General features: G+C 43.1%; 1 protein-coding gene across 2 annotated transcripts; it reads right to left on the reverse strand.

Moving 5' to 3' along the window:
* Window positions 1-478: 478 nt before the first annotated feature.
* Window positions 479-86,708, reverse strand: AGPAT4 (1-acylglycerol-3-phosphate O-acyltransferase 4). Of its 2 annotated transcripts, XM_084827977.1 has the most exons (9): window positions 86,513-86,617; window positions 71,838-72,071; window positions 41,676-41,845; window positions 32,942-33,103; window positions 29,898-30,051; window positions 23,770-23,872; window positions 23,458-23,533; window positions 20,702-20,900; window positions 479-975 (listed from the first exon to the last, which is right to left on the reverse strand). In XM_084827977.1, exons 2-9 carry the CDS (start codon window positions 72,013-72,015, stop codon window positions 884-886), a joined length of 1,134 nt encoding a protein of 377 aa, XP_084684103.1. In that variant the 5' UTR covers window positions 72,016-72,071; window positions 86,513-86,617; the 3' UTR covers window positions 479-883. The 2 variants fall into 2 exon arrangements, with proteins under 2 accessions (XP_084684103.1, XP_084684102.1); XM_084827976.1 differs by lacking the exon at window positions 71,838-72,071 and having other exon boundaries at window positions 86,513-86,708.
* Between the last annotated feature and the right edge of the window lie 30,536 nt (window positions 86,709-117,244).

The raw sequence follows: 117,244 nt of genomic DNA on the forward strand, positions 1-117,244 counted from the left end.
AGGGGAGCAGGGGGACATAATAGATGCCTATAAAATTATACATGGTGTAGAGAAAGTGGATAGGGGAGTCGTTTTTCTCCATCTTTCATAATACTAGAACCCGGGGTCATCCAATCAAGTCTAATGGTGGGAGATTCAGGATAAAAGGAAGTATGTCTTCACACTGAGCATAATTAAGCTATAGAATTCACTTCCGCAAGACGTAGTGATAGCTGCCAGTTTGAAGGGGATTAGACAAATTCATGGAGGAAAAGGCCATCAATGGCTACTAATAATGATGGCTCTATATTACTTCTATATTATTGAGTGGAACAACAGCAGGAGGGGGGCTATTGCCCCCATGTTCTGCTTGTGGGCTTTCCATAGCCCTCCGGTTAGCTTTCTGCTTGGCCATTGTGAAAACAACATGCTGGACTTGATATGCCTTTGGTCGGATCCAGCAGGGCTCTTATACTCTTCGATATAAAATATCCATTTAGTCATCTTGTACGAAAGTACATTTTATTTGATACTGTTAATCCATAAAAGATTGGGAGGGGAACAAGGGAGAAGAAATTAAACGTTAATTCCTTCAAATGCTTCCTCGCTACTCTGTCTGTTTGCATATTTTCTTTTCCTTATTTTTAAAAAAGACACTTCCTGTGAAAAACAGAATTTTAAAAAATCGGATAGGAAAATAATGATAGAATTATGTGCAGAATGGTGACTAATGTCCCCAGCAGAAAGGGGGGAAGGGTGGAGAGAAGACAATGATTCCAGCTCGTCTATGGCCATCTCCCCGTTAGGCTTCCTCATCCTCATATTTGAAGGAGAATGATATGCACAACAGTTCGCAGCAGGGGCGCATGTGTTCCCTTTGGGTATGACGCTGTCTCTGGAGATTTCACTTTCGTTTCCCCTTGTGACCGTGGTTGCCATAAGCCGAGCCTCTGTTAATTTCTGTAACTCCTATCATCCATCGAACACCAACTGAAGCTGAAATAAGGAAAAGGAGAATTTTTTTTGTTAAGCACCATAAAAAAGAAAGACAAAGTATAACCAATAGCAAATCTGCCTTAAAATAGCAAGAAACGTATATTAAAAACACCGTGTTGCCTTATTAAGCACTGGCTACCTTAGAACAATCTAAACAAATCTTCAGCAATTTGATTTGAAATCAATTTGATTTGAAAAGATTTGAAGACAATCTTCAGCAAAGGAGATTGTTACCTTGTCGTGGTGCTGGAGCTTGAGCACCTCAATGACGTCATGAGCTAAACCGTGCAGGGACACCCAAGACGGGAAGGTCATGGCAGAGAGGTCAGACTAAATACGGTCCCTGGGGAAGGAAACGGCAACCCACCGCAGTATTCTTGCCATGAAAACTAAGTGGATCAGTACAACCAGAGATATGTCGGTATACCATTGGAAGATGAGACTCCCAGGTCGGAAGATGGTCAAAATGCTACTGCGGAGGAACAGAGGATAAGTTCAACTAGCCCCAGATGTGATGACGCAGCTAGCTCAAAGCCGAAACGACGGCTAGCAGCCGATGGTGCTGGTGGTGAACGACGAATCCGATGTTCTAAAGAGCAACACACCATAGGAACCTGGAATGTAAGATCTATGAGCCAGGGCAAATTGGATGTGGTTTTTGGGGAGATGTCAAGATTAAATATAGACATTTTGGGTGTCAGTGAACTGAAATGGACTGGAATGGGCCACTTCACATCAAATGACCACCAGATCTACGACTGTGGACAAGAGGACCACAGAAGAAATGGAGTAGCCTTCATAATTAATAATAAAGTGGCTAAAGCAGTGCTTGGATACAATCCAAAAAATGACAGAATGATCTCAATTTGAATTCAGGGTAAGCCATTTAACATCACAGTGATCCAAATATACGCCCCAACCACGGATGCTGAAGAAGAAGTAGATCAGTTCTATGAGGATCTGCAGCACCTACTGGATAGTACGCCAAAACAAAGATGTTATTTTCATTACAGGAGACTGGAATGCTAAGGTGGGTAGTCAAACGACACCTGGAATTACAGGCAAGCATGGTCTGGGAGAACAAAATGAAGCAGGACATAGGCTGATAGAATTTTGCCAAGACAACTCACTGTGCATAACAAACACTCTCTTCCAACAACCTAAGAGACGACTTTATACATGGACTTCACCAGATGGTCGACACCGAAATCAGATTGACTACATCCTTTGTAGCCAAAGGTGGCGGAGATCTATGCAGTCGGTAAAAACAAGACCTGGAGCTGATTGTAGTTCAGATCACAAACTTCTTATTGCACAATTTAGAATTAGACTAAAGAGAATAGGGAAGACCCACAGATCAGTTCGATATGAGCTCACGAATATTCCTCATGAATATGCAGTGGAGGTGAAGAATAGATTTAAGGGACTAGATTTAGTAGATAGGGTCCCGGAAGAACTATGGACAGAAGTTCGCAACATTGTTCAGGAGGCGGCAACAAAAAACGTCCCAAAGAAAAAGAAAACCAAGAAGGCAAGATGGCTGTCTGCTGAGACACTGGAAGCAGCCCAAGAAAGAAGGAAAGCAAAAGGCAACAGTGATAGGGGGAGATATGCCCAATTAAATGCAAAATTCCAGAGGTTAGCCAGAAGAGATGAGGAATTATTTTTAAACAAGCAATGTGCGGAAGTGGAAGAAGATAACAGGAAGGACAAGAGACCTCTTCCAGAAAATTAGAAACATCGGAGGTAAATTCCAGGCAAAACGGGATATGATCAAAAACAAAGATGGCAAGGACCTAACAGAAGCAGAAGAAATCAAGAAAAGGTGGCAAGAATATACGGAAGATCTGTATAGGAAGGATAATAATATCGGGGATAGATTTGACAGTGTGGTCAGGGAGCTAGAGCCAGACATCTTAAAGAGTGAGGTTGAATGGGCCTTAAGAAGCATTGCTAATAACAAGGCAGCAGGAGATGATGGTGTCCCAGCTGAACTGTTTAAAATCTTGCAAGATGATGCTGTCAAGGTGATGCATGCCATATGCCAGCAAATTTGGAAAACACAAGAATGGCCAACAGATTGGAAAAAATCAACTTATATCCCCATACCAAAAAAGGGAAGCACCAAAGAATGTTCAAACTATCGAACAGTGGCACTTATTTCCCATGCCAGTAAGGTAATGCTCCAGATCTTGCAAGGTATACTCCAGCAATTCATGGAACGAGAATTGCCAGATGTACAAGCTGGATTTCGAAAAGGCAGAGGAACTAGTTTGATGCTCTGACTTGGATTCCTGCACTGAGCAGGGGGTTGGACTCGATGGCCTTGTAGGCCCCTTCCAACCCTACTATTCTATGATTCTATGATTCTAGAGACCAAATTGCCAATATCCGCTGGATAATGGAGAAAGCCAGGGAGTTTCAGAAAAACATCTATTTCTGTTTTATTGACTATTCTAAAGCCTTTGACTGTGTGGATCATAATAAATTGTGGCAAGTTCTTGGTGGTATGGGGATACCAAGTCATCTTGTCTGCCTCCTGAGGAATCTGTATAACGACCAAGTAGCAACGGTAAGAACAGACCACAGAACAACGGACTGGTTTAAGATTGGGAAAGGAGTACAGCAGGGTTGTATACTCTCACCCTACCTATTCAACCTGTACGCAGAACACATCATGCGACGAGCTGGGCTTGATGAAGCCAAGGCTGGAGTTAAAATCGCTGGAAGAAACAGTAACAATCTCAGATATGCAGATGATACCACTTTGATGGCTGAAAGCAAGGAGGAGCTGAGGAATCTCATGACGAAGGTGAAAGAAGAAAGTGCAAAAGCTGGGTTACAGTTAAACCTCAAAAAAAACAAGATTATGGCAACCAGCTTGATTGATAACTGGGAAATAGAGGGAGAAGATGTGGAGGCAGTGACAGACTTTGTCTTTCTAGGCGCAAAGATTACTGCAGATGCTGACTGCAGCCAGGAAATCAGAAGACGTTTACTTCTTGGGAGGAGAGCAATGACAAATCTTGATAAAATAGTGAAGAGCAGAGACATCACACTGACAACAAAGGTCCGCATAGTTCAAGCAATGGTCTTCCCCGTAGTAACCTATGGCTGCGAGAACTGGACCATAAGGAAGGCTGAGCGAAGGAAGATAGATGCTTTTGAACTGTGGTGCTGGAGGAAAATTCTGAGAGTGCCTTGGACTGCAAGAAGATCAAACCAGTCCATACTCCAGGAAATAAAGCCAGACTGCTCACTTGAGGGAAGGATATTAAAGGCAAAACTGAAGTACTTTGGCCACATCATGAGAAGACAGGATACCCTGGAGAAGATGCTGATGCTAGGGAAAGTGGAAGGCAAAAGGAAGAGGGGCTGACCAAGGGCAAGATGGATGGATGATATTCTGGAGGTGACAGACTCGACCTTGGGGGAGCTGGGGGTGGTGACGGCCAACAGGAAGCTCTGGCGTGGGCTGGTCCATGAAGTCATGAAGAGTCGGAAGCGACTGACCAAATAAACAACAACAACCTTAGAACATTATGCAAAGAAGAATGAGCATCAATGGCCCTTTGGGAAGTTATGGTACACAAAATATTTGCCTGAAGTTGTACAAAAGTGCAGCTAAGGATATAGGGCTACAAAGTAGAAGAGCAAAACTACAGCCTGCTGGCTGTCAAATACTTTCTTTGGTGCACTTGAATGCACCAAATCATTGTCAGCCTTGTCTGTTCTACCTATCATTAATTCACAACTGTTTATATATATATATATATATATATATATATATATATATATACACACACACACACACACACACACACACACACACATATATATACACCCTCTACTGCTGGGCATGGAACCAGAGAAGTTATTCCCCAAAGCCTCTCTCCTTATCGCAGTGTCAAGGTATTTTTTTCAGTGTTAAGTGGTTCACAACACTACCTTATAGTAACTTCCAGGAACAAGAGTATGCAGAACAAAGTTTTAAAAACCAAATCCCAGTCTGCACTATGGTTTATGAACACATTTTTTAAAATAAAAAGGTAATTAACAGTGTAATCCTATACATGTCTATGAAGAAGTAAGCCCCACTGAATTCAATGAGGCACTTGCCCTGGTAAGTGGGTGTAGAAGTGGCCTTTAAAAAGTTGACTCCTGATTTAAAGCATGACTGTTTATAGTTCTTGGAGAGATAGATAAATGGAAGACTAACAGAGGTATGATCTTACAGCATTCTAGAGTAATGGTAAAATCCCAATAAAGGGGAAAAGGAAACCAATTTCCCATCCTATACCTGCAAAGATTTTACTAGCCAGTTTTATTTTATTTCATTTAAGTTGTTAAGTTCTCTCTTTGAATGAATGCATATTATGGAGCCTATAACATCCATGATGAACACACTTGTCTACTCTAGCAAGAATGACAGTACAATGTTTAATGTTCCCCAGCAAAAATACTAAAATGACATTATGCATGGAACATGCCTGTAATGCTACAATCAATTAAAGAAATGATTTGTTACAAAGTCAGCATAGGTTACAAACTGTAGAAGACCCATTAACTAAGGTCAGAAAGACAGCATGCTTGCTCAGCCAGGATGGTCTTACAGGCGTCACAGCATGGCACAGATAGCATTACAAGATCTCCAGAGCAGAAGAACCAGCCACCAGAAACAAGGCAGCAGCTCCAGCCAAGGAGATGGAAAGTGGTCTGACTAGTGCCATTTAATTAAAAATAAGAGAAAAAAATCTATCCCATGTGGTTCTCAAAGGACCAAAATAGCTTTGGATGATCTAATTCCAGCTTATTGGTCAGAAGCATAAGAGAACATTTCACTGATGCAGTTCCACAAGTGACACGCAAGCTCTTGCACAAACTAAGCAAGCCTTCCCCAACCTAGTGCCCTCCAGAGGTTTTGCACAGCAACTCCCAGAATTCCTGACCACTGGCTGTGCTGGTTGAGGCTGATGGGAGTTGATGTCCACAACATCTGGAGGGCACCAGGTTGGGGAAGGCTGAACTAGGCGTATAGTGAGCTGTGCCAAACAGGCTTCCGCACAGAGCAGAGACTGGCTGTAGTTGATTGTGTGCTAGAGCCGTATGTGAAAGAAAGCTTCTCCATACTTGAGGAGAGGAGATCGCTGGATCCATACTCCAAATGGACACCTGCAATTGCTGCTTGAGGCTGAATCAGTGGGCCATTTTTGGAAAGTCAGTCTGTGACATACAAGGAAACTAGCCAGGGATGTCTGCAGTGATTTGTGCCAGCCCTTGCATCCATACCACTAAGGCTGAAGCATCAGAAACCCAGGGCAGAATCTAGCCCAAATCTAGGCCCCTTGGTTTCAGTGGGTCAGATTTGAGCATGTCTCTCTCCCCTCTTAAAAAATCAAGGGAACTTAAAAGTGCACAACTTAAAATGGGATCATGCACCTAATATCTACACCACAATTTTTAAAGGGGCAGTTCATAAGCAAACAGTAAAATCCAACATGGATCCAAAAAGGTATAGGCAAGTGAGGCATACTTCAGAGGCTGCAAATCAATGCTAGTTATAGAGCTCTCATTCTAGGCCTTTCTGTGTAACCAAGGCCTTTTTTATTTTAAGAAAGGCCCATGTTAGATCCATACTGCAATGACTAAAAGCAAAGAATTTCCCCAAGATAGAATGCTCCTATTGCATTTCTACTTGCAGGGAAGGTAACAAGAAAAATCCCATGAGGCAGGTGCCAAGGAACAGGAATCTCTTGGTACAAGTGCCATTTGAGTGCCATTTTCTTGGTAGAAAGGTGGGGTACAAATCAAATAAATGAGGAAACTGGAATAAAATATAGTAAAATCTCTTCAGCCTGAACACTCTAAATCCTGATTGGCTAATCATGACGCTGCAGAGTCAGGGAATGCAACAAATCATTTACTATGACCTTTATGACTGATTTTATACACACACACACACATGCTCACACGCACATACACAGGAAGCAGCCTTATAACAGGTAATACTATTTACTTGTATCACCCAGTTTTGGCTATTCTGTCTGGAACTAGCTCTCTAATGTCTCAGGCAAACAAAGGTCTTTCACATGACTTGATCCTTTTGACTGGAGATGCCAGCAGGGATTGAATCTGGAACCTTCTGCATGCAACGCAGGGGCTCTGCCACTGAACTATGGGATATAATCACCACAGGATATACCCACACATCTGTATAAAAAAATCTCCACTGACTTCAGTGGGAGCCATAACAAGAATGTGGCATATCAAGTATTTCTTAAAATGGTTTGTCTAGGACAGGGGTGGGGAAACTCTGGCAGATGAGTCAATGTGGACCTCCAGGCCTCCAGACTCTCCTCAGGCCATGCCCCTTACTTCCGGCAGGTATTGATGTTATTTACTCTGTCCCCCACTTGCAAAGCTGATGGAGGGAGGAGAACATCTGGATGAAAAGGCATACTGAACAAAGGTAAGAGTCACATCTGTAATTCAGCCCACTTTGGGCTCTGGCCACACCCAATGCAGGAATGTAGACCCCCAACAAGTTTCAACCAAGGTAATGTGGACCTCGACAGGAAAAAGGTTCCGCAATCCTAGTCTAGTTTAACAACAACAAACCAGAAGCCTCTTATCTGGGCTGTCCTGCCCAACTTGCATTCCAAATTCCCACAAAACATGATGACATCAACATGTGCTCATCTGTATCCTGACTGGTGGCTATTTTGCAAATAGTGACCAAAGATGCAATCTTGTAGTCACTGGTGTTGCCCACATTTTGTTCTTCTCAGTGGATTCCCATATCAACTACAATGACATTAATGGAGAGTATTGTTGCATTAGCTTGGCTTCTACACTGGGATGTGGCTCTATCCAGCCTTTCTGCTATATATGGGATAGTTGTGGCATGCAGGAATGTTACTATAATTTGCAAACTTGCAGATATCCCTAATACACCAGTTAATAAACTTTAAAATATTCTTCCAAGCTAAAGATGAAAAAAAGCAAGTCAGGGAAATTTTTACTATCCTGACCATTTATGTAAAATGTTTATTTAAAAAAAATAATAATTGGAATTCCAGCAGCAGCTTGGCAAAGATGAAGCAAGCCACTAGTTCAAACTTCACAATATCCACTGCCATTGTTCTAATTTCTCTTGGAAAGTCCTGGCTGCTGGATGAGCTCAAACAATTTCACTTACTAGCTTCAAGCCTTCTTCAAGGTCCTTAACCAATAATCACCTAGCAGACTCCTAGAAAGAAGGGAGAGAAAGAGAAAGAAAAGCACAGACACATCCACACACAGAAAAACACATGCACAATTCAATCAGAGATGCATGCTCATGCTCTTATATAAAAGGCAACTCTGCTGCCAAAGTTGTTGAAAGGAGTTGCGCTACCTAGTAGGAATCAAGGTATAGCCTACCCAACAAGCTACTAACCCAAATTCCCACTCCCTAATAGGAACCATAACAAAGTGTGACATAGCTAAGCATGCAAGGGAGGGGGAGAAGGAGGAAAGAAACACAAACCCTTTTTTGTCATGCTTCCTCTTCTGTCTTTCTCACATGTCCATCTGTCATCAGACAAAGGTGGATCAGGCAGTAAAGGCCCACTCCAATGGAGGTTAATCATACATCCCATTGCTTCCCGTGAAGCTTAATTTCATTGTAACTAACTTGCTCCATTCATTTCAATGGGATTTAGTCATGACTAACTATAGTTGAATTGGGACCAAATGAACTTTAGATACATGGGGCTGTCCCCTTACCAATAATTAAGCAGAAAGGAGGAGGATGTTCCACCATTCCCCACTGGTTCCTCAGAAGAGCACACCAGCAAATTAAGGGGCTTAGCACAAATCTAAAGGTATTGGTGCTGTTTTATAATGCCTAATGTAAAATAATCTGAGATTACACCTCACTTCCCATCATGGCCACTGAACTGGAAAGATCTTGGTACTTATCGGCAGAGTATAGTTAGAGAGAAAAGCTCCACTGCAGGAGGAAGTATTGCCATAAACTACAAGCACACATGACTTAATTAGTAATCGTTTCAATGGTGATTAGGCGGAATTAAATTAACAGGCAAGTAAGATCACTGATCATAGGAAACGATATTGACGATGTTATATTACACATTTACCCAGAGAGTTATGATAGTTTGCCCTGTGTCTATTTTTGAAATATAAACAGTAGCAAATATTGTGATTCATTTCCTTTCCCAGATGGCTCAGCTGAAACTCACAAAAACCTTTCAGGTATCAACCAGAGGAATTATTTCCCACAGAACAGCAGCTTAGTAGGGCTCAAAGAGGCAGTTATGTGGAAAATTAAAATCTTCTGGATATAAACTGGACAGAAAATAAATGTGCTTCATTTTTCCGATAGCAACGGTTAGCTCTTTCCATTCAGAAACATCAATGGCTTAACTTGCCAACTGAAGCTATTTTCCTATGGAGAGGTTATTTCTCTGCTGCCCAGTAGATGGCTCCTTGCAGCTTCCTCTGAAACACTCCATGTTTACTATTAGCAGGAGGAGATTCTGACAAGAACAAATTGCAGTAATGTGTAACATAAAATAGCCCACCCCTGCTCATGTAACCTGCCTCCCCTCCCCTGCTTTCCAAGCCTTACCATACCGCCTCATGGAGTTCAGATGTCCTATCTATAAATAATCTTCCTGTCATGGCAGCAGAGAAAACTGTGGGTGACCAACGTGTTCGTCATTCATAGAAGCACTTTGGGATGGCTTCTCACAAGGACAGGACTAGCCAGCCAACTTTCAAAGTAGTACCTTACTCAGGGTAGCTGCCACCATTCTATTACACTAGTGCAAACCCCATGTCGCCATGGGGGATAGTAGTCTGGGAATGATTGGATTAAAATATGTTTCCCTGTTTCCCTTGTGACTTGAAGAACTTTGCACTTTCTCTCTCTGGTGTCCTTTCAGCTCTTTGTCCTCAGCTTCTCTTCCTCCTACTCTAGCACCAACTGACTTTTCTTCAGCCCCTTTCCCAACATTCTGTGCCTGTCCTTTCATTGGCCCAGCATTCTAAGAGCCCACAGGGGGTAAGCATTATTACATGTGCATACAAACACTGTGTCACGTTACATTACATGCATAGTGTGGGGCATATGCATTAACCTCCGCTTCTGCTCATCCTTCTCCCAAGTGGCCCAAAGCTCAAGCTTTGAACCTTTTCAAACTTTTAAATTTTTTTGCACATCTACACTACTCAAGCTTCAGTTTAAAACAAAAATGAGCAAAATCGGTCTGGTAGAGCTCACGTAATAAGCCTTACATTACCGTATTCTTATATAAGATACCCAGATAGAATATGGATATCAGACTAGCACAAAACAGAAGTAGAACTAATGAAAGGTCTATGCATGACTTTCTCTCTTTTTTTTTTTTAACTCAACACCTCATGATCCAGCCTTTCACTCTGAATGCACCAAACACAACACAAAACTGGCATGGTTACCAAGTGGCAGCCTTGGTGAATACCATAGCCTTGAATATCCTACAGTTACAACAAAATAACGCTCAAATGAAGGACCAAAGTGATGGAAAGTTCCCACAGTTAGCTTTGCTCAACTCACAACTTCCAAAAACAAGGCCACCTCTTTCAAGACTCGGAAAATATAGAGTTCAAATTCTGAACAACCGTTTATGCAAATGACTCGAAAAAAGTAATGGATGTATTAGATCTAGCTTTCCTGATGTTGATGTTAAGAAGTCTAAATCCATATCTCAGACAATTTCCATTTGGCAATCTTATCTCTGAACTTAAGATGTCTAGGTTGGGCTCCTTATACTGAAAATAAAGAGAGCCCAATTAATGCAATGGAGCACACTTTTATTGCAACAGAAACTTGTCTCCATCACATATTTAGCATTTCTGTTTAGGGCATTGCTACAACAGCCTTTTCCATCCTGCTACTAAGAATTTATTTCAACTGAATGGTAGTCTTAACTGTTTCAGAAGCTGGCCTGGAGCAGGAAATTTGAATGATGCCACAATTTCCAAATTAAGCTTCATATGAGGAAACTAGGCTGTGAGGGTTTGTTTCATATTGCTGCCTATCATCTATCATCAAGCGAACCTCAATGTCTTAAAAGTTCACCTGAAATTCTCTTGAAATTCTACTTGGCACATTTTGTTTGAGGCAGTGATGGCATTTAACATTTCTACTGATCATCTGTGGAGTATTATCAGTGATTTATCACACTTGTGTTGTATTCCCACCCACCATGGATTATTTCCTATTTGGTTCTGTCTCGCTCTGTGGGCTTTTTGTCAATTTGGGCAGGAAAGGTTCACCTTGGAGACAGGGGAAAGTGGATTGATTAACACTGATAATTATTATAGTTTTCCCAGTATTACCTATATACTAAGATAATAAAAGCAATACAAATGTCACAGAATTCTTAATTCCAGGAACCATGGACAAAAGAACATAGAAAAAGTAAGTTTAGAAACATAAAATCTTTTTCACTCAAAATATATCAATTCAGAATAAAATGCAGCACAAACAGAAATGTCAGTCTCTTCCAAGGGGGGTTCCTTTCATTTAAGGGGCACAACCTAGCAGAGTGTTGTAATCAATGGACTTGGCCATGCTGAACTATGGGGAATAGGTTGAGGACTTGCTTTAAGACTAGATTGGGGAGCCACCTTCCATGAGACCCACATCTTGGAAAATTTCCAGAACCAACAAGTAACTAACTACTTTCAAACCCAGCCTAGGTGATCTCTCCTCTGTTAGTATTAACAATTGGTATTTAAAACGTATTTTTGTTTCTTATCTGCTCAGCCCTGGAATTTTCATGGCATAACTCCCACTACAAGGTACTCCCACTTCAAATATATATATGTCAAGCTTCCATATTTATTTTTCAACATGTCTGAGACTCTGCAATTTCAGGTTATATAACTTATATGCCTACCATGTCACATATAGCTATGTGGTTTTCTGAGTAGTTTTAACCCAGTGACTAAAATCCATAGTTGCTTGAATGTTTAAGATGCAACTCTTTCAAGACAGTTAAAGATAAACTGCATGCACTAAACATGCAGCAATACATGCAACATGAGTAACTGAACAATGTTTCTTCTTTCTGTAATTGCCCAGATTGACAATTGCTTATGTAGTTTAGCTATAATCCACTGCAGAGATACAGAGCAGTTTCGAACAGGGCTCTGCAAGCGCTTCTGGAGGCAAGCCCCCAAACGAACAGAAACACGTGCAGATCGGAACCAGCAGGGCTGGCCACTCACGGAAGAGCCCTATTGGATACTGCCCACAAGCTTTAAAAATGTAGAGTGTTCTCTGTTAGGATCTTCATCTTACAATCCACACAGAAGTATGATTACGACAGATGAATATCCTTAACATCCATTCCATTACAAAATCAGTGGACGTGGCCTCCACCATCACACTGTGCCGTAGCATAATTGTGATCATGCAGTTTGATCCATTATTTCTCATGCTTATTTTCAAGATCAGCTCATTCTCTTGCCTGTAAAATGTATGGGCTGGAAACACTCCACAACATCTCTGATGCTCTTAGCATTAAATATTCAAAAGCATCATCTCGATCCCCGCCTTGAAAACCCAGCACAGTCCTTTCTGGCACTGAGCATGTAGGACTACCAAAATACTGTTGATAGCTCTGTAAACAATCACTGCTGATGCAACCTTGCATCAAGATGTTAGACAAGTCACTCCTGTCTTTTCCGGGGGGGGGGGGGGAAGAGAGACATGCATATCTTTAGATGTAACAGCTTCTTTATCACTGTACCAGCCATGCCCCCAAAACAGCCCTCTTGGTTTGTTATTTCCATATAAAGAAACCACCTTATACTAGGGACAGATTCACCTGGCCAGCCTGAGTCTAGCTGGATGCTTTTTTCTTTCAGTCTGGATAATACTGCACCTGTGTTAAATGAAAGAGTCCTCCAATTTATTTATTTATTGCATTTATATCCCACCTTTTTTCCTCCTTGAGGAACCCAATGTGGTGTACATAATCCTCCATTTTATCCTCACAACAACAACCCTGTGAGGTAGGTTGGGCTGAGAGTCTGTCACTGGCCCAAAGTCACCCAGTGAGCTTCCATGGCCGAGTGGGGACTAGAACCCGGATCTCCCGACTCCCAGTCCAACACTCTAGCCACTACACCACACTGGCTTACCATAAGGACACGTGTCATGACAAGTCACTGCTTGGTTACCTAATGTGGTGATATGTTCAGGCAACATGCAAAGCTATTTGTAGTCAATTATTTTGATGACCTCGTTTGCCATTCCCACCATGCAATCCAGGTATGTGGGGGTGAATAAAGTCCAACCACATGTAGATTAGTAATTTGAATCGGCCCAATGCCATCATCTTGACTGGCAACAAGTTTCTGCAGCAGTTCCTATACGCTGTTTTGGACAGAAAGCTTTCCCCACCCCAGAGATGTCAAATGCCTTAACTGGTAAATACCAGGATCAATCTTCAGAAGCCTCTGTAGGGTGAAAGCACACTCACTGTATCCTGCATCTGTAACCAAGGCTGTGTGCATTCCACTCAAGACCAAATGTTTGGAATTGGGTGCATTTTCCCCCTTAAAAACAGAACATCTCTATATGTTATGAAAAAGAGACTTGAAAATGTGTGCATGATGCCTGCTGAGATTTTACAAGCTTAAGATGGGGGATGTGGGAGATAATTTCCTATAGGCAGCATTTTAGTGCCCTGTGCAGCATTCCTATCCCTCCGCGCGCACACCCACAGCAAAAGGAAAATGCAATATAAGCAAATATATGTACTTAATTTGCTTAATGTATGAATTTAGCACAGAATTTGAGTTACCTTGGTGCATTTTTCCTTCTTAGAGCTATTTGTAAACTATAAGGGAGATGTTCACATTGCAGCTTTCAAGTGCCCAGACTATAGGGCTAGATACAGGGAAAGAACATACTTATTGTTCCCCATCGTCCAAAATAATTATATCGCACTCGTCCATTACCGAAATCTCTTAATCCAGGTCAGTGAGTTACATAATCTGACTGATACTATTAGATGAGATCAGCAAAACCACAGTTTTTCAATCCTGATAAACTCTGGGTTTAGTAGATTAGCTATGTTAGCTTGGAGCTTCACACACAGCTGCATGAGTGCAAAATAGTGCAGTGCCTATAAAAGTTGACAGGACAGTAAGCCCTGGCCAACAGCAGCAAGCTTCGGGATCCTTTCAGTCATACCTAACTGAGGCTCTTCAGTGCTATTTTAAAGAGAATACCAACTTATTTTCTTCTGTTAGATGCTGAGAATGCCAGGTACCGCAGAGCAGATCAGGTCCCCGAGACAGGGAGGGAAGAGGTGGCATGTAAAAGAGAACTGAGAATTACAGGCAAGAGAAAACACACACTGATCTCTCACAGGATGCTTTTGAATTATCCTGGGTGTCTTACCTGAACACATCTATAATGGAAAGGCACGGTACTCCCAATCCTGAAACCTCCGATTTGACAAGAGTGAAGCAAATCTTATGAGTAGGGATGGCAGAGAATTCCGCCACGGATTCCAGTGAGGCTGGATTCTTTAGAATCCGGCCCCCCAGAATCCATGGCAGAACGGCCTCCTGCCCCCCTGCCCGCCCGCGGAATCGTCCCGGGATGGCACTTACCTGGGGCGGATGTGGCGGCGGCGGCTGGTCTCCTGGCCGGCCGCAGCAGGGCTGCTGCCGCTGCCATTGCCATCCTTGGACCATGATAAGCTATGTAAGAATTTACATAGCCTATCACGGCTAACCTCAAAAAAAAAAAAAACACACCCCGCAGCGTACGCAAATGGTGGCGGCTACAGCAGCTGCCATTTGTGTTCCCTATTTTTTGCCGATTTATCTTACTCAAATATTTACATAAGATAAAACAGCGGAAAAAAAGGGGAACGCAAATAGCGTAGTGGACAACCGGAAATCCGGCTGCGGATGGCCCTGGCCAGCTGCTCCTTGGCCTGGCCGCGCAGCAGAGCTGGCCATCGAGGATTACGGGGGGGGAGGACCAGATCGCCTCCCCCCGGTCGAGGATTCCGGAGGGAGGGATGGAGCAAAGGTAAGTGATTTTCGTACATCCCTACTTATGAGCAAACTTTCTGGAATGGTGTGTTGTAGAATTAAGAAGCCTATTAACTATGCACACTGTAACTACTCTGTGCTGACTATGAGATAACTTTCTCTATTTTAAGAGGCTCCTCTACCATTAACAAAGAAAAATACATTCCAGCACACATTCTGCAAATTTCCATTTGAATGCAAAAAGTAACATATTTCTATTATTGTAAGCTATTACTCTAGATCAGAGAGTTGTGTGATCTGGCTGTTACTGTTAAATGGGATCAACAAAACCAGGTTTCTGTAGTCTTGATAAATGCTAGGCTATTAGCTAAGCCATATCAGTTTGCTCAAGGGTAGGCAAGCTTTGGGGCCTGTGGGTACATTTGGAAATTTGGGAAACTGTCCTGGGCACAGCTATAAAATGGCTGCTGTGGGTGGGCATGGCTAGTCACAAAGGACAGGTAAGCTGCCCAGAGATATTTATGGGAAATTAAGATAGCATCATGAAGAGGGTCCCATGTCACTTTGAAGCAATCCCAGCTGCCAGGGAAAAAATATAAAAATATTTCTAAAATAAAAACTGGGAGGAATAGGGTGTCTTGGTGGGCACCAAGGAAGGTGCCTGGGGGTACACTGGTGCTGACAGGCACTGCATTGCCTAACCCTGAGTTAGCCAGTACAAAGTTAGCTTATACAGAATTGCATGAGTGAGTGAAGAAAACCACAGAGACTGGGTAAATCTATTAGGTGGCAGCATGCACCTGCTGGCAACGCAGGCTCCAGGATCACCTCAGCCACCCTGAGACTCTCCAGGACCAGAGACACAGGCACAGTTTTCACTCCCATTTTTGCCATCGTGAAGTCCGCCCCAAAGTGCCTCCCTTATGCACATGACCTTACACGGTGAACCTTTTGTCTGACTGATCTCACTCCGTTTCTTTCCCACACACATACACAGTCAGATATGAAATTTGCCATGTTCTTTAGAACAGGAGTGGGGAATGTGCAGCTCTCTGGATGTTGTTGGCCTTCAGTCCTGGCAAGCATAGCCAAGTGTGAGGGGTGATGCGAGCTGCAGTCCAGCACCCTCTGGAAGGCCACACATTCCCCCATCCCTGCTTTGGAACTTCAGCTTTAGATGGATCTCCAGGCTGTGGTTAGGTCTCACACCTCACCACCTGGGGTCCATTAAAACAGAATAATCATCAGGAGGTGTAGGAAGCACTTTGCAACCGTAGGACAAACATGCAGCAAGCTTGTTTCCTGCATATACGTGAGTGTTTGCAATCACAGGAATCATAAAGTGCAAAATGGAGGTGTCTACTTATAAAAGGTACTCATGCATCAATGAAATCAGAACTTGCCTCCCCCTCCCCTCCCCTCCCCTCCCCTGTATAAATAAATTTACAAGGGGAAATGTTTGCATGTAAGCATGGGGTCGGAGAACAATGGACATGGCAAGAGGTCATAGGGAAAGGTGAAACCAAAAGATGACACTGAAGGTCCTGTTTCCTATCCTCGTTCTTTCATTATCTTCCATCTGCCATTCAGCTGCCACAAGTACTTATGCATTCAGTTCTGCCACAACCAGCTCTTAAAGAGTACAATGTGGTATCCAAAGCAAGAATCCTATGCAACATTCAAAGAGAAGGGGCTAGGTAGTCTTCTTATTAAACCAAGCATTAGAATACTATAATCAACAAGGCATCCCACAGAAGATTAAGGAAGCAAGAAACCAAGATTTAAGGGCTGTGTACAAGGAAGTACTCTTTTGTCCTTCCTAACCCTTGCAGTTCAACAGAACTGTAAAATGCCAGTGTGGGGAAGCTGTCCAGTAATTAGGTCCTGCAGGAACTGGAGATGTGAGAATAAGTACACCTCTGCCTAGGGATGTACGGACTGTTTAAAATCCACTCCATCTGTGTTTCATGGATTGTCAGGCACCTTTTGCTCCATCATCCGTTCACAGACAGATTCAATCATTTTTCATCTTGTGGAAAAATACGCAAATAATTCCGTAAGAGGGTGTGCAACAATTTACATAATTTAACGTTGTAAGTAACATTTAGCATATTGTCCCCCATTCCATTCAACTTTTCCCTGCATATATTTACCAGTCTCAGCAGAAACTTGCATATTTTCCTATGAATAAATATGTGTAAATTTCAGGAAAGTAAAAAAAAATTAAAAAATCCAAAAGTCCACAGACTTTGCATGACCTGAGGTCAGTCTGCAGTGGATTCCACAGGTCAGATTCTTCAAAATCCAAGCTCAATTTAGTCCATCTCAAATTTCTCCAGCATCCCTACCTCTGCCAAAACGTTTGTGCCTTTCAGATCCACAGTTCTCAATGTATAAATGATGGGGTTCTAAGAGAGCATGGGAGGCTTTGGGAGGCATGAAGACAGACTTTGGTTGGGTGGGAGGGACAGGACAGAGGGGGAACAAAAGAGGTCATTACAAGAATGATGCCTCCATTAAATCATTTGGAAAAGGTGACATTCTCTGAAGCTCCACATTCAAATAGGACAAAGGGAGATGGAGATCCTCACCTAATCCTGCCTCCTCTCACTCATGTACTCTGTGCTTCTCCATTCTTATAGCCTTATCTCCTTCCCCTCATCATTGCCTGAAACATAGCCTTCCATCAAGCAGAACCTATCAACACCTAGGCCCACCTGTTGCCCATTGTTCCCCTGCATAGCCTGCACCAGACTTCCATGAAGCAGTAAAACAGCATATTCTGTCACTTGGCAAAGACCCCATGTGCAATGAATTTAATGGTCTGGCCAGAAATAGTAGGAAGAAAGCAGAGAGAGAGAGAGAGAGAGAACAAGCAGTCCTTACGGATAGGGAATGAGGAGGAAAGAAGCTGTGATGGCTGGTGAGGAGGAGGAGGAGGAGGAGATTAGCCACTTGAGAGGAGCAAGCATTTCTCCTCCTGCTCTGGTTCTCAAGTCCCAATGTAGGCATGAAGGGATCCATTGGCAAAGCTAGTTGCCAACTAGGGATTTAAATTATTTGTAAAAACCCACAGAACATTACTTTGTGGTTAGAGAAAATATACTTGCAGCCACACCCTTGCACTGAGTTTTTCTATTGTAATTGAAATGGATTGCTTTTGTGTCTTCACTTTGTCCCAGTTCTAACATTGAGAAGACATGAGTTGCTCTGATATTACTTCTGAAAAGATACATAATGGCTAAATCTGAGATCAAAAACAAGGTGCAAAGTTTTCCAGAAGTGCCTGTTATCAGAACACTTACACTATGTACATATATCCAATGTCATTTCTTTCATCTTGAGAGATTTCAGCTGCCGCCCATATACAAAGGTCTCCCAGCCCAGAGCACACAACACTCTAAGCAACCAAACAGATGGTATGCATTCACTGGCTGGGAGAGTGAATGCAACTCCACTGGCTCTCAGTAGAAGCATATGTATGCATCCCCAGCAGAGGACCTGGATATACAACATGAATTCCTTGAAATAGACAAATGCTGAGACTAATACAGAAAAAGACTATATCAAGGAGAACCTTGGATTACTAAAGATCTGAGGTTCTCTGCACATGACACATCAGCTTTAGCCATAGCAAAAGAAGAAAGTTGGCTTTGCCAGAGTAGTCCTATGGCCCTTAATTTAAGCAATTGTACCTTACTGCAGAAAAGCTCAATACAGAATATAAAGAATTTCAAATATAAAGAAATGGAATTAAAAAGTCTGCAAACGGGTTATCCTATTCATAATGGCTCAGAAAATTAATTCCATCTAGCGATCTGATGCAGGCGGGGGGGAGGGGGGTTCCCTCAGTAGCCAGCAACCTCAGAAGACCAATTGCAGAAAGGGTACTGATGTAAGAACCAAGGAAACAAGTTCTGCCACAAAAAGTGCCTGGGATACATCCCAGGGGGGCGGGGAAGCCATGGAAAGCCACCGAGCGCATGATTATCTGGAGGGTTAGTGAGTGAACAACCGACCCATAGTGGCTTATTCTCAGGGTGGCTTAGCATAACATGTGAACTTGCCCAATGTCATGATTGTATCCCTAGGAGCCCTCTGTCTGGAAGTACCCTCATTCTGAGGCACCACAGCTAAAAAGTTATGCTTTTAATTTTTCATTTTTGCACATGCTTAATGAAGTGTGTGGTGATTAGAGTGTCAGACTAGGAGTGGGGAGACCCAACTTCAAATCCCCACTCAGCCATGAACCTCACTGTGTAGGATGGCCAGATGCAAAAGAGGTCAGGACTACTGCACTTTTAATAATTGTATAGAAGAGGGAGTCCCCTATTCCATCTCCACAACCATTGAAGGTGCAGAAGCCCTGTCTTCTTTTGCATCTGGTCAACCTATCCATGGGTGATCTCGGGCCAATCACTATCTCTCAGCCTGCCCTACCTGAGTGAGTTGAGAGGATAAAACGGGAAGCTTGGGAGTGATTAACCATGCACACTGCCCTAAAAGAAAGAAAGAACTCTCACTGTCAAAGAACATTTACTTGAGTAATGCACAAGACTTTGTGGTATGTGGAAATAGTTGCAGATGGAAGGCTTCTAGTGCTAATAAGAAAAAGGCGTTGTGCAGCTACTGTGCCATTTCCTCCTTAACAAATTTCTTTTCTGCTAAGAAAAAAGACAGAAGCAGTTGTGGAAAATCACAGGAGGGCCGCAAACTGAACCCAATGAGGCAGGTCAACTTCACAATATTATTCTTTTTGTTACATTTATAACCTGCCTTTCCTCCAAGGAGCCCAAGGAGGCATACATGATCCTCTGCCTCTCCATTTTATCCTCACAACAATCCTGTGAGGTAGGTTAGGCTGAGAGTCAGTGACTGGCCCAAAGTCACCCAGTGGGCTTCATGGCTGAGTGGGGACTGGAACCCAGATCTCCCAGATCCCAGTCCAACACTCTAACCACTACACTACACGGGCTCTGAATAAGCCTCATGTGTGAACATCCTCAGGGTAATATCGCCTACCCCTCCTAACTGCTTTTTAGAAGGGTGTTTGTTTGTTTTTTTACAACTGTAAAGCATCAAAATCAGGCATACCCTGTCCTGTAGCCAAAGGGGTCCTACACTGTCATGTACCTAAAGGTTTGCTGTTTTTAATACTTTTTAGGGCAGATCACACTACCTTTACAGAAAAAAACAAGATTAGCCCAGTTCTTTCTCAGATCAGAGAAACAAACAGCAGAGCATTTAAAAACCTGCCCACTTCAATGTGTTCCTTTCTACTTTTGCTCCATGACTGGAAGAAAAATCATTAGTTCTTCAATTTATTTTTTAACAGGCACTTTCCAGTCCGGTTCTGCAGACTTAAAAAGCAACATTAATTCACAAGGGAGAAAAAGAAGATTACGTTTCAGTGATCATTAGTATAACAGAGCAGTGAAACTCCACCCAACTGCCTCCAGAGCGGTCTGTGGGGGCAACTAATGCATGGTGTCTCCCCCACCTCCATCATCCCATGACTGAGCCAAATGCATATGCATGCATCTAATTGATGAATACACGTTGAAGAGAATGAGCTAAAGGCATAATGGAAAGAGAGCCTCTTTCCTCATGAAGGTTTTTTTTTCCAGATGCACCTTTAAGTTTGTACACAACTCACCTGCCACAAAAATAAAGGCAATAGTAGCAAGCGTCAGGGACGAGCCACTGCTGATCATGCTGATGAGCAGCTTGAACAGAGGAAACAGCAGCAATAAGGCCCAGAAAAGCCAATTCAAGAGCGTCCATGGCCGCCGGGGTGGCACTATTGGAGTGCTCGGGTATGCTCCTGTCCTGTAGTATTCCTCTTGGAAGGAGTCCTGATTGGGGCAAAAAGGAGAAACACAAGACATCAAGGAGCAGAAGGTACACCCACCCACAGACACACATCTCCCCACCAGTCTCTCGCTATGCATAGCAAAATCCTTGTGTTCCATTAGTAACCATTTTTTCCACCTCACCACTCTCTCTCCTAACTTGGCCCAGAAACCCAAGAATGGATAAACGCAAGGGGAGAGAAACACACGTGTAACCTAAGTTTTGTAACAGCAAAATAGCTGGGTTGGGCTTACTGGTGATAATAAATATATACAATCTAATCTAATGATAAAGTGTTTTTATCTGTGTAGTTTAAAAGCATCTCTCTAAACAATAAAAGATAATACAATATTGTTGTGCTGAAAAAACCTAACCATACCAAAAATAACCAATACCAAATGGACCAAATGCGTTTCGACATACAGTCTTCCTCAGTGGTCTAGTACAATGAGGACATCGTCTAGTATATAAAAGGTATGCCAAAGAACGAACACACGTATGTATGCAACCACAATGTATACAACAGATTCCTCACAATTGCTAACATTAGACACTGCGGTAGTTAAATCAAATTATAAGTCTTGCCAAACTTCCTCTAGTACGTGTACCGGCCAAGGCATGTGCATGTTTTGATAGTAAGTAAACTGCATGGGGGCCAAAGGCTCCACTATAAACAACTATTTCTGAGGTCGGCAAGAAACTGCAGTAGTCATACAGATGGTTACCCAATGAAACAATAGGGCAGCTCTGAATGCTGCCCAAACGGGGGCCTTCAAGCTATCCACCTAAGCTTTGTATTCCCCAGTAGATCCTACTGCCCAAAGAGAAGAAATACAGTGCAGTTTTAAATTCTGCTGCCTATTTGGCCATGGGAACGGCTACAGCAAGAAATTAAAGCAAAGCACCAGCTATGTGTGGAGTTCTCTCCTTTCATGCATATATTCAACCTTCAAATTCCTGCCTGGTCCTACAGGAAGCGCTCTCTCTCTCTCTCTCTCTCTCTCTCTCTCTCTCTCTCTCTCTGCTGTGTCTCTGGGTGTGGAGAAATATCACAGAGAAAACAAACTTCCTAAACACGTTATTTCCTACTCTTAGGTTGTCAGGCTCTGACTTACCAACTCTGCAGTTTTAATATGTCCTAATCTCTAAGATAATTAAACCAAAAGCAAGGAATGTTTCTGATCTTGGTATAGAATTTTGTATCAACAGCACAGTTGGAGTGTCTTGAATTGCTATTGCCAAAGAATAAATATGTAGTGTGGAAAGGCTGGTGTATTAATAGCATTACCCAATAAACTGATTACATAAATTCATCCCAGTTTTAAAAATGTGAATGAATGAATGAATGACAATCAGACTTCACTTGTGTCCCGTAAAATGAATTCTGGTGTCAGAAACAATTTATGCACACTTTAGCTAATTTATGTACCTATATTTATGTTCATGGCATGCATTAATGTTTAAATTTGAATGTATGTTGTACACTTACACCTTACCTTGTACAAAAGTCAATTCACTTAACTCCACATCTGCTTTTGTCTTTTATCTTGTGAGCTGAGATGCTTCCTCCCCACCCCTCTTTATTCCCTATTTTTGTTATTGGAAGTGTTCTAAAAAGACTCCAGAGAGTTGTGCAAGCGAGTTTCCCATTTTACCTTCAAAACAACCCTGTAGGGTAGGGTACTGCAAGAGATACTACTGGGCCAAGATCACCTAGTGCATTTTATAGCTGAGCAGGGATTTGAATCCTTGTCTCCCTAGCATACATCCAACCTTCTAACCACTAAACCATGATACCCCTGTAGAGAATCTGACTGAAGAATTATACTTTTGGGAAGAGAGCTTAAGTACCTCTGCAAAAAAAAAAAGGATGGTTAGCAAAATAATTGTAATGATCACATTTCTTTACAAAGCATTTTTTTCAGACCAGAACAGTGAAAACATGTGAGCACCACCACATTTGGATGAGGAATGGAGGAGTACAACTCCATTTTGCCTCCACCTTGATTAGAAACTGTGCTACAGGAATCTCTTTGTAGCATAACAGCTTAACAGTTTTTAATCAAGTTGAAGCGCTATCAGCCCACTGCCCCAATAGACAGATTAATCCAAACAAATGGATGGAGGATTGGAAGCGGGGGGGCAGGGGAGAAAAGGAAAGGTGAAAAGGGGTGTTGCATATAATGACTTAAGCATGACCCACAGCACAGCCTGATAATAAAAGTTCAACTAGCAGGTGCATTTCGTGTGTGGCTACAGAAGAAAGCAGATTCATTAGGCTCCCAGGGAGGCCTCTCTTCAACTTTACTCTTCCGCCTCCTCGTTATGAACAGTGGCTTGTTTTTAACACATTAAGGAAATACAGCTTAACAAAAGCATTGCAAGAGAAAATGCAGCCTAGAAAGAGACTAAAATCCATGTAGGGTGCAATCCTATGCATGTTTAGACAGAGAAAAGGCCTACAACTGGGAGCTGTAGGTCTTTTCTCTGTCTAAACATGCATAGGATTGCGCCCGTTGAGTCTTAAGCATCACAGGAGCTGCTGAATAATAGACCAACCTTTTCTTGATAGAGTTTGTGAAGCCAATTAGAACATTCCTGCTCGTCTGCTGGGACTTCTTCTAATGGAATCCGCCTACAAACAGTAGAAGGGGAGCACTGAGTGAAGAAGGACAAAACCCACTCACTTTCATTGAGTGCAGAATGCAAACAGTGGCAAGTTGACAAAAACGAAGCTCTGCATGGACAAATGGGTGGACATATTCCACTGTGAAGTCATACAACTGAGCCCAAACTGCAGCAGAATGGCTACTAGTACAATGTGCCACGTCCGTGTATTAAGAAAGGAAATAGTAAGAGGAAGATACTTGCCTGACAAATAAATCTGCATGGTATTTTTTCCCATTTAAAACTCCCAGCAAAGTCGGATTTTCATTATCTCTAAAGTTCAGTGTAGAATCATACACAGCTGAAACTACAAAGGAAGAAAATGGCACCACAATGTAATTTGCTGTCACAGATCAGTTTTTATAATGACCGGGCCACCTCAAGGAACATTATTCGAAGTACATTTGGAGGGACTTCATCTATACACTGCCCTGATATCTTTCGATGAAGGATAGTTTTAAAAACTTGTCATCATCATCATTGTTATTAATTTTCATGTTATTACTACTACTACTGTTACTACCCTGTGATATCCTGATGAGCAAACTAGATAAAAGTGGGCTAGATGAAACAACGATCCGGTGGATCCACAGTTGGCTACAGAATCGGACTCAAAGAGTGCTTATCAATGGGACCTTCTCAAGCTGGGGAGAGGTAACGAGTGGGGTACCGCAGGGCTCAGTCCTGGGCCCAGTGCTCTTCAACATTTTTGTTAATGACTTGGAGGAGGAGGTGCAAGGAATGCTGATCAAATTTGCAGATGACACAAAATTGGGCGGGATAGCTAATACCCTGGAAGACAGAAGCCAAATTCAAAGTGATCTGGATAGACTGGAGTGCTGGGCAGAAAACAACAAAATGAAACTGAAGAGGGATAAATGCCAAGTTCTGCACCTAGGAAAAAGAAACCAAATGCACAAGATGGGTGATACTTGGCTCAACAATACTACAAATGAGAAGGATCTTGGAATTGTGGGAGATTACAGGCTGAATATGAGCCAACATGATGTGGCTGCAGAAAAGGCAAATGCTATTTTGGGCTGCATTAATAGCTTCCAAATCCCGGGAAGTACTAGTTCCCCTCTACTCAGAAACGGTGAGGCCTCATCTGGAATACTGTGTCCAGTTCTGGGCACCACACTTGAAGAAGGATGCAGACAAATTGGAGCGGGTTCACAGGAGGAGAACAAAGATGATCAGGGGACTGGAAATAAAGCCCTATGAGGAGAGACTGAAAGAACTGGGTATGTTTCGCCTTGAGAAGAGAAGACTGAGGGGAGATATGATAGCACTCCTCGAGTATTTGAAAGGTTGTCACAGAGAGGAAGGCCAGGATCTCTTCCCGATCATCCCAGAGTGCGGGACACAGAATAATGGGCTCAAGTTACAGGAAGCCAGATTCTGGCTGAACATCAGGAAAACCTTTGTGACTGTTGCAGCAATGCGATAATGGAACCAATTCCCTAGGGAGGTGGTGGGCTCTCCCACACTGGAGGCGTTCAATATGAAGCTGGACAGCCATCTGTCAGGGATGCTTTGACTTGGATTCCTGCATTGAGCCAGGGGTTGGACTCAATAGTCTTATAGGCCCCTTCCAACCGTACTGTTTTATGATTCTATGATTTTACCACTCACTGGGTCTGTCTAACTGATAACAACTATGATCTTCTGCAGTCAAGAGACAAGGGTGAAATTAAAATTTTCCACTGAAAGAATTGTTTCTGTTGATGGAACAGGGAGGAGAATGATTCCTCCTCGCCCCCAGCCCCCTGCTCACCCTCAAAATCTGCTCTGGAGGGTTGGGAGACACCCTGGAGAATATTTGTAGGAGGAGGGGAAGGAGAGAGGGAGAAAGTCCCATTGCATGAATGGACAGCTTCTGCCCAATAACAATGTATTTGCTAACTATGGATGTGTTAAAAGTATTTTTTATTACATTTTAGCAAGTCTGGGAGAATGGCAGAAGGAAAGAGACAACTTATTTAAAGCACTCATCAGTTTGCAGCCTTACTCAGAGTCCAAAGCCTGAGTGAACACAGAAAACGGACTGCAACTCCAGAAACTCAGCCAATCTGAAGTACTGCAAGTAAAATGAAAATGAAAAATGGCCTCTGGACGTTATGCTTTCACTTTCTAGAAGTGATGGATAATTTAATAACAGTAGTAAGCAAGGCTGTAATGCAAGAGAAACTGAGAAATTGAATTAAGGATCTGAGGAAAGTGCAGAGAGCTATATATATATTAAAATGATCTTTGAAAGGAAAGAACAGTGGTGCTTGTTCAGCTGCCAATAACTAGGGCTAATGATGCAAAGTCAATCCACAATTAAACTTGCCAGTTCATATCATCCTCCTACCACAGTAGGATAACCTACTTGTTATCACAGAGCAATCTTTCAACTCTGATTTCAGGATTAGCTAGATTTTTTTTGGATACACATTTCGTTCAGGATGGATATTGCTGACATTTTATCACTGGGAACAGCCGAACTCCTAAATATCAGGTAATTTATCTTTCTCTTCATTGCTTGGTCCAACTGTAAAAAAGCTCAAATATGCAAATAAAAAATACATCTGAGTAAAGAGCTTGTGGGAGAGGGGAAGGGCGGGGAGAGCCACAGTATAGAGCAAAACCCCACATCTTTCCCCCCACGGATGTTGCAAATCAAAAAGTGGGTTGGTTGGTTGGTTGGTTGGTTGGTTGAAAGGCACAATATCATTCATGGTATGCGCAAGAATATGCATGATAGAAAGCATCATACAAAAAAAGAGCCCCCAAGTTAAACATGTGAAGCTGCCCCAAGGCATTGGCAGAATTATTTCCCTCCAAAATCTGGTAATTTTCCAAATGACTTCAGAAATAGGATAGGTAGCAAGGAGAGGAAAGATACTTCAAGTATGGTGGCTATCGGCAGTGTATGCTCTGTGTTGAGAAACTGAAGACAAGCCACAATATGTAGGGGCCTAGTATGTAGGGGTGCACCAGATTCACAATCTGTGCCTTATTGCTTCCAGACAGACAGCTCCTAGTGCTACCAATCAAAAGACACTGAAAAAAGATGGAAGAAGTGGAGGGGAAACAAAGAAGGGTTAGAAATGGGAGCCAATATCATCTCTGGGTCCGCCATTAAATTCCACGAATGAGGCAGGGCAATTGCACAATAAAAGCCTCATGTGGAAGCACCCTTGCTAAAAAGAAAAAAAAAGTGACACATCAGATGTTGTAGAGCATAACGATGAGAACAAGAGAGGGCCCCGAGCACCTTGTCCCACTGAAAGGAGGTTAAAAAGATCAGAAAAAGCTGAAAAGAACTGAAATCTAGATCTCCCCCAAACTACCCCATCAAGAAATTATATATCATCACATCACTGCTTAAGCTTGTGTATAACGCTATATTTAATAATGCTTCCCTCATATATTGTGTTAAAGGATAACACACAAAGGAATAGAAACATTGAGTTATTGCACTACTTTGCACCTGTAAAAATATCAATGAGCAGAACAAAGTAATTCTCAAGCACAACCGTTACCCCTTAAGGGAATTTATTATTCATGCTAACAAGAGAACATTACCACATATATTAACTTCTCTACTCATAACCTAACACTTCACCCTATTTCACATATCCTGTGAAAAAATCCTGCAATATACAATATTGTGTGTTCCTACCTCTCACCGAACACACACACACACACACACACACATATACACACGCCACTGCTTCTTTGCATATGGTAATTAATATAAAATAAACTTAGAGCACAATCCTACGCATGTTTAGACAAAAATTCTACAACTCCCAGCATTCTACAACCAGCCAAGCTGGCTGGAGAATGCTGGGAGTTGTAGGACTTTTGTCTGTCTAAACATCATAGGATTGCACCCTTAAAGATTTGTCACCGACAAATACTGAGTCTGAACTGCTCTTGTGGAAGACAACAAGCCAGAACAAAAATGAGGAAGCTGTTTTAATATGACTCAAAAGACAATCGTAAATATCCTTAATTAAAAGGAATACTATAATGTAACCGTGATTTCAAAAGTATTGGTACAAGCTGAGAATTTCATTTTTTAGTTTATTTAATATGCTTATATTCTACTTGTGTTTTTTTTTAAAAAAAGAAGGTATTTACATGATAAAACAAAGCATCACACAATAACCACACACACACAAATCAAAACAGCCAAAGTAAAACATCACAGACTAAACACATTATAAGTCAAATCATCAGAGGCAAATAAAACTCAGTCCTAAAAGCAGCAGCAATAACACTATACAAGATGCCAAGTTAAAATGCTTGTGCAAATAAAACTATTTTTACCTAGTGCCTGAAAGTCGTTGGCTTGGATATCAGGCTTCTAGAACTAGGGAGGGCATCTCGGAGGCAGGGTGCCACCTCATTAAAGGCCTATTCTTTGGACCCCATAGCCCTGAACCTGGAGAAAAGACTCCCCAAAGGATTCCAAGGCACAGGCAGAAATATTTTAAGTAAATAAAATAGAAATTAATAGCATAATCCGCCAACAAAGCAAAGGACACGTTCTTAAGGCCAAACCATGGTTTGGTGACCATGTATATATCCCATGGGCTTCCCTATTCCTCCCTTGTTCCAGGATGCCCTCCTCCATTTCTTGGTTTGCTCAAGCCATCATTTGCTAGGACAACCAGATCAGGCAAACTAGGGTGAACACTAACTATAGCAGTCTCCAAACCATGGTTTGCTAACCCACTTCCAAACATGGTTGCAAAGAACTATCTGGAGACCATTTTTAGTTATTGCTAATTGTAGTCTACTCAGTTCAGATATGATGGCAAACTATGATTTGACCAAGCCAGGCAAGAGAGAAAAGAATCTGCATGTGAGAGCAAAGTGCGCATGCTGACAGTGTGATCATGATTGCAAAACCATAGTGTGGCCGTGATGTTTGAACCAAGCCAGACATAACAATACTATTATTTTGGAAGCTTCATTCAAAGAGGCTTCTTTTTTTACACCCTAAATAGGTACTTAAGGACACATTAAACCAGATTCTAATGCTGGGGGAAGGGGAACATCCCCCCTGCCCTCTAGAGTAGGTTTTCTTAATCACATCTGACATTAAGCAAGTCAATGAATATGGATAACCTCACTGTTCCAGCTATGGCAGCCAACTCTTACGGTTCTTTTTGGATTGTTTGTTTCATCAAACAAAAATGATGAAAGAAATCTAAGACGAGAATAAAATAATGTGCACATTTTGCTGTTTTTATACATCATGACTGCAAATATCAAGGCACAGCTTTTCCAATAAAGGACTGTCTGTCATGGTTAAGCATTTTTATTGCGTGCTTGCAGTGTCCCATGAATGGTGAGGTTTGTGCAAGCTAAACAAACCGTTGTTGTTCTATACAGCATAACGTACATGGTACTTCACAAGTGGTTAAGCAAAAAAAAGGGGGGGAGTTCCTGCCCCAAGGAGCTTATATTCTAAACTGACAGAAGGATATCAGAGGGAAGGAAGAGGCAAGGGTAGCAGGGATGTGAGCAATTTCAGCTCTACACACTTCATTTCAGTTGGAGATGAGGCTTAAAGGGATAAGCCAATGACTTCATAGAAACAACGGGCAGGTTTGGATGATCATATCTCAGCTTAATTGGCCAAGATACGAACAAGACTTCTGGCTACCCATGCAGCCCCTTCGCTCCTTTTTTTGCAATTGGAGCAAACAAACCAGGAAATCTTCCATTACCTGTAGTTCCCCATTTTGTCCAAACCATGGAACTATCATTAACATCTTCAGAATAAGAAAGGGTATTAAGCCAACTTCCTAGTTTGTTTCAAAGTTGTTAACCATATTTTCCTAGTTTGACTGAAATAATGGGAAACTGAACTTAGTAGAAACCTTCCTGGTTAATTTGTTCCAGAGGGAAGAGCAAACAGTCTGTGTGTGTGTGTGTGTGTGTGTGTGTATGTGTATGTGAGTGTGTGTGTGTATATATATACACATACATATATATGTGTATATATGTATATACATACACACACACACATCACACACACACACACACATACACACACTCAGTTTATTAAGCCAAGATAAGATAGACTGAACTGGGTTTTGAGGAGGGAATTGAAGGAAGAGAGGTAGCATTGCTTTGAGATTTTCATGAGCCAATAGTAAGTGAACAGAACTTTCTTGTAAGATCTGCAGAAAAACTGGCTCAGGTAGCGACTGGTGTGAGCAAGTGGCAACTTCCACTGCAGTTTCTAGACACCTGTTTAACTGTGGTACACAGCTAACTATGAAAAGAAATTTAAAACAGAATTTGTTCTGTGTGTTATTTCTTACCTACATTTCTCAAACACTGGGTGGTCACAGCAAACCCCTTTGTCCGTGGCAGGAGGTGATGCTTGAGCTTGGGCAGGCCTTTGGCTTCAGCCACCTGCATGCTGATTTCGTGTTTTTGCTCTGTGAACCTTGTGCCTTCACAGTGAATCAAAAACTGAAAGGGGAAAAAAGAAAGAGAAGCGGCTTGATAAGGAAGATAAATGGGCAAAAACCCCAACTGCAACAAATTCCTCGCGTTTTATCATATGCTGGCAGGTAGTTTGCATGGAAGAAAACAAACAACTACTGCTGATCCACATATCTTAATGCAGCATGGCAAATAAATCACAAAAGTGCACCTCTCTCCCAAGGCTTAAGCATTAAGGCACAGAAAACCTAATGGTGAAAAGTGAGGAGCACTGGGCTGCAAAGAGCATTTCGCGGCACTACTGCAGATGTATGGCTCATGTAGCCTTTATGCAACGAGGACCATCATGAATATGTATACGTGCCATGCTAGCAGCGCACAACACTGTTTCCAGCTAACTGCCTGACATCTTTCTTCGCTGTCCTGAGGAAATAGCTGCTTGACACAGAATGGTTGGGCTATTTTAAAAAGTACAAAGGTAGCAACTACCATCGTCTCTATTTTGGAGAGTGAATGAAATGTTGGAATGACTTAAAACCATTTATTAAAGAACACTTGCTCAAGAACATTCATTGGTACCTATCCAGAACACTTCAATCCAATACGGCAGTGATTTTCAAACTGTGTTCAGAGAAAGCCCAGGATGCCTTAGAATCTCATCAGGGATCCCCTGGGGGAAGATCTACATTGGCAGACCAGTTTCCCTGAAAGAGAGCTTCCCCACCACAGCTAATCTGCCCCTCCCCCCCCACGTGCCCAGCTCCAGACCAGTGTTGGGTGCATTAAATGAGAAGTTCCATTAGTTACGTAGATTACAGCCCCTCTCTACTTTTTATTTACTCTGAAGCAAGCACATGGGCCACCCCAATCTGGATGGGAACCACCACATACAGGGAAGGGAGGTTTAGTTGTTTTCACCTGAAAATTCACACAGACACATTAGTTAGAAAAGGAAGAAAAAGCCTCCATAGGCACCAAACACATGAAGGGCCAAGCTAGACAGGATGTTAAAGGCACCTTTGCATCTAACTTGCAGAATTTTTAAAAAATACAATGCAAGTAGCATCATCAGTGGAGTGGGGGGAGATAATTAATGGGATCAGAGTAGGCACAGAGAGAATTTTACTCTTTTCTCTGCTGCTGTAACCCTGAAGCTGGTATTTGCTCTGAGAGGACATCCCCCACTGGCACCTTTCAACTCAGCTCCTTTTGACCCACTAAGGCCACCTCCGATGCAAAATCAATTAGGAAGCAGCACTGCCCAGCCCCCCTGCCCAAAAAAAGCCTGTAAAGGCACTGCTTCTCACCTAGCAAGTATTCCTCTCAGCTGGAAATGAGAGTTCCCCATCCTTTCCTGCTTGGAGAAGTGCATCTCAAGAGCAATGGGGTGGAGGGACTCGAGAAACGAAGGCTGGGGGGTGGGGGCAGATAGAGCCTACAAGTCTCTAGTTAGCCATCCCTGCCCCAGAACAGGGCACAGAATTCTCTAAAATACGTGACTTGTCTGGTAGGAACACAGGGATTCCACAGCAGATCAGTTGACATGGAAACAGTTCCCTGAAAGTAGGTAATGGGCAGCATCTTATGTTGCCTGCATGCTCAGATCCTTAAGCAAAGGGAAATGAGAGGAAACACTTGTTTCCAGAATGGGGGAGGTCAGCAAAACTCGCAGAAGGGAGTTATGCTGACCTGTTCCAATCCAGTAACAAGTGCATCTGCCCATTTCCAGAGTTTCTTAAGGATGAGCTAGCTTCCTATTGTGCTACAGGTGACTTCCGCTAGTACAAAACAATCAGCGGCAGCTCAGCAGCAGCATAGGATACTGCCCAAAATAAAGTTTTCCTGGCACAATAGCATCCAAGCCATATTGCACTATAGACTAGATCAGTAACCCTTCAAACTTTGCAGACCTGGGATCCATCTTTAAATGCAAACATGCATTTGGGGCCCCACTTCTTAATTTTTACCATATATTTATGGTGGTAGTGGTGGTACTGCTGTTGCAACCCATCGTACACCCTATCATGGCCCAATAGTAGATCCTAACCCATCACCTGAAGACAAATGCACAGATGATGTTCCAGAGTAGCCATCTTTTAAATTTCCATTCAGCTCCTGAACAAAACTTTCTTCTGTCTGCAACCAGGTGCATTAGTTACTGAAGGTAAAACACTTAAGAGTTCTTTTTCCTCTTATATGGCTGCTGGGGATGTAGGAGGACTTATGGCAGTGTTGTGTGTGGTGGCCTTGACATAAAGACCTGCCCCAAGCCACTGAAATTGGTCAGTCAACCTTCACAGAAAGAAAGAAGTCCAATATAAGTTTGGACTTCTGTGAGAACAGAATGCTGGATGAGATGGACCCTTGGTCTGATCCAGCATGGCTCTTCTTATCTTCTAAGTTTGGCAAATAGGCTTGGATACACTCCCATATACAGTTACCTGGGAGTGAGCCCCAAAGAATGTTAAGGAACTTACTTCTGAGCAGACATGTATGGGATTGGACTGTAAATCTTACATGGATACGGTTTTAAAGAACACAACCTGAACAACAGTGGGCAAAAGTGTTTGAAGAGCAATGGGTGTAAAGCAAAGTGGAAGCAGGAATAAGTATATACAACAATATTTTGTTTGCTGACGTACATGTAAACGTTGGGGATTTTTTTGGTAATGTCCTTGGGTTTCAAATATTCTGACCTAATTCACTCCACTTCAATTTTCAGAAGATGAATAAATAATCACCCCACCTATCTCTTTAATGAAAAAATGAAAGTGAAATCACTACTCCAGTTTTCCTTATTGACTCTTGACATTTACAGAGCATGCCATATTCCAAATAGAGTTCTATAGTTTTATGATTTCTGTGCCAACTGAAAATGTAATAGTGATTGCAGCTTTACTCGACTGCTGACGTTTACCCAGAAGTTTTCTGGATAGTCTCGGAGATTAAGCAGGCCTTGCACGACAGTTTTCCGATCCTCCTCCCATTTGCGCTTGCAGAAAACCATCTCGAGGAAATACCACATCCAACCAATGATCGGCATATAAGCAAGTTCCTTCTTTGCAAGTACTTTGGAACTCTACAAAACAGAAGAACAGGCAGAAAAGGATTGCTGATTTAAAAAAACAAAAGCAAATATTTCTATGGGTATGATAAAGGAGCAATAATTACAGACAAAACACCTGCACCCTTATTCTATACATTCATGCCTCTAGTCGGAGATAATGCTTCTGACTTCAGAAGAATTAATTCTAGAGTAGGAATTTAGTGACTATCATAAGGGAGAGGATTTAGGTTTGGTTTTAAGGATTTTCATACAGCACACAAGGCAGCCACTTCCAGCAGTTATGCCTTTATCCCACAAAACAATGCAATACCAACAAGAGTTAAATTACAACTTCCACGCAATCCCTCTGGAAAATTTAAATGACAGTTCACAAAACTGTATTTCCTGCACAAGGCAATGTTTGCCTTAACTTCATGGTGAGATGACAAAAGGAGGGTTTGTGTTCAATATACAATGAGCATTTGCTGGTACCCAACAAGTTTTTCTTTCTTTCTTTTTGAAAATAGACAATGAATGAATCAGCCATTAAATTCATGTTGCTTTCTGTTTTGTTGATCTTGACTGTCTGGTTTGTATAGGTCAGTGGGGGATACAGGGGAGGCCTGTCCATATAGGCGAACTAGGTAGTTGCCTAGGGCACCAAGCTAAGTGGGGTGCCACATTCAAGGGAAAAAAAATACATATACTTACATTTCCCAGGGCTGGCCCTACCATTAGGCAGAGTGAGGCAGCCGGTGCAGGTGGCAGATACTAGGGGGTGAGAAACAGCTGCAAGGTGCTGGAAGGAAGAGCTGTATGTATCACACAGACTGCCTGTGCCCCCTAAGTTACCCTGCTGTCCTCAGGTGTGGTGGAGGATGCTGTCCCATCGCCAGTGTAGAAGTAAGGTTCAGCTGCCAGTCCAGTTGGCTTCTGTACAAGGAGGGGGGGGGGATTGTCCTTCTCAGGCAGCAAGGTGTCTCGGGCTAGTCTTGCTTTCCACCCTCTACTTTCCTTTCAGGTTAGCCTTGTATTTATTTACTACGAACAAGTATGACCATGATCAGGTAACTCCCACTAATTCAACAGAAGAGCTCAGTATGGGCTTAACCATCTCTAAATGAAATGAGTCAGATTTTTGCTTTAATTTAGTTGCAGCGTGCCCACCATATTTTTTATTACAATTGCCCAACCCTGTATAAAATGTGAGAACTTATCCATATTAACACTACTGCTAAAATCTGGGGGAAACAGCAATATTTTTTTCCTGTAGTTGTAGGAGCAGGCTTAAAGAGGATCTAATTTATCCAACATCATCCACACACTGCAGCATTCATCATACTGATTTTCAATTTCTTCTTTCATTCGGTAACAAAACACAGTGTCCTTAACTATAACACCAGCATTTTGCTTTAAGCTGCTCTTTGTTGCTTTTCTTCTTTCATTCTGATTTGTCAGGTTGCACTTTGTTATTAAGATACCTTATTGAACTGTCAAGTGGAAACTGGAACTATGAATTGTGTGAAATGTTACTTTAGCACCAAGTGAAAAATAAATGTTTCTTGTACTGAATCAATGTGGCCATTTTATTTATATTTCATTTGTTCAGCCTTTATAACACACTTCAGCCTCATACCACCACAAAAGACTCATAGGACATTGTATCACACCAGCAACCATGGCGTGATTCAACATCAGGGATCACAGAAGTCAGCCAGATACAGGGACTTTTGAGAACAATTTATTAATATATAAAAGCAGTCAACATGATGCAAATGGCCTGCCATTCCGCACATTATAAATGCCAGTACAAGACCTCATTCTCTAGACCACTTAACAAAGTTATGTTGTTGGCTACTGTTAAAAAGGCATGCTCGCCCTTTTGTCAGTTGGATTACTAGAACAAGAGGGAATTGCACACTTTCCCCCTCTTTATAAAAAACCCTGACAATAAATTAAGTTAAATGCCAATGCATGAGGCTCAGATGACACATCTATAACCTATAGCAATGAACAGCCATAAACCAGGAAGACATAAAAATGAAAAGAATTCCCCCACCCCCTCAAATCAATTCTGCTCATAAGAATTCCAGCAGCTGTACTTGCATAACTAAGTATCCTGGCTTCAAATTCTCACCTCACCCCTAGTAGGAATGTACTTCTAGAGGAATAAGAAAGGGAGTTCTAATGCTACCTAATGCGTACTAAAACAGAGATGAGAATCAGAGACAGTAATTATGCATGCTATGTTCATTCCCAGAAGTTCATGTCAGAGACTATATAGTAAGCTGTATCCAGTTGTACATGTAATACTGTAATTCCAGTAGCCTGTAGTTGTAAATGCATTCTCAAAGGACTGAGCACCGCTAATGAGCTATCACCCACTTTCCAACTACAGTCAAACGTGGTTCTGTGTCAAGACTCAGACTCACCAGACTTCCATGCAAAGTGAAGGTCAGAAACTATGAGATTATCTTTGCTGCTATCACTATTTTGACCCTTTCACTGCCTTTTTAATGCAAATCTTAGAAACTTCTTCCAACTATTAGCTTTCTCATGATCAGGCAGACCAATACTTTCAAGGCCTCAGCTGATCTTATCCACCAAATTAAACGCAGAGAAAAAAGTTGCTATTCCACATAGCTAGAAAAGAGCTTTGAATTTTAAAAATCCTGTTTGGAATTCGGAGCGCAGAATGACCTGGTTCACACGACATAATAAGTCATGGTGGGTTGTCACCATGGATTGTTTCAGGGCAGCTTGTCATGACCTCCAAACCCAGAGCAATTTCCTCAGTGTGGGTTGTTAACCACACACAAGCCACCCTGAGAAACCATGGCTTGTTATTGGGTTGTTCAGGGTGGTTTGTTTTCAGGGTGGCTTGCTGTGGTGTCTGAACCTATCAGGATGACTTCATCGTGTGTTTTCATGAACAGCTAGAAAGCCACCCAAGCAAGAGTGGCAAAAGCTCCTGCCGCTCCTTGTGATCTCACTACTGCCGCTCCTTGTGATCACGTTAGTGTCGCTGCCATCCTCCCTCATCCCTTGTCAGTACCCTCCACCCCATGCTCCTAAAAATCAAGAAGAATGGACACTGGAGAGTGTCCCAAATGTGTTTGCAACAAAAACAATTTCAGTCTTGCACAAGTGCACAACTTCGAAAGTCTGCTGCTATGAAATTTCCATAATTTCCCTCTCCGCTTTACTGCTCTGCCATGACAGAGGGGGATATCAGTATGCTGGGCTAAATAGCAGACAGGCAGTCTTGTGCTCCTGTGCACTATTGCAAGACCCCAGAAAAAATAATTTTAAAAAGTTTGTGAATGCACTACTGGATGCATAAGGGCTCCAAAAATTTGGCAATCTGATGAGCAGAGAGGAGTTTCCCTTATGAGCTCACAATCCCAGAAGACCAATTGCAGAAAGGGTGCTGATGTAGGGAATGAAGATTTTTGCCACAAAGTGCCTGGGATACATGCCAGGAGTTGGCAAGAGGACTGAGGGGGAAACAAGCCATGGCAAGCCTCTGTACATGCCAGTACTGCAGTGCCACAAAGGCATTTGGGATACAGGGAAGGAGCAGGTGAAAGAGGAGGGAAACAACCAACCAAGGAACTGAGAAAACAAACCATAGTTAGTTTGTCTGCCAAACAAGCCCTGGGTAGGGCAACAAACCTTGGTTTAAATAAAACATGGGCTAGCATTATGTATGAACCAGGCCCATAGCTTGGCATCAGAATGTCATGATTAAAATGGAGAGTAATTTATTTGTTCAAGGTACTTACAGCATTATTCCAAGCTGGTATTAGGCATAAATATGTAATATGGGTCCTGAAAAGTCTAAATTTTATATTTAGTCCTATATTGGATTAATTTCATATTTGATGCTTGCTAGAAAGTTTCTTATAAAACACTCTCTTAAGTGCTGGAGTGAGAAATCACTTTTAATACCCGAAGTGATATACTATAGTATTGTGTGTGCTTTTGCCAGAGGTCTGCCATATGTAAGAATAAGTTCTTCAACTACAATAAATAACTATTTAATTGCATTCTCATTGTAATCTAGTAGCAAAATGCACTCTTACAGAAGGAATGCAAACCAATTACTTAAAATGAAGACTCATTACAGTTGAGCCCTTGGCGCTGTATTTTTCATTTTAAGTCTCAAGGTGGCTCTTGCAGCCAAGAATTCAGTTTCATACACAACCTGGAGGACTCACATTATTATTACTATTATTTTAGAGGGATAAAGATCAAATACAGCTGGATGTGCCCTGGAGGTTGACAGCATCACGTAAATGACCAGCAAACTTCTGTAAGTGACCAATCATGAGTGCACTATAAACGCCTCATGTAAAGACAGCTGAAGTTTTATCATCATCCCGTAACCTGCAGTCTTAAAATGGCCTAATATCAAAATATAGAAGAAGCTAGTAATTCTGTGTTTTGGTTTGCTTGTTTCCAGCATCAGAATAGATCACAATTTTCTCATCCCATGGAATACTAGAAAGTTGATCTACACATTCAGAAAAATTATAACATACACTCCCCATTTCAGGTGAGCTACTGCAAGTCTGAATGATCCCTCATAAGAAAAGAAAAAATGAACTTGCTGAATTAGGGTAGTAGGAGAAAAGGGTGCTAGCTAGGGTGGCCACTTATGCATTGCCAAAAAAAAAGGAATTCCCTCACCAAATAAAAGCACCAAAGAGGACACCCATTTGCATAATATTTGCATATGCAAATTTATATGTATAAGTGCAAATTTAGAAATAATAACTATAATTTAAAGTAGAAATACAATGCATCTCACCATAATGGTGAAGACTGATCATATAAGGGCCAAAACAAACATTACTTTAAATTTGTTTCAGTTATACCATTTTTAATTTTTACGCTAGGGTAGGCAGAGGGGGGCTGATCTGGATTGGAACCCTGGCGTGGGGAGGTAACGGGGAGCTTTAATCCTTTCCCCCTGTTATGGACCTGATCTGGATCAGGGGTCCTGCACATACTCTTTTTTCAAAAATGGGGGTGGGGGTGGGGGAAGACATAGCTGCTAGATACAGATGTAAAATAATGTCTGTTCTGCCCTTAAGATGTGAATGTATCTATGACTTCTAACCCATTTATTCCAACTAACCCACTTATTCCTACTTACCAGAGATCACAACATACCTTCTTTGCCTGCAATTCTCTGCTCTATGTTATTGATTGATTGATTGATTGATTGCATTTATATCCCGCCTTTTTTCCTCTTGCAAGGAACCCAAGGCGGCTGACATTATCCTCCTCCTCTCCATTTTATCCTCACAACAACAATCCTGTGAGGTAGGTTGGGCTGAGAGTCTGTCACTAGCCCAAAGTCACCCAGTGAGCTTCCATGGCCGAGTGGGGACTAGAACCCAGATCTCCCAGCTCCCAGTCCAACACTCTTGCCACTACACCACACTGGCTCTCTGAGTTCCTTCTGAAATTAGTAGGAATAAATCCTATTTCTTCACCCTAACTCATTTGTGGATTATGTTCTAGAAATACATACTTTTTCTATTAAATACGCACATTTTAACAAATGATTACAATGAGTGGGAAATATATTGGAAGTTCCTTCTTGGATAAAACGTTTTCTTAGGTGACCCCAGCTAGTCAGGGATCACATCATCACAGAGCCAATCAGATCTGGCTACAGGATGATGTAACAAAGCCAAGTCAATCTCCGCTCAATGTTCCCTACTCTCACTTGTTCTTAAAAGTCTTTCCAGTCAGCATTAGTGTGATGCCAACTCATGTCCCCAATAATATTAATTTTTACATTTCTACATCTCAAGACTCAGGCCAAATAAAAAGCAAACAGAAAAAAAGACATTAAAACAATTGATAAAATAGATATCTAGAATTTCTCATTTGAGATCCTAGTTAAAAGAAGGCAAGATCACACACACATGGTCAACATCAAATGACGACTGGCATAAGTGAGACAGCTACTACAGTCCAACTATTTCCTGAACAATGCCTTTCAGAGGAGCCAGTTCAGCTGTGAGGCATCGAGTGATGTACATGTATGCATGTATGGATCATCCCTCAAAAACTTTAAACAGATGGAAAGAACATGAACTACAGTTCAAAGATAATACTTGAATTCTCAGTCTTACCCCTCACGTGACACTTAAGATTTGGCAAGCCACAGACAAAAGACTAAAGAGGATCACTGTTTGCAGATTATGTCATAAAATTTTCTCTGGAAAATCAATTTTAAAAATTCTCATGCATGTGTTGATATTTGGATTGTCTTATTTTAAACAAGACAGTTATCCTGGAAAATTGGTTTACGCAAGGCTTTACAGCAGGGATGGGCAACTTGTGGCCCTCCAGATGGTTGTCCTACAACTCCCACCTGCTCTGGCTAGCATACCCAATGGTGAAGCATGATGAGAGTTGTAGGCCAAAATATCTGCAGAGCCACAACTTGCCCACCCCTGCTTTACAGTGTATGATAGTCCAATCCCCCCCACCAACCTGGTTTTTATATATATTCAATAGCGAAAGAGCTGTTCTTTGTGGGAGAAAGTACCATTTTTAAACGTGTATGAAATCAAGTCCTCTTCTAGGGATATCTATTTTAACTCATAGATATCCAGACTGATAACCTGGGGAAAGCACTTGAATACCTCGTGTTAAACCTATAACTCACACACATTCCAACGTGCTGCTACCACCACCACTAGCTACTCTGCTACTGCAGCCTGAGGTCTATTCCAAATACCTGTACCACCCCAGAACTGGCAGTAGGGTTAGAACTGCATGCAACTGTCATAGCTCTGTGCTTCATTAGCACAGTGCTATAGTGGCTACACATGCTTTGTGCCTGCTCCGGGGGGGGGGGGGCACATGGAGCTTGCAAGTTTAGCATTTACTTGGAGGAACTTGCCATTTGACCCAGGTGCACAGCAAGGCGAATTGTATGGATAGGGGTAACAGCTTTTTAATCTTGAGAAGCTAGAAACCAATGGATTTTTTTTAAGTATTAGCATTCCAGTTTTACCATCCTCACCAATAGCTTTTGTTGTACTATTTATTTTATTAAAATATTTATATTCGCCTTTCTGCAATACACTCATGGAGAAGACTTCTAACATCATCATTCAAAACCAAGTAGTCAGTAACAACTAAAAATAGGAGCAACATTTTAACAAAGAACAGTCACAGCAGCCCAAAAAACACAGTTCCTTAGGCCATTCTAAATGAGTCCAGAGGCTTTCCTGAAAAGCCATGTTTTGGCTACATGCCAGAAGGATGGTATACATGATTTGTTTGGAGATGGAACTCCACAACCTTGGACTCAAAAGTCATTTATATCTACCTGCCAAAACTCAGGTGGCAGGAGGGCCTTGGCTGCTGAATGAACCATATATAGGCCAGTTGTGATGTCACATGTATGTATGTTATGAATCCGGGTTTATATATGTGCATTAATGTTATGACTCTGTATTTCTGATAAGTGAGAGTGGTGTGAGTGACAGGAGGTATGATGTATTTGCACATGTAAGATGATTGGCTGAATGAGTGGGGTGGGGGTGAAACGGTATGATATATAAACAGGAAGCTGCGCTTGCATAGTTTAGATAGGGAGGAGTTTGGACAAGGCTTGTGAAGAGATAGATAGTGAAGAGATTGTGAAGAGATAGATAATCACTAGGATGTGTGTGTATATGATTAAAGTTGTAACTGCATGTGTGGGGGGGGCAGAGAAAGGAGAATACACACACACTTTTAAAGTTACTTATTTACTGTTTAATATCTTAGTAGTGTAAATAATAAATACTTCTATGTTTTATAAAATCCTGTGCCTACGAGTCATGACTACAAAAGGATAAAGTAATAAAGAGAATAATATAGGTCAGAATAAAAGCCAGTATGTCTTCACACAAGTAAAGGCGTTGGACCTGAGGTAAAGGTCCCCATGGCAGTGTTACTATGTGGGGTGGAAGGTGTTGTCTCCTGTGAGAAAAGACTTATTGAAAAGGTATTCTCACTGGCAAATAGGCAAGAACGCCACACTAGTTTATAAGGAAGAAGACAGTCCTTGAGCCAGCACTTTAAATTGGGCCCAGCAGCAAGTTGTCAACCAGTGCGGCATGTAACTGGAGTGATGTGCTTAGAAAATGCCTTCCCCCACCAATAACACTCTGGTGGCTATGTTCTGGACCAATCACCACTATTTATATATACCAGAACTGCACAATTTGTGACTACCAAGCTGATCACAGCATATCTGGCAGCTCATAAAGAACTGGATAAATATCTTGGTTGTGCGGCATGCTTGGAACTTCTAAAACAGAATACTGTGAAGCACCTAGCAGGACACAAGAATTATTGGCTATGTTTGATAGATCATGAGTTGTACATGCACCATGGTAACACATCTCTCCAAATAGTTCTAAGGTTTCCAAACCAACAAAAGCAAATCTCTAAGGGATGAATATAAAAAAGAGACTCAAATCAAATGAAAAGTGCTGTAGGAACTGCCCAAACTCTGGGTGAAAGCAGATTTTCTATATATAGTTATGGTGAAAGATAATTGGTTGAAATACTAGTCAAAACTCACCCCTAAAACCCCAAATCTTTCACAAAAGTTCCAACCACAGAGAAAGTCGATTTCAAAGTTGTGATTAAGGATTACGATGGCATTCTCTTTCCCGTACTTGTGGTAATTCTGTGGGTCCGTGTAGAGGGTGCAAGTAGTGCCTGACCACCATTCCAGCAACATCACCAACTCTGGAACAAACAACAACAAATCAATGAATATACACAGTATGTGTGTGTCCACACAACCAGTTGTCTAGTTAGAGCATTAATTTTTGTCTCCTCAGAACATGGTGAAAATGACTGTAGCTTTTTCTAAACAAAACCCTGTACTACCAACAATCAAACAGACTTGTACAAGAGCAGGGCCCTGCTGTAGGAAGGGTAGACAAGGAGAAGGAAAGCACTGGCTGAAGCGACTTGTAAGGATTGGTTGAAGGATCTGATGCCTGGTTTTCATTTTCTATGGGGCTCTTGTATTTTTAGCTTCCATTTAAAGTTGTTGTGAACAGTGTAGAAGCAGAGGGCTGATCTTTCCTTTAAAGGAAACCCGGGGAGAGGGGAGACTTGTGTTTACCTGTTAACAACGCACTCTACTGAAAACCATGCATACAGAGAAAGCAGTTTAAAAACTCCTGGTCCTAGTATTACCATTTTACTGCAGTCACTGAAGACATAGCTGTAAGAACAGAGTCTGCCTAATAAGAGAATTTTAAAAACACATCCCCAGTGTTCCTAAGCAAACTCTGTAGACTCTTAAGATTTCTCATGAAACAAAACGGATCCTTTGTAGATCTGCCAAAGGCAGGTTGCTGTTCACTCTTCTTTTTAGCCCAGCTCTTTCCGAAAATTCTTGTTATATTCCTAGAACAAAGTATGTTTTTCCCCCAAGCGAATTACAAAGTTGGAAGGGGGTTAAATAGATATTATAGCAATAGGATACATGCCTCAAAACAAAAGGTTTTATCGCACAGCTGTAATTCCAGGATAGGGTGCAGTTTAATGTGCAGGATGGGGAGAGGGGTGCTGAACCCTTCCTTTGCCTGCTTCATTTGCCTCCAACACACATAGTTGTGTTTTTTCAAGCTGGGCTAGACTTACTGCAACATAGTTAACACTGAGACTAGTAAGAAGAAACATGGGAGGCCGGATAAGCAGCTTATTTTTTTTTATATCTCAGCTCTGCTTCAAAACTTGGCAGAGGCAGCAAGAAACAAAACCAAAGCCTCCTCTTTTACGATAGTTTTGCACATGCACCCTGCTGATTGGTCCACTTTCTTCTTCAAGGCAGAAAAGCGACCACAGAGAAGACTGCTGTTGAAATCCAAACCACAGCATCCTTCAGCAGGCTTATGGGAGGAATACCTTGTCGGGTATACTCAGATCCCGACCTTCACTGCAAGAGAGACACTCTGAATTTAACGTACACATTATTAATTCCACCCTCTATTTAATCAGAATCCCCTGCCTAGTAACTTGCATCAGCACCCAGCAGTAGTGGGGCAAATGCCTGGTCCCAAAGGGCCTACCACTGCTGATGGCAGCCTCTCATTGTTGTTTTATTATTTCCCTTCCCCGCCCAACTACACAAAATAGAGCCCAAAAGCATTTGGGAGCAATTGAGATGGTAGCAGCAGCTGCAGCCACTTAATCCAGTGCTGGCTACAGAACCACTTTGTCCCCCCCTCCCCAGAAAACTTACTGAGAGGGGGCACCAGGGGTTACTTGCCCAGAGCTCTCAAATCTGGCTCCAGCACAGGAATTAGCAGAAGTTATACCCAGTTACTTTAACTGAAAAGCTCTCAACTAGTACTGAAGCCCTAGTTTGGGCTCTTTGGAAAAAGCTGCTTGTTGAATAAATGCATTAAATGCATTTTAAGAAGCATCTTTTTATTTCATAATAGTTGTACTAATGTTACCTACACAAGACAGAATGCTCCCCACCTTTTAAAACAAAGGGAGCTGTGTCTTTACAAACCTAGTACACAGGCCCATTTGACTGCGTATTACAATTGTCATTCTGTGTGTAGAACCAACGAGCTGCCCAACGACGTCCGCGCTCCTCAGGCATAATCACATATGGTCTCGCCTATGAAGAAGGAACATTGCTCTCCAACAGCTTGTCTAAATGGCACCCTTCAGATCTCCTTCAGCACCACCAGGCTCAGTGACAGCATCTTTAGGAAGCTGGCAGGGCTGCCCAGCAAGGATGCCTGACCTAGGCTTAAGTAGGCAGTGGCAGCAACAAGCAGCCATTCAAATTTCCCACAATGCCTTGGAGCAATTCTCTGGGGCACTGTGAGAAATTTAAATGGATGCTGCCACCAGTAAGTCTGCAGCTGTGAGCCCACCAACCTAGGAGGGAGCCCACCACAGGGCACTTGGTTGAGAGCTCCCTGAAACCTAGAGCCAGCCCTGAGCTCTAGGTTTCAGCTAACATGGATCAACAAGCACAGCACTGCTTCAGTTCCTACACAGAAGCGTGGAGATGGACTCCTATTCTGTCTCATGGTCCAGCCATGATCTTCACAAGGTCCAAATTTCCATTCAGTATGCCACAGACTGGCCTGCTCATGCCTCCGTAGTGGAGTCTGGCTTCACAGGTTGAGAGGCCTGCATCTGAAGTCATCTACTGGGAGTCGACTTTAGGTAACAGAATGCATTAAATAAAACAGCATGATCTCAAAGCTGACTCCAACAAACTGATGAGAAACATTGTTCATAACAGATCTGTACTTGTTAAATTCTGAGGTATATCAGTAGCGTTTATCTAGACAGCAGCCTTTTAATAAAGCAACAGTAGTAACATTGCAAAGCAGCATAATGCTAACAAGCTTTAGCATCCTCCTCTACGTGCAACAACTGCAAATGCTCTCACCTGTCAGAGGGTCCTAGCGGGCCTCTTTCAGTCTACTCTAGTAGCCAACTCCAGACACAGACAAAGGATTCTTTTCAAGGCTTTATTCCTTTTACAACTTAATAACTCTATCACCAGCGACTAAGCTATGAACAGCAGAGTAACCTATGCCCCGGGTTGGAAACAGTTGGTCCCCGTTTGAATGAGAATCACTTGCAGACTCTGAACTTATGGGCTAGGGAGAGTCCCTCCCCTTTTCCCTTGGGTCCTCTGGATGCGACCGTTGCTTGCGTGCCAAACGGGCGCTACGCCTCCTTTCCGCGCCCTCCATAGCTTGTAGCTCTTTGCGTCTGCGTCGAGCATCCAGCAAGCCCTCTTCCCGCGCTCTTTCACTCCCAGGACCGCTATCTATCTCTGGAATGCCGGCAGGAGGAATCTCTGCCAGCTGCAGGGCCTGGAAGGGATGAGCGCGCTCCTCTCCCATGGACAGCTGTTCCTCCTCAGAATCAGAACTGCTCTGAGGTTCTATGGGCTCAGTGTCCACCCTGACATCACCCTGCCCCCACTTCTAGGAATGTACCATTTCTATGCAGCAAAGCAAAATAGGAGCATTGCAAACATAGGCCAAATAAATGCATGCACAAATACATACTGGTCAACATTTTCTTTAAGAGTTCGCATCCGACGTTTTGCCATCTTTAAGGATATATCACTGCTCCAAAAATAACCAGAGAAACTCTCTTCATTTGTGTATTTGTGCTTGCTAGGTAGAAGCAAAATCCACTGAAAATAACTGCCTAAGTGTCTACCAGCAAATTAATGCTCAGAATTGAGCACACCAATCATTAAATAAGTGCATTAATCCCCAATGCTACACTTGCAGTGTAAGGATGTTACTCTAGTATTGCAGTTTCATGTTCAAGTGCTAATATTTGGTAAGTTTTATGTCCAGTCCTAAAGTTGGCAGCATCTTTTACAGATAAGATAGCTTAGGGGGGAAAAACCAGAACAAGAAATATGAGTTCTGTTTTGTGTGTGTATTTCGGGGGGAGGTAACAACTTCTTCATATATACCTTATTGCTACTGAATTAACCACTTAAAGGCCTCATTCAGACATAACAGAAAACCACAGTTTCCTGCCATGTGAATAACCCCACACGAGTCTCAGGATCCCCCATGTTCCCACTTTTAAACTCAACTCATTGCAGCTCCCCGATATGCAAAGTTCGGAACAGGTTTAACATGTAGTTAGTGAGAACAAGCTGGGATATTGGATTGTTTCACTATATCATAGTTTAAACCAGGGGTGAACAAAGTGTACCCGTTGGGGGAATTTCAAAAGCCCTCTCCAAGCAATAAGTTTATTTTTTATTTACTATTACATTTATATCCCACCTTTTTTCCTTTTGCAAGCAACCCAAGGAGGCTTACATAGCCCTCCTCCTCCTCTTCATTTTATCTTTACAACAACCCTGTGAGGTAGGTTAGCCAGTGACTGGGACAAAGTCACTCAGTGAGCTTCATAGACAACACGGTATAGCGGTTGGAGTGCTGGACCGGGACTCGGGAGATCCAGGTTCTAGTCCCCACTCAGCCACAAAGCTCACTGGGTGACTTTGGGCCAGTCACTGACTCTCAGCCTAACCTACATCATAGGGTTGTTGTGAGGATAAAATGGAGAGGAGGAAGACTATGTTAAGCCTCCCTGGGTTCCTTGCAAGAGGAAAAACATGGGATATAAATGCAATAATAAATAAATAATAAATAGCTGAGTGGGGACTAGAACCCAGCTCTCCTGAGTCCCAGTCCAGTACTCTAACCACTATACCAGGTTCAGACCTCTGGCAAGAGTGATCTATCCCTCCATCGGCAGTCCACTGGATGTGGAGGAAGAGGGAGAGAGCAAAAAGGGGTGGCAGAAAGAAAGAGAAGACCAGGGAAAATGGAGCTGCCCTGCCCATGAGTGGCTTTGACCCTGCCACCAACAGTATTCAGCCCCCAACAGATTCCCTGAGGGAACATGGAGCTCAGCAGGAAAAAAGGCTCCTTGCCCTTGGTTGAGACAAACCGCAGCTCCACGAATTCAGACATCATGAGGAACTGTGATTAGTTTACAAGTGGATGTTTTCCATCTCTTCCTCTCACATGCAAAAGAGGGGAGCATGCTGAGGGTTGTGCATGCTTGCTCACATAGCATGAAGTCATGGCTGAACTGGCCAAAGGGAAAGCATAGTTAAGGACCTGCAATCAAGTTTCACAAGGGTAAGCTCCTTTCCATCAAGAGCATCCAATTTTAATCATAGGGTCTTAATTTTAAGCACAAAACTGATTTGAGGAAATTAATAACTTGGTTCTTGATTGTACAGATAGATTCCTTGCATGAAGTTTTTTAATCATATGCTTGCAACTTTACAACATTCTCATGAGAAAACACTACATTTTGTGCAGTGAAATTTATTTAATGGGATAGTTACCAGTGTAAGAACAATAGAAGAACCTTTGTGTTTCTCTCTAGTGCCATCACTGTAAAAGCTAAAATGCAAAATGTAGGTTTTATGCTGGGTAAAACACAAGATTTTTCTTTAAGTCTCCTTTCTTAAGTCTCCTGCAACCAGCTAATAGCAGCAAATAGCAGTAGCAGAGGGCAGCAGATTCAAAGAACAAGGAGGGGCAAATGCAGATCTTCACGTGCTCCTTCTTAGCTGTTGCTCTCTCTTTTATGCTGTTTTATATTTTAACATTGTTAATATGTGCCTGGGAAATCCATTGAGTAACTCAGAGGGTCGGGTGGGGTGTATGCCACCATAACTGTGGTCATGGGTAGGGGGGTGTATGGCATTGGGGGATTAACAGGCCAGCTGAGGAGAAGAGGGGCTAGATACCTTACAGCTATGCCCTCTTCTGGTTCTTCCCCCAACCTGATGGTTCCTGGTGGCCTTCCAGCTTGCCCTTGGGTCTGCTGCTGCTGCTGCTGCTGCTGAATGCCAGGTGGGTCTAAAATAAAATCTCCCTCATCCATGACTTGATTGTGGATGAGGGGGCCGACCTGGTATGTATTACTGAGACCTCGGTGGGGGAACTGGGAGGGGTTACTCTCTCCCAGCTGTGCCCTCCTGGGTACTTGGTGCAGCACCAATACCAACTTGAGGGTCGGGGAGGGGGGTTGCTGTGGTCTATAGGAATTCGATCTCCCTCTCTGGGCTTCCTGTTCATTCGAGTGCAGATCTTGAGTGTCTGTACCTTGTGTTGAGTACCTGGGACAGATTAGGGATTCTGGTGGTGTACCGCCCACCTTGCCTGAGCTGACGGAGGTGGTCTTGGACTTGGTGTTGAGGACCTCTAGGATGATGGTCCTGGGGGATCTCAACTTCCATGCCGAGGCCACTGTACGGGGGCAGCTCAGGACTTCATGACTGCCATGACAACCATGGGGCTGTCCCAACATGTCATTGGCCCAACACGTATAAAAGGACACACACTTGATCTGGTTTTCTCGACTGGGCAGGAGGATGGTGATCTGAAAGTGCGGGAATTAATGTCTGCCCCCTTGTCATGGTCAGATCACTTCCTACTGAGCTTTAGACTCTAGGCAGCCTTTCCCCTCTGCAAGGGTGGGGGACCTATTAAAATGGTCCACCCCCGAAGGCTAATGGATTCTGAAGGATTCCAGAGGGCTCTGGGGGATTTTCCTGATGGTATGGCTGGTGCTCCTGTAGAAGCCCAGGTCGCTCTGTGGAATGCAGAGATGACTCAGGCGGTTGACACAATCCCGTCCAAGTGCCCTCTCCCTCTGAGCACAGCCCGGCCAACTCCTTGGTACACACCTCAGCTGAGGATAACAAAGCAAGAGGGGAAGCCAGCTAGAGCCCATGTGGAGGAAAACATGTGCTGAGTCTGACGAAACACAAGTTAGAGCTCATTATCAAGCCTACTTTGTGGTGGTGAAGGTGGCAAAAAGACAGTTCTTTTCCACCAGCATTGCATCTTCTCAGTGTCGTCCAGTGGAGCTTTTCCGAGTGATTCATGGCCTCTTACATTCTGGGCCAGGGAGAGAGACTGTGGAACCCTCGGTAGCACGCTGTGACGAATTTGCATGGCACTTTGAAGATAAAGACGCTCAGATTCACCATGAACTGGACACCATGATTAATGCAGTTCCATTGGTAGAGGCACCCAGAGCACTGTCTGGTCCAGTTTATTGGATGAGTTTCTGTTATTGAGGCCTGAGATCGCGGAGAAGGTGCTTGGCCAAGTCCGATTGACCACTTGTGTGCTTGACCCTTGCCCTTCATGGCTTATTAAATCAAATAAGGAGGGGATGTCCGGCTGGGTCCAGGAGGCTGTAAATTCCTCCTTGAGAGAAGGAGTGGTGCCAGCTGCTTTAAAAGAAGCAGTAATCAGGTGACTCCTGAAAAAGCCTAACCTGAACCCAGAGGATGTTCACAATGCAGGACAGCTCCAGGCACTCTTGAATGAAACGGATTATCTAGATCCATTTCAATTGGGCTTCAAGCCTGGTTTTGGAATGGGAACTGCCTAGGTTGCCCTGTGGGATGGCCTCTGCTGGGAGAGGGACAGGGGGAGTGTGACCCTGTTGATTCTCCTGGACCTCTCAGCAGCTTTCAATACCATCAGCCATGGTATCCCTCTGGGTTGTGAGATGGAGCCACTGCACTGCAGTGGTTCCACTCCTAGTTGGATGGCCAATTCCAGAAGGTGCTGCTGGGGGATTATTGCTCTGTGCCATGGCAATTATACCATGGGGTTCCACAGAGCTCTATTTTATCCCCTACGCTGTTTAACATCTACATGAAACTGCTAGGGGAGATTATCCGGAGGTGTGGGCTGAGGTGCCATCAATATGCGGATGACACCCAGCTCTACCTCTCTTTCTCATCAAATCCAGGTGAGGCAGTGGCTGTTCTGAATCAGTGCCTGGGCATGGTAATGGACTGGATGAGGGCCAATAAACTGAAACTCAGTCCCAACAAGACAGAGGTACTGTTAGTGGGTGGTTCGTCTGCCTAGCTAGGTGATGTTCAACCTGTTCTGGGGGGGTTGCACTCCCCCCAAAGGATCAGTTTTGTAGTTTGGGGTGCTCTTGGACCCAGAACTGTCACTTGAGGCACAGGTGAACTCAGTGGCACAGAGCACTTTTTATCAGCTTAGGCTGGTATACCAACTATGCCTGTATCTGGACAGAGATAGCCTAGCTACAGTTATTCATGCTCTGATAATCTCTCATCTGGATTACTACAATGCATTATATGTGAGGTTGCCTTTGAAAATGGTCCGGAAACTTCAGCTAGTCCAAAATAGGGCAGCAAGATTGTTAACAGGGACTGGCCAACAAGATCACATTACACCAGTACTTTTCCAGCTGCACTGGCTGCCAGTCCATTTCCAGGCCCAATTCAAAGTGCTGGTATTAACATTCAGAGCCCTTAACACCTTTGGGCCAGAAGGATCGCCTCCTCTTGTATGTGCCTCCCTGGACCTTAAGATCATCCTCTGTGGTCCTTCTCCGTGAGCCCCTGCCAACGGAAGTGAGGCAGGTGGCTACCAGGAAGAGGGCCTTTTCTGCTGTGGCACCTTGGCCGTGGAATGAGCTCCTCGGAGAGGTTTGCCCTGTGCCTACATTGTACTCCTTTTTATACTCACAGTGTTTTCACATTTTAGCTTCCTAGCTCTGGTGTTTTAAATCTGTACTTTAAATCTCTGCATTGCTGCTAGGTTTTATCCTGGTTGTACTGTTATATTGTGGTTTTAAGCTTTCATATTTTATATTGTTTTATGCTGCACTTTGTGGTTTTAATTTTTGTGAACCACCCAGAGAGCTTTGGCTATTGGGCGGTATAGAAATGAAACAAACAAACAAAAATACTGTTTTCATTCCAACCTCTTTGATGTTGTCAGGTGACAGTTGCCAGTGCACTAATTGCAGTATCATGCTACCCGTTCACTCCCACAGATTGCCGCAGAAATTTGTTACCCACCAACTCCGCATCATTCAAAACACATTTTTGCCTGCTGCCTCCCATGTACAGGGCACAACAGTTATAAATTCTTCCAGTAATAAAGCCCACCCTCCATTTTCATTCAACAGCCACTTTAATTGTCAAAGTATCAAAAGATGCCAGTTTTGAGCCCCTCTTCTTCAGATTTAGCAAGGAAAATTATGAAGATACACAATATTTAAAAATTTGGTTTGATTTTTTAGAAAACATAACACATGATAGAATTTTCCTACCTGTGAAAAGTTATTCCCATCTAGGAAATGCAAAGAGGCTACCAGTGAGTATGGAGTATGGCCATGCTGGCTGGGAATTATGGGAGTTGCCGTCCAACATATCTGGTCAGTGCCAGCCAGGTTGGGGAAGGCTGAGCTAGTAAGGTGATGGCAAAGATTCAAACCAGGCACTTCCTGATTTGTATCTCAGTGACTTGGTTTGCACATAACGATAATTCGTGAGTTGTTTAACCCATGAATTGTTGGGGCCATGTGGGAGCAAGTGAGTTCACTGCCTCCCACCAGCTCACCACTTCCAATTTTCATCCTGGTCCTCAAACAACCCAGGCATGCTCGCTTCCTGGATTGTTTGATGTAACATCAAAACCCAGAACTCTGGGTTGCAGAGGGACGAACAACCCAGCATTTTATTCCAACAGAAAACTATGGGTTCAAACTCTGGGTTGTTTGTCCCTCAATAACCCAGAGTTTCTGGTTCAGACATGGGGCATTCCTGGGTTGTTTGAGAAACTGGATACGAAGTGGAAGCAGTGGGTGGGTGGGTGGCCTTGTGCTTGCTTCCGTGCAGCCCCAAGAACCCTCGGGTTGTTGTTACGTGCAAACTGGGATAGCCACTATGCTACACTAGCTCTTTTATATTTTGATACCGATTTTGAAAAATCAAAATAGCTGTGAGATCTGAAACCATGAGATACGAAAATGTCAGTACCAGGTGGCTTCTACAGAACTAGGACATTGGAAGTTAAAATGACATTAGACTTTAGTGTCTGAAACGATCCTAAATTCAAAAATCCTTTCAGCAATTTAAGGATCAACGCCATGAGGAACATCAAGCCAGCTGGAAGCTCAAAATAGTTCTTTCAAGTGCACTTGAAAAGTGACATTTAAATTAGGTGTTACTATTCAGAATAGAAAAATGACTGCATGATTATCCCTATACATAAGTTATTTGTGGGGGGAGAGGTATTAAAGATAGATATCAAATTAAAATAGTGTTTAATCTGAGACTTATCCATTTTTCTATTGGATTATTGTGTATTATCATATATAGAAAGTCACATACAAACTTTTGTTGCATCCACAATCCTCAGATATCAACATAATAATAATTAAATGCCAGACACACATGCGCGCACACACAGTACAAATTGGGCACCATTCCCTCTATTTCTGATGTTCAGGCGGAGAGTGTTGTTGCTTATGAAGTCAAAGCAGTACCACCCATGCACAAGAGGGAGGCATCCGCAGACTCAGGGGAACCCCAAGAGTTGAAGAAGTATAAAAACAGTGTAATGAGGCTGAGCATGTGCAGTGGGCATGGAATGTTGACTGTAATGGGGCGGGGAGGGGGCCGAGATGACAGAAAGCGTGATGGGAGGGGGAATGGAACTGAGTGGCTGGGACCCTGAACAGAAGCACTCCACACTGGAATATTTTGCTGCAGGTTCCCCTGGGAAATATTTATTTCAGTTTGGTAGCCCACAAATTGACTACGCCAGGTCAATGAAGAAAGGGCTCCCAAATCACTGCTGAAGCTCCCTACCATTTACAGCTCTGAGTCAGCGCTCCTGGTCTATTAAGTCCACACAGTGCTGGCAGTGACTATGGCAAAAAGGTTCCCGAGGGCATGACAGAAAGTGGAGCAAGAAGCTCAGGCAAAGCATTGAGAGGAAATCCAAGTTTCTGTAGCAGCTTTTTCAGCATGCAAAAGGGTGAGCAACACTTTCTTATAAGAAGTCATCACATGGAAAAGCAATGAATGAGAGAGAGAGAGAGTCCCATAGAGCTAAGTCAGAACACCAGCCTAATTAGCTGACATAAAGATATCAGCTATGTTGAAAAATGCTGATACATTTGAAGAACTGCTCTTGTTTTTTTGTGTCTCAAGCCAGTATTAATGGAGCACAGCTAGATTGTTGTTGTTGTTCAGTCATTCAGTCGTGTCCGACTCTTCGTGACCCCGTGGACCATAGCACGCCAGGCCTTCCTGTCCTCCGCTCTCTCCTTGAGTGTGCTCAAATTCATATTCATTGCATCGGTGATGCTATCTAGCCATCTCATCCCCTGCCGTCCCCTTCTCCTTTTGCCTTCAATCTTTCCCAGCATCAGGGTCTTTTCCAGGGAGTTTTCTCTTCGCATTAGGTGGCCAAAATATTTGAGCTTCAGCTTCAGTATCTGTCCTTCCAATGAGCAGTCAGGGTTGATTTCCTTTAGGATGGACTGATTTGACCTCCTTGCAGTCCAAGGGACTCGTAAGAGTCTTCTCCAGCACCACAGTTCGAAGGCATCAATTCTTCGGCGCTCGGCGTTCCTTATAGTCCAGCTCTCACAGCCATACGTTGCTACTGGGAAAACCATAGCTTTGATTATACGAATCTTTGTGGGCAAGGAGATGTCTCTGCTTCTTACTATGCTGTCTAGGTTTGCCGTAGCTTTCTTTCCTCCCAAGGAGCAAGCGTCTTTTAATTTCATGGCTACAGTCAAAAGTCGCCTGATTTTAGCAGTTCTCCACATAGTGGATAGGAGGCTATTTGAGGAGGCTATTTCAAAGTCTGCATTAACAATACCTAGAAGGTTTGTCTGATTAAAAAATAAATAAAAATGCTCAAGCCATGCTTTGATGCCCAGGTGTAGGCAGGCAAATTAACTTCTTTGTGGATTACAAGGCTGTATCAGTTCTTTTGTCTTAATCCAAAACAGCCAAATATACCTGACATATTTCAGAAGAGGCAAAAAGTGCATCATATGGTTGCTCCAGCAGCAAATATTAAAATTCCATTGACCTTTTCTTTGTCGCTTAAGGAAGACTGGCTGAATTTTACTACTCTTCCGCTCTGCAACCCCAGTGACACAAGTAATAGCTCTAGACATAACATGTACAGTCATGCCTAACCTATTTCTTCAGCATGGATGGATCTATGCCTACACAAAGAAGAAATGCATATTGAGCAATATCCCAGTCTGACTGTTCCAATTGTGTTAGATACCATGGAAGACCTTAGTATGTATTTTAACGGACAAAAGAGAGATCCCATTTGTTAATCTCTTCCAGTATTAGGAGAGACAGGCGGTGTTTTTCTGGGAAAGAGCTCCATATTTTATTACCCTGTTATGTTATTGAGAGACTTCTTTTAAGTCTGCCACATTTCATGCACACCCTTTCCATTCCCAGACACACACACACACACACACACACACACTGTTTTCTTGAAATACTTCAGCTGGCTGACCACAGAGGTAAGCATAAACGGAGGAAAGCATGACTACAGTAAAATGGAAAACCTTTATAATAACAATCTTCCCAGCAAGAGCTTTAAAAATACTTACTGCTAAAGGAATTAATGAGCTATTATGGGGAATATATGCTACAAAATTCAGAGTCTTTCCAAAACATGCACTATAATTGGGATAAAACACCATTTAGGAAACCTCACAATTTACAGCAAGAATGATATAGGTATAAGTGACATTTCTAGGTCAAACAAGGGTAAGAAGTGAGAGAGAGAGAGAGAGAGAGAGAGAGAGAGAGAGAGAGAGAGATCATCTAATTAATTTGCTGAAATTGGGAGGTGTCTCGCTTTTCAGTTCCAGAAACTTCAAAAAAGATTTACAATGTTGGGTCAGGCCTCCCTCCCAAAAACATTTTCCAAGTAATAACAGAATAAAAGCCCAGTTCACAAGCAGCAACAAGGATGCTTGTGAACATCTTTGCTTCATAGCTTTCGTGCAGCTAATTCTGCAAAAAAAAATAAAAGGTGCAGAGTTCATTCTCTGGGATGAGGAGAGTATATCTCCAGTTGAAATTTGGCCTGAAAGCTGCACCCACAAAAGCCATGCATAACCCTTCTTCACCCTGACTAGGCACACATGCATACACACATGGGCTAATATTAATTTAATTTCTTACACACACACAGGCATCCCAATGCTCTTGTACAACAGATATACACATTCTCCCTTTAATACCAATATATTTATTTATTTATTGCATTTATATCCCAACTTTTTTCCCTCTTGCGATGAACCCAAGGCGGCTGACATTATCCTCCTCCTCTCCATTTTACCCTCACAACAACCCTGTGAGGTAGGTTGGGCTGAGAGTGAGAATATATATTCTGAGAGAATATATGCACAGAGTCACTTCCCTCAATCAGCACCAGCTATCACTCATAGTAATTTCGTATGCTTAGTGTAGCCACAATCCAGCCATGAAATCAGGATAACCAACCAGAAGTGATGAAGGCAAGTGGGAGGCTTGCTGTGGCAATAAGAATGTGTTTTTCCTTTACATTTCTTTTTTATTTCCAGGAGATGCTCACTCTAGAACTGTAGAGGTGGAACATACTCTACCCATTCTTTGTCCATCAAGCCCAGGAAACAAGCTGGAGGAAGATGACCTAGTACTGGAAAGGACTGGGGGAAATGACCACCAAATCCTGGCAGCAGGTTTGTAGTTACTCTGACATAATCTTATTTAGAAGGAGGGAGGTATTAAGCCCTCCTAACTGCTTATCCAGAAATTGAAAACCCAATTTACAAATGCACTTCTTACCTAGAACAAAATACATAGCCTGAAGCTATCAGAAAGTGGGTGGGTGAGGAGGAAGGCAAGGGGAAAGAAGAGACGGAAGTGTGATGCTGAGAATATCTCTCCTTCCCAAATCTACCCTCATAAATCCATGCTTTTCTCAACCTGGTCCCCTCCAGATAATTGAGCTACAAGTCCCATCATTCCTAGCCATTTCCCATGCTGGCTAGGGATGATGGTGTGTGTGTGTGTGTGTGTGTGTGTGTGTGTGTGTGTATGTGAAGTCCAACACATCTGAAGGCCACTTGGTTGGGGAAAGGCTGATCTATGCAGTTTGAAGTTTCGACCAGTCAAGCAAAACTCTGCCTCCAGCAGCAACAAGAACCAAAACCCGACCAGGCCAATTTCATATGGACAAGATGCTACAAAGCTGTATGAAAAACCCTACCTTTGATTATGGGGTGAGGTGGAATGGGGTGGAGTGAACTAGCTACATAAGTTAATAAAGCAAATTGCTTATACAGATTCCAAAACAATTTAAGAGGTAAAGCCTAAATTGTATGTAGCATGGGTAGGGATGTACCGACTGTGTAAAATCTGCTCTGTCTGTGTTTCACGGATTATCAAGCGCCTTCTGTTCCATAGCCCCCCCACAAACAGATGCGATTTCCCCCCCCCCCCCGTCATGCGGACAAATACACAAATAATTACGTAAGTATTTACATAAGTATTTACATAATTTACCTACGTACGTAACATTTAACGTATTGTTCTCCATTCCATTCAACGTTTCCTCAGCAGAAACGCACATATTTTCCTACCAATTTATATGCGTAAATCTCGGGAAGGTAAAAAAAAAATCATTTGAAAGTCCACAGACTCTGTGTGGTCTGAGGGGGGATGCTCCGCAGTGGATTCTGCAGGTTGGAGTCTTAGAAATCTGAATTCATTTTAGTCTGTCTCGAATTTCTCCAGCATCCCTAGGCATGGGAAATCTGATCCGAGAGCTCCAAACGTATTTTATTTTGTTTTAAAGCAGCCATGAATTTGGGGTGGGGGCATGATTAGAATCGGAGTCAAGAGTGCTAGGGGGGTTAACCTCCCCCCACCCCCACCCCACCCCACTCCCCACACACTGTTTCCCCAACTGGAAGATTCTAAAATGCTCATTTTCAGTCCTCATGGGGGTGCATATGGATCCCCCCCCCCCATTCACATTTACAATTTTAAGCTTTAATGTAAAGGAACAGAAAACATTTTCAGACTAACAACATTAAGTTAGCACATGAAAGCCTCTGCCCACATGGAAGCTCATGCCCTCTTGTCTTGAATTTGTCAACAGTCCCAGCAAAGCCATTAATTCTTTTCTTCTTCTTTTTCACATGAAGAAGCAAAGTGTTAAGGCAACAATAATAAACTTCCCCTGACCTTGATAGCAAGTAATGCTTTCTCCTTATTAACGCCATTGAAAGTACTGTCACTGACACATAAACACTCAGAACCATAGCAGGAAGCAGGTTAAAATATTCTGTCTGTGAATACAGTAGAATCTCAAATTTCCTGTCTGTGTACAGAGATGCTAAGCAATAATCTTGGTTTTTAAGGTCACAAAAACCCCTTGAGATTTAAATCCACTTGTCATATTGTTCAGAGTAATTTATCTCATTAGAATTAGTTCTAGTGGTCTCAAAAGTAGGAGGCAGCGCTACCAAGGAGGTATGGACAGTTTCAGGGGTGAGGAGGGTGAGGGATGGGATCTCATCCCTGATCGCTCCCAGTATGTCATTGGTCAACGACCAGAGCAGCAGTGCAAAACATGGAGGTATTTTTTCCCCCCTTTCTCTTGTGTTATATAGTTATTAGCACTGACAATCATTGTTGAGCTACATGCTACACACAACATGGGGATGCCATGAAGCACAACATCCTAGCACTGCATTCTCCCTTATAACATCTAAGATAGAGGTGTGCAGCCTCTTTCATCCTGAGGACTGACTCCCATTTATTTATTACATTTTTATACTACCCAATAGCTGAAGTTCTCGAAGCATTTCAGAGAAGCTCATGGGGCCCACATTCCAGTGGGGGATATGGCAAAGAATTCTAAAAGTACCAAAAATACCAGCCTATTCTATCTTAAAGCTCTTATTGTCGGTAACTAAGCATTAGGAGAGGCATTTTGGCCTTTTAGAATGGGGGGGGGGGAATGGCACAAAAGCCAGGACAGCACCAGTGGTTGTGGGAAGGGCCCTTGGCTTTCTGGGGACATCCGGAGGGACGCCATGCCTAAGGTTCTGCACCCATGACTTAGAAGATAAAGTAAGATAATCTGATAAAGAATGTCCTTCAAGGAATTAGAAGTGGTCATTACATTAACTTAAACAAGACGGTTGGAATGGATAAATTTATTATTTATTCCTAACAAAAGAACTCAAATATCTGTCTTTAAAAACAACAACAACAAACAAACAAACAAACAAAAACTTCCAGGAGACATCGCTCCTGCTGTGAAACAATTTCAAGATTAAAACACACAGACATAAAGAACCATTGACAGATTCCTTCTAGCTAGAGACTACTTCCTGTCCAGGAACACAGCTAAACCTTTGCAGTGTCTGACAACTGGAGGTTATTTTAACATCATTATGCTTTGAATTCCCATGCCTAGGAAACTGCCACAGTCGGTCAGCAATCAAATCCTCTCAATACCTAAAGGCTTGCTAACAAACATTTAATTTTAACTATGCCAATTTATAAATACAAGCTTGAATAAAAAGCAGTCTACTTGCAGTTCCCCACCCCCCACACCATATTACAAAACAATTGCTCATATTACGATAAAGCCAGAAACAAAGAGTGTCCTATAAAAATAAAAATAATCCTAAATAGTAAAAGAAAGACAGCCAGATTCATTTGTGCCACAATGTCTATTTCTCTTCTATCAATATTGCAGGTGCTGTTAGAATGGACAAAAAACAAACCAGATTTTCCCTCACAAACCAAGTGAAAGGGAAAAAGAAAATGTAAAAGTATAAAAAATGCACTGGAGCTCCATTATTGGTAGGGCTTTCCACCCAGCTGAGTTCTATCAGTCTATACCATCAAAGTCATAGTCCAAATGTTATATGGGGCAAAAATTTGGGGGAAAGGATCAAAATTAGAACTAAAGATTCTTCAAACTAAACTCATGAGGCAGCTCTTGGGGCTTCCAACCAGATTCACCATCTGCCCACCTTAGGGCAAATCTTGGGCTACCATCAATTGCTGCCAATATTGACCTAATCTATCCTAGATAATGGTGTAGAGTAAGTGGATTGGAGATCATAGCCTTACAAAATTATGTTGGCTGGATCAACTAAGGAATGGGGGCTGGTAAGCTGAGGGCCTATAATCTATTTATGGGGAAATATCTGTCACTTGGTTGCTGTGCTCCTAGGAACTATATCTTTGCCCATGATGCTAGTGAAGACAGGGCAGTCATAATTGACTCACGCTTCTCAGTCTGGTATGCCTGGCTCAGGGGTAATCATTCAAGGGCACATAATCTTGAGACACTAACCTTCCCGCAGATTCGTAGGACTTTCACTGAATCTGGGTAATGCGCTCTGCATATCTTGAGGGGAGATATTTAGAAATCCCACTAGCAGAATTGCAATGTATATTTGGTTGGCATCAGATTGAAGATCTGGCATTTAATTTGTTGTTTGGTCCCTTGTACCTGGACCCAAGGAAAAATGTTCTGCTGCACCTTATTCAGCAATATACAGACCAAACACTCCAGAATTTGGTGGTACACTGTCACACATCACTTACATGTTAGCCCTATTTGCTATAGCAGCTAAGACATTACATTCCTGTTTTATTAAACATTTTGATAGCCCTAATAAACCTAGGATTTATATATTATCTAGGACTCATTCCATAGTATGGTCCACTGTCTCAAGATGAACTTTGTATTTTATCTTAATGCCTTCTGTTTTATTACTGAATTCTTGTATATTTATTTTATACTCTGCTGCTATCCACTACCGGGCCAGGTTTAAGGTTTTAGTACTAGTGTACAACGCCACAAACAACCTGGGACCAAGATACCTGAGAGTGCCTTCTCCCTTACCAACCTGCCCAGTCACTGAGGTCATTGGAGGGCTTGCTCCTGCTCGTTCCATTTGGACCTATGCCTGACTGGAGTCCACCAGGAGAAGAGCCTTCAGTGTGGTGGCCTCCTTTCTTTGGAATTCCCTTTCCCTGGAGGTCAGGCAGGCACCAATACTGTGTTGTTTCTGGCGCCTCCTGAAAACAGCACTGTTCCAGGAGGCATTCCTTAACTGACCAGTCACAGTTTCTATTAGCATTCTTTTTTTAAAAAAAGAGGGGGGAAAAGCATGATTTTAAGGTGGCATTTTAATCTCTTTATTCTTTTACTGTTTTCTCTTTTGTGTTCACCGCTCTGAAATCTGTTTTAGATATGGAGTGGTATACAAATATTGTAAATAAATACATAAATATATTGGGGTTTGTTTATATACTTCTGTTGTAATGACCTTTGGCTATAGACAATAAAGATCCCATACAGAACCTCCACATAGTTATAGAACTACTGCTTTCTTATTTAATCTATTCCAAATTGAGCCGAATAATTAATTCTTAAAACATGATCTAAGAATTCCAGTTGAGTCCCTCTACTTTTCTTCTTAGCTTATCAGTTAATGACTATGTTTTTCTGTAAGTAAAGCAGCCCTAACTGATTGATTAACTATACAATTTGCCTTAATATTTATAAAAAAGATGAGTGGATGAGGAAAGGGCAACTAGCCACTGAAATAGGCTAGTTGTTTTTGAATACTCTGTGTAGCAATTTAGGCGCCATATTAATTGCAAGTCTGTGTTGCTAGCCTCCACTTCTGGTTGCTTCTATCAAGTAGCTTAGCTGTTCTCCAGGGGATAGAAGGGTGGGATGCTGCTTCACTGCAAACACCGTCACATTCTGGGGAAAAATGTGACCAGTCAGTTTGTGTAGCCTCAGAAAATTATCTCACATTCCTTTTCAACCAAACCGTTCATATTTCACACATTCACCTGGATGTATCCCCAGATTAGCCTGGAGTTGTTTTTGCATGAATCGGCATTTGGTCGTGGTTCTTCCTGTAGAAATCATTATGCAAAGCATTTCAGCTCTGAAATAGCTCCATGTGAGTAGATCGACTGGCCTAATGATAGATTCCCAAGGAACATCAACTGGTATAGCCACTTCATCAGGAAGGCTAACAACAACAAAAAGCATGCAAAAATATACAACGTGGCACCATCACATTCTACTCATACCAGGGGACTTTCCAGGGGATTTGTTCAATGAGAAACGATATATAAATATTGATGATAATCATGATGATGGAGAAGAAACCATAAAAAGCAACACTGGAAACAGTCCAAGACACCTTATCTCATCTCTTGATTTTCTTATTCCTATCCTTCTCTTTAAAAACATCGTTCTCTCAACCAGGGCTGGCCCAAGACATTTTGCTGCCTGAGGCCAAGGACAAGATGGTGCCCCTCCCCCATTCCACGTACAAAAGCCAATCAGACAGGCAGCTGAATCTTCCTTTGACACCGGCAGTGGGACAGCATCCTCCACCACACCCGAAGGCAACAAGCTAACTTATGGGGCACAGGCAGGTCACATGACCCCATAGCTCTCTCTTCCAATACCTTGCTGCTGTCTCCCAGCATCTGCCACCTGAAGTGACTGCTTCACATTGTCTAATGGTAGGGCCGGCCCTGCTCTCGACACTGACATGGCCCCCTGAAAAAGCCAAAATGGATTACATCCTTTCTCCCCCTCCCCAGAAAGCTACATTAAAGGCAGCCGCCTGCGTGATCACATCACTCCGGTGCTGAAGGAGTTGCACTGGTTACCAGTTGTTTTCCGGGCCAAATTCAAGGTGTTGGTTTTGACCTTTAAAACCCTGTATGGTTCCAGCCCAGCCTATCTCAAGGACTGCCTCGAGCAACACCAGACAGGCCAATCAACAAGATCAGCCTCAGATGGCCTTCCCTCTGTCCCATCAGCCAGGACAGCTAGGCTAGTGAGGATGAGGGAGAAGGCCTTCTCTGTGGTGGCCCCCACTCTGTGGAACTTCCACCCTAGGAAACTCAGCTCTGGACTGGGAGTTGGGAGATCTGGGTTCTAGTCCCCACTCGGCCATGGAAGCTCACTGGGTGACTTTGGGCCAGTCACAGACTCTCAGCCCAACCTACTGTTGTTGTGAGGATAAAATGGAGAAGAGGAGGAGGATAATGTAAGCCGCCTTGGGTTCCTTGCAAGAGGAAAAAAGGCGGGGTATAAATGCAATAAAATAAAATAAATAAAATTTGTCACCTGATTCCTGACTGAGGTGTGTGTGTGTGTGTGTGTGTATAAACTGATCAGGTATAGGCAATTAAATGTTGATGCAATGGAGCTTCTGTTAAGAGGAATTAAAGTCCTGTGTAGTTGGAAAAAAGATCTAGGGCAGGGTTGGGCAACTTGTGGCCCTCTATATGTTTTCACTTACAACTCCTTTCAGCCCCAGCCAGTATAGTCAACAGTAAGGGATGATGGGAGTTGTAGGCCAAAATATCTGGAGGGCCACAAGTTGCCCACCCCTGCCCTAGATCTTTTTTCCCCACCTCACCAGGACTTAATTCCCCTTAACAGGAGCTCCGTTAATGTCAATATTTTATTGCCTATACATCATTAGCTAGAATGCTGTCTACATATGAACCTCAGTCAGGAGTCAAGTGCCAATCTTCCCCCTTTTCTCCCCTAAGATGCCTAGTTTGCTCTTGACAGAAGAAGCTACCTGCTATTGGAAAGGAACAGATAAGCAAGGGGGCTTTAGAGATAGAATCACTATGGATCAGAGAGCCAAATGGGTAGGGATGAAGGCTATATGTCACATTAACCTGAACTAAATTTCAAGGAACTGTGTTCCAGGGCACAGTCTGAAGGCACATGAGGCAGCCACCTTGCTGAAGCTAAGCAGGTTTGGGTCTGGTCAGTGCTTGGAGGGGCGACCACCTGGGAACCACATGTAGCCACCTTGAGTTCCATGATGGAAGAAATGTGGGATATAAATGTAATAATAGCCAGAAGATTGGTACTTGGGTAGAACATTACCCCCCCCTCCTCAACATGAGCAAACAACACTTGGTTGTAGGTCTCAAGTGTAGCTTGATTTCAACATCACTGCAACTGTTGAACCTAGCGTGCTGATGAAGCAGAAGCTTCTTTAGTATTCTAGCTTCTTTTCCCTGACTTCCCTTGTTTGTTTGCAGTCAGCTAAGAAGCACCTTGCTCCACCCCCACTCTTTTCTCTGAGCTACCCAAGTTGGCCATAGCTGGAGATGAACCAGTATCAGGGGACCTCATAGTGGCAGGCTAATAACATTTTCTGCATAGGCAGAGAGCAGCACAAACAAGTCTTGTGTTTTCAGGCTGCAGCTGTCATACAGGGTTAAATGAACATTCGTATTGTCTAGTTTCCTTCTCCTTATTATCCACTATAAGCATACCCCACCAATTATTTTTAAATAATATTCAAGGACTAGGACAATGGCAGGAATAACATCCTCCAAACTGCAAGGGAGTTTGGGAGTAAAATAATGAGTCGCATCTAGTGTAGTCCTAGCCTCTAGTGTAGCCTTTCATTAAATTATTCCAAAATATATCACTTATAATAAATACTAAATCCCCACAGCATCATAAGACGTGTATCAAAAATAAGATGCACGCACACACCTACGAAATAAAATGAGACTTTGGCCTTTTGTACTTTGCCCCACAAAAGTAAGATACAAAACAGGTAACACACTAACTCACTCCCACAGCAAGATTTGAAAAGTAAATTCAGTGTGTTCAGTTCCTGATAGCCTTCACCTCTTTACAATGTGTAAAAATAAAGGAGAGGTACTGGAGACAAGGTGGACCTCTGGAGGTCCTATGTCCCTAACCCCAGACACAAAGATCCAGTTCACACATAACAACTAACCGTGGGCTAATTAATTAATTAACCCACAGTTAGTTGGGGCTACGTGGAAGCAAGCGAGCACGCTGCCTTGCAATTGCTTCCATGTTGTTTGTTGTGAAGTCTGAACCAGGCCCTCTGGGTTTGTTAAGGAACAAACAACCCAGAGTTTTAACCTAACAGTAAACCATGGGTTCAGACTCTGAGATGCTTTTCCCTGAACAGTCCAGAGTGTCAGTCTCAGATGTTACATCAAACAACCCAGGAACAGGGTGTTCTTGGTTTGTTTTGTAATCAGGAAACAAAGCAAAAGCGGCGAGCAGTTGCAAGGCAGCATACTCACTCGCTCCTGTGTGTCCCCCAAAGTCCATGGATTAAACAACCCAGAGATTGTCATTATGTGTGAACCAGTGCAAAGTGGTGACAATGGGGAAAGGCAATCTGCACACTTTGAAATGTTATTTTTTAATCAGCTTGCAAATATACAGAAAAATACTCCTGCATTAACCAGAGCATGGAATGCTGCAGTTCCAGGATCCACAAACACTGAGCAACCCTGTATTTGTAGATCCTGGAATTACATATATGGAGTTAGGATTTTCCACCCCTATATACATAACTCTACATTTTACTTGCCATTTTCTTGATCATTCACCCAGTTTGGAAAGAACTTCCTGGGGTTCTTCAGTGATTGCTTCAGATGTTACCATTCTGGATGATTTGGTGCCATCCACAAACTTGGCTTCACTGCTTACCCCAGATCATTTATGAATAGGTTAATGGCACCGGCTCCGAATGTACCAGGTGAAAACTAACATCTATTTCAAGCTTCATATATAGACCCAAAATTTCTCACACATTCTAACCCTGGCAATATTCTTTAATCTGTCATCAATGCTTAGAGAGTCATATGCTTAGTCATAGTCATATTATTAGAAATAAATATTCTGAATGCTTCAAGTCTACCAAAAAGATGATCAACTTCACTTTGGGGAGTTTTTAATCTTCTAATACTATAAAGTTATTATTTTCACTGTTACTCTTTTTACACTTAGGCACAAGAAAAATTGCAAGTATTCTTCATCTCTCTCTCTACCGAATGTATTTGTTTATTTATTAAATTTATATACAACCCACTTGACATGTCCCCAGAGCAGTTCACTAATTAAACCCCCCCAAAACAATAATGAAAATATCAAAGTATTACACTATAAAAACATATACAATATTTAAGAGCCAATGTAATCCAATTTAGTTTCTCCACCCACTGGAGACTGATCTCCACATCCCTCCAAATAAAGCAACCCAAATGTCATAATTTGTATAGTGCAACTTTATCCAGAGCTGTAACAAAGTCCCTTTCAATCACACAAGTACAGTTATTAGCATTGTCTTTATTTATTTATGAAGAAAATGATGAGCCAAGACAACTAAAAAAAAATCAGGCATTTGTTCAACACCAAGTAGGTGTTGTTATTCTTTGGTTTTCTTTGAAAGGCACCTGGTATCAAAGCAGTTTGTGGGCAAGAAAAGTCACGCCTATGTAGATATGCCCAGGGAGCCTGTTACACAGCTGATCTCAGTTCCTGCTTGTCTCTAGAGAAAGTGCATTTCAACTAGAAGATTCCTTTGGGTTCACGTTTTGAGATTTGATGTTTCTGATAAACTGGGTAGTTACACAGACCTAACTTCTATTTAAAATACTAAGCGGCCAAGGATTGGCACAAGCATGATGTTGGCTGCCTTTTAACCATTCATTGCTTCATTGTAAGGGTGTAGATAGAACGAAGTTCTTACTGCATATGGCAGATCCAAGACAAAGGAAGCAGATGGGTCTTTAAGACCCACTCCACCGTTCCAAAAACTTAGGCAAAGGCTCAATGTGTTATTTTTCTAATCCAATTAGGACTGAAGCACAGAAAGGAAAGTCTTGTCTGAAAAGCTCTTCTTGTCCAAACTTATTATTTAACTCACACTCTTGTTTCTTACATCCCTTTTTAAACCACTTGAGCACAGGACATACACACACAAAAACAAAGGAAGATGCAAGTATCCGGATTCCTGTCAACTTTAGAAAGTGAGAGTGCATGATATCTGATCATTAAGATGCTAGTCTTGCAATTTTAGACTCTAAAGTTACTTCTTTACCATCATCCGTCCCCTCCAAAATTCAAACCAAACACAGGTCTCTCTTGAGGTATGGCTACCATTCATTCACTGCAGCCCCACCTACACCTTTCGTGTGCCTTTTGTCTTCACCTTCCATACTACAGAGGTTGAGTAAACCTTAACCTGGTCTCTTCCCATTACAACATATGAGAATTGGTCCTGTAGTGAAATTGCTAAAACTCAACAGTAGCTTGACAGGAAGGGGAAAGGAAGGGCTCCCAAGCCGCCTCAGTGGTAGGGGCAGGAAATAAGGCAGTGATCCCCACTATTTTCCAGGCAGGAGCCACTTTGGTCCTAGGCACTGCAACTGAGCCCCTCCACCTCACTCAGACAAGTGGTGATGCTGTGCACCCGAATCAGTTGGTGGCCCCCTTCCCCCTCCACATTCTCCAAGCAAGGCCTCATCAGTCAGTCACCCAGATACCAGGCAGGCAAATTTCAACAGGCTCATTCTTGGTCCTTGGATTGGGATGAATCATTTTCTCATCGAGAGTGCTGTGCTCTACTCAGTGCTCCAAAATCTCCCAGCTCAGGTCCATGTTGCTCTCTCGCCCTCCAGCACAACAATCACATTGCCCTTGGGCTGCTCCCCCACAACAGCCCATTGGCTCCCTCCCCCGCCACTTTACAGCTGATGAGTGGCAAGTCCCCTGACTCCCCAGCCCCAAAGCCTCCTCCAACAGCAGAGATCACAGCAGCCAGCCCACTGCTAATGCAAACAAGGAAAAGCTAGAGAGCCCCTGCTGAGAGTGAGCAGCTTCTGAGAGAGAGAGAGAAAGAGAGAGAGAGTGTCCCAGTGGCTTTTGGGCCTTGCAGTGAAGAACACTGAAATAGAGAATAAAGGGGGCATTCTAACCTTTGTAGATAAAAATTGCCATGCCAGTCCATGGGGGTGGGGGAGAATCCAAAAGCAACGGTAATGTACTCGCTTCATGCAGGCTCAGCATCAAGGGTAAGCAGGGGCCCGCTGCCAAGATCCCCCCTGGAGTTCCTCTTCACCATTGCAACTTGCTTGTTCACCTGTCTCTTGCTCTGGCCTAGACAATGGTGGTGGTGCAGAGGAGGCGCAGTAGATGCCTGCTTGCTCACTGGCTCTCTGCCTCTCAAGCAAGCAAGTGGTAGCAATGATGAGAAAGAGGATGAGGCCCAACAGCAGCTAAATAGTGACCATGGTAAGAAGGTAAACTCACTGAGGAAGGGGGCCCATCGAGGGGGTCTTGTCTAAGAGCACTCAGAAAACCTGGCATCGGCTCTGGCGTAGTGTTCTCTGATGTTTTAGTTGGTCCTTATAAAAAGGTAATCTTTTTACTAATCTTTGTAATATCAGATAAGAGATTCACCCTCTGATTTGTAGAAGTTACTCATTACTACTTTCATCCCCACAGTAATAATTATTAACCTTACAGAGTCTGAAACACAATGATTAACCTTACTAAGTCTGAAAGACTTTACCGACTTTTGGGGAAAGATGAAACTACTAGTGGAGGGGGTGGGTGGGGGAGGAGGCGATTCTGACTACTTCTGTTTATTTCATTCTATATCTGGTGCACTTGAAACATCATATCCTCAGTCTTGAAAGGTGGCTAAGAAATTCATTGATTGATTGACTGATTGATTAATTAATTGAAACCCTTTCCAAATCTAGTTGTTTGCCCACAGGTGTCTTTCATGGAGTGAATGGGCCTGAAGAGGATGCTGCTGCACATTCTAGGGCAAACTTTCAGTTCATATTGAGCAACAGCTAAATCTGTCAGAGGTGGCCTTTATCTCTTGCAAACCGCAAGCATGCCTTAGAATGTTGTGCCTTGCAGAGTACAGTCAGCACAATAGTGGACACAGTGTTTTCCAGGGGAGATTATCTGCCATTGCCGGTCTTACTGTGGAGCCCCTGTTAGGTTTCCAAAACCCTCAGGCCTCCCCAGAGCACAGTTTATTTATTTATTACATTTATATCCCACCTTTTTTCCTCCTTAAGGAACCCAAGGTGGCGTACATAGTCCTCCCCCTCCTCCATTTTATCCTCACAACAACAACCCTGTGAGGGGGGTTGGGCTGAGAGTCTGTGACTGGCCCAAAGTCACCCAGTGAGCTTCCATGGCCGAGTGGGGGCTAGAACCTGGATGCCAAGTCTGATAATGTTATCAGCCCTCTTTAAGCATCAAGTGTAACTGCCCTTTGGCCATTCTTCTTGAAACTGAACTTCTACATGACAGGGAGCAAGAGGCTGAAGGTCGGTCAAACAGAGGCGATGAAACCCAGGCCTACAACAAGAAGAAGAGAAGAGTGGTAGTGGTGGGAGACTCCTTGCTGCATGGGATCGAGACCCAAGTATGTCGCGAAGACCCTTGGACTCGCCAGGTATGTTGTCTCCCGGGAGGACGGATTAGAGACATGACTGAAAGGTTGCCTGCACTCATAAAGCCCACTGACAGGTATCTCTTTCTTCTCATCCATGTGGGAACAAATGATACCGCCAAGCGGAGCTACAAAGAAATCACATCAGACTTTGAAGCTTTGGGAAGGAAACTCAAGAACTTTGGGGCCCAGATAGTTTTCTCATCCATCCTTCCAGTAGTTAGAAGAGGGATAGAAAGGGAAAGAAAAATACTCCGGGTGAATGACTGGCTACGAAGGTGGTGCCGACGACGGAGATTTGGATTCTGGGACCATGGGCTATACTTCCTGGAAGATGGGCTGTTGGCAAGGGACGGGTTGCACCTAACAAAGGATGAGAAGAATGTGTTTGGCCACAGCATGAAGAACTTCATCAGGAGGGCTTTAAACTGAATCCTACAGGGAAGGGAGATGTAAAGTTGGGGGTAACAATGGACGTAGGCTCATGCACTGCAACGGAGAGAACAGCTCTTGTTGTTGTCGTTCAGTCGTTAAAGTCGTGTCCAACTCTTTGTGACCCCATGGACCATAGCACGCCAGGCCTTCCTGTCCTCTGCTTAGTGCCCAATAATAGTCTTCAGACACATGTAGGAAAAAAGCCAGACTATGAAGCACATGGTCTTCGATGTCTATATACTAATGCCCAGAGTATGGGAAACAAACAGAACGAACTTGAACTCTTAATACAAGAGGGAAATTATGACTTGATAGGTATAACTGAGACTTGGTGGGATAACTCTCATGACTGGAATACAGCAATTGAAGGATATAACATGTTCAAAAATAACAGGAGGAACAGAAAGGGAGGTGGGGTTGCACTGTATGTGAAAAATACATATCTCTGCACAGAAATACAGGAAGATGAGCTTGGTAGCCCCATCGAGAGCATGTGGATCAAAATAAATGGAGCAAAGAATAAAAGGAACCTGATGGTCAGAGTCTACTACCAGCCACCCAATAAAGAGAAGACGAGGATGAAACTTTTGAAAAGCAAATAGCCAATATTTCAAGGAAGCATGATGTAGTAGTAATGGGGGACTTCAATTTCCCCGATATTTGTTGGGAGACAAATTCTGCAAAACATGGCCCCTCCAGGAAATTCCTGATGTGTGGCGGATAACTTCCTCCTACAGAAAGTAGAGGAAGGAACTAGAGGATCTGCTCTCCTTGACTTGATCCTAACCAACAGAGATGACTTAGTGGATAAAGTAGCAGTTACAGGAACTCTGGGGGAAAGCGACCATGTTGTACTTGAGTTCTTGGTTCTAAGGGAAGCAAAAGCCAAGTGTAGCCAAACACTCCCATTTCCTCAATTTTAGGAAAGCCGATTTTAATAAACTCAGAACAGTGATCAGTAAGGTCCTATAGCAAGCGACGCTAACAAGAAAAGGAGTCCAAGATGGGTGGGAGCTTTTAAAAAAGGAAATTCTCAAGGCACAATTACAAACAATTCCATCAAGAAGAAAAGGTGGAAGACAACAGAAGAAGCCAGTATGGCTTCACAAAAAGCTTAGAGATGACCTGAAAACAAAAAAGGACACATATAGGAAGTGGAAAGAAGGCCAAGTAACAAAGGAAGAGTACAGGCAGGTAGCACAGAATTGCAGGGATGGCATCAGGAAGGCTAAGGCTGAGAACGAGCTGAGGTTAGTGAGGGATGCTAAAAACAACAAAAAGGCTTTCTTCAGCTTCGTGCATAGTAAAAGGCAGAGGAAAGAAATGGTGGCTCAGCTGTTAAATAAGGATGGCAAAACAATAACAGATGACAAAGAAAAGGCAAAAGTGCTCAGTTCCTGCTTTGGCTCAGTCTTCTCCCAAAAGAGGGTCTGTGACCCCGCCTGGCAAAGGCGAAGTACAGGCTGAAGGGGCAGGATTGCAGCTTGAGATCGAGAGGCATATGGTCAAGGAACACCTAATTACTTTGAATGAGTTCAAATCTCCAGGGCCAGATGAACTGCATCCTAGAGTAATAAAGGAACTGGCAGAAGAACTCTCAGAACCACTGTCTATTCTCTTTGAGAAATCATGGGGGATGGGGGAAGTGCCAGATGACTGGAGGAGGGCTAATGTTGTCCCTATCTTCAAAAAGTGTCAAAAGGAGGAACCTGGGAACTACAGACCAGTCAGTCTGACATCAATCCCTGGGAAAATTCTGGAGCAGATGATAAAGCAATCCATCTGGAAGCACCTTGAAAACAATGCAGTGATTACTCGAAGCCAACATGGATTTGTCAAAAACAAGTCCTGCCAGATGAATCTGATCTCATTTTTTGATCAAGTAACCTCCCTTGTGGACCATGGGAATGCTGTAGACATCATATACCTAGACTTCAGCAAAGCTTTCGACAAAGTGCCCCATGATATCCTGATGAGCAAACTAGCTCAAAGTGGGCTAGATGAAACAACGATCCGGTGGATCCACAGTTGGCTACAGAATCGGACTCAAAGAGTGCTTATCAATGGGGCCTTCTCAAGCTGGGGAGAGGTAATGAGTGGGGTACCACAGGGTTCAGTCCTGGGCCCAGTGCTCTTCAACATTTTTATTAATAACTTGGAGGAGGAGGTGCAGGGAATGCTGATCAGATTTGCAGATGACACAAAATTGGGCAGGATAGCTAATACTTTGGAAGACAGAAACAAAATTCAAAGTGATCTGGATAGACTGTAGCGCTGGGCAGAAAACAACAGAATGACATTTAATAGGGATAAATGCCAAGTTCTGCACCTAGGAAAAAGAAACCAAATGCACAGTTACAAGATGGGGGATACGTGGCTCAACAACACTACAAGCGAGAAGGATCTTGGCATTGTTGTCAATCACAAGCTGAATATGAGCCAACAATGTGATGTGGCTGCAAAAAAGGCAAATGCTTTTTTGGGCTGCATTAATAGAAGCAAAGCTTCCAAATCCTGGGAAGTACTAGTTCCCCTCTACTCAGCACTGGTTAGGCCTCATCTGGAGTCCTGTGTCCAGTTCTGGGCACCACACTTGAAGAAGGATGCAGACATACTGGAGAGGGTTCAGAGGCGGGCAACAAAGATGATCAGGGGACTGGAAACAAAGCCCTATGAAGAGAGACTGAAGGAAGTGGGCATGTTAACCTTGAGAAGAGAAGACTGAGGGGAGATATGACAGCGCACTTCAAGTACTTTAAAGGTTGTCACAGAGAGGAAGGCCAGGATCTCTTCTCGATCATCCAACAATGCAGGACACGGAATAATGGGCTCAAGTTACAGGAAGCCAGATTCCGGCTGAACATCAGGAAAAACTTCCTGACTGTTAGAGCAATACGACAATGGAACCAATTACCTAGGGAGGTGGTGGGCTGTCCCACACTGGAGGCGTTCAAGGTGAGGCTGGACAGCCATCTGTCAGGGATGCTCTGACTTGGATTCCTGCATTGAGCAGGGGGTTGAACTCGATGCCCTTGTAGGCCCCTTCCAACCCTACTATTCTATGATTCTATGATTCTATGGAATGTAGTGAGAGACACCAACATTGATGGCTTTAAAGGGGGATTAGATAAATTCATGGAAGATAAGGCTATCAATGGCTACTAGTCCTGATGGTTAAATGCTACCTCCAGTATCAGAGGCAATATGCCTATATATACCAGTTGCTGTGGAACATGAGTGGGAGGGTGCTTTTGCACTCATGTCCTGCTTGTGGGTTTCCCACAAGCAGCTTGTTGGCCACTGTATGAACAAAATACTGGACAAGATGGACCCTTGGTCCAATCCAGCTTGGCTCTTATGTTCTTATGAACTCACTGTAGTATAAAAGCCTTGTGTCTACTGAAAGAAAGCACTTTCAAATAAGTAAAAAATATGTTACACTTTTTATGCTTTCTTCCCGGGGATTATTGTCAAAACATTTTAAACTTTTGACAAAGCAACATGGAATGTTTCCACATTTAAAATCTTCCCATTTTCCCCAAAACAAAACTTATTGAAACAGAAAAAAGGCATAAAAGCATCTTACGGCTTGAAATGCTGTAAGCCAACTTGCAATTGACCTTCCTGAAAAGTTTCTTATTGAATGGCCAAAGGATTAGCGTGAAGAGTTGAATGAAGTTGATTATCAGTCCCGACACAATAAATATGTAACTGATAAGGAGGTGGCAAATGAATTGAGACTTCAGAAACCCAATGATGTCCATGGTTTAAGGCAGCAATGCAAGTCTCCAGAATGCAGAAAAAAATCCAGGCAAGGTAACTGTAAAAAAAGAAGAGAAGATAACTCAATAATTAGAAAACCTCTGTTTACATTTTTTTACACTTCCTTTATTGTGATGAATCTATCTGTTTTCTACTAGGGTTCAGCAAAATATTTACATGTCATCTCCAGGAAAAAAGTTTTATAGATGGATTCACTTTCTACATCCATGGCAAATCCCACAGAACTACATGTTAAATGACAGCCTGGATATTCTGGCCATCTCTGGAACACAGCACTAATTATGGGGTAGTCTACAATCATCATGTCATACCCTTCATTGTCCTTTGATCTTAAGATTATCCTCGGTTGCAGTCTACTCAAGTTCGAGCTTAAAGCAGTTTTGTTTAAAAGGGAAGAGGAAGAGGAAAGACACACACAAACCAAACACATGTGGGGAGGGGCCATAGCTCAGTGTGGGAGAGCACAGGCTTTGCATGCAGAAGGTCCCAGATTCAATCCCTGGCTTCTCAAGGTAGGGCAAGGAAAGAATCCTGCCTGAAACCCTGAAGAGCTGCTGCCAGTCAGTGTCGACAATACTGGGCTAGATGGGCCAATGGTCTGACTCCGTCTAAGGCAGCTTCCTATGTTCCTGTGTTACACATGCAAACAGGAATATGGGGGAGAGAAAGACAGAAAGAGGGAGATCTAGGACTGTAAAAAGCAGCGATACAGCTACAGTTTTAGACTTTTCACTGTTCTAGCAGGCTAGAAATTTCAATTTTGGAAAATGGGACATTTTCCACAATTTGAAAACAGATTCATGCTTTTCACACCTGTAATGGGTACAGGACCTATAAGAGAACACAGTACATCATTTAATGAAAGACAGAAACATTTTCAGAACTCAGCTCTTAGCTGCCACTGGAACTGCACAAACATGACAGAAGAGCAATGTAACTTGAGAAAGCACTTTTAAGAAGTCACCTCTGGAGACTCTAAAACTCTGGATAAGAACTATATGACTTATTTAAACAAAGTCTATTCCTACCCATTAGACCATCAAATCCCACTTTAGAAACTTTGACATACTTTTGTTACCATTTCCAAACAATAAACGTTAAGAATTTCATGTTCCTTTTCTACCTGAACACCAGCAAGTTCTCAAGAGCTTACATTTACTTTCTGCATGGGCTACACAAAACAATAGATATCGCCAATATCAGCTCTTCATTTCTCTTTCAAGGTCAATATTATTAATGCCGCACTTCTTTCTCTTTCCCCTGTACTGGTATGCCTGACAAAAGAAATAACCCTGCTTGACATATATCTCCAGCAGAAGGTCACAGCGCAGAAAAGCTGTTTCTACATGTACAAATCCAGGAAGTTACATTAAAATTTATAAAGGCTTACTTAAGAGTGATACTTGTATGTGGGTGAGAAACTTGTTCAGCACCAGTTATTACACTGAAAATGCATCTCAAGCTAAGGAGGTGAAACTTTAGTTGCTTCAGTTATATGTAATTACTGTAAGCGTTATCAAGGCAACCCCCCCGCCACACACACTACCATAATTCCATAGTATCAATACGTTAAAAAACATGAGCAATCTTTAAATGAACCGAGACTTCATGCATTTGAAAGTCAAAGTTATTGCCACGTGTCCTTGTTCAGAGACATCATCACCACCACCACCACCACTTCTATACCGCCCCATAGCCGAAGCTCTCTGGGTAGTTTGCAGAAGTTAAAACATTAAATACAATATAAAAAGTTTAAAAGCCATTTACAGAAAAGCACACAGACAATATACACAAACAACATATAACTAAAAAACAGCTTTGAACTGTCAGTCATAACTAAAGACACATCCAGGACCAATTAAAACTCATCATGTGCTCCAAATGCCTAGGAAAAGAGACAGGACTTAACCTGCTGCCAAAAAGATAATAACATTGGCGCCAGGCAGACCTCATTGGGGAGCTCCTTCCACAGATAGTGGAATATCTATTCCATGCTAGTGTTGAATAGGGTACTGCCACCACTGAGAAGGCCCTCTCCCTCATTGCTGCCTTCCGAGCTTCCCTTGGAGGAGGCACTCAGAGGAGGAACTCAGATGCTGAACATAGAGTGTGGGTAGGTTCATTTCAGAAGAGGCGTGCCATCAGGTATTGCAGTCCCAAGCTGTGTAGGGCATTATATGTTAAAACCAGCACCCTGAATTGAGCTCAGAAGCATATAGGCAGCCAGTGCAAGCGGGCCAGAGTTGGTCTTATACATTTGGACTTTCTCATCCCTGTTATCAGTCTAGTCCACTGCATTTTGCACAAGCTGCAGTGTCCAAACCGTCTTCAAAGTAGCCCCACGTAGAGCACATTGCAGTAATCTAACTTGGAGGTTACCAGAGCATAGACAAGTGAAGCCAGGTTATCCCTGTCCAGATAGGGGCATAGCTAAGTCACCAACTTAAGTTGGTAGAAGGCACTCCATGCCACTGAGGTTACCTGAGCCTCAAGTGACAATGATGGCTCCAGGAGGACCCCCAAGCTACAGACCTGCTTCTTCAGGTGGAGTGCAACCTCATCCAGAACAGGTTGAACACCCTCCATCTGGTCAGCAGAACCACCCCACAACAGCATCTTAGACTTGTCTGGACTGAGCTTCAGTTTAGTAGCCCTCATCCAGTTCATTGTTGCAGCCTGGCACTGATTCAGCACATCCACAGCCTCACCTGAAGAAGATGAAAAGGAGAAATAGAGCTGCACGTCATCAGCATACTGATGACAACACACTCCAAAACTCCAGAGGACCACACTCAACATCGTATAGATGTTGACATGTAACACAAGGAAGCTGAGACACGCCAGCATGAGAGATGCCCGAACAGAAAGAATAAACATCAACTGTCAGAACTCTAAGGCAGTTGTAGGGTTCAAAACAAAGGGTACAAACAGCTCGATGGCTCAGAAGCTAGGTAATCTCCATCTATGGTTTAACATTATAGCTGAACAAGAAACTCCAGCTTGTTGCTCTCCTAACAAGCTAGAGTCATAAGCCAAGAACAAACCTTGAAGCAGAAGATGAAACCCAAAAAGGGCTTGGAATCCAGTCTAGCTTCTGGTGCCAACAAAAACATGATGAAGCAAAACTAATGCTAAGGAAAACATTGGAGAAAACTGGTTTAGGTTGGCAAGAACTTAAGCCATCCAAACCATCTACGTCAAAAAATAATAATTCACATCCAGGAGTATGGAACACAGTTCCTTGTGCTAGGTGAAGGAGATGTATGATACCTCTCTTTCTCATAAGCAACTTGGATGCTTTGGGGGGAGCAGAAGAGGTTGGAAATGTAATTGCACTGTCCAGAATGAGTGATAGACAGATTATGCTTAAATGAGCTGTAAAGTGGTAGAACACAATAACAAATTTGTTAAAAGGAAGTTTAAGGGAGTGTCAAAAAGTAATGTTTTCCAGAGGAATAGCTATGTTAGTCTGTTGCAGCAAAAACAACAGAGTCTTGTGGCATCTTAAAAGCTAACAAATTCATTATGACATAAGCTTTCATGGACTACAGTCTACCTCATATGCATCAGGTGTTATACTCACAGGTATATGCACACACTAATGTGTAAACAGTGAGGTTAGTGAGGAAGTAAAGACTGTGATAATTATTTACAGCAGCCATTCACAATGAATTCAGTAGTAATGCACTCTTCTTCTTTTTTAAATCTTCATGCTAAATAATGCATACTTGTGTTCTTGAGATTATTTGCCCCACATCAACCAGTTCTTTGGAATATTAAGTTACCAGGCTGGCTTCCCTCCAAGAATGATAGGACACCCTCTTTTCTCCACCTGTGAGGCTACTGTAAAACATGCTATATCACCATTATGTGATAAGCTCTTCACATGGAGCTTCACCATGCAATTTAGATATTTGTGCTGGTGTAGAGAAATCTGTCTCAAAATAAAGGTTTGTGGATCTTTGAAAATCCCAAGTGCGTGGTGAACCTGCTCTAAGTAAACAGCCTATCATATAACAGCTGATAAATGGATCTATTTAAAGGAGCACACATGTGTTTGCCATAATACGCAAATATCCCACCAGTCTTCATATCATTCTTGGTCTTGTTGCCACTCCACGATGAGGATGTATTGTTATTATCATTTCCTTTCATGTTGCATGAGGAGCTAGGGAAACGTTTGTTACAGAACGCCTCTCCTAAGTAATAAAGAAAAAGGAATGGTTTGAGCATTCTCAAGAATAGCCAAGGCAAGACAGAAGGAAGAATCCCATTTGACCCTAGCAATAATGTAAATTAGTGTAAGCAACCTCTAGCACAATGCCAATAGCGTCTGTTGGTGCAATGGTTTTTCTGGGGAAATTTGTCGCACCACCAAATGCTGCTGGGATTGCGCTAGAGGTAGCTTATGCTACTGCAACATAATTTGCCTTAGTGCTAGTGTTGAATAGGGTACTGCCCAGAGACATGACACGATGAAAAAAGCAGGCATGCATCTACTTCACCATGAAATCACACAATGGGGAGCTGCAACTGGCTGCAGCTTCACATCTGTGATTCATGCTGCAAAAATAGACATGCACACTGCCATGTCATGAACAGACTGTCGCACATGTTTTTCTTTCCCATGGAAGTGATACCACTGCAGGGAAATTATCACATATGCAGCGGCCCTTGAGCAGCAGAATTTATTTCCACCATATGCAAGGAATGAAGCATACCGTCCTCAATAGGAGAATATTCCACAAGACGGGAATAAACTAACGTAAAGTAATGATAATGGTCCACCAAGCTTGGGGGGGGGGGGGATTATGTCTTTCCTCTCCCACAGATATTACACAACATACTTTATAAGTACTAATATGGTATCCAGAAACTCATTTTTTAAAGTCTAGCAGTTTAGCTCATGAATCAAGCAATTTAATAAGGTGGAAGCCTGGTAATTACACAAGCTAAATATGAGAAATGACATAACCATCAACCTGCTTACAATAACAAATAGGACAATCAATGCAAAGTTTTAAAATAAAGAGAACTCGGCACCACTACTCTTTTCCTGGTTTATTGTTCGATAACTTATTTTTTTAATTGTTGGTACAAAAGAGTGGAATTGTGCTCCTAATCATTAATATTAGGAAATGTTCTCAGGATGTGGTCCCATCCCCTATTACTTAAAAGCAATATCCCCCTACCCCACACTTTGCTGTGTGGACAAGCATTGCACATGTTATAGTGAATATGGCACTATTTTCAGTGCCATATGGACCCCGGCTTTAATTCCACTTCCTGCTGACAGCTGAGCAGCAATTTCTCATCAGCACTGGAAGATTCTAGGATGAACGCAGCCCAGATCAGATCCACCCTAAATATATTTTTTCCCCTAAAGGACCAAAAAAAGAAAAAAGGAGAGAAAAAACAGAAAACTCCTTAAAGACATTTCTATTCAGGCAGGACTTTGGCATATAAACTGGTATGTTACTGAAAGAAGTTCTATTGGGGTGGGTGTTATTTCTTTTATTGTTGTGTTTTTAATTGTACTTTTAATTTATTTGTTTTTATAATTCTTTTAATTAAGTTTTTGTTTTAATCTTGGTTTTAATATTGTCAGCCACCTTGAACACCACTTTTTGGTGGAAAGACAGGATATAAATAAATGAAAGAAATAAATTGGCAACATCTTGCTACAGCCTTAAGTTCCCAAATTCACTGCACAACCTTATACATGTCTACTCAGCCTTGGAAAGTCCCATTGAGTGCAATGGAGCTTACTCCCAAGCAAGCAATTACAGGACTGCAGCCCCAATTCCCCATATCATGGCAGCAGAATCACTATAGATGAATGACCTTCATTTTTCTTTGACTAGAAGGCTGGTTGTTTCAGAGAGACATCACAAGACACTTGTATTTACGATAGTCATGAGACAAATTTGTCTGTGGATATGATGGTTTGCTTTAAAACCTTCCTCAAAAATCCAGTCACCTGCATAATACCCCATTTATATTTTCTGGGCTTGTGTGGCTGTGTTCTTAGTCATTTCTGGCAGTCTTCCCTGAACATCTGCTAGAAAACTGGCTTTTTACTTCATTTAATAAGAAAAAAGGGTAAAATACTTACTCTCCTAGTAAGTAATTAGAACTGTCCGACATGCCACTTGGTGACAATTAACCAAGAGGAGGCTGGGGATGTTGACCTGGTGTTGAATGGGGTACGGCTACCCTTGAAAGACCAGGTCCGCAGACTGGGGGTCATTTTGGACTCCCAGCTGTCCATGGAGGCTCAGGTGTCAGCTGTGAGCCGGACAGCGCTGTATCAACTCCATCTGATACGGCGGCTGCGCCCCTTCCTTCCCGACCATCTACTCCCATCAGTAGTACATGCCCTGGTCTCCTCTCGTTTAGACTACTGTAATGCGCTCTACGTGGGGTTACCCTTGAAGACGGTTCGGAAGCTGCAGCTGGTACAGAACGCGGCGGCTCGCCTGATTAAAGGCAGCCGCTGGCGAGATCACATCACTCCGGTGCTGAAGGAGTTGCACTGGTTATCAGTTGTTTTCCGGGCCAAATTCAAGGTGTTGGTTTTGACCTTTAAAACCCTATATGGTTCCGGCCCAGCCTATCTTAAGGAGCGCCTCCAGCAACACCAGACAGGCCGCTTAACAAGATCAGCCTCAGATGGCCTTCTCTCTGTCCCATCAGCCAGGACAGCTAGACTGGTGGGGACGAGGGAGAGGGCCTTTTCTGTTGTGGCCCCCACTCTGTGGAACTCCCTCCCTAGGGAACTCCGTCATGCCCCCTCTTTAATGAGCTTCCGTCGTGCATTAAAAACGTGGTTGTTCAGGCAGGCATTTGGGGTGGGTTAGGGTATTTTAAAAAAAATTTTATGGTAGAATTTTATTGTTTTAAATTGTTTTATGGTATGTTGTACATCGCCCAGAGTGGCTGGGTGACCAGCCAGATGGGCGATTAATAAATTTAATAATAAATAAAATAAATAAATAAACATGGAATTTATAAAAGGAGTAAGTAATCCAAACAGAGCATTTTTTGCTGATTTCTATTCAGTTCATTTCTCTCGACATATCCCTGGAAACACCCATAGTACATAGATTTGTTGGTACAACATGGCAGCAGCAGTAAAAGGATGGGAATGGAAAATTTCCTTGGGTCATATGCCTAAGAGATATCCCAAGTGTTCCTGTTGTTGCTACTGCTGCACAAAAGAAGCTTTGACCCCCTCGCTCTGGCACTGGGAGAACTGCGCCTGATAACATCTTCTGCTCTCATTGAAAGCTGTAGAAGCTCTTTGCCTCAGAGCTGGTCTAGATATATGTACCACAGGAACCAGCACAGGAACCAGCACCTCCATGGGGAATGGCTCATTCTCTAGCACCCACAGGGTGCACAGACAGACTCGGCTGTTCGCATTCCTTGCTGTTATCTCCAATCTGTCATCAGAGATAACAGGGGGATTCCCCAGGCGGCAGCCCCTTGGAGGAATCCATGAAGGCTCAGTGGATTAGGCCCACAGAGCAGAGGTTCCCCATCCCTGTGCCAGGCATTATCCCAAAAATTAACTGCATGAGACGAGACCATCTCATACTAAGTGTCTGTCCTCAATCCAGTATCAATAACAGTCACTGATGCCCCCACGGATGCATTGAGGGAAAGGGGAATTGATCACAAGGGAGGTTGGTTTTTTGTGATGAATGTAACAAATCTAGACCAGTTCACACACTGGTCCTCTTGTAAATAAGTTCTTACTGGCTTTTCTGCATGCCACAAAAGAGACTTTAAAAGGCCTGTGGTTGCAAGAACAGGAATGCTAGCCAACCCAAATGTCCGGTTACCAATGAATCCTCCCCTCATGGTGGTGCCTCACTCTTGCACTGGGCTTTTGAAAGAAATTCCAGCAGCATCTTGTTGCCACCGCCACATCCTACAGAAGCTCTGTAGAAAGGGGATCCTTGTGCTATACATGCAGGACAAGGGTGCTCAAAGCCTCGCCCCTCCGAGAAGGAAGAGGGGTCAGGAAAGCGACTGGGCTCCCCAAATCAACAGCTCGCTCTGCTTCAGTTGCCCCTCAAGTATGCTCCATTTTCTACGTGTCAGCTCTTCAGATATCTAAAGCCTGCTATCGTGTCTCCCCTCCATCTTCTTTTCTCCAGGCTCAGAATTGCCATGCTCAGCTCATACAGTATTCCAGTCAAGGCCAGCCCTGCCTTTCAGCAGGGTGACAGGACTTGCTTCAGGTATCCTCTTTTACAGTCTGCTATCCAAAGGGCCGCCAGAGGGCCATCTACTATTTGAAGGCGTCCTCTGTTTGAAGGGCTGTCCTGCCCAATTTCAGTTGAAATATAATGAACCATCAGCGGTGCAGTTCTGGCAGATCACGTCAGGGCGTTGCTCCAGCACTTTTTTTGAAGCCAGCCCCCAGCCGGGTCACAGTTTGCTAGGGAAAGAAGAGGGAGCAGAGGGAATGTGGGCAGCTGCCTCTTGTCTACTATGCAGAGCCAGCCAGACAAAGGGAGTGAGGGAGAGAGGGAGCCTAAGGGAGCTCTGCAGCCTGCTCTGGCCCTGCCACATTCTCCTCATTTCTTGGCTTCTCCGTGGGTTCCTGCTCCGTGCCTGTGTGCCTGGCACTGCCCTAACTGCCCTTGTCTCCTGCAACACCAGCCACCAGCTCAGGGCTGCTGCTGCTGGCCACGGAAGCAGCGGGGGGGGGGGGCACTGCCACCATTATTTACTTATGGGGCAGGGCAGGTGGCTGGTTTGTGCCAGTCTTTTGGATTTATCACACAATCCTATGCATGTTTACTCAGAAGTCAGTCCCACTATGTTCAGTTGCCAATTGGGCTTTCTCCCAGGTAAGCGAGCATAGGACTGCAGCCTTAGCGGCCTTCCCAAGATCTCTGTAAATTTTACTTGAGCACACTCCGGGAGAGAGCGGAGGACAGGAGGGCCTGGCGTGCTATGGTCCATGGGGTCACGAAGAGTCGGACACGACTGAACGACTGAACAACAACGCACTGTTAATTCTTGAACATCAATTTCCACAGTAGGCAGAACTACCAAATGCAACCTGCTCTGTCAGCTACACTTTTTGGTACAAGGTTGGCATGTATCTGGGCAAACAAACCCTGGGGGAGGGAAGAGAACCTGAAAAAAATCAGTTGCGGGGAGAGGAGAAAGAAGTGTGTGTGTGTGTGTGTGTGTGTGGTTCAATCTAGCTGGGTGTGTGGATGTTTCTGTTGCCGGATGGGAGAGATATAATGAAGGGGCTTAGGAAAGGCTAATGGGTAATGTTGGGGTGCTAAGGGAGTGTGCGAGGGGGCTGTTTAAATGGGAAGGGATCTGCCCATGAGGGCTGAGTTGAGAGGGTGAAGCTTCCATAGAGTATATTTCGAAAACCTAAAATGCTTGTGTTTGAGTGAGTGAGTGAGTGAAAAAGATTAACACCCCTGCATTTTTTCCTCAGACATCCAATTGAAATACCACTACCTTACTGTGAGCTGCACTGTTTTTGGATCCCAGTTGAAGGCTGTATATCTTACAAGGTTGTACAGTCTTAAGAGGGGCGTGGCTGTGACTGTCACGAAGGGACCCTGCACTTCTGAATTTGCCACTACTGTGAACCATATGAATTATTCCCATTAACAGGTAGCACCTGAACAGGCAGACACACAGGCCACCTGGTCAGTCTTCCACAGTGTGGTGAGATGTACTGTATTTCCATTTCAATTATAATACATATTTCTAAGTTTGCATCTATACATATAAATTAGCATATGCAAATGCTGTGCAAATCACTGTCTTCTTTTGTCCTCTTTTGGGTGATGCATTTCTTTTTTGGCAATTCATAAATTCATAATTCAGGTGGCAAGCACCATAAAAGGGGTGTGCAAGATAAATGAAGGCAGGAATCAGTATCTGACTGGCGCAACATAATTTTTTCTTGAGTGTAGCCCCTAATATCGGGGATGGTACTATTTGGACTCTGCTTCAGGCAGCAAAAATGTCTGCTTCCAGTAGACCATTTCACCTCCCTAGATGCATGCATATGCCTTACATTGCAGCCTTACCCCTCTGGTGTTAGCACTGTCTGCAGCTGAGAGACAGGAACAGTGCAAATGCAACGTGTGCAAAGTTCTTCCACATAAGCCAAGCAGGACAGAGCCTTTCCGCAAATCACTGAGATTATGTTTGCGTGGTTATTTCTGCACTTCCAATTTGTCACTGTAGTAGTGTTGAACCACAAGCACAGGAAGTGTTGGTTTTAAACAAGTAAATACAAAACACTGCCATCACTAGAAGAGACAGCTGTCTCATCTTGTTCTTGCTTGCAATCAAATTATTACTGAATTGCGGTATTTTTACAGTGATGTTATTTTATTACATATTACAAAACTACTTTGTATCATCTCATATGAATATTGATGTGTTGGGGTTTTGTCATGCTTTTGCTGCAAACCACTTTGAGCGCAGTGTACAGGGAAAAGCAGTATATGAATAGTGACTTCTGTTTTCTACCAACCAAGGAACATGCCTAGTTTGCACAGGACTGAAACAGTTTTGAGTTAACAGCTGGATTTTATATTTTTAAAAAATGGAGGATCTACAACTGTCTGTGACTTTCTTATACCCAGTGGTCGCAGGGGCACTGAAACCTGAAACCATCACATCTCCTGCCAGAACCCAATCTGGGTGTCTGCAACCCCTCACCTTCCAAAGTCATCTTAAGACTTTGACCATGTAGACAACCTGACTACAACATCCAGTCAATCTTCCCCCACCCTCTCCGGCAAACATTTTTGTGACATTTTGCCTGATGAAGAGATCTCAAGATCTCGAAAGCTTGCACATCTTTTGTGATCTTTGAGTTGGCCTAATAAAGGTACTATACTCTATGGTGTTTGGATTTTTTCTTATTTTTTTCTTTTTATTTGTTTTTGGTATGGACATTACTGCTTCAGCAGCTGCCCCCCTACAGTTCAAGCAATCTGGGCATCGGCATATTCTGAACGCCTAGTGCATGTGGCCTGAAGGAACTGTTTTAGAGGCACATCTGTCTTTCATAAAATCAATGACTGTGCAACTGTGCCCTAAAAGGCAGCTATAAACTGACCTTTATGGAAACTTCTCAAACTTAAACCAGCATAGTTGAACATCAGCCAACATGCAGAGGGGTCCAATGCAGACTCAGGCACACCTAAGCCTAATTAATGGACTTAAACCACTTAATTCTGCTATCCATAATTAAAATAATGATGAAATCCCCACTGATTTGAATGGAGATGGATTGAATCCCTGGAACCATAGACTCTAGTGAAATTAACAGTGCAATTCTATGCATGTCTTCTCACAAGTAAGATGCACTGAGTTTAGTGGGCCTTACTTCTTGGTAAGTGTGTATAAGATTGCAGCCTGGATCGCCTTTGCAAGCCGAGATGAGGAAAGGGCACATCTTCACAGTACTATTTTTCCTTTTTGCAAAAAGAACTTAGGAATCAGTACATTTGCCAATCCTTAGGCAATCTTTGCCTTCTCAGAATGCATCAGAACCTCAGCTCTTAACACTTCAGAGTAGAGACCATGAATACTTAACAGGCCAAACAAAACAAATACCCCATTACAGGGGAAGACACAGTAAATATGAGCCAGTGTAGCGTAGTGGTGAGAGTAACGGACTGGGAGCTGGGAGATCCGGGTTCTAGTCCCCACTTGGCCATGGAAGCTCACTGGGTGACTTTGGGCCAGTCACAGACTCTCAGCCCAACCTACTGTTGTTGTGAGGATAAAATGGAGAGGAGGAGGATAATGTAAGCCGCCTTGGGTTCTTTGCAAGAGGAAAAAAGGCAGGATATAAATGCAATAATAAATAATAAAATAATATCCCACACTATCCTTTTGGTGTTTCTTTTTCTTTCATCATAAAGAAAACCAGCATGGGCTAAGATACTGTAACTTGTAATGTGAACACAGTCAACTCGTGAGAAAAGTTAAACTACCAGTTGATCCTGACCAATTCTACATGTCCCATTTTTACTCAAATCACTGTGGCAAGTAATAAATAAAGTATCTGAAATGATCTCATTGTCAGGAGGATGCGGGCTGCCAAAACATGTTGCATTAAGTCATCGTTCTTACAGTCCTGTGCATCCTCCCCTGGGAGTAACTATTGAACACAGCAGGACTAACTTCCAAATATTCCATTTGTTTATTTCAATTAACTTCTGCTCCACTCTTCTATGCTACATATCCAAAGCATCTTACCAAACACAGAGCAGCAATAAAATAATCATACTAAAAATATGTAGCAGCATTAAACATGCATAGGATCAGACTGCATGTATGTAAATGGGGCAGGAGGGTGTTCTAGACAGATCAGGAGATTCCACTTGGGGCAAGTTGTGGGGGCAAGTTAACATTCCATTTTCTCATCTGTGCAAACAGGCCAGGTAACAGCTTTGGGTGAAGGACTCCAAGAACACAACTAAAGTTTAGCTGTGTGAGGCATCATTGTCTATGTGCCAAGTGCAATAATTTTTCTTCATCTTGGCATAGGATGTGTGGAGGAGAAGTATACTATGGGCTCCTTGGAGCCTTTTCAGGGATGAAAAGCCGGTTGACATTGGACAGCCTTTACAGTGTCAGCTTGCACACGTTTACTCAGAAGCAAGTCCCTTTGGGTTCAGTGGGGCTTACTCACTTGTAAGTGCATTTAGGACAGCAGCCTTGTTTGTTGTTCAGTCGTTAAGTCGTGTCCGACTCTTCATGACCCCATGGACCATAGCACGCCAGGCCTTCCTGTCCTCCACTCTCCCCCAGATCGTGCTCAAGTTCATATTCATTGCATCGGTGATGCTATCTAGCCATCTCATCCCCTGCCGTCCCCTTCTCCTTTTGCCTTCAATCTTTCCCAGCATCAGGGTCTTTTCCAGAGAGTTTTCTCTTCGCATTAGGTGGCCAAAGTATTTGAGCTTCAGCTTCAGTATCTGTCCTTCCAATGAGCAATCAGGGTTGATTTCCTTTGGGATTGACTGATTTGACGTCCTTTGCACATGCCAACAGCATGACTTCCATGTGATCTCTTGCATTACTTCTATGTGATCTCTTGCCCCAGAGAAGTGTATTGCAAGAGCTGGCACTCCACCAATATATCCTTGCTGTGATTGCCTTGATGGTGGACTGATTTGACCTCCTTGCAGTCCAGGGGACTAGTAAGAGTCTTCTCCAGCACCACAGTTCGAAAGCATCAATTCTTCGGCGCTCAGCCTTCCTTATAGTCCAGCTCTCACAGCCATACATCACTACTGGGAAAACCATAGCTTTGATTATACGAACCTTTGTCGGCAAGGTGATGCCGCAACAAATGCTGCCAGCAGAAATAATTCACACTTCTTAAAAATAAGGCTCGTTACGAGAATGTATAAGAAACCTGTTTCAAGGTTGGTTTGCACATCAGCGACTGTCCACTTGTTGAAGCACATTTTATTCCGCGCAACTGCAAAGCCAAACGGACTCTGCCTAGAACATCTGCTTGAACAGATGTGTCACTGCCTCGGTTCAGCTAGTAATGCCAGCCACCAGCAACAGCCCACATACATGCAAGAGAAACAACTTCATCCAAGCACAACTTCCGATAGTTAGCTCACTGGCCCCCTCCTCACTTTTTCTTAATACCGAAGTAGCCTTAGGAGCGTTTACAGATCTGGACGGAAAAAACGGACTGCGTCCATTTAAGTACCTTGTTGCAGTTCAATAGCAACTGCTAATTATTTTGGGCTACAACACTGTCCTCTCGGTGAGCAAAGCATATGCAGGAAAGCGCCTGTAAACAGAATGTCACAACTGTCTGTTTCCTAGGCAACCCCTGCCCTCCCCCACCTCCTTTTCGCGGCCGGGGAAAAACCAAAAAGGGACGTGACGGGAAGAGGCAGCCGACGCGTGTGCTGGAAGCGTGCACAAATCCATCCATCCAGACACACACGAGGCCTCGCCGAATGTAACGTAGGATAACAAAAAAAGCCAACAACGAGCGCGACGGGGTGGGGGAGTCGAGGAGGATTCTGCTGTTTCCATGGAAACAGTGGAGGCAAGAAAGAATATGCTGCACGGCACAAGAGGGAACCAACACAAAGCAGGAAAGTCTCCTTGGGTTCAGCTCTCCGCCCCCCCCCCCGGCCCACCCCTTAGACAACATCAATTAAGGAACTGAGACTCAAAGGGAAAGAGGAAGGCAGCAAATCGCAGCAAATCAAAGAAGTGCTTTCCAACGAGACGCCACGCGTCGACTCCGTCCAGACATACTGACTCGCCCCCCGCCCCCCCCGGTCGTGTACTATCATCGACTATACTAGATGTTTCCGCGCTTTTAAAGGGCTCCAACCCAACCACGGAGAGGGTGCGCGGGTGCAAAGCACACACCGGTCGTGCAAATGCGAAGTTCTCTAGAAGCCACGGCAAGGAACCCACGCATACCTCGTGCTTGGCGGCCCTTGACAGAGATGCTCCGGGGAGCAAAGCGACGGCCTCGAAACTCGCGCACGGCTCCCGCTCGGCAGGAGCTGTAAGCCAGCCAGCGCTGTGGAAGGAAGCCAGACTCCACCCTAAATAATGAAAAAAGAGGCCTCCCCGTCGGCTGACGTCGCTCTCCCCGCCGCATGTCACTTCCTTTTAACGCGGCGGTTCAGCGGTGGAGGGGAGAGAGGGCAACTTTCCTCGTGTAACTGGAGGCGGCCTCTCGGCAGAGCCCCGCCAGTGAGCCCGGGGAAGTCATCCCTTCCCTCGCCCCCTTTACTGTCAGTGGTTGTAGAACCCAGCCTTCAAACAAAAGCTCTTTGTATGGCGTCTTTTTCTTCCCCTCTTAATCCTCCTTGCGCCCTTTCATGCAAAAAAGAAAAGAAAAAAACCACACTCGTTTGTGCCCTCCGGGCTGACGCTGGTGTCACGCTCGCAGCACGTTCTCCAAATTAAATCATTATTAATTAAAAAGAAACATGACCAATGAGTATTATCAGAGGGAAAATATCACCTGCACACACACGATGTCCTTGCAGATGTGTGAACCAAAAGCATAGCGGAAAACATACTTAGGATGTGACCGTTTCTCAAAACAGCAAATCCATTGGACTTCATAAGAGTTAAGTTGCTGATATGTCGAAGCTTTTGCTTTGTACACAGGATGCAGACCATGCCTGCTTATGCTTACTTGGAAGTAAGTCTCATGGTGTTCATTGGGAGAATCATCACCCAAGTAAATGTACAAAAGATGAGTACTTTAAAAGCGAGACCTACAAACCAGTTAAAATAACACACCCACAAAGAACGTAACCCCTTTGATACCATACTCGATGTGCTCTTATTTGTTAACTGGATAACAATGCCATTGACCTTTCCACTTAAAATCAGAGCGTATGTCTGAATAGTGGTTCTCAAATTGTGAGGTGGGCACACAATAACTGAAGAGGGAGGCGCGAAGTTTCAGGGAGGGGGAGGATGTGACAGCGGCCAGAGCGGCTTTCCTCCCTACAGCCACTAAAACTGTTACACTAACCATGGGAGCCACAGTGAGGCAGGAAGCACAGGGACACATGACGTGACACACATAGGGATTCACAAGAACTCATAACACAGGGACTCAGAAGACACATGGCGGGGGACTCATAAGGGCTCATAACACAGAGATTCATAGCACACATAGGGACTCACAAGGACTCATAACACAGGGACTTAGAACAGTAGTGGGCTCTCCCACACTGGAGGCGTTCAAGACGAGGCTGGACAGGGATGCTCTGACCTGGATTCCTACATTGAGCAGGGGGTTGGACTCAATGGCCTTGTAGGCCCCTTCCAACCCTACTATTCTATGATTCTATGAACACTCATAGGGACTTCTGCCCACATCAGTTGCTCCCCATCCTGCCTTCTTCATAAGGAGAACTTATGAAGCAGGGAGATAGCTGTACGCATGTAGGCTCCCCACTGCAGAGATTCCCCTTCTAACACGTGGGAGGGCAATGGAGATGCAACGGAGGGGGCAGACAGGTGAGTGTGGTCCCACCCTCCCTCCTCACAGGATTTGCATCACGTGTGCTTGAATGCCTAAACGGGACTTATGGCTTCTAAAAACAACTCCTACACCTTAGATAATAAATCTTTATTCTACCTCTTCCATAACTGTGTGTGCAAATGTGGTTTCTGCTCTTAGCCTTTGACCTCTAAGTTTTCATAAGACCCCCCAACTCCTTAATGTGAAATGCCTGGAATAACTGGAATTTTTGTAACTCAGAAATGGAAACAAGTGGACACAGCAATAATCTTACAATGGGAATTGAAATGCTGGGTGGTATGAAGAAGTTTGATATTATCTGATATAGCAAAGTAAGATTTGGAAGCTCTGGAAACATTAAAATGATCAATGTTTTCAATAATGGGCAAGAAAAAGGGAATTACATATACATCATGACATCAGATTGACTGATGTCATGATCTAGGTTTTCCATGTAAGTCTATTATATGGGAATTCTTTAGTAATGAATATGAGAAACCTCATCAATAAATATTTAGGTCTGTTTTTATATGTTAGGGTTTTAGAAATAAAAATGGATGATTAGCAAATACATTGTTTTGTTATAATTATGTAATTCTATTTTGATGTTGTGTATAAATTGTGTGTGTGTGTGTGTGTGGTGTAAAGTTGCACTGTCATTGTGGGTGTGTTGTGGAAACAAAGGGACTCTTCCCTGAAACTGATAGACAAGAGATGGAAACTAAGGAAAAGGGAGGAGTACCTCACACCCTGGATAAATTATGTGGGAATCCATTGCCACAGGATTTTGTAATATAAAAGTTGTATATAGCATAAAAGTAATTAAGAGAGCAATCCTGTGGCCTCTAAACAGCGTCTGGGGTGCCATAGAATAGTTCGGATTCCTGGATCCGTGGTCGGAGTCTTCGCTCCCTGCCCCTGCCACTCAGAGAGAACCATGCCAGCTGCCTCTCCAAAGTTGCAAAGGCAACCTTGGGGGGAAGGGAAAGGGGGCTTATGCCATACCCCCAAACTGCGCCACCCTCCTTCCCTCCCCCTCCCCAATGCCTCAGTTAGAGAGGTGAAAATGCCCATTTGGCTAAAATGCAGGGTGAGAGGCTGCGCAGAGGAGAAGATTGCCTCTCCTGCACCTCCCATGCTGCTTTGGATGGCCATAAGACTCCAGGTTTGGGGGCCTTTGGCCATCCCCATAGGATTGCGCCCTAAAAAGAAATGTGGATAGCAGATAAGTATGTGGAGACTGCTAACTATAGCCCAAAGAATAAGCCCAGGTTTTAGAGACAGCATCTGCCTACCAGATGCTGGGGATTAATGGGACCAATAGCACCATCAGCATCACATGCTGCTTGTGAAGCAGATGAGTAATAACCTGCCTGGCCAGTTAGTAGACAGAACGTTGAACCAACTATACCATTCTTAAGGCGCACAACCATTTCTTTCACTGGTACATAAGTGAATTTAATTATTCTAGTATCAGAGCTAGTACTAAGCAACAGGGTAACATGGATGAAGACAAAACACATGTAGTATATTGCTGCCACCACGCGTACCCCCTCCCCGCAAATTTGAGAGCCAGTGTTGCATGGTATTTAGAGTGTCAGACTACGACAAGGGAGACTTTAATCCCCTTCAGTTATGAAGATCGCTAGGTAACCTTGGGGCCACTCACTAGATCTTTCAGCCCAACCTAACTCACAGGGTTGTTATGAGGATAAAATGGGCAGGAGACTGATGTATTCTCAGGCAGGATGTGTTCTCAATGGACACAAGAGCAATGTTGAACATCAGGCCTGGGGCCCGATCTGGCCTGCCTGGAGTCCCAAGGTTTCCCAGATGACCACGCCCTCTTGCCCTGGCCCCAGCCCCTTTCTCCCAACCTTCAATAGTTTGATGGCTTCCAGGCTTCTTTTGAAGTTTTTTTCCCCATTCTAAAAGCCTGAAATGCCTCTCTTAAGGCTACAGTTGGCATTTTTGTATTTTGCCCCAGCCACTTTTGCCTTCAGCCCCTCTCTCCACTGGAATTTGGACCCTGAGCGCTTTTCCAAAATTGAATTTGGCCTTTGGGCTGAAAGAGGTTCAACATCCCAGCTGAAAGAAAGGGTGGGATGAAATGTATTAATACATTAAAAAAATTCTCTAGAAATATGTCTCTCTTCTGGTTTTGCACGATAATGTGTTATTTCAATACAGTGCAACACCATCCTATTGGGGTGATTAATGATTTATATTAAATGCAGAGCTGATACAGTCACATCAGCTGAGACAAAACACAGATGACCATAGTGCTAATACTGGCTTCTTATGGGAGACATGAAGCATACATCTGGGATATTGTTTATCATTCAAGTGGGGCCAAGAGACTGTGATATTAATTCAACCAGTCAGGACAAAGTGTAAAAGGCAATATATATTTCCAGATGTCTTCTTGACCAGCTCAGAGTATTCCGACACAGAGCATTCATCTGTAAAGTCAGATCATTTACTGTTGTTGGCTAGCTATCGAATGGAAAACAACATTAATGAATGAACAGAATAAGAACTAGCCAGAAGATGAGCTTATGCATTTACAAAGAATTCATGGTTTGAATCCTGATTGTGTTCCAAGAAGTTTGAAGTCTGAAGCAGGTGACGTGAAAGACTCTGAGACATGGAAGAGTTGCTGCCAGTCAGAACGAGCAGTACCGTGCTTGATGGAACCAGTGCTCTAACTCAGTACAAGGCGGCTTTATATGTTCCTAGCCTTTTCCCTGACAGGCAAGCATTCCACAGCAGGGAGCATTTTTTGTTGCTGCCATAGGGTGCATTCAAACATGAGATCTCTTACTGATGTTCTGAAATAGTACAATCCCAAGAGGGCTGTACCATGGACTTTTTCTGAACGTGTTGCTTGGCTCTCAAGAATGAAGTCATGCATGCCAATGTAATGATAACACATAAACAATGCTGAACTATAAAACATATGCATACGGATCCATTTGCTGGGGCACTACAAGGACATTGATCCATATGCCACCTTTTTTCCTTGGCCTCTGTTTACACAAACACATGTGAAGCTGATATATCTCAGGTTAGGCCCAAGTGACTAGAAGGGCCGCCTTCTCCTGTATCAACTTGCCTACACTCCAAAGTCATCAACAGAGGCTGTTCTTGCTTGCCCACCACCAAGTTTTTATTGATTTTTAAAATGGGTAATTACTGTTTTATGGAACTTTTATTGAATGTTTATTTATTGAATTCTTATTGTACCTACTCTGTGTAGTTTTTATCTTGTACACTGTCTTGGGAGGGTTCCAACTTACAAGGCAGCCTATAAATAATTTTAGATACATACATACATAAGGATGTTTGCATAGATTATGTCACAGCAAAACATGGGTTGAACTAGTCATCAGATTCAGCTCACAATGAGCTGAGTGAATTCCTCACCACCCGAGCCATCAAAGTCTGGTGAATCAATCACTCACACCCAAATCTGTAGATCAACCCTGAATGTCAGAAATGTTAAGAATGCAATTTTCCTCTCTCCCTCATATCGAGTAAAACCCAACAACTCATTCTTCATCACCCAGGCCTCTTGATCTGGTGAGATATCAACAGTAACCATTTGTACATAGCACACCAATCCACAGGTTTTACATGCCCCTTGAATATGTCTAATATTGGCTTTTCCTATTCTTTGCTAGCATGAGATCTTCTGTATTGCATATTTTAGTATTTAATTTAATTTTATTTGCTTCTCCCCACCTTCAGTTATTTGGCTTGTCTTCTTCCGTAATGTGAGGTGTACCACCCTGTGTGCTTTGTGGCATTTATTGCTAGAAGAGATTTGGCAGCCAAAGGCACACCATATGAAATATGTACTTTTATTTCATTCATTGTCTAAGCAATTAAACTGTTTTGTTTATCTCCTCCATTGATTTCCTGCTTCCTTGTATTTTTTATGTGCTACTATCACTTTTCCCCTCTTAATTTAAAGTCTTCCACTTCAGTTCTCTTTGCCTTGCCACACTTCTAGCAATTACTGGTCTTTGTTAGATGATCTCTAATTATTACAATATGTACAAGTCAATGTCCACTGAATACAAAGATATCAAGTCTCTCAAACCCAAAATTATTATTTCAGTACAAAATAAAAGACTGCCATTTAGAAAAAAAAATAGTTTCTATAGCTTATTAATATCTTCTATATATCATTTCAGTGAGTTTATCCATACATGCCATACATGCAATTCCTAACACTATTCTCTAACAGCCAATATCCATCATGGAAAATCCTTGCAACAATGGAAGGGTTAACAAGCAAACCTCCACTCAATCTGTTTGACACATTTTGTATGTGACTCAGGGAGCAATCCTATGGTCACTAGCCAGCGGCTAGACAGCCATAGGATATGTGGATTTCCTGGAACTGACCTCGGACCCCGCGCTCCGAGGTCATTTCTTGGAGAACCAACCTTCCCCCCTTCCACGCTGCTTTGCAGGCAGCACGGAACAGCCCTGCACTCCCGCTCGGAAGAGGAGCACGGAGCAGCCAAAATGGGGTGTTCCAGGGGGCATTCTGGGGTTGGGAAGGCAGAAATGCTGGTACGACACATCTTATGTTGCGTCCGGCAGGTTCCTCCCCCACTCCACCTTCCCATGGCTTTTGTTGTTGTTGTTGTTCAGTCGTTCAGTCGTGTCCGACTCTTCGTGACCCCATGGACCATAGCACGCCAGGCCTTCCTGTCCTGCGCTCTCTCCCGGAGCGTGCTCAAGTTCATATTCATTGCGATACCACCCTAATGGCAGAAAGCGAAGAGGATCTCAAGAGCCTCTTGTTGAGGGTGAAAGAGGAGAGTGCAAAAGCTGGTTTGAAACTCAACATTAAAAAAACTAAGATCATGGCATCTGGCCCCATCACTTCCTGGCATATAGAAGGGGAAGAAATGGAAGCAGTGACAGATTTTACTTTCTTGGGCTCCAAGATCACCGCAGACGGTGACTGTAGCCATGAAATTAAAAGATGCTTGCTCCTGGGGAGGAAAGCTATGGCCAACCTAGACAGCATAGTAAGAAGCAGAGACATCACCTTGCCGACAAAGGTCCGTCTAATCAAAGCTATGGTTTTCCCAGTAGTAATGTATGGCTGTGAGAGCTGGACTCTAAGGAAGGCTGAGCGCTGAAGAATTGATGCTTTCGAACTGTGGTGCTGGAGAAGACTCTTACGAGTCCCCTGGACTGCAAGGAGGTCAAATCATGGCTAGACAGCTGAAATTGGCTGTCTAGCCCCAAATGCAGGGCAGGAGAAGCATGGAAGGTACAATCCCCGCCGTGCTTCTCCTGCCCTGCATTGGACAGGCAGTTGCCTCCGAGTTCAGAGGCAGCCACCTATCCCCATAAGATTGCGCCCTCAGCAACGTATTTAAAACATACCATTCTAATCTAATTATCATATTTCCACTCTATTTATTTGACTCATTTGAATATGATTCAGCAACATATTTAAAGCATCAAATTCTAATCTAATTTCTTTATCTTGTTGATTATTTGAGAAACCTGCATCCAGTACATTCAAACCTTTGGACAATTCTGTAATACATATTATAGAGTTGATCGGAAATAAGTGCTTTTCTCTACCAGGAGATGGGGTGGGCGTCTGGGGAAAAGGCTGCGGGAGCCAGGTGGGGAACTCTCATAGGCCTGGTATAAACCTACATCTCTTCTACTGCATTTCCAGAATCAAAGTACATTAGTCTGATATCCTACTCTTCCTTGAAGGGGTCATATGCCATCTGAACAGAATCTTAAGTTGGGCTTCTTAACAGACAAATGATTACATTCTGCCATAAATTCCCAGATGTCTTTCCCAAAGCATTTAATAAGAACTTTTCTTTTTTTTTTAAAGCAAAAGTGGTCGTGTTGGCCGTAAGAAAAAAAATCCAAGCCCATGTTAGAGCAATATCATTTTTCAGCCAACTCAAAGGTGTTGTTTCCCCTCCCCAGGCCCAGCTGCTTTTGTAACATCTAGCCTGATGAAGAGATGTTGAGATGTTGAAAGCTTGCACTGTATTTTGTGACTTTTGAAATGGCCTAATAAAGGTATTGTCCACAGACTTTGGGTATGTTTGTTTTTAAATGTCCATATAATTTGATAAATGCAAGAATACTGTTTTTTTGCTTTCTGATTCTATTGGAACACTCTAAAAGGAATCAATTGTCTGGGTTGCCTTTTTCCCAATTCCTGTAATAAAAACGTCTGATCAGATATTGATATGTAACAGCGCAATTTTATGCATCCTATTCAGAAGTAAGTGCCATTGAACTCAGTGTCACTTCCTCCCAGGAAAGTGGGTATAGGATCGCAGCCTCAGTTTCTTACCAGATGTTCGGCTGAAATAACCCCTGAGTCCAAAATCAAATACTGAAATCTATAACTTATTCTTTTCCCATTGTTCACAATCTCTCCCTAAATTACAAAATGTATTATGTCTAATGCTCAAGAGCATTGAGGGAATATCAGAGCTTATTTTCTTCTTAATCCATGTTTTCATTATCTATCCTAGAATTAATTTTAAACCAATTATATTCCCTGCTCCATCTTAAAACAACAACAACAACACAGGCCCCCAAATGCATCTTTTTAAAGAACAGTTCCCATGACTCAAAATTGCATTAAATGCGGAATTCAAAGCACATACAACAAGCCATGCATATCAGCATGTGTTGAGGTGAGTAGAAAGAGATTTGTGACCCTCCTCATGAACTTCAAATTGATCTGGATGTGATATAGAGCAGTCAGATTAATGTTAAATTGTACAGCCAGATGTAATGTGCTTTGACTTTAAAACAAAATTTGATAGATGGTTGGTATAGTGTGGACTTGTAGTAACACTTTGCCTAGGTTCCTGCAGCTGATTAAGAAAATCAGAAGAGCCATGCTGGATCAGACCAAGGGTCCATCTATTCCAGCATTCTGTTCACACAGTGGCCAACTAGCTGTCGACCAGGGACCCACAAGCAGGACATGAGTGCAACAGCACCCTCCCACCCATGTTCCCCAGCAACTGGTGTACTGCCTGCATTGAGCAGGGGGTTGGACTCGATGGCCCTATAGGCCCCTTCCAACCCTACTATTCTACTATTCTATGATTCTATGCCTCTATACTGGAGGTAGCACATAGCCATCAGGACTAGTAGCCATTGATTATGAAGGATTGAAGAGGATATAAGTCTGGCTTAATGCTTTACCCCATCATCATAGGGTTTCCCTTTGTTACCCTGTGTGCTGTGTGCCCACCTGAAAGAATAAAGTCTTCACCCACTTAAATTCATGGGAGTTCTGCCATTCATTTAAATAAAGCTAAGATTTCGTTAATAAATAAGTATTAGAAGATATTGTTCCTGAAATGATTTATAGCCACAGTGAGTTTCAAGTAGTGGATGCTCTGTATCTTGTGGCTTTAGGGCTGCATATAGTTGTTCAGACTGTGCTTTAAAATTGACTCACGTAACCTGCGCTGAAATTGTAGAATTAGAACGGAAAAACTCTGAAGCAACCACAACAGCTTGTGAATATCTCGCACATTACAACGTGCTAGAACCAGACAGCAGGTCAGAACATGTTCTATGCCAGAGATGCCTCTACCACAGGAAAAAGTACATCTAATAAAAATAAGAGCAGGTGGCTGAAGCATGGCAGCTATGCCAGCTGCTAGTGAAGAAAATGAAAACCCTAGAATCACAATCCAGTCTGATCTGGGGTGGAGGGGTGGGGAATCATTTACTGCTGGAAATCCATTTCATTCTTCTGTTTCCAAACTATTTAGGAGAGCTTGAACAATTTTTACACCAAAAATCAACAACACAAGATTCCTCTCAAATTTGTTTCCAGAACAGACCTTTATTGTAATTTTCAGTAAATTCTTACTTAGGAAGAGAAAACAAGAGCTAACTGCAAACCACAGTTTTGCAACCATGGTTAGAACTGCTTCTGAGCGAATCAGGGTTTGCATTAAGAACTGCATATGGTTAGTACTAGGGAAGGAAAAGAAGGAAAGGGAACGGGAGAATTTGCATGAAAAAAGGAGGATGGAGTGGGGAAGGAATGCAGGAGCCCATGGGACTGTCATACAGCAGACTGAAGAATGAACAGGCAGGCCCGGAGTTCACCTAGTTACGGTCTTCTACACTATGGTGAAATGTAAGTTTATTTTACTTTAAATTATAATTATTTCATAATTTGCATTTATACATATGAATTAGCATATCCAACTTTTATCCAAATGGCCACCCTCTTTTGACCCATTTTTTTGGTGATGTATTCCTCCTTTTTGGAGATTCGTAGGTGGCCACCCTATTCATAAGTGGAGTCTTTCATAAAGGAACATTCTACCCCCTTGGGAAACTGGGCAGTAGTATCCTATATTGCTGCTCCACCTCTGCTGGTTCTGTTGTGCTTATGGGACCCAGTGCTAGTGTAACAGGAACTAGTGCTTCTAAAAGGAACCCCAGAAATGAGTGGAAATGCTGACTTCCAAAATGGGACAGGTCAGCGGAGCATTTCTGCTAATTTCCAATTGCTTCCATTACATTCCCATTGTGTCAGTGGACAGTCCCGCTATTGTGCAGTCAGAATTTGATACTGCCCTCTCTAAAAGGTTACAATTCTGCTATCTCTATACCTGCATGTACAACCACAGAAAAGTAAGAATTTTGAAATCGGTGCCTGAATTTTGCTTTTTTCCTCCTCCCTCCCAATCCCTTTTCCTTTTGTGTCATGCCTTTTCGATAGTATGCCTGAGGGCAGGTACAATCTCATTATTAACCTTTGTAAGGTGCTCTGGGAGTCTTTTAATTTGGTTGAAGAGCAGGGTAAAAGACTGTAAATAAATAAAGAAAGAAAGAAAGAAAGAAAGAAAGAAAGAAGGCAGGTATTTCTCATCCTCACCCCTACTATGACCAACATTTAAAAAAAATCTTGCTGCACCATTCAGACAAAAATGCCTGGCTTCCATCTGTTTACTCTGAAGTACACAGGCCACCTGAAGAGGATCACTTCACCTTGATACATGGCAGTGGGAGGTGGGGGGTTAACCACATTTCTCCCACACTTCCAGTCCTGGGACTTTGGGTTGCCCTGTTGCAGTAGAAAGATCAGTGCAAAGAAAAGCTATTGCTACCCCCCCTTGCTATACAGATTGGTTTCACAGTACAACCTATTACATTAAAATCTATATGTAGGCAGAAATGTAATCTACTAGAAACCATTGAGGGAATATCTCCACTATTATTTACTCAAGCGGCATCAGAAATGCCTCCAATTCTATCCATGGTTCCTCGTTCTCATAAATACGATCTCCCATACAAGGACATACAGCCACGTTGAATATCAACAACCCCTTTTCTATGGCTGTATCTTTATTTCACTCTCTGGGGCAGGGGGCACATTTATAAGAACAGGTGGAACTAACCATGCAAGAATTGTATGGATTTTGTTTCTTGTGATCAAATGTTTAAAAAGACGACAATGTAAACATCTTTAAGGCTGCAATCCTATGCACGCTTATTTAAGTGTTTGTCAAAGAACAATATTGTTTAGGAACCTGGAATGTAAGATCAATGAATCAAGGTTAGCTGGAGGTGGTCAAACATGAGATGGCAAGATTGAACATCAACATCTTGGGAATCAGTGAACTAAAATGGACAAGCATGGGCGAATTTAATTCAGGTCACCATCGTATCTATTACTGTGGGCAATAATCCCTTAGAAGAAATGGAGTAGCACTTATAGTCAATAAAAGGGTGGGAAAAGCAGTACTGGGGTACAATCTCAAAAGATGGAGAAGCGATATACAGTCAGTAAAAACATGACCTGGAGCTGACTGTGGCTCAGATCATGAGCTTCTTATCGCAAAATTTCGGCTTAAATTGAAGAACATAGGGAAAACCACTAAACCATTCAGGTATGACCTAAATCATATCCCTTAGGAATATACAGTGGAGGTGAGGAATAGATTTAAGGGATTAGACCTGATAGACAGAGTGCCTGAGGAACTATTGACGGAGGTCCGTAACATTGTTCAGGAGGCAGCAACTCAATCCATCCCAAAGAAAAAGCAATGCAAGAAAGCAAAGTGGCTGTCTGATGAGGCTTTACAAGTAGCTGAGGAAAGAAGGGAAGCGAAAAGCAAGGGAGAAAGGGGAAGATATATCCAACTGAATGCAGAGTTCCAGAGAATAGTAAGGAGACACAAGAAGGCCTTCTTATGAACAGTGCAAAGAAATCGAAGAAAACAATAGAATGGGAAAGACGAGAGATCTTTTCAAGAAAATCGGAGATCTCAAGGGAACATTTTGTCAAAGACCGGCATGATAAAGGACAAAAAAGGCAGGGACCTAACAGAAGCAGATGAGATTAAGAAGAGGTGGCAAGAATACACAGAAGAACTATACAGGAAAGATCTGAATGTCCCTGATAGCCATGATAGTGACTCGTGACAAGGCTGCATATTGTCGCCCTGCTTATTTAACTTATATGCAGAGTACATCATGAGAAACGCCAGGGTGGATGAATCACAGGTCGGAATTAAGATTGCCGGGAGAATTATCAACAACTTCAGATACGCAGACGATACCACCCTAATGGCAGAAAGCGAAGAGGTTCTAAAGAGCCTCTTGTTGAGGGTGAAAGAGGAGAGTGCAAAAGCTGGTTTGAAACTCAGCATTAAAAAAACTAAGATCATGGCATCTGGCCCCATCACTTCCTGGCATATAGAAGGGGAAGAAATGGAAACAGTGACAGATTTTAATTTTCTTGGGCTCCAAGATCACCGCAGACGGTGACTGTAGCCATGAAATTAAAAGACGCTTGCTCCTTGGGAGGAAAGCTATGGCAAACCTAGACAGCATAGTAAGAAGCAGAGACATCACCTTGCTGACAAAAGCCTGTATAATCAAAGCTATGGTCTTCCCAGTAGTAACATATGGCTGTGAGAGCTGGACTCTAAGGAAGGCTGAGCGCTGAAGAATTGATATTTTCGAACTGTGGTGCTGGAGAAGACTCTTACGAGTCCCCTGGACTGCAAGGAGGTCAAATCTTTCAATCCTAAAGGAAATCAACCCTGACTGCTCATTGGAAGGACAGATACTGAAGCTGAAGCTCAAATATTTTGGCCACCTAATGCGAAGAGAAAACTCTCTGGAAAAGACCCTGATGCTGGGAAAGATTGAAGACAAAAGGAGAAGGGGACGGCAAAGGATGAGGTGGCTAGATAGCATCACCGATGCAATGAATATGAATTTGAGTACACTCCGGGAGAGGGCGGAGGACAGGAAGGCCTGGTGTGCTATGGTCCATGGGGTCACGAAGAGTCAGACATGACTTAACAACTGAACAACAACAACAACCACCCACTGAAATAGAAGTTAACATGGATCAACTCTCGGTGCACTGTAGAAGAGCCTGAGAAGCAATTATGGCTTGCTGTTTCTTGAGAGTCAGTTTCACTTGGGATGCTTCAGTTGATGTTATTTGGAGGTCAGTTTACATCCACTGCCCCTTCTGCACCTATAGTAGCTCTTTGGCCTGTACATATGTACAAAACAAAGACTCCGTGTGGCCACAGTCCAATATAGAATTAAGGGTGCAATCCTATGCATGTTCAGACAGAAAAATGTCCTACAGCTCCCAGCATTTGCCAGCCAGCATGAGGAATTATAGAAATTTTCAGGGGTTGTAGGACTTTTTTTCTGACTAAGCATGCATAGGACTGCACCTTATGTGCGTCTACATCTGTATTGGCTTGTTGCCCATATGCCTCCACTGTTACATCCTTCCTAATTGGACAGTGAGCTAACAAAGTGTACTTACTGGACTGATCCTGCAAAGGCTGCTTTAGAAAAGAATAATTTTAATATGGTGTTTTCATTCTTTTTATCTTTTTACTATTTTACCTCTTGTGTTCACCACTCCAGAAACTGTTTCAGATATGGAGTGGTATGCAAACGTTTAAATAAATAAATAAATAAATAAATAAGATGGGAACTAGGAAAATGTAATGGATAGAGTGGTGGATATGGACAATGAGACCAGAGTTCAAACCCCACAGCTCGGAGGTTCCTTGGACAGAATAGCAGGATGGTTGTGAAATAAAATGGGATAATCCTATGTATGTCACTTGGAGCCCTTGAAGGAAGGATGGGATAAATATGTGGTGGTGGTGGTGATGATAATGCTGCTACTGCTGTCAAGTAATACATACAGAACTCTTAATGGGACAGGGAACAACACAATATTCTGATTGCAGAAGCTGGCATTTTAGAATTCATGAGCAACCCTAAGAACATGAGAAGAGCCTTGCTGGATCAGGCCAAGGGTCCATCTAGTCCAGCATTCTGTTCACACAGTGTCCAACCAGCTGTTGACCAGGAACCCATGAGCAGGGCACGAGTACAAAAACACCCTCCCACCCATGTTCCCCAGCAACTGGTGTACATCGGTATACTGCCTCTGAAGCTGGAGGAAGCCTATAGCCATCAGGGCTAATAGCCATTGATAGTCTTCTCCTCCTCCAGGAATTTGTCTAACCCCCTTTTAAAGCCATCCAAATTGGTGGCCATCATCACCTTGAAAAATAGTCCTCCTGAAAAACTTGAGAAAACCTTTGAGAAAACCTTTGCACATGCCAACAGCATGACTTCCATGTGATCTCTTGCATTACTTCTATGTGATCGCTTGCCCCAGAGAAGTGTATTGCAAGAGCTGGCACTCCACCAATATATCCTTGCTGTGATTGCCTTGACTGTGGAGGCAGGTTTTAGAGCTGAGCCTAAATAGCAGACATGGCAAAGGAAGACTGAGATTTCTAAATGCCAGAGCAATTGGTGAAACCTACAAGCTATGACGGCATGTAAAGGTGGGATCTTTGATAAAAGCACCAGCATATCAGTGTGGCCTTGGTGTCCAGCAGGGGTTAGATCCGCAGGAGTACGGGACCAGACCTTTTCTTTTTTCATGTCCACTCTGGAATTCTCTGCCTAGAGCGAGAACTCCCCTCAGCATAATCTGTCAGCTGGTAAAGATCTTTTAAAAATATTTCTGAAAGCTTTCCCTGATCACAGATGTCTTCTGGAATTTGGTTTTATGAGTGCTCCTTCCCCAATATTTTATTTGTATGATTCTGTTGTGTGTTTTTTTAAATAATATTGGCTTGCATACTGTTCATGGAAGGAAAATTTCCCATCCCCTCCTCCCCTGTGCAGCCCCCTGGACTCTCTGAAAAACCTCTCTGGAAGGTCAGGGGTGCTCCTGAACAATGTGAAATGGGATGTGTGGGCCTGGTAGGAGAGGGGGAGAATTTTCCCCAAATCAGCCTAGGATCCTATGAACTTAAGAAAATTCACAAAAGGAAAGTTCCTTGAGTCACAGCAACACCCCAGTAACACTTTCTTAAGGGTGTAATCCTATGCATGGTTAGATGGGAAAAGTCCTACAACTCCCAGCATGCCCCAGCCAGCCATGCTGTAGGGAAAACTGTAGGGCTTTCCCCCATAGGATTCCGCCCTAAGTTAACTTAGTTTAGGATCCAAAGCATTCATTCATTCATTCATTCATTTATACAATATTTGTATACTGCTCCACATCCAAAGATTTCAGAGCGGTGAACAGCAGATAGGATAAAAGAATAAAAGCCATGTTAAAATAATTACTATTTTTTAAAAAGAAACAAGAGTTCTGATAAACTGAATTCTGATAAAACCATGGCTGGTCACTCAAGCTATATTTGTCTATATGTTTCCACGACTGTCATTATTTCTTATACTATTAAGTATATTTCAATGTAAGCTAGAGAGTAATAAATCCACAGATATCACCTTTAAAAAAAGCCTAAAAAAAAACTTGCAATGAACTATAAGACCAGAAAAAGACAGCAGGGAGAGGAGGAAATGACAATAATGGTTAAATCTCCCCGCCCCATCATATAAGGTGCAAGCTTTAGCAGTTAGTAATGAGAAATTACACTGACTAGCCATTATGGAATTGGCAATATTTTTAGCAAGGGCATCTTATGCAGAAAGGAGAAAGTAGCTGCTGGCAAAGTCAGGCTGATTGCCCCTTCCATAAGGAAGCCTGTTTATGGGCCTCATTTCCATTCTGAGAATATTTACAGAAGAGAGAATCACATCCTACAGGATATACCTTTTACAGCCATTCTCCACGGACATTGTCCTTTGCCATGCTGACAACATCATTCATTAAGCCTCTATGCCGGATGCTGCATGGACATTAACGCTGTAGTCATGGACGTGCATGAACTGCAGGTCATCAAAAGGTGAGCGGAGATGTCATTTCTCACCTCTTCCCATTGTAAACTCAGCAGATGATCTTTGAAATTTAGAAAAGGGAGGGGAATGGAGCACCTTGGACTGCACACACTCAGCGGGTTTTTCTTTGTTTTGCAGCTTTCTGGTTTCACTTTTGGACTTGGTGTGGTGCAGCTACAAAGTGTTGTTTTGTTTAGTGCTGTGCCAAAAATTTCTCCCACATTTTTTCGACCATTCTCATTCAATTTGATAGAAAAGAAATTGCTTTCAAAAAGAAATTCAAAGGAGGAGCAATTTCGGAGAAATTCTCATGGGTTGGGTTTGGGGTGCTTGTGCTTACCCAACTTACGAGGTGGCTGAGGAGTGCATGTGAGCGTCCCGTCTGTCATTGTGCACTAATCTCTGTGGCAGCCTGTCGCCTCCTCAGCTTCCCACACTTCAGTTAAAGCCATCGCAAGGAAGACATCATGAGGCAATTCCTCCCATGGGGCTTTTTCAGTTCAGGAATGGCAGGTGGCCTGGGAGGCTGCAGAACAATGGAAAGATGTGAAACAGAGAGAGAAAACACACACAGCACCCTCAGCCACCTTGCAGTGATTAGATAAGCTCAAAAATGCCACCAAAATAATTCAAAAGTCTGCCTCAAAAAAGTGGAAGCCCAACACAGTTGATGCTGTTGTCACCTACAGCAGCAGTGCAGTAAACTGAAAAACCCTTAGGAAAAAAGAAGGAACCTGTATAGGGATGTCAGAGAATTCTGCCACGGATTCCAATGGTGGAACGGCCTCCCGCCCCCCGTTCCCCCGCGGAATCCCCCTGGGACGGAACTTACCTGGGGCGGATGCGGCGGCGGTGGCAATTCTGGCGGTGGCTCCGGCGGCAGCTCCGGCTGGTCTCCTGGCCGGCTGCGGCCGGGCTACTGCAGCTGCCATTTGCGTTCTTGCAGCCGTGATAGGCTACATAAGTATTTACGTAGCCTATCACGGCAAAGAGCAGGGATGCAAATGGCAGCTGCTACGCCATTTGCGCCCCTGCTCTTTGCCATGATAGGCTATGTAAGTATTTACGTAGCCTATCACGGTAAAGGCAGCCATGCAAATGGAGTAGCGGCCGCCATTTGCATGGCTGCCTTTACCGTGATAGGCTACGTAAATACTTACGTAGCCTATCACGGATGCTTGCAAGGACGCAAATGGCGGCCGCTACGATGGCTGCCATTTGCGGCCGCAGCAGCCCAACTGTGGCCAGAACTCCGGCTGTGGTTGGCCCTGACCAGTGGCTCTGTGGAGCCGCCGCGGAGTGGAGCCGGGTGGGGAGGATTCTGGGGGGAAGGATGGAGCGCCTCTCCCCCACCGCAGATGCCCAGGCACAGAGCCAGGTAAGGGATTCGTACATCCCTAAACCTGTGCTACAATCCCTGCTAATAGCAAGCCCTGTCTGTGAGAAACTGTTGTAAAATTTCAATTCCCTCAGGAGAAATTCGGCAAAATAGTCCTCCCAAGTTCTGTGCTCACAAGTAGGTTGGAGAATGTTGAGAGATCCTTTGTGCACAGCTGTATTCCTCAGGATAACTCAGTGAACAAGTGAGATATTCTCTTTTGGAAGCCTGAACAGCTTGGCTCAGGTGAGAAAGGGAAAGGGACTACTTGGACAGACTTTGCAATCTGGCACTCTCCAAATGTGTTGGATTGCAACTCCCATCATCCCTAGCCAACATGGGCATTGGGAATTATAGGACTTGCAGTCCAACACATCTGGAAGGCAGCAGGCTAGGGAAGGCTGAGTTAGGAAATAAAAAGGGCATTAGACAGGGCTATTAATTCCAGTTTAAGAAAAACTTTGGGGAGGGGGGTGAAGTGAAGAGACTGCATGGTAAACAAATTTTTGTGAACTGCCCAGAGACCTTCGGCTATTGGGAAGTATAGAAATGAATGAATGAATGAATGAATGAATAAATAAACAAAGGCATTTTAACACAGTAGGTAGGTAACCTTTTTGAGCCCGTGGGCACATCTGGCAATTTGAGAAACGGTCATGGGCACCACCACAAAATGGCTGCCATGGGAGGCATGGCTAGTCACAAAGGACAAGTAACCTGCCCAAATGACTATGTGCAAGGCAGAGGTGGGGTCTGAGCCACAACACACTGAACAACTTCTTTGAATGCACAATCCCCCCACCCTTTTCCTGGTGGCTGGGCATGTTGCAGAGGACAGCTGCAGCCTGTAGCCGCCTGCGCCCTTCCTCTCCTCAGAACGTCTCTCAGCCCCCTCCATGTAGCCCAGACGCATTCATGAGAAATGAAGATGGAAACAGCTGAAAGCCCTCACTTTTCTTGGAGGTGTTCCTAGCTGCCAGTAAGAAAATGGGTTAGTTAAGAAAAAGTGGGAGTGACAGGGCACCTTGGCAGGTGCTGAGAAAGGTGCCAGGGGCACATTGGTGCCTGCAGACACCATGTTGCCTACCCCTGCTCTACACATTTTTTTCCACAACAAAGACCTCTTCCATGTGGCAAATGCCCCTTCCTGTTAGGATTTATATTCCTATGCTAAGGCATAACCATTTGAGCTTAATCGTCTCAGCTTCAGCTTTTATATTACAAATATCTGATTGCTTGAAATCATTTAAACATGTGGGCACCAGGACATGCCCTTTCCCCAAGGAGGTGTTTCAGGGCCTAAATTAGGTTAAATTAGGTTGTGCCTGGTGAAAAAAGAGTTCAGGTTGCATCAAAGGCTACAGAGATAGACAAGCGTGGCTTTGAAAATACAGACATCAGCAGTTACTGAATCAGCCTCTGTCAATTTAAACACACCAACCTGGTTCACATGTAAGGACAACTCAGAGCCCCTTGTAAGGCAGAGAGAAGCAAAGAAAACATGGTAGTCCTTATATTAGCAGATTGTAGGTGGTTCACTCGGTATAAAGTGTTGAGCAAATTGTTGTTTGTTGTTTGGTTGTTGTTTTGCACCAGCAATCTGCTATGCCTGTTTATAGTGGCTGCCAATCAGAGTTGGTCACAACCACACTTACATTTATGCAATTGAATTATGTCTGCATTTGTGCTTTACATAATATTAAATCCACAGTAAGGCAATACCTTCATTAGGATCGCTTAAAATGCAAGTCTAGGTGGAATAGCTCACAGGGGCTGCAGTTTTGTTTATAACAATCTTGAGCTGGAATGCAGAAAGAGGCGCCTCTCAAGACGCAAGGTGGATTAACAGATGCTTCCAGGGGGGTTTCTCCATGAGCGATTTACTCTGAGCTGGCTGCCTTTGGAGGTCGTTAGGGATATGTAATGTCATTGCCATCCAGCTGTCACCCTGGAACTTGACACGGGAAAACCGGATTTCCTGAGACTGCTTGAAGTCTGATTCTTTTCCTTAAGTCAGGTTCTCCGTGGTATAGTTGCTGTGTGCCCCAACCCCTGCATTTAGCTTGGGTATACTAGCCCTGCCCAGGGGTGTGCCTTTCACCGTGACCCCGGTTAAGGGGTGTTTCCTGTCCCTGTGTTTCCCAGCACAAACCAATTAGTGTCTACTCAGAAGTAACTCCCACTATGGTCAATGAGGCTTGTCCCCCTGAATGCGTACATCAGAGTTGACAGAGATCCCCCCCAATTAAAATGGCACAGTTTAACACACAAATTCCCTAAATGCGCTAAAGTGCGATCTCAAGGCTTTAATTCTCCAGTGTTTGGTTTATTGCCTTAGGAAGTAACTACTTCACACCTTTGTTATAGAGATCCTGCACTGCATCCGGTTAGAAAGGGGGCTGGTTTCCCATCCCTGTGTTCTCCCCCCTGCCCCAATTTTTCCCAGCATGAGCATATGTGTGTCTACTCAGAAGTAACTCCCACTGTGGTCAATGAAGCTTGCTCCTGAAATGCAGGTGCATCTGGACTTTCAAGGGAAAGGAGACAGGGAGGGAGAGAGGGGAAGCCTCTCTTATTGGCTGAGCAGCCCCTGCCAGTCAGATGGCCTTCACTCCAACCCCCCCCCCCCCGGAAGTATGTTCTGTGAAGTGATTTTTACTGGTGAGAGCACTCACTCGTGGAGCCCCGCATGGGCCAAAACACAGCAGAGCTGATTTCTTTTAAAAAAATCCGCTTCTCCTGCCATTGTCATGGAAACACCCCCCAGGACTACTGGGACAAAACAAAAATAGATGCCCCCCACCCTACATTTTTAAGAATATAAAAATGGAGTAAAAACAATAAAAAGTCTTATGGCATTTTAAAGACTTAGGGTCAAACTACACTTTACATTAATTATGTAGCATGTAGCTGACCCTTATCTTTCTTTTTCCTCTAGATAGGTGCACATGGCCCTGATTTGGATTAGGACCACCATGCACCATGAGGGGAGACTTAAACATTCCCTCCAAGCCATTTGCTTCTCAAATCCCCCCTGCTCCACACATGTGAAGTTTTTAAAAAGGGAGGAATTCTCCATTTGTGTCAATAGAGACTCCCCTGACCCCCCCCCTTTTTAATCCTTGCACAGGAGTGGGGAATTTTGAAGAGCAAACAGCGGGGGGGGGGAGGTTTAAACCTCCCTTCACACTGAGTGGTGACTGAGATCTGAATCAGGGGCACACTTAGCTACCGTAGAAGAAAATGAAAAATAAGGCTCAGCTACACACTACGTAATTAACATAATGTGTAGTTTGATCCTTACACATTTATTATGGTATAAACCTTTGTGGACTAGAGACCATTTCATCATATGCATCTGATGAAATGGTCTCTAGTCCATAAAAGCTTATGATGGGATAAATTTGTTAGTCTTTAACGTGCCACAAAACTCTGTGTTTCTTTACCGACACAGACTAATGTGACTACCCCTCTGGAAAAAATCAAGGCGTTACTCAGTTCTGTCTCAAGCTCTAACTGGAGCACACAGATCGTTTGGGAGGCAGAGAACAAAAAAAGAACAACGTGGTAGATTTTATAGTTGCAAAACTGGAGATTTAGAGCCACATTGAATAACATTTCCTAATGGTTGGAGGGCATGTGACCCCCAAAGTAAAGTTCATCTTCAGGTGGTAGAAAATCATTTCCCTGTTTCCTCCAGTTTCAGGATCCCTCTCATGGATGGCTAAATTCAGTATTAGTCATTCATGATTCACAGTAGGTCAATACATTTATTAGGACCAAATGAAATGTCTTAAAATGATGAGCAAGCTTTCGAGTTTTCCAGCACTCTTCACCAGGCAGGATGTTAATATTATGAATACTATGACCCACCTATTATGACACAAGCTATAACATAATAACAACATGAATAATGCTAACTAATACACCAACTGCTATCTTTTCCATTCCTTTATCTTTTCGCTTCTGTTTTTCATCTGAAATGTAAAGAAAAGCTGGTCATTCCTTATTATTATTAAAATATATTTATAAAAAAAACTTCTCTTTGTACCCAGGCCTACTTAGGTGACCATTTTATGCATCTGATGAAGTAGGCTGTGGTCAATGATGGCTTATGCCACAACGGGCTTGTTAGTCTTAACGGTGCCATTGGGTTGGATCCCAAGCTGCTCCTCCATTCATGAATGGGAAGGGGCAATTTCTTCCAACTCCCCTTTCTATCTGTAGCCCCCTGTGCCATATCCCACACCACTCCAAGGGTCCTTCAACCTCCAGCAGCAGATTTTCGAGGATTGCAGGGGGCTGCAGAGTAGAGAGGGAAATCCACTTCCCTCTGTGAAGTCTATTCCATTTAGAGAAGGCAAGTTTGAATCCAAGCCTTTGGTATTTATGCAAATAATTTCCTCTTACTTTTCAGGCTGAACCCTCCTGCAAAACCAAGCCCATGGGAAAGGAGAGAGGACAAAGATATCTTATCGCTCTTGTTAATGATTTCCTGTGTGTTATCCTACAAAGTGCCGATAACGTTGCTCTTCTTTGTACGCAGGGTCAATACTGTGATCTGGAGAGATGTGGTAGTGATTGTGCTTATTAGTGAATGGCAGATAGTAGGGGTAGTGGCAGCCTGTAGTGAATAGTGGGCTCCAGGTACCTCCAGCTTCTTCATCTTTTCCAGCTCTTTACAGACCTTTGTTCTGGGATGGACATTTCCTGAATAAGCTTTCTGCCTGAGGATAAATACTTCGGGAAATTCTTCAAAAGGTATTTGATCAGTGGCCCAAAGCCAACGTTTCTCCCATTCCTAGGCATCCCACTGGCAATAACAATGACTTGGCTTCTCTCTCTCAGTTCCTGCATGCAACTGCAAGACAATTGCATTTCAAAACTTGAGTGATGCCACCGAGGGCCCCCGTTCAGTGGCAGGGCCCCTGCTTGGCATGCAGAAGGCCCCAGATTCAATCCCCGGCATCTCCAGCTAGGGCTGGGAAAGACCCCGCCTGAAAGCCTTGAGAGCTGCTGCCAATCAGGGTAGACAGTACTGAGCTAGATAGACCAGTGGTCTAAGGCAGCTTCCTACACCCCTTGCTACGCCATCAGGATTTAGAAAAAAGCAGTGGACTTGGTCGTCATAGAATCATAGAATAGTAGGGTTGGAAGGGGCCTACAAGGCAATCGAGTCTAACTCCATGCTCAATGCAGGAATCCAAGTCAGAGCATCCCTGACAGATGGCTGTCCAGCCTTGTCTTGAACGTCTCCAGTGTGGGAGAGCCCACCACCTCCCTAGGGAATTGGCTCCATTGTCGTATTGCTCTTACCAGTCAGGAAGTTTCTCCTGATGTTCAGCCGGAATCTGGCTTCCTGTAACTTGAGCCCATTATTCCATGTCCTGCACTCTGGGATGATGGAGAAGAGATCCTGGCGTTCCTCTCTGTGACAACCTTTCAAGTACTTGAAGAGTGCTATCATATCTCCCCTCAGTCTCCCCTCTTCGTCCATACAGACAGTTTCAGACTGAGTTTCCAGAAGGTCACAGTGTCTATATATATGCCTACTGATCTCTCTAGGTTTTGGTAGAGTCCACTAAATCAGTTACATCACTAATATACTATGGCTGGGTTCCCACAACTTGCTAGCCCACACTCAGTAGCTGAGTCTGGGTTGTTGCTGAACCATGGGTTGTTTGTGTTAACAAGCCACCCTGCAGAGAATGTCCTAGGTCTGGACAACACGCTAACCCACGATTCAACAAACAACCCACGGTTCAACAACCCACACTCAACCACTGGGTGTGGGTTAGCATGTTGTGTGAACCCAGCCTAAGGCATTAAGATGCCTCCAGGCACGTTGCAGCCTGCATGACAGGGGCTGGGCCCTCCCTCCTGCCTTGCCCTCTCCTTGAAGTGTTCTGGGGGTGGGGGCAGCAGCAAGAACCTTGTCCATGTCATATGGGCAGCAGCCTACACAGATGTCTCTAGTGTAGAGGTACAGAACCTCCTTGAGCCTGAGGGCCAAATTCCATTTTGGAGAAGTTCTCTGGGGCCACATTCCAGTGGTGGGTGGGGCCAAATGCAAAAGGGGTGGGGTCAAAAATGCAAAACATACCAGCATATTTAAACTTAAAGCACTTACTACCAGTAACTAAGCCTTAGGAGAGGCAGTTCAACCTTTTAGAATGGGGAGGAGGGAGGGAATTGCACAAAAACCAAAACAATCAGCAAACAATTGATGGTTGGGGGAAAGGGGTGGAGCTAAGGGAAGGGGTGTGTGGCCTTCTGGGGAACCCTGGAGGGCCAGATTGGGCCCCTGGGTCTGGGGTTCTGCATTTCTGCTCCAGTGGGTTGTCACACACCAATGACATTGTTGGTCCAGCAGTGCTCAGAGACCTAGCAAATTCCCCCAAACTAGGAAATAGGCCTTCCACCTTGGAAGACACCCTTTTGTCTCTTTTCCTCAGAGGTTGTCTGCCACCACCCACATGTTATTAACTCTTATTTCACATGAATATTTAATATTATAATGCATACCTTTACTGAATATTTATATTTAATAACTCATAACCTAGGTACATGGGAATCCAGGCTTATGGCTTTTAAATATAGCTCCCTTTTCTGACGCTCCCTTTAAACTCCTTAACAACCACATTAGTGTCTTTGCAAAGCAGTCCAGTGCATGGCTAAGGCCAACTTCCCAGTTAGGCAAGAAAATCAAATTCACTCCAGTTTCCAGTCCAATGTATTTATTAAAGAACCAAGGAAAGAGGAGTTGAGGAATAGTCATTTGCTTTTAAAAAATAGAATGAAACATCAAACTAGCTCACTAAATCTTACTTTGAAGACCCTAAGAGTAATTTAACAAAGCAGCTTATTGGGTTGTGGTGGGGGCCTCCAGAGTGTGGAAGAGTTTGACCTTTGCTCTTTGGCAACCACCAGAAAGACAAAAGAATTCACAATACAGGTATTTCTATGGAGCTGGGCAGCTCCCAAAGAGGGAAAATTCAAACTGATCCATCAATAGCATGGGAGAACCTGATGAAGCATCCTTCAGATGATTTCTGCCGTGCTTAATGCTGAATCACCCTGGAATGTGTATCCAAGTGCAGATTTTGGGGTCTGTCACATGGGGTTTAACTCATTTCATCAGATTCTGGGGAAAGTGTTCTGGCCTTTTTCTGGAGGGGAATCAACAAGATTTGCCTAGCCTTACTATTTCCAAGACAGAAAATAATCTTTGACCTATGTATAAAGTTAGGAAGAAAGCATATGACTAGTACAATGGCTATCAATATGTTTATCAAACATGAACTTCTGTTTTTCCAGACATTTCTCAGCCCTTCTCCACTTCTGGATCCCAGTGCTTCTAGATCTGGAAGTCCTTATTTCTGGCTTTTTCCAGGGCTTTAGTGGTGTACTCTTTCATTCCCTGTATTTTTGCCTTAACAAGTTACTCTTGCGCACTAATCCCAGAAAAAGCGAACCTAACAAGCAACTAGTAGTTATTAAAATTTCCAGAGAAGTAGCCTGTTGCAGCGAAAACAAGGAAGAGTCTTCTGGCACCTTAAAGACTAACATATATCATGACATAAGCTTTCATTGACTAAAGTCCACTTTGTCAGATGCATGAAATGTTATTAAGAATTTCTGGTATATATATAGTACACACAGTTGGTGTGTGTGTATGTGTAATTGTAAACAGTGAGGTTAGAGAGAAATTAAATGCAGAAAGTACTGACAGGGACAATCACATTATTAACAGTGACTATTCATAAAAAACATTTGTTGCTGATAACGTAAACATCCTGGCACTTAGATAAGCCAATTAACACAAGTATTGTAATGACAAACCCTTTATCCCGATTCAGACATCTGGAGACAGAATTGATCCTCGTGATGAATTGTAACTCAGCACTGTTTAAAAACACCCCTTCAGTCATGTGTATTATATATATACCTGATCCTCTCAATAAAACTTCATGCTGCTGCATCTGAGGAAATGGACTCTAGTCCATGAAAGCTTATGCCATGATACATTTATTTTTTTCTGTTTATTAAAGAGAGAGATAGAGAAGGAGACCATTAAGCATCAAATACTGTGCCTGGTGGTAGAATTTAAATGTATACTTAAATGTGGGATGATGAAAAGGCTAATAACATGCAAATGATATTGTTGAATAACAAGGATTAATTTGAAAGTAAGGATAAACATCTGCTTCAGTTTATGCTGGTTTTTCATGTTCTATTTATTCTATCTGTGTAAAACATAATAATTTTGGTCTTGGTGGCAAAGAGCCTATTGGCCTCTGCCTCTTGCAAGATTTTATCTTGGATGTTCTCTAGTGATGTTTTATATACGAATTGTGTCTTAGACTCCTCCACTAGGATGAGCACGCTTTCATGGGAGCCAGAATAGGGGCTTAGAGCCATCACCATGGTGATTCACATTAAAAGGGAAAAATGTTTATCACCAAAGGCCTTCTGGAATAAGTTGGCACATGTGTTTATTTTTTTTATCTCATTTCCTATTTTACAAGACAGCAAATTGCCAAGGATGTGGAGTTCTTTTGGTTTGTTTTTAAAAGAAGAGGGGTACAATTTATGTAAGGAATACGCAAGTGCTGAGATCTCCATTAAATCCACTTTTGGCAGGATGGTCTCTGACAAGCATTTGATTTGTAGATGGATGATCGATGCCCTGAGACTAATTCCTCATGAATGTTGACAGTAGTAAGGCCACATCAAATATTTGCCTTTTTGGATTTTCTGGACAAATATTTTCATGCAGGGAGGGGGGATATTCTGCTAGAAAACCTGCGGGTGGGGGCAGGGGGAGCCTGTTTACTGCTTCTTCACATGGGCCATCCCAGTCAATGTGGAATGATGTGAACAGGATCACACTGCAGCACTATATAGTGCTGACAGAGGCTACGTGACAACTGAAGACATCACTGAGGGCAAACAAAGCCAATTGAGGGTGAGGTATGCTTCCTGGTAATAGTCACATGGTCAACCCCAGCTAATTGAATCACTGATGTTCTGCAGTTACCCTTATTCTGTAAACATTTTTTATTTATCCCCTCCAATGTGCTTCTCAATTATTATTTTTAAATGGGGGTGCTTTTCATAACTGCTGAAGACGTTAATGAAAAGTTCAACTGCCCTTTCAGTTCAACAGGTAATAATAACACCAGGCTAAACAAATTCCTAAAATGTCATATGTTTTTGAGAATTAGTGTTAATGGGTTCAACAGTAATCCCTGAACAGTTGAGCAGTTTTGAATTTCCAAACCATGATATCAGTACCTTTGGGCCACTGGATAAAAATCTGTCATTGTGTATTACAGCAGCAACATTTCTGATGGGAGTGTCAGCATGGATTTTTGGTAAGGTTTTCTCCTGTTGATGGGATTTTTGATATTTCCCAAAACAAAATAGTTAACAAAACCCTTCACCTTTTGTAACAACTAAACCATGATAGCAATAATATTTATACAGCAGCTGCAGAGGGGGAGATTTTGATCAGAAAAATGATGTCATGGAGAAAAGGGTATGATGTAATCTTTGATTTGCCTTCTCCACAGTTAATAGCAAGTGGGGGGGAATACCTTAACCCCAATGCCATAGCTCTGATCCAGATCAAACATACACCTCGTGGCTGCTTTTAATGAAAGAGAAAGATGTTAGGAGATCTGATTATGGGACCCTCAAGTCACGTGATGTTTGGATGTTATAGAAGCATCTAGATCAGTATGGCACTGGAGATAAATAACGTATACATTGTTTCTCAGAAATATTTTGTTTCACTTCATTTTTGTGGTCGTTCATCTCTTTTAGTGGAATCTTTAGATCCATTTAGCCTTTCTGGATTTCCGCTCAATGAAAACAATCCCCCCTCCCAAATTTTAAAACTGGGCGCAGTGTGGATTATTTAGCTTAACTTTCCCAACCAATTGCCCAGATTCCGGCCATTAATAATTAACACCAGGTCTCGTAACAGGACAGAATATACAGTACAGACTATAGTAACTCCCTAGAACTTACCTCCAAATACTTAAAGTTAATTCTCTTGGCAAAATTGTGAGGCTACAAGTAGAAGTGACAGAATACCTGCTAATATAGGGATCCGGATTTGCAAAGATCATTACGGCTGTTTGTGTGGAGGCTAATATATATTACGAAAGGCCAGCTCAGGACCGTATGAGCCAGCTCACAAGTAATGCCAGTTCATGGGTTATTTAACTCATGGGTGGGGGTGAGTGGGAGCAAGCGGGCACACTGTCTCCTGCACACCTGCCACTTCCACCTTTAATCAGCAACCTAGGATCAGCTGGGTTATTGAGTGGGACGTGTGAACCCAGAGCTATTAGGGCTAAACAACCCAGTGGTTAACCCAACCAAAAACCATGGGTTAATCACTGGGTTGTTTAGCCCCTAAATAACTAGAGCTCTGAGTTTGCACATCACAATGAACAACCTACAATCTGGCCGACGATAGGTTGTTGATTAAAAGTGGAAGTGTGGAGCACACGGGAGATAGCATGCGCACTCCCTCCTGCTTGTGCATGGCAAATTGTGGGTTAATTAACCCATGAATTGCTGTTATGTGGCACCAGGTCAGTAAGTACAATCATTCCAGTCATTTACCATCACATATGTAAGCACAGATAATTATCTGTATGTTTTCATGTTACGTTTCTGAGTCTGCTGAACCAACCTGGACCGAGAAGATATTACATAGGTAGCTGATTGCCACTGGAATCCATATACCAAGGTCTCAAAAACCCTCCAAGTACCAAGCTGTAGCATTTCTCGTCAAAGCAGGGGAAGCAGTGGCAGAGGGGCCATGACAAACTTACCTGACCAAGGCCATTCAGCTGGACTGGAGAAAGCTGTAGGGGGTAGAAATTGTCAGATAGATTTGATGACACAGCAAGGTGGAAAATGATGAGTCAAATGATCCTTTTATAAAGGTAGCTTTAAGAAATTGAAATCCTTCTATTTTCACATTTGGCTTCCATTAAAAGTTTTCAGAATATCTGTTTGTGGCTGATGCGGACGACCAGGTGGCTAACAGCCCTTCTACAGAGAATTCTAGTAGTTCTCAAACTTCTCCAAGCAAGATTTCACATTGGTAACAACTTGGGCCAACAGAAGGCTGCTGCCTTCTCTGAATGATTGTCTCCACCTTGTTACACGTTATGGTGTCATCCTTTCCAGTAGTGGGTGTGGATTCTCTTTTCTCACTCACTCACTGACTCACTGACTCACTCACTCACTCACACACTCACCCACCACCCACACATCACTGATCTTGAAACTACTGTTCTTTTCTGTCCCCAGACTATGTCCTTCCTGCCAGGATTTCTTCAGCCACTCCCATTCCTCTTAGGGATCTCCATTGCTGGGAAATCCATTCTGATTAAGCCCGACAGATGTCCGTAACATTTCCGATCCTGCAAGTGAGGGCGGACTGTGTCAGGGGCTTTTTGGACTCCAGGAAATTCTTGCGCAAATGGTAGTCTCAAGCAAATCGTTATTTCCACCAAAAGGCAGCCTTGTGCAAATTGTCAGTGTTATCTTCTCCACACATTTAGCCCAGCAGAGTCATATTCCATATGCTGGGGAAGTGGAACTGACAAGGATATTTACAAGAGGGGAATATACCTCTGCAGGGCTACATACCAGGCAGGTACGTCTGGTTGCACAAGATTGGCATTTTTTTTTAAAAAAAAAAATATGATATTTGCCCATATGTCAAGACCTCCCCCCCAAAAAAACTCCTCTGCGCAAATAACAGTTTGCTTGAGGCCACCTTTTGCACAAATTGCTGCCATTGAAAAGCAACAACAGAAGTTCATGAATTGGCTCAATCCACTACAGAATGAGCCGGTGCCACTAGAGGGAATCAGAATGAAATCCAGGTAGCTGACCTGGGAAAAATCCGTCAAGCTCCACCACCCCCCAAACGGAATCCTCCGACATCCCTAATTCCACATCACAGTTAGAAGAACACTGACATGAATCCATAAGGTTATGCTGACTGAGCATTATGCTTATATGCTTAGAAACAGCTAGTTCACCCACACCACTGGGTATAAAGCAAGACCACCAGCGTTACATGAAGCTCTGAATGTTGGCTTTACCCCCTTAGCACACACCATGGCACAGTGTACGGAACACTCCCTTCTTGCCTTATACTTGTTCTCAGAAACAAAGCACCTTCAGTGCTTAAGAATATTATTTAACTAAGATTGTTCAATGCTGTTAGCCCCAGAAGATACACACAGACAGACAGACACACACACACTGTATTTACACTAAGCCACAATACTGGAGACTGAAACATGCTGTTGCTATAGGAGAATATATGTAAGAAACAATACATAGTTGAAGTGATAAGGGGTGGGAGTGCATTCTAGTAATATAGCATTACTGTGGCATTACTATAGAATGTAATCAAATATCCTCCAAAATAGTTAGTAGAATATTTCCTAGAGATTTTTGGATTCGAGGACCAATTAAAAAGTTGAGCTGAAGCCTCTAAAATCTAGATCATCCCTTGAAGAACAGGACAGCATCTCCCATAGGCCAACCTGCCCAAACCTGAGGGTACAGAAGGTGCTGTAGAAATCAGAAAGGCAAGGAAGAGACATCCTCATTAAAGCATAACCATAATGGACAAATTTGAGATTAAATCAGCTGTGTTTTTCTATCAGGTTTTAACTAGGTTGCAATGTAACTGATTAATTGTTTAGATTACTTCATTACAAAACCCTTTAAATCAGGTAAGAGATGCTCCCGGTTAACCAGACAGCAGATTTGGTTTTGAAAAATGGGTTTAAAACAAGTGAGTATAAAAACTGCAGAAGGCAAACTCCATTTTAAGAGGCTCCCTGCCCCTTTCTCCCACATAGGAAGAAACACCTCTTCTTCTGATAAGGAACCTGCCATGACACAAGCATATATCTTTGAAAAACAAAACAGATTCAATCAACAGATTCATCCATTGACCAAAACTCATACAGTTAAACAAATAAGATTTCTTTTATTGAGTGACAGCCCTCATTTTAACAAGAAAATTTGACCCCATTTAAAGTGCTGAAGCTTGACCCATTCAATACAGTTTTAAGATTTCTAATTTTGTCCACATGCAACCTTAGATTTTGTTATCAGGACAGAGGATGCTGGTCAGCTGTTGGCTTCATCACCATCAACTTGGCCTTGCGACAGAGTAAATTCGTTATGCGTGGTTTAATCAGCTTCATGGCCAAATTTACTGGAATTAAATATTGCATTATATATTAGTTTTGCTGTTGCAGGGCTGCATTATGCCAAGGACTAACTAAATTTACAACATCAATGACTATTGAGAATATGTTTTGTTGCTTCAGGGTTCAATATCCTCTAAATAATTTGTGTAGCACAAAGAAATTGATCACTGGGATTCACTAATTGTTCTATACCTTTAAAGAGAACTATGATTCGGAGA

The sequence above is a fragment of the Heloderma suspectum genome, chromosome 1 (genome assembly GCF_057233095.1).
Source record: "Heloderma suspectum isolate Gila_16-S chromosome 1, 16-S_ref, whole genome shotgun sequence".
Lineage (NCBI taxonomy): Eukaryota > Metazoa > Chordata > Lepidosauria > Squamata > Helodermatidae > Heloderma > Heloderma suspectum.

What these genes read in the sequence shown, in the direction of transcription:
- AGPAT4 (XM_084827976.1), bottom strand. Translation starts at nt 86,696, where the DNA reads ATGCGGCGGGGAGAGCGACGTCAGCCGACGGGGAGGCCTCTTTTTTCA. An exon ending in CCAGTGTTTGAGAAATGTAG is followed by an intron (nt 23,873 to 29,897) that starts GTAAGAAATAAC and finishes CTTCCTTTGTAG; the next exon opens with TTTCAGCTGTGTATGATTCT. An exon ending in TGCCTTTATTTTTGTGGCAG is followed by an intron (nt 976 to 20,701) that starts GTGAGTTGTGTA and finishes TCCTTATTTCAG; the next exon opens with CTTCAGTTGGTGTTCGATGG.